This window comes from Crinia signifera, chromosome 1 (assembly GCF_055691185.1).
Source record: "Crinia signifera chromosome 1, ASM5569118v1, whole genome shotgun sequence".
Classification (NCBI taxonomy): domain Eukaryota; kingdom Metazoa; phylum Chordata; class Amphibia; order Anura; family Myobatrachidae; genus Crinia; species Crinia signifera.
Window position 1 is genome coordinate 389,797,662 of NC_139217.1, and position 144,179 is coordinate 389,941,840.

General features: G+C 40.4%; 1 protein-coding gene and 1 non-coding gene across 4 annotated transcripts; both read left to right on the forward strand.

Annotated features, from left to right (window-relative positions):
- Positions 1-18,691: 18,691 nt before the first annotated feature.
- ZNF608 (zinc finger protein 608) lies at positions 18,692-103,452 on the forward strand. Of its 3 annotated transcripts, XM_083151573.1 has the most exons (10): positions 18,694-19,339; positions 20,049-21,161; positions 45,783-46,038; positions 87,667-87,754; positions 87,885-90,321; positions 93,688-94,096; positions 96,015-96,190; positions 97,897-98,050; positions 101,392-101,473; positions 103,217-103,452. In XM_083151573.1, the coding sequence occupies exons 2-10, from the start codon at positions 20,286-20,288 to the stop codon at positions 103,221-103,223; spliced, it is 4,485 nt and encodes a 1,494-aa protein (XP_083007699.1). In that variant the 5' UTR covers positions 18,694-19,339; positions 20,049-20,285; the 3' UTR covers positions 103,224-103,452. The 3 variants fall into 3 exon arrangements, with proteins under 3 accessions (XP_083007701.1, XP_083007700.1, XP_083007699.1); XM_083151575.1 differs by lacking the exon at positions 101,392-101,473 and having other exon boundaries at positions 18,692-19,339; XM_083151574.1 differs by lacking the exon at positions 103,217-103,452 and having other exon boundaries at positions 18,693-19,339; positions 101,392-101,477.
- Positions 103,453-132,687: 29,235 nt separating this feature from the next.
- On the forward strand, positions 132,688-132,790 carry LOC146045510 (U6 spliceosomal RNA). Its single transcript, XR_014465454.1, has one exon. It is a non-coding gene; the product is annotated as a U6 spliceosomal RNA (small nuclear RNA).
- The last annotated feature ends 11,389 nt before the right edge of the window (positions 132,791-144,179 follow it).

Below are 144,179 nucleotides of genomic sequence, written 5' to 3' on the forward strand. Positions count from 1 at the left end.
AAGTTCTACCCGGTAATTTGCCTTTTAACACGGGTTTTTATGCAGTGAGAACAGGTCAACCTGTGTCTGCATACACGGATCTCAAACACGGGTAAAAAGAAGGGTTTTACCTGGGTTTACGGTCGAATTATCAACCACACTTAGGTCGACAGTCATTAGGTCGACACCGTTGGGTCAACATGTGGGAAGGTCGACAGGTGTCTGGGTCGACATAGCGTTAGGTCGACATGGGTTGTGTCGACGGGTCGGAAGGTCAACATGTTTTTTTTTACTGTTTTTTGAGCGGACATGTGCCGACAGGCAGTATTTCATGCCCTACCATCCACTAGAGTGGGAGAATAAAATAGTGTGCCCGAAGCATCGCGAGGCACTGTGCCCAAAGCATTGCGAGCGAAGAGAGCGATGCGAGGGGCTGCGGTTGCCTTCCAAATGTGTCCATGTTGACTGTATCGACATTCGGGTAAGAAAACAGTAAAAAAAACATGTCCCGACACAACACATGTCGACCTAACGCTATGTCGACCTAAACCCATGTCGACCTTGTCCTATTTCGACACCTGACGACCTTGACCTATGACCGGTGTCGACCTAATGACTGTCGACCTAACTATGGTCGATAAAACGATCCATACCCTTTCCCTGTGTATGAGATCCGGGTATGCGACCCGTTCACACTGCAAAAAAAAACCATGTTAAAAAGGAAAATTTCGGGGTCGACATGCTGGACCCGGGAATTTGCCTGCAGTGAGAACAGAGTATAACCTGTACATCCTGCGGAAACTGATTACACATGTTTCCATTGTTTTATAACATTGCAATTCCGTTCAGTAAAAACGACCCTTTACCTGTCCATTGCCCTCTGCTTTGACCTTGAGTCTGTTATTCATAGCTGCATTTAGCTCTAGTCTTCTGTTTGGTGTGACCTGTCCTGTCTGACTCTGTTATGTTCCTTTTTAACAAGTTACTTTGCGCTCATGGATTAGGGTCACTGCGGCACTATAGTGTGCACATTGGGCAAAAATTCCTGGCAACTCCTGCTGTGTTTAAAATGTTTAAGAATTCATCAGAGGTCATATTACGAAATTGATGTATTTTTATCAATTAAAATACATAAATTTGAATTCTATTTAACTGTGCAGTAAAAAAAAAAAATACTAACATTTTGTCTTCACATTACAAACCCTTAAATGATAACATGTCATCTATTAAAAAATTAGAATAGCTTATCTAATTAGTATTCTGTTTTAGTCAAACAGTTTGGTTGCCAATGGAAACTGGTCTTTGTAATATGGTGCATTTCAATGTGCTTTTGATCTGGGCAAATAAGAAAATATGTCATGCATTCATGTTTCATTGATGCATTTATTTAAGTAACCTTTTTAGATTTAGTCTCCTGGAACTAAAACATCCTTTACAATTGCATGTGATAACAAAACATATATATTATGTTCAATATATGGAATTTACATAACAATGGTGAGAACAACAATGATCATGTTTTACACTAAACAAAGGAAAAATATTCAAAGATTTATTTCCAGATGAAGATCTGATATTTATTGCAGAGAACTGTGAAGAGATCTCTCAATATTTCAAATATACAACAATGTTAGAGGAAACATTGATACATTTATTATTATTATTATTATAATTTTATTTATAAGTTTTATTTATAAGGCGCCACAAGTGTTTCGCAGCGCCGTACAAAGGAACAATACAGGGAGACAAAACTTGGCATTCCACAAATATATCTAGAATGGATTGCAAAACAAGTAATTTGCCTGTCAGCAATCCTCCCGCCATGCCTGAGCAGCAGTATAGATATTCAGAGGCAGATGTATAGTTACACATAAGTAGAGTTTGTGTACAGATCTTGAATTTGTTGGCACTATGCATCTTGAGGTCTACTTAAGGCCCCCATACACTAATCTGATTGAGACTGTTTTCTTCAGGTTTTGGGCCAGATGTACTAAGCTTCAAAAGTGGTAAAATAGAGAGTGATAAACACCCAGCCAATCAGCTCCGGTCTGACATTTTTCAAACACAGCCTGTGACATGGCAGGTAGGAGCTGATTGGCTGGCTGTTGATCACTCTCCATTTTATCACTTTTGAAGCTTAGTACATCTGGCCCTCAGATTGACCCATACCTCCCAACATGACCCATTCCAGGAGGGACAAAATGCTCTGCTCATGGACTTCCTTGCCAGTGGCAATTGCAGAGGTGAGACTGCACCACTGTCCACAATTCAAATAGGGGAGCCACACCTGCCAGTGATACCCTAACTGTAGAGTTCGGGGTTGCAGTTGGTGAAACTCCCCTATCTGAATTTTGGACTGTGCTACAGCCCTGCAACTCTGAAACTGCCACTGGCATGCACGTCCAGGAACAGAGCATCTTGTCCCCCCTGGAATGGGTCATGTTGGGAGGTATGTAGATCTGTAAGAGCAAACTGTAGAAAAAAGGCAAAATCTGACCTCCATCTGATTCGATGCGTGTCCCCACTTCAGATGGGTCTGACAGATAGATCCTTGGTGCTGCACCAAGGATCTATCTGACCTGCAGTCATCAGGGGTGCATCGGGTGTGTCCTGTGTTTTCAGATGCATCACATCTGAAGTACACAAAGCCTGAAAACTCCCACCCGCCCCTTGTCTGGATGTAAACAGTAACCGTACTCCTCCTCCTGAAGTCACCGCAGCACATTAAAGCTGTGCCTGCCAGGAGCTGCCCGTTGCACTGTGCCCACCCGCAGCCACACCTTGCCTGCCAGAAGCCGCCTGTCTAGCGCACTGTGCCCACCCACACTTTGGAAATCTGAAGAGATTTGTAGCTTCTGATATGTCTGCGTACTGGATGGTAGTTGCATCAGTTTCGGCATGGCCAAATAGCAAAATGAAGGCAAGGCATGCAAGGAAGAATTTGATTGGTTGCTATGGGAAACATCTTAACTTCTAAAATCATAATTTTAGGAAATATACCTAATTCAGCAGCTCATTTGTATCTCCACTTGCAGTTGATTTCAAGGTTTTCTTAAAGGTGTGTAGAAGAAATTGCAGACTAGGCAGTGTTGTGGTTATGAAGCCAAACATACTCACAATGTGTAAATACTGCCAACTGAGCTGTAACTCTGAATGGGCCCCAGAGTGTGGTCATTGTAAAACGTAGTCTCTGTTGCTTAATGCCAGTCACACATATAGTACTGTGCCAGTATCACCATAACTGGAAAATGATCACCAATCAGGTAAGAGACCACAATGACATGTGATGGAGCACTGGTAATGTTTGTCCAAGGTTTCTGGCCTATGTATTTTAACCCCCCCAGGAAATGTCTGTTTTGCTAAACCGACTTAGGGCCAGATGCACCAAGCTTCAAAAGTGATATAAGAGAGTGATGAAAAAAACAACCAATCAGCTCCTGCCTGACATTTTGTAAACACAGTCTGTGACATGGCAGGTAGGAGCTGATTGGCCCTTGAATAGATTAGGGGCTTTCAGAAAAAAAAGGTTCCTGGAGGTGTGAAAGAGAAGGGAGGATATCCATTCACAAGGAACATTTCGGGTCTTTAGGCAATCATTATGAGAGCAGGATAATTGCTGTCTGCATAGGAAAAAGGGCTCAAAACTGCACACCCTAGCTGCTGGTAATGAAAGGTGCTAACTTGCTGTGTTTTATAGTTATATAGTATGCAAGATAGGGGGGATGCAGGTGCACTATGCAAGCATTACTCTTCACTATTTAACTACTTTTTATATTTAAATGATAATAGAAGAGGTTAGTACAGTAACATGTATTTGTATTTAAAGCAAGACTGGGAGAATCTATGAAAATACTGTGGCAGAGTGGATTATATCACAGAGATTGAGTGTGATCTCTTTTTTAGACCTGATACATGTATATATGTTTGGGTTTTACTTTAACACCTGCAAAATATCAGGTATCTTCAAAAGGACCTCAATGGCTAGTGATAAAAGCACCGGTAAAGTGATAAATGGGTGATAGCCTTTTTGGCTACAAAGTTACATCGAGTTCAACCTTGGTTAGCGTGTATGATCTATTTGTTACATCCGTTATTATACGTTGTGTATTCTAATTTATTTAAAGACAGAGTATGATTGTTGTTCTACCCATGGGTGGTTTTACCCAATAGATGTTTGTCCAACCTTATTATAAACGTATTTATTGTGTCTGCCGACACCACCTCTCCAGGAAGAGAGTTCCACAATTTGACTGCCCTGACTGTAAAAAATGTTTTATTTCTAAGGGAACAAAATCTTCTTTCATCTAGTCTACACTCATGCCCACGTGTCCTAGAATCCTTCCTCAAAGTAAAAAGGTTGTCTGAGAGTTCCTTATATTGGCCCCTGATATATTTGTACATGTTTAGCATGTCTCCCCTTTAACATGTCTTTTCCCAAATAATCCCAATTTGTTATCTTAAATTCTTCAACCACTTTACCAGCTTTGTTGCTCTTCTTTGGACTTTTTCCAGTTCTATGATGTCCTTTTTATAGTGCGGGGGCCCAGAATTGTACTGTGTATTCTAGATTCAGTCTAACCAATGCTTTGTACAGTGGCATAATTAGATTTGAGTCCCTAATCTCCATACCCCTTCTTACAGTATATATGCTAGTTGTATCCAGTTGGCTTTATTTGTTGCTACATGACACTGAGCACTACACCCCAGTTTGTTATCAATTTAGACTCCTAGATCCTTTTCCAGTTCTGATTTATTTATGGGTTTCCAAGGGAGGAAGAGAGAGAGAGAAACTCTGGGTGGGGGCACCTTAATTCATAGATCAATATATACGAGGTTCAGTATTTAAAATGTATTATCTTGATTGGTATGCATACCAATCAAGATAATACATTTTAAATACTGAACCTTGTATATATTGATCTATGATTTAAGGGTGCCCCCACCCAGAGTTTCTCTCTCTCTCTCTTCCTCCATTGGAAACCCATAAATACTATATTTATACTCTGGGGTGCACCACTGACAGTCCATCAAATCGGCACTCAGAGGTCAATTTCCTCGATAGTGCACAGGACCTACACACCTTAAACTAAGGCTATTGTCAGTTATCATAGATCTACCTACCAATCTCAAATCCAACACTCTTTGCCCCTTCACTTAGTACTGGCTATATGTAGTTGATTAGATTTGGGGCTTTTATTTAAAAATAAAACAGAGCGATGGGTCCTGGAGGTGTGGTAGACAGAAGGTAGGAATTCATCCGGAAGACCCATTTCAGGTTTTAGGCATTCGCCCTGAGAGCAGGATAATTAATCACAGAGTTTGAGTATGATCTCTTTATTGAAGCTTAAATACATAACATAATCCACGGTTTCGGGTTTGGGTTAACTTTACAGTGGAGAATGTGAAAGAATACCTCTTATTACTACCCACCCCTATACCTTTCATAGATGAGCTTCAAGGAATATAGGAAAAATGTCCAGATGTTCCAAAGGCCAAACAAGAAAGAAACCTTGATGTGAATAATAAAGCATCTGGAGCTGTAAGTTGAGTATGCCCATTTCATAATACAAGCACGAATGGGTGGCCCATCTGCTCATGCTAAAGATCTAATACACTTGAGTGAATGGTCTGTAGAGAAACCTTTATGGGTCCACACCTGTGTGAAATGGTATGCCGAACTGATTATACATATATACGATCGGTGAATGGAAAATGGAAGTCCTCCAACTCAATCTTTTTGAAGATACATACATATTTTAAACCTACTACACCAGTGATGGCTCACCTTGACACTCCAGCTGTTGTTGAACTACACATCCCAGCATGCCCTGCATCAGTTTTAGCATGTCCAAATAGTAAAACTGTAGTAGGGCATGCTGAGATGTGTAGTTCAACAACAGCTGGAGTGTCAAGGTTAGCCATCATTGTACTACACTATGTTATTATTTTTTCTTTTTGTTTTATGTACTTCATGGACAATCATCTGAGAGGATGTCCTTGTTAAAACTATGGGCCCAATTCAGATCTGATGGCAAAGCCATACTTGCCTACCTGACCCTCTCCATGAGGGAGAAAATGCTAGTTTCCTGGACTTCCCTGGTAATGTAGGATTGCCAGCACCTGTGGAGAGCTAGTTAATTGATAAGAAAGGTGTTTCACCAGAGGTGATGGCAATCATACATTACCAGGGAAGTCCAGGAACAGAGCATTTTCTCCCTCATGGAGAGGGTAAGGTAGGCAAGTATGGGCAAAGCACCTTTTTTCTCAAATGGACAAAACCATGCTGCACTGCAGGTGGAGCAAATGTAACATCTGCAGAGAGAGATTTAGATTTGGTTGAGTTAATTTGGTTCTGTGTGGGGTAAATGTCACACCTGAGGGTTGAGGCTGACCTAGGGAAGCTTCAGGCTTAGGGGCAGACGTGTAGATGAACCTACGAGCCTTGATAATGCTATTCTGTTTTAACCTGGATATATTGACCGATACTGCTGGAAGAAAACCGATGGTAAGGGATGGCAATGGCAGGGCACAGATGATGCTGGGATGATGATGGCAAAGAACTGATGATGCAGAGGTCAATGGCGGAGCACCAATGATGCAGAGGTCGATGGTGGAGCACCAATGATCAGAAATAAAGCTGGAATATCAAGAGGAGTCAGGCAGCACCACAGGATAAGAACAGGTGCAGGTATATTTAAGTGGAGCGCAGTCTCAGGAGCTGGAACCTGGAACAGAGCAGAATAACCACAGAACACAGAGAAATCCAACACTGGGTTAGACAACTGAAGCACTGATGGTTCAGGAAGTGCACAGACAGGAACTTATACCTGCTGGGAAGCAGGGATTGGCTAGAAAATAGTAAAGGATATGGTGTGCAGCAGATTGGTTGATGAAAACCATGTGAACAACCCAAACATGGCCTCACCCATGTTTGGATCTGGAGGGAAATGCTGTTTGGAAACAGCATACTGCGGCCTACAGTAATGGCGGCAACTCCGGAGGCCACAGAGGCAGGACACCCCATCCAATGGAAAAGAGGGGAAATCCTGAGTAACTGCTGGGCTAGTAGTACTGGGACAACTGGAGAGAAGGAATGTAGGTGCTATACGGCGGACAGCACACAAACAGCGCGGATGATGGTCAGGCTTGGAGCGCAGGTAAAGTCTGAGCAGGCACTTGGATGGTAAATAAGTGTTCTTAATTACTGGCTGCTTTATTTTTATACTGCAATTTAGATTTCAGTTTAAAACACACCCCACCCAAATCTAACTCTCTCTGTACATTACATCTACCCCACCTGCAGTGCAGCATGGTTTTGTCCATATGAGAAAAAAGGTGCTTTGTGATCAGATCTGAATTGACTATATCTCTGACTTTGGACCCCCACTGTATACATATCCATGGTATGTGGCGACTGAGGAACTATTAAATGTACCCCATTAGGCTTTTGTCCAGGGATCTCCAATGACCACTGGTAAGACTGTTCCAGAGAAGAAGGGTGCTGCACAGTGGAAAGACTGTGGGTTTGGAATCTGAAACTAGGCCAGTAGTGCCAGGAAGGTACAATAACTTGATTAAAATACTGTATCATATGTATTTGATGTGGTGGTTTGAGCCATACTGTGGCTAAGTGTTTGCTTACTTTTGAACATATGCAATATGATACTGCTTATGTAAGTCACAGAGTTTCTTTCTTAGTTAGCCTGCACAGCAGACCAACAGGCTAAAAAAAATAAGCAAATGTGTATAGTAACTAGGGAAGACAACCAGATAGAGACTGTGAGATTCTGGTAGCTGGGATTCTCTTATAAAAGCCAAACTGGTGAACTTAAGCCATAAGGGGAAAACTGTTGGTGTGACTTGCATACATAGGGATACCCAGTATTATTTTAATGCGGAGGTGAACAAACAAAATGCAGCATAGTCCCGCTGTAGTCTCTGTGGGCGAATGACAAATTCGCCAGGGCACTACTGTGTAATTCATAATTTTGTGTGTCGGCAGAACCAAAGCTGTCGTGCACTACTGTAGGTCCAAAAGGTACTTTGGTTTGTGGCAAACGGAAAATCATGGTGAAATAACCACACGCTTGGGGTACTCAGTAACTGGGTCACGGGCAGGGATTCGCAGATTGGCGTATCTGGGGAATAGCTGAGCTAGGATCCTGACAAACTGGTTCCTGGCTTGAAGTATAATGCGATATTAGGGAGGGAATCAGGGGTAGATTTATTACCCGTCGATCAGGGGAATATGCGCTATCCCGTGCATTACGCTTCCCCTGATCTATGCACCCACTGTGTGGGTGTCTAACGTGCGGCGGTGCGGGGCAGGAGGCATAGCGCAGGAACGTGCCTGCCTCCTACCCAATGTATGAACGGTCAGCATCGCTGACCATTCGGCCCCCTGCAGCTATCGACTTCGACAGCTGCAGGTGGCGATGCCCTATCCCCACAGCAGGGACAGTGCTGTCCCTGCTGCTGGCTCTGAGCTGTGCTGGGGATCTCACGTGAGTAGCGAGATACCACGCCTGCCCAGTCCAGCCAGCAGGGGAAGCAGACAGCGCGTCAGTGTTAAATGAAGCACTATCAGCAGGAGGAGGCAATCCCACGCTTTGGCAGGCAAGATGTTAATACATCTTGTCGGTCTCCCCTCCTGCTTCGTCTCGCTAATGAGGCAAAGCATAAAGTGTTAAGCCTTCAGGTGACCTTATGGCAGGAAGTAAGCAACGGCCAAGTAATGAGTTAGGGGGTAGGGAAAACATCCTCAAAACTAGGTACTGCGGATGGGTACGCTTTGATAAACATTTGGGTTTTCAGTAGCTGTTTGAAGCTTTGCTAGGTTGGGAAGAGTCCAATAGAGAGAAGGGGGGCAGTACGGACAAAATCTTGGATTCAGGCATGGGATGCAGGGACCACAATAGAGAAGATGTCATTGGCCGACCTGAGAGTGCCAGAGAGAATATGTACGTAGGTGAGGTTGGAATTTTAGGGAACAGTGAAGTCAGAGAGAGCATTTTATGTGAGCAGGAGGAGTTTAAAGAAGTTTCTGTAAGAGAATGAAGCCAGTGCAGACTTTGTGGAAGGGGAGTCGTAGAAGTGGAGTGGTGGGAGAGGAAGATAAGTCTAGCCACAGAGTTGAGAACAGATTGAAAGGGAGCATGGCAGACCAGTGAGGAAAATGTTGCAATAGTTGAGCTATGAGATGACCATTTAGTCATGCTCTTGGAAAGGAATAGCCTCATATGAGCAATGTGACATAGCTGGAACCAACAGGATTGAGCCAAATATTGGACATGGGAGGCGAGGGATAAGGAGTCAAGGGTGATGTCCAAGCAGTAGACCATATTGCCAGTGATATATGCTGAAATTGCCTCCGTGTGTACACAGCTTTAAACATGCAGGAGGAGATGGTGATATTTTTGCTAAAAATCCACCTACAGTATACCTCATACCACTGGATGCATATAATTGCACTTACACAAACACAGGCGAAAATTTCACCCATCTATTAAATGGAACCCACAAGCAGATCCAGCATTGTCTCAAATTTTCGGAGTAATTTGTTATTTATCTGATATATCCTATGTCTGTGCAAGAAACTATAAATAGGCAAGACCCTTAGGATGATAAAGGAGAGAACTGCAGTTCATAGGTCATCCATCAGCAACACACCACCAGTGGCAAGACTTTTTTTTACTTAACATCATTCCATGCAAGATTTTTAATTTATGCCAGTAGACTATATACCACAGAGGCGTGGTAATAGACACAAGCCATGCCAATGGATATATAAATTGAATACTCCTACCCTATACGGACTAAATGAAGATTTTTTTCTATCAACCTTTATTTATTCTGCCTTCTGATATCAATACTTGGTCATACTATTATCTGGCTGTACATAAAAATCTTTAATTGCAAATAATGTACTTAGAGATTATTTTTTCTTTCTGATGTATTATTTTTGTGGTCATTCAGAGATTGAAATGAATCTAGTACAGTACAGTATATGTCATGATGTGTAGTAGTAGTAGTACGTTTATTTATAAGGCACCACAAAGTGTCCGCAGTGCCGTACATAGCAAACAAAAAACAAATTACAAGGTAACGTACAGGGTGTGTTGATAAAATACAGCATAGATAGGGGTATAGCTGGTAGAACTAAAATCAGCATCAGTTCAGAAGTAGGTGTCGAAATTGTCGAGGAGACTGAAGATGAAGTAGAGGAAGGGAAGAACAGGACAGGAGCACAGGTGAGGTAAAGTTGTAGGGTGAGTATGTGAGGAAGGAGGGCCCTACTCATAAGAGTTAACATACTAAAAGGAGGTGGGTGGACGAACGAAAAACAATAGGATAAGGAGGAACGGATGGGAACGGAGGCAGGATAGGAGGATCAAAAGAGGTTAGGAGGAGGGATAAGTTACTCGAAAAAAGTGGGTTTTGACAGAGCGCTTGAAGGAGGTAAGGGAATCAGAAAGCCTGATGGGTGGCGGGAGGTTGTTCCAGTGCAGGGGGGCAGCACGAGAGAAGTCTTGGACACGGGAGTGGGAGGAGGTGATTAGGTGAGAGGTCAGTCGACGGTCAGCGATGGAGCAAAGAGGACGGGAGGGAGTGTGTATAGAGATCAGTGAAGAGAGGTAAGGAGCAGTGGAGGAGGAGAGAGCCTTGTAGGTGGTGGTGAGGAGTTTAAAGAGAACTCGGAAAGGAATGGGGAGCCAGTGAAGAGATAGACAGAGGGGGAAGGCAGAAGTAGAGCGGTGGGAGAGGAAGATGAGCCTAGCAGCTGCGTTAAGAATGGATTGGAGAGGTGCGAGGCGGGTGAGAGGTAGCCCAGAGAGAAGGATGTTGCAGTAGTCAAGGAGGGAGATGACAAGAGAGTGAATGAGAATTTCCTCAGTGGAGAGGAATGGTCTGATGCGTGAGATGTTGCGTAGGTGAAAGCGGCAAGACTGTGAGAGAGCACGAATGTGGGGGGTGAAAGAGAGGGAGGAGTCAATGATGACACCGAGGCAGCGCGTTTGGTCGGTGGAGGTGATCTCGGTTTCACCAATGCTGATGGAGATAGTGGGAGAAGAGGGGATGTTCGGGGTCTGCTGAATGAATAGCTATATGTGTTAGAATTGGATAGCTTTATATGTATATGGAACTCCGGACGATCTACCTGTAATAATGTGTATGTTTTGGATATGTGCTTGTATCTTATTCAGTGTTTTTTTATGTTTTCCTTTACTGGATACGTTTGTCATTGCCTGCAGTTGTGAGCCATCCCCCTTAGAATATATACAGTATGGGCTATTTCACACCATCCAGTTTTGCCCCTGCGGCAAAAAACTGTCCTGGGGATGTTACCTGGCTACCAGGTAGCAGCTGGATGTATCCACTGAAAAGGCCGGCTGCCGGGCAATCATTACACGTCATTGTTTACACAGTGAGATGGAGCCTTACTTACACACGCACACACACACACACACACATACATTTAACAAGCATGGCAGAAATAAATGTAGATGTTTTGTATATTTATTTTAAGCACACTTTTAAATCCAACTAAAAATGTTGCATGTGAAAGGCTTTTTCACGAGTGAGAAACGCTGTTGGCCGCTATGGACGTACTGAAAAAAGCTGATTTCTCAGCGAAATGCGTCGGTGGGCCACTGCACCCCCCTCTGGCATTCATCTAAGGAAAACAGGACTCTGCAACTAATCTTTGCGATTCTCAAAGAAAATCTTTCTGGCAATTAACAAATTCAAGTTCCATCTGAGAGAGAAAAACAACTAAGGACACCACCAGGGAAGCTCCACAAGGCCCTTGACATTCCTCCAGTGGTTGTACCAATTGGAAATAAGACCATCACCGCAGAAATAGTGAGGACCATGGACCCAAGCCCGGATAAACTCCCTAACATCAAGTGGTGAGACCCATTGCTCTCAAATTGACCATACATCCCATTGCCCATTTTTTGCCCAATCTGCCAAATTGTTGCCAGAACTGTCCTATCCCATAAGAGGACTGATCACAGTAGTGGCCAGAGAAGGGTACCAGTGTATTTTATAAAATGTTTTACTGTTTTATTTAATGTGTTTAATTTTGTACTAATAAATATTTAGCCTACAGGCAATCCCATATGTATTAATATTTCCATAGCGCTGCCATCTCTTTGTTTTTTGTTCGATATACCTAGTGGTTTACTATAAACCACCCCCTGGCAGCTGCTTTATCCATTTTATTTCTCAAAAAAGCACCTCACAGCAGTGCCCGGTTCATTTACCTTGGTAAATACATCTCTTGCAGCCTGCTGGAGCATGATGTGAACCACAAAGTTCCCTAACATGATGCAGATTGACTGAGCTACTGAGCTTTGTGGTTCACAACACGCTCCAGCATGTTTTGATAGTGGTGGCCATTTGGGCGTTTATGCCGGGCTCTGCTGAATGGATAGCTATAGGTGTTAGAATTGGATAGCTTTATATGTATATGGAACTCCGGACGATCTACAGGTAATAATTCATGGGTACTTGTTTCCTAGCACGGCGCCAATCTCGTTGATTGTATGCCTTAAGTTTAAGGCACTTAAGGCATACAATCAACGCGATGGACCCGATTTTCTGTCAATCACCAGCTAATTTGCCGGTGAAAGACGAAATCGCGTTGATCGCGTCCATGCGACCAACACGATTTTCCCATAGGGAACAATGTTAAATTATTTTTAAAGTGAAAATCGGGTTGATCGCGGGCCATTATATTATAATGGCCCATGATGCGATCAACCCGATTTTACATATGTGACAATGTGAAATGGGCCAATATGGCCCATTTCACATTAAATATGGTTAAAAAGTATGTTTAATGCCCCCCCCCCCCCCATTGTTAACGCCACCCCACTATTGACGCCAACCCGAATCGTGGCGAGTGCAACGAGCCCGCGAGGGGTGGCGGTACGCGTCCTCCAACCTTTTCATACCCCTACTATCCACGTCGGAGTGGAGTTGATTTTATAAAGTGCGGCGAGCCCGAAGCGTGGCGAGCCCCACGAGGGGACGCGGATACCTGTGAAGCCAGCGAGGGGACGCGGATACCTGTGAAGGTATCCGCATCCCCTCTCCACGCTTCGGGCTCGGTGACTCGCTGCGCTCGCCACACTTTATAAAATCAACTCCATGCCAACGTGGATAGTAGGGGTATGAAAAGGTCGGAGGACGCGTACTGCCGCCCCTCGCGGCGGTCTCAGGGACCATTTTACATTGATTCCAATGTAAAAATCGGGTCGATCGCATCGCATGCGATTTGGTTGGCATGCGATGCGATCGACGTGATTTTTCCGACCCGATGGATACAATCAAAATTGGTGGCGCCGTGCTAGGAAACAAGTACCAATTCATGTATGCAATATGACTTCATTGTGGGAGATACACTTCCATGATCTAGTGCTTTACATAACTTGTCAGTGGCATTTAAGTTTAGCAGTCCAGAATGAAGGTGTACAACACACCAAAATGGTATCATGGACTGTCTAATGGATGATAAAAGGACGCCTTGCTTATGCATGGATGGGTTAATACGTCTATGCCCGATTGTATCCTTGTTTCGTTGACTGAGCTATTTTTAATAACTTAAAGCCGTGTATACACTGAGATTTTTGCTAGTGGACAATTTTTACTGTTATATTCACAATATGGCTGCCGATTTTGTCTATGTTCCTGGCTTTTGTCTACAGACGGAGCACAATGTGGGAAGATAGTCTGCAATCTAGTCAAAATTGCTGCATGTTTAACACTGCGATTTTGGCTTACCTTCTAGGCGATTTTGACTAGTCAAAATTGCACCATGTGTACACCCCTTCAATAGTGTTTTGATGCCAGTATTTGATACTAGGTAGTGAAGACTTCATGGTGTGGGTAGATGGTGTTTGCACAGCGCTCGGAAATGGGGCTGAACCCTTAGCAGCTCGCACTTGTAGGGGGGGGTCCTGTTCCCCCCTTGGTTAGATCAGGTACAAGTTTTTGGGTGGTGCTAGCGCTCTGCGGTTGCCATGAAGGATAGGTGGTGTTGGTAGTCAATGATGGTGTGATCTTTGGCAGTGGGCAATAACTGTAGGCTGGGTGTTGTGAAAAGCGATAGGGAGACCTGTATAAACTGTTGACCTTTAGTAACCTGTCCCACGAAGATAGATGTTTAAATCAGGGAGACTTGTGGCTGGGAGTTCTGAAAATGTGGATCACTTGCTTCTGGGCTGTGGTGTTGATACCTCAGATGCAAGGGAATGTGTCAGAATAAATCAATTTGCAATGCTGGTGCTGCTGTAGTAACTTACCCTTAAGTTCTGTTGAATCAGCATGCATGCATGCAGTGTAGACTTCATGTTGCACCTTATTATTAAATAGCAGCATTTGAGGGGATGGTGCTCACCAAGAGGTATAGGAAGGTGATCACTGGCAAGGGATACTGAACAAGGTGCAGCTGTGGGTGATGATCTCTCTTCCCACTCACCGCTGCTGCTGATAGGGAAGAAGGAGTACGCGGACATTGCCCCCTACACTAGAATGATTAGTTTTTATTTTCCCAACTAGTTGACCAGACCGTGTTTGCCCATTTTCCCGCTGTGTGGGAGCAAACATCTGATTATAATTTTTTCCCACATACTGACAGATTACCATTCCAACCAGTTGGCTGATGGGAACAATATCATTCTGGTGTATGGTTATCATTAGGTGTCACATGCTAAGGAACACTGCGGAAGCTGAACTTGGCGTTGATGCCGGAGGTACAGGTTTTGCTTTCGCTAGAACAGCTGCTTGTCATACCAGTTGTCTCAGCATAACCAATTTCATAAACTTAACTGAAAAATCGTGTACCCTTGATGGTGACTAATTATATTTTTTGGGGCCCGATTGCTGCCAATAATAAATATGACTCTAACTGGCCTATGTAGTAATAAGAGCTCATGCCATGATCATTTAATAGTCTGTCTCGCAACTGACTTTTTCACTTTGTCCCCCGCTATGTACGAACTATAACTTGCATGGACAGCAGTAGCAATAGTCGCTGGTCCTGCAAATTGGGGTATGAGTCAATGGGCTGACCACTGAAGGTTGACAGGGCTTGGGTCGACCTAAAATAGGTCGACATGACTTAGGTTGACAGGGTTGAAGGTCGACAGAAGCATTAAGTAGATCATTGTCATAGTTTGAAAGTCAAAAGGTCGAGATGAGTTTTCAAGGGGTTTTTTTGTCCCAAATCTTAACATAGTCGACATGGACACTGTCAAAGTGTACCCCATCCACTCACCATGCTTCGGGCAAGGTGCCTCGCTGCGCTTGGCACACTATTTTATTCTTCCACCACCCCGGATGGTAGGGCATGAAATACCACCTGTCGGCGAATGTTGGCTAAAAAATTTTTTTAACTCATGTTGACCTTGCCATGGTTGCTATAACGCTTGTGTCAACCTTCCAACCCTGTCAGCCTAAGCCATGTCAACCTATTTCAGGTGTCGACCTAAGCCCTGGTCGACCCAATGCATGTCGACCTAAAGTGGGTCAACCTAGTGACTGTATCCCGAGAATTGCACAGGGTTGCCTACTTTTAAAGTCACCACTCCAGGAGAAGTCCGGAGAGGAGACTGTCAGCAGCACTTCGGGGGGTGGGACCTGATGTAGATGTCATCAAGCCCCGCCTCCCAGTACTGTAAATCCCACACTTTTCGGGTCTTTCGAGGAGGGGGTGGGGCTAAATGACAATTTGCAGCTTGAGCCCCGTCCCTCCCCCAAAAAGCAACGAATTACAGGAAATTAATGCTTTGGCAGGGGAGATGCTCAGAGGGGGGCGCACCAGTATCCGGGAGGGTTGGCCACCTTTCCGGGGGGCCGGGAGGGGGACCCGATTTCCTGGGAGGGTTGGCAAGCCTGGAATTGCATCTCCTAAAAATCAGCAGAGTCTTTCACATTTGTGACAGCCTCCTCCTGGGAATTTGACAGTACACATGCTCCCAGTGTCATAATCAGGTAACCAATAGTAGTTGCGGGAGAGAGCCTCCGAGGAATATGCCTCCATAGGCATAAAACAATTTACAGCACCTGAGGACAATGTAAACCATTGGGCCCAGACTCCGAAAGGAACATAGAAGTAAGCCCATAGTCTCTGTTGAATAAATGAGGGTATGGGTAAAAATCAGACCGGACAGGTCCGGTCGGATGGTTTGCCAGGCGTGTCCAGTCCAGTGAGGCTGCTCTGACACCTGTCACCAGGGAGAGGAACAGGGGGAAAATACAGCCTCCCTGCATGGTCCGGGTGTGTAATAAAAATTGGAACGGTCCGGAGCACACAGGGAGGCTGTAATCTCCCCTTTACCATGTCATGTGAAAGCTCTCACAGGGACCCCCCCTGACAAGACACCCCCCAAAATGCTGGTCCGGACATCAAACTCTGCATTCCGGAGCTTGTAGTGTCCGGTCCAGCGTTCTGGGGTCTTTTCCGGTTTTTACTTAGTCCCAATAATTGAGACCTATCTAATAAGCCTTCTGCAACAGATTTCTCTAAAATACATTATTAAGCTGTTAACACATAGTGGGAATAAATAACATTAAGCAGCAACTGCTTTTTCTGCATTATTTTATTAAAAATTAGCTTGATAAGGAGACCCCATGATCATAAAATCTAGAATACGGAGCATCTTCCTTTTAGTAATATTTGTTATATGCATACATACATTCTGTATTTAATGTATTACAAGATCCTATGCAGATCATTTATAAATGTTTATACTTATTTACTGTACTTTTGCAATTCCAACTCAGCTATCATACTTGTTTTATTTGGATACCAAATATATACAGTAAATGGATGTTGATTTCTTGTTTGCTGGGCATATTTCTATTGCACAGTGAGAGTTGTGCTCAAAGCTGTATTCTGACAGACCATCCCTTTGTGCTGAGCTGGTTTGTCTTTTACACTGCTCATAATTCAGTTAGGAACATGTGTTTATTGCCAGGGTAATAGAAGTGCTTGCTGGCTTCTCCTCTCACATGAGTGTTTGCTATGTGTGTACACAGAACACTCTCTTCAGCCTCCCCCACTCTAGCTGAAGAAACATGCAGCCAATCAGGAAGCCGAGTTCCACAATCTCTCGCCTCTGATTGGCCAGGTGAGAAAGGGCATTAAGAACAAAGAGAAGTCCTATCAGGTAGAGACGCTGCTCAGTTCTCTTCTGTCTTTTCCCAGTTCTGATTTCTGCTGCTCGCCTAGTGAGCTGTGTTATTAATCATTAGGTAGGAGCTATTGTAGAACTCTATGTACATAGACTGTACAAACAGGAGGACACATGACAGTAATATGTGTATAAAAACCTACCGGGCAGCAGCATAAAACACTGATGCAATTAGAAGCAAAGGTCATCTCGATCCTATTCAGATCGTAAGTACAGATGTGTGCAACGTCGTGTCAAGTGGTTTATTCTGCACTGTTAACCTGTCCAGTAAAAGAACTGAGGAGCTGTTTGTCATAGACCATACTGTGAGCTCTGGGGAATGACAGCAGGGTGAGTGTGCAGCTCCTCACACACGTCACACTCAGGGCATTTAACACGGACAACCCTGGGATTGTACCAAATAAACTCCACACCACTAATAATAAAAGCACTGTACATACAGTATTTAGACAGAACGTTCTGGGTGTCTCCTACTAGCAGGATCGAGGCATATATATATTAACATTGATTCAATTCCATATAACTGGGTTATATTAATACAATCCAATATATATATATATATATATATATATATATATATATATATATAACATTTTAAAGGCTGTTTTTTTATGTGCTGTGTTTTTTATTACAAGGCTTATCTGCTAATCATCTGTCTTCTTTATATCCTGTAGAGTGTGATACTAACACATACTAGAAGTACTGAACGTGTGGCTTTATAATGTATATAACCCAATCCATGCTCAGCCCATATATCCTATGCATGCATAGCACGTTGCCTGATCACTTATTCCCTGACACAGATGTACAGCTGCAGAGAGAACTGTTTCACAGTCACCAGTTTAGAGTTATTAGAGGAGGAAGGGAGAGCAGCAGAACCTAAAGAGAGGGTTTGCTTGTGTTATTGCCTGTCACCCGTCCTGTGTTCTCACGTCGCGACAAGCAGTTGAGCTCTTGATCTTCACGTGATGTAAAAGCCTGAGCTGCAACAAAATAGCTGCTTTCAGATGACTGCCCTTCCCCCATCCCCCCCTCCTCTCTTCCATTTCTAACAAACCACTCTAAACTTCCAATCCATCAACAATTCATTACAGCTTTTTAACTGGGAATGTCAAGCTAATTAAAAATACTAAGCAGGCACTGAGATCATCTGCCTGGCACAGGAAAAAAATTATATACTGTATATAGACAGAAAGATTAAAATGTAGCATTGACTTGACATCGACATATAAATCCACAGTTTCTCTGCTGCAAGAAGTCATGTAATCTGTTTGTCAGTGTGGACATTGTATTTTACATAGCCATGAATCGTTAAAGCCCACAACGCTTTGCTGAGGCAGCACAAACAAATGACAGTGTGCATGCAGAGAATAAGGGGGAACATCACTCTGAAGATTGAGCATCACACTTAAAAATATTTTGATAATAGGTTTATCAGATCACAGATCCGTCACTGGCCCCCTCCCTTTTTCTTCATGTGTTTTTAAAGAAAGCAGATTTGTCAGGAAAACCGGTTGGGGGGAGGGTGTGGGAAATGCCTCTTCCTGAGAAAGCAGAGTAGCTGGATCCAGACCACAGTTTCAGTCCTTCTTTTTTTTCTCTCCTCTCTCTCTCTCTCTCTCTTTCTTCACCCCCCTCTCTCTCTCCCTTTCACTAATTTATCTCGATGTTAGCACATTCTGTCTTGTTACAACCGGACGCCTGTAGGTTTTGTGCATAGGGATCATTACTTAACTGATCAGGATGGCTGTGAAATCTATGTTTAAAGGAAAGACGTGATTGAAGTAGTGGCAATGAAATAAAACCTACAATTTCCCAACCCCCCCTCATTCATTTTTGGCATTTTTTTGCTTCCCATGGATGAAATTGTGAAACAATTCCTCCTTGTGGTTTTTTTGTCTTCAGTGTGAATCCCAGATGTAAAACTGAGAGGAGGGAAGAAGAAAAGAAAAAAAAAAGTGTTTTTTTTTTTTCTGCTAACGAGGAATATTGTAAATTACATGATTACCTTCTGGTCCGGATACATGACTTGCTTTCTCCTTCATCATTCCTGGCATTTAAGTAAAATGAGGAATCGAGCTGGTACAGATGGTGTGGTTTGTCGGATTCTATCTTGGTGGCCTTATTAGCTGAAAAATGACAAAAAGGGAGTAAAAAAGGTAAGTCATTTGTCTGTATTTGTTGCAATCACTCTCATGTTGGCATAACGTTTGTCCCTGTAAAAATCCCTTTAACTCATCTTTGTCAAACACTGCCTCATTTGCGGTCACCGAGGCCACCTTGGTGCAGATCACTTAGAGAGTGTATGTCTTAATCAGTTTCCTGTGCAGTCAGTAATACTATATTTAACACACTTAGCAATTCTCTGCTGCCTGATCACACTGCAATTTGCTTATATTCTCCCCTTTCCTCTCATACCAGTTGTTCTGTATTAAAGACCACATAGCAATTAAGTTGCAACATTATCTAAAAAAAAACTCATGTTCTGTTTGTGTCAATGTGTTTTAATGTGGTGTTGTTTATTTACATTACATTGTTGTTTTTTTACATTATAGCAAGTAAAAAATATTGTACTCAGTAAAATTAGGGGGCTATAAGCTTGGGAGAGAGACAATGAGTGAGAAATAAAGTACCAATCAACTGGCTCCCAAATATCATTTTTCCAACAGTCAGCAAAATAGAAGGTAAAAGTTAATTGGCTGGTATTTTATGTCTCACAATTTTATCTCTCCCCTAGCTTTAGTAAATACCCGCTAAATGTATTTAATGTACCATGTTGCAAAATATATCAAATGCCTTCAGCTTAAACCATATCTCAACCTCACTTAATTTTTTGTATAATCCTGATCATCTTCCCCTCCCCCACAGGAGGTGAAATTCAACTAAAGTCACATTTGGACAGTTACTGGAATACCTAGGACAAAAGACTTAACTTTTCCTGGTGAATCAGTTGGATTTGCTTTAGATATTTTATTTTGGGTCTTTTTTTTTTTTTTTTTTTCAATTTAAAAAAATTGGGACACCAACCCACAAAAATAAACGAATGTCCGCTCTTCTCCAAAAACAAGTTCATGGGAATGTAATACCACTTGTTTTATCTTCAGGATGTCAGTGAGCACTTCAACTATAGGGAAAGGTGTGGATCCAAGTGCGGTTGATGTCTATGACAGTGGTGATGACTGGGAAATTGGTGTGGGAAATTTGATTATTGATTTGGATGCTGATTTGGAAAAGGAAAGACAGAAATTTGAGATGAGCAACCCGACAAACAGCAACTGTGCTTCCAAGGACAGTGGACATTGCTTGGCATCCAGTGGACCAGTTAACTCTACCTCCTCTAGATTAGCTGACAGCCTCAAATTTGCTTCTGTGCAGCAGCAGCAGACATCTGGCCCCCAAGGGAACAGCCACAAAGAGACTAGCAAATCAAAAGTGAAAAGGAGTAAAACTTCTAAGGATGTTAATAAGTCATTGCCTTCTGCATCTTTGTATGGGATTCCTGAGATAAGCAGTGGCACTAGCAAAAGACAGCAGGAGACAGGACGCCTTGGGGAGGTCACAGCTTCAGTTGGCATGAGTGCAGCACTGGGCCACACGAACACTAATGGAGTTGGCCTTACTGCATCTCCTACTTGTGGAAAAAATGTAAAAGAGGAAAGGACTGGAAGCAAAAGCCAAAGCACCAGGGGCTCCAAGAGGGATAAGGATTCTGGAAAGTCTAGAAAGGACAACAGTAATAAATTGTATGACCTTGGGCATTCCAACACTGGGGTGAATAACCAAGCAGTGGTGCATTTGTATGGATTTGGTGCTACAAAGCCCCCTGGGAATGCCAGCCCTTTTCACTGTGGCAATAGCCTTGTAGGGGAATTGGCTAAGAGTACAGTTGATTCAGGGATTATGGGAAACTCTGTATTGGCTCGAAAAGAAGATGAAGAAGAGGAAATCCACAGGCGGAGCAAGAAGTTGAAAACAGAAAAGGTAAAAATAAAAGTTGCGTAAATGTTTTATTGATAATCCTTGTTTCATGACACTTTGTGTTTCTGCTATGGAGTGATTACTGTTTATTGCCCTTCTATTTAATGGAGCGGAGGTGTGCACAATTTAACCTGTTTAGCTTCTCATATTTCCTGTAAGATATAAAAAAAATACATGTGCTGTGGTTGGAAAAATATTGGCCTTTTATGTCATGTCTGTCTTTGCTATTATACTGTATTTTATATTGAGTGGTTACTATTGTATGTTTTTCCAACCACTGACCACACCTCACTGTTAAGCAAGCAGGTTCTCACCTTTTCACTTGTGTCTACAAATTATCTCTTACTTATTTACATTCATTGGTTTGTATTTAACAAGGCAGTCTCTCTCTTTTTTTTCTTTTGTATTGTTTCCTGTGTTTATCTGGTGTTAATGTAACTACTATTCTCCCCCTCCCCCATAATCCTTATTGCCTGTAGCAGTCAGTTCTATTTGCACAACAGGCTAGAGTATAAACATCCAGTGAGAGATGACATGGTTACAATAATCTGCTGTGTTAGCCCATGGGGTGGGGGAAGTGTGTAGTGTATCTTCTTGCACTGGCAGAGCTTAGTAGATAATATTGCACTGGCAAAAATCTCCTTTATTTTATCTTTTTTTTTCCAAGGGTGTAACAAGAGCTATTTCAAGTAATGCAAGACTGTAGTGTTTCAGGCACTCCTTTGATTTCAACCAGTCTGTCTTGAACTGTGAATGCTAAGTAGCTTGAAAGCACATGAGCAAATCAAATGTTAGGACTGGTTATAGAGCATGGCTATTCTTGCTGCTCATTGAGGCAGGTTATTTACTAGCAGTTATCCAGAGGGCGTAAGGTTTCTCTGGGGAACTAGTGCTTTTGTTGATTGATAATTAAGGGTCAAATGCATTCTACAGGCTGAACCCTTGTGTATGTGTATGTGTGTGTGATGTTTTTTTTTTTTTTTCCCTTCCTTATTCTCTCCTTCATGAATTAAGTACTGTGGCAATTATGCATTCTGTATAGTCCAATTGTTTTAACCTTTTTGCACACAACAAAGTCAACTATGCTTTAATGAGAATCATTTCTTTATATGACGACGTGTAAAAATATTGGAATCGCAGTTTAATGTTCTAAGTAAGAAAAAAACAAGGATGTGATTTAAAATAACTACTTCTTTTTTTTCTTTTTTTCATTCTATGAGTAATGGATTTCTTTTCACTTCTCTTAATAGCTTAGCACTGCTTTCAGCACTTGAAATCTGACTCAGAAGGGATATGTCATGTCCCCTTCTTGATGTATTAACAAATAGCACATTAAGTGTGTCACAATCGGTGCTTCTGGGGAGATTCAGAAAGATAATTACATTTTACAGCAGCAATCTATGTGCTGAATACATGTGTAGCCTTTTGTTTATACTTTAGCTCCTTTTCCGGAGGTATTTTGTCTGTCAATAATCTTTAATGTGCAGTTTCTTAATCAGCCTTAACAGTCCAGATAAATTGCCCTAATCCAGTGATTATAATAGCACTGGTTAAGGAGTCAGGTCTTTTCGATTGGATTTAGTGGCTTCCCGGAATGTGGGAGGTACTGCCCTTTTATATCCCCTTTAGCCTTTTAATCTTTCAGCCAAATGTTCACAATCAACAATTTTGTTTAGCTGGCAATCTGTACATTTCAGTTTCTCAAAAGCTGCTGTCATGGCAACAAAGATTAGCATGCTGTGGTTTCTCTGCTTCTCTTAATAATTCCTTTCACAGCGCTCCTTCAGAGATAAAATGTGTGTGAGAATCATATTTTTATCCATTGTTGTGTTTTTATAGCTGCAGCTATTAACTCCACAGTAAATTCAATTACCAGCCACTCTCTGAAATGTTATTTGGCATTGAAAGGGTAAAGCCATGTTTTACATCCAAATGCCTCCCCCCACCCCCCCCCCCCCCACCCCCTCCTCCTCCTCCTTCTCTCCTCTCCCCCTTGCCTCCCCCCTCCTCCTCTCCTGCCTTAAGCAAATATTTCCTTTTAAACTTGTCTGATTTGTGTGATCTCTTATCTTGTCCATCTGACTCTTCAAAATAATTAGGAACTGACCAACCAATTACAATAGAATGACCTATGGGGATGAGCAGGGGACATCCATTTTTTATTTATTTCCAGAATCAATATTTGCATACAGTGGGGAGGGGGACAGACAATATTTTTATTAAATCTATTTAATTGTTTATTTTTTAAGGAAGCTCCGTTTCATGACAACAGTGTAGCAAATGGTGAACAGATGTCATTTAAACCTTTTTTTCATGATGAAACTGTACTGCTTGCAGTGCTTAAGAGAATATGTAAGCCAAAATACAATGTAACCATTTCAATATAGAGGGAAAAAAGAGCCATTCTAGACCTATTTTGTACATTACAAATTGGTATGTCATAAGTTAGAATATGGCTCTTTTTAAATTACGTTAGTAGCTACGTGAGCAGATACAATAGAAAAACGTCTATTGATTTTTATTTTTTTTCAAATGATTTTTATATTTAACCTGCAAACTATATACTGTCTTTGCTGTTCAGTTGGTTAATAGATTTTCACAAATCTGAGATATATAACAGTGGTGAAATATAGAACAGTGGATACTAAATCATTGCTAGTGATTCAATAGAAAAGAAAGTATTTAGGAAGCGTAGACTTCTTTCTGGCTAGAATTTAACACAATAGGTCCAAGTGTCTGCTTGTTGTTTGAAGTGGAATTGGAAAACTAAGTGGGCCATGGATTTAGAATTGGATATGTCTTTCAAAAGTAGGTCATTTCATTTTTAAAAACAAATGGCAGGTTTAATTTCATTTTATTCCAAACAGAAAATACCCTCTGCTTCAACAGCAAATGATACACTAAAGCTTACAAATATTGTTATAAGCACATACAGTTTTCAGCGATGTTACATTGACGCTTACATTTGCCATTATGGTTCTGTGTATCTTAATGACAAGCAGTGTTCGTCACGAGTGGTTACAAAGTTCAGTGTGTAACATTATATCCTTAGCTGTCATACAGAATTTACTTTTCTTCAAGCTTTTCATTACTCAGTATAAATAATCAAGCTACACAAATATGTTATGCAGTGTTCTACTACAGTTATTGCTGTGAATAAAAATGGACTCTCATTGTCCCTCTAAATGGTCAGATTTGAGTTGTATAAGACTTTTGGATTTTTTTGTCAGGCCTATTATAATATTGCATTAGCCCACAAATAATCTTACGGTTCTAGAGTGTCCAACTCCAGAGTAATTAATGAGTTGATGGTCCTTATTGTAGCCTGTCTTTTAAATTCCTTGCACATAAGGTGTAGTTTATTCAGACTAAAGCAATGGGTCAAAAAGGTCAGTCACTATAATTGAAATACAAAGTCTATTGAGGCTTCACAGCTGCTAGTTCTTAAATCTACATAAGGGATTTGGCAGTTAAATGCACTGCTAAATATGGGTGTCTAACAATAAGCTCAGCTCAAGATCTTAGTTGTTTCATTCTGATAGTGTTTAATAATTTGGTGGCTGTGTGTTGGTAGATGATCAAAGCTATTGTCATTAAAATCATTTCTTGTTCCACTTCTACAATCGACTAATTAGACATTTTAAATACATAGCAATCCAGTGACCTTGAGTTTATCTTCGCTTTTAGCTGTCCGGCACTGATTTTTAAGAAAACCAATATGGACTTTCTAGACTAATATTACTCAATTGCGGGAGATGGTAAATAGATAATGTCTTGTTAATCAATGTGGGAATTGTTCATTAGTTAAAACTAAACCTGTGTAGGATAAGCCTTGCAAGGCGTGCGAGTTCCAGTTTTAATGACTTGGAGCTGCCATCAACGGCCCCGCAACTTTCCCCCTTTGAAGAGAAATCTTGCCCTGGACTTGTGTACTGTAGCCCTATGGGTTTGTGAAGAACTGTACAGTACGTGATACATATGTGCACTTACTTGTGGATACTACAAAATAATTGTATTGACCAATTGGGGATTTAAACATGGCTCTAAAGAGTATATTTACTACAGTGCAAGTTTATAGAAGTGGAGATGTTTCTTATAGCAACCAGATTCTGGAGGAGGTGTACTAATCCTTAAAAAGTGATAAAGTGGAAAAAAAGAGAGAGCGAGTATGTCAGCCCCTAACTGTCATATTACAGGCTGTGTTTGAAAAGTGACAGTTGCTAGACAATTGGTCAGTAGCTTATCTTTCTCTAATTAGTACATTTTGCTTCTATTATCTTCTAGAAGGTGCTAGATAAGTAACACCAAAACCTGTCATTTTTAATGGCAGAAAAGAACCATTTGGCCCAACTAGTCTGCTCATGTGCATGTACATACATATAATTATTGTCAGGAGCCAGTAAAACTACCAGTACATTTTTCTGGATTGTAAAACTAAACTGGAACTCCTGGAGGAAACCCAAACAAGCATGGGGAGAATATACAAACTCCACACAGACTCAATGGAAAGTCCACATTTGAGATAGTTACAAACATTTGTATGTATAAAGGCTACATTATCCATTGCTTCTACTCCCTACATTTGGATGTATTCTGATCTATAAAATGGGTTCACTGAATAATGTGGTTCTATTTGTACATAAAAGCCTTGAATCAAAGCACAGCGAATCTACATTCAATGATGGTTAATGTTATTCTTATATGTAAGATCCATCTGCTCCTAATTTATTTTAGAACGTGTGACATAATAAAAGCCCTGTGTGGTTTCCATATTGTTGTTTTTTAACATCTACAAAAAAGTGTGTGTGTGGGGGGGGGGGGGGGGGGGGTGTCGCCACATCACACATCAATGAGCAAGATCATAGAATTGGACAACTTCCCATTTCATACACTGTCTGATTCCCCCCCTTTCTTTCCAGCAATGAATATGTGGTAAATGTACTGTCAATTTTTCAATGGGAAAATTAATGTTTTTGATTAGTGGTCTAGTAAGTGGCAAATCACCTAATAAAAATGTTAAGCCTCTCCACACTCCCCCCACCCCACTGCTGAAGTTGAGTTTTTGGGTGGACTTAAATTTTAGTCATTCATCCATTACAACTGTGACCTGCCAGCATACAAGCACTGAAAAGGAAAACATCATCTGGCCTTTGTTTGAGGTCTTTTATTGAGGCTAATGACTGGTCTTGTGCCACCCTGAGATAAATGACATTATCTTTGAGTGGTCTGACAGACAACAGACATGTTAATGGTGAAGCTGCAGGGAGGGTTTGTCATAGCTAGAACAAAAGGAAAACACAGATCGTTTGACAAAGCTGTAATTGGAATTTTTTTTCCTGTTTTTTTTTTTTTTTTTTGTGTGTTCAAATGTAAAATAGTTGTAGATGTTTTAAATACGCAAACTGAATGTATACTTCAAAACGGGCAACAATCCATGTAATTTAATATGGCACGTTTTAGTTGTTTGTACCTTTTTTATTTTTCCCTATCATTTTATTATATTACTGTTTACAGTCTCTTCTAATAATTATTGGAGATTAGGGTACTTGTGAGTTATCCGGGCGTCCGATTTTTAAATCGGGTCGGATCGGGACATCGCATCGCATCGCATGCGACCATCGGATGCGATGCGATGCGATGCGATGACCCGATTTTTCCATAGGAATCAATGTTAAAATGGACTGAGTCCATTTTAACATGGAATTCAATGGGAAAAAGGGTCCTTTTCATACCCCTACTATCCAAGTGGGCATGGAGTTGGATATAAACCTGTGGCGAGCGTAGCGAGCCACCGAGCCCGAAGCGTGGCGAGCGTAGCGAGCCCCGCGAGGGGACACGGAATACCGTCCCCTCGCGGGGCTCGCTTCGCTCGCCACGCTTCGGGCTCGGTGGCTCGCTACGCTCGCCACAGGTTTATATCCAACTCCATGCCCACTTGGATAGTAGGGGTATGAAAAGGACCCCTTTTTCCATAGGAATCATTTTAACATTGATTCCTATGGAAAAATCGGGTCATCGCATCCGATGGTCGCATGCGATGCGATGCGATATCGCATCGCATCTGATTGTATGCCTTAACTTAAGGCATACAATCAAAAAATCGGACGCCCGGATAACTCACAAGTACCGAGATTAGTATGGTGACGGCATTATTTATTTGAAAGCCTTATTATATAACCCATCATTTACAGAAAAACTTCTTTGTGACTTATCACATTTATTGATTGGTAGCCACTATGTGGTTAAACATTCTGAATTTGATTACAATTATGCCTAGCAGTTTGTTACGCTGTCCACATGGTCACAGAGGTTAAAAAAAGTGTTTCCTTTTCATTGAAGCCATTCTTTAGGTTCTATCTAGTCTAGTGTGTGTGTGTGTTTGTGTGTTAATGGCTTGCTATTGCCAGAATGTTTGTGACAACTTTGACTGGCACCAGATTCAGCTATTCGGTGTGATAAAGTGGCTACAATGTGCTGTCAGATTATGTAGTAAGCGACATAGGCCAATATTACTCCTTAAGGAATTTATTAACTGGATTGAATGATTACCACTTAGTATGGATGCAATCTCTAATTTGTGTTTTTATGTTCAGTGAAGTGTGCGACTTTGTCATTCTGGGAACGCAGAACACATTCCACTGTTGGTAAGCTCAGCTGATCTATCTTGCTTTTCGGAAACTTTTACCCCCAGCAGTGTTGTGTACATTCCTCTATTGTGAATGACTTAGAAGATAGTCTGGTTGCACCCTAGTCCTCACTAAGGATGTACTAAGCTTGAAACGTGATAAACAGCCAATCAGCTCCTACCTGCCATGTCACAGGCTGGGTTTGAAAAATGTAGTCAATATAATTGGAATGGTTGTTTTCACCTTTGGAAACCGGAGCACAAATCTGATCTGCGAGGATAAACCATCTTGTTACACTGTGAAGCCAACAGTACAGGGGTAATATGGAATCCGAACAAGTTTATATATGTGTCTGGTATTTTGGCATATTTTATTATACACACATTCTTATGGCATAAAAGTTGAATATGTTGCTTGCTGCACAGCACTGGGGTTCTGAGTTCAATTCCAGATCTAAGCATGTTCTATTTGGAGTTTGGTTTGCTGTTAAAAAAACATACTAGCAGGTTAATAGGCATTTCACAAAATACTAACACTTGAGTGTCTGTGCATCTGGATTATATTGAATAAAAACTGGGGCAGGGACTGACTATTGCATATGCTGAGTAATATTTGTGCACTATATACTGTAAATAACTGTTAAATGTGTAAGTCAGCACTTAAGGTGCTCATGCACTGGCAATTCCATCTGCTTGTCTAACCTATTGAATCAGTTGCCTGTGTCACAATGCATGTGATCCTGTGGGGACTAATTAGTGCTTACTGAAGGCATACACCAGAATCACAGTCATTGTCTGGCTTTGTGGAACATTTGTACTGATTGACATCTGCAATTTCTATTGATGAGGGAAGATGTTCTGGATTGGTAAATGTCTGATCGCATATAAGAACAACTTAAGGCAGATGTTACATGACTTCTAGCACCACCAATGAATGATTCTAGCCTTTAAAGGCTTGGTAATTAGGCCAGTCAAGAATCTCTTTATATTAACAAATATATGTATATATGTTTCTCCAATATTTAATTAGGAATCTAAATGTGTAAAAGATCTATATCATTTTTCTAGAACCGTAAATGAACAATAACTATGGCTAAATAGGACTGAAGCTGAACTTTGTATTGAACGCATTGAAAGAGTGTTTTACTGAATATCATACAGTGTATGATTTCAGAACACTTTAACCTTTCATAATGATCTCCAGGTCTCTTTTCTGAAAAATGTCCTTTCAACCATCAAATAGCTTCCCATCAAAGAAAATCGTTTCAAAAACCTTTTGAAACCACTTTCTCTTCAAGCCTAAACTTAGAATACAGATGTAATATTTATACGCGCAAAAAGGGATAGGCACACATTAAAATATTAGATTTGGTCTTTGAAAGCAGAGATTCTTTAAACATTATGACATTTTCCAGTTTTATACTGTAGCTCGAAGTGATTTATGAAACAAAGGTATTAGCATTGACTAGGTCTCATGAACTTTTGCACCCTGTGAGGACATTTATAGGGCATATTGTAAACTGTAAATGGGTTAACTAAGTGTTCTTTTTAGCAACCTGTAGTTTCATTTTTCAAAATATACAGACAGACCAAATTAATTATTTTTGGATTTCCTTTTACCTCTTTGGCTGGGTAATTTTGGATGGCTCATGTTAAAAAGCAATAATGATGTTTGAATTGGAAGGGTTTGGTCTTTCAGTTCTCATTCTTCATACAGAACTGTTTGTGTGTGGTTCACCGCACTACATGGATAATGCTATCAAATCTGGTCTTTATTATAGGCTTATAACTGCAGTGTAGAAGCACTTTTCTTGTTGTGTGTTCTGCCTGGGATTAATTTACGTGCCAGCTCTATTGTAAATAAAATGAGCACTTAAAACTGTTCTTGTTCTTTAAAGGATTACAAGTGGAACCCATGAAGGACATTTAAATTGTTATTTAACACTATACTGAAAAGTTGTGTTTTGCGGGACTCTGTTCATCACAATGCTAAAAAAATCTAACATTAAAAGTGAATCTTGGTGGCAATGTGCTCACCATTGTAGATGAAATCAGCTGAAAAGTGTTACCTTATTTTCATTTCTTTGGCTGGGTGCACACTATGCGACATGTCATTCGTACAGACAGCCAAGCCTTAAGCAAATGTAACCATTTTTATTGGCGTGGGCTTTGAAACTTGTATTGACTTAGTTGCAGTGATCTAGACAGACTGTTGAAATGTCCTTTGGTTTGACAATAAACCCCCCCCCCCCTCCAAAAAAAACCCTGAAAATATGCAAGCCAGTATGTTATAAGCCTACATACTTGTTCTATCCCTACATACTGTTTTGCAAATGACCAGTACAGACAGTGTAATGGTTAGCAACAGACAAAGCACTGAGGTCATGAGTTCAGTTCTGACCATGGCCTTAACTGTGGTGCATTTTGTATAGTCTCCCCGTACTTGTGTGGCTTTCCCCTTGGGTAATCTTCAAAAATATACTGGAAGGTTAATAGGCTCCCAACAAAATTAAACCCTGGTATGTAAGTGTGTACATGCACATGGACATACCAGATGGGTGAAGTATTTCTTATCTGCTTTACAATATGTATATGTTGAAAATGGTTAACTTGGACTCTATTCTCTCCTGGTTTCCTGGTTTACCTTTTACTTGTCCAACTGTCCATTCTCCTTTTCCACCCCAACCTTGTAACTCCCCTTCAATAACTGTTATGGTCAGAAGCTCCAAAGTGTCTTCTTAGCTCTCTAAAAGCTTGTTTGTTCCTTTGGCCTCCCCATGAAGACAATCTAAAAGTGTGCTTTTCCATCCCCTAATATCTCTCTCTCTCTCTCTCTCTCTCTCTCTCTCTCTCTCTCTTTCTCTTTCTCTTTCTCTCTCTCTCTCTCTCTCTCTCTCTCTCTCTCTCTCTCTCTCTCTGTCTCTCTCGTCTCTCTCGTCTCTCTCGTCTCTCTCTCTCTCTCTCTCTCTCTCTCTCTCTCTCTCTCTCTCTCTCTCTCTCTCGTCTTACAACATTTTAATATCTCTAAAACATCATTTATAATTTTTCCCACAACCAAGGTGCCTTGGTCTACCTCTCCTATATTCCCCAAGTCCGATATCTGGGTTCACCTTTGTCACTTACTCCTGCTGTCCAGCTCTGCCATTGACTCCACTGGCTTCAAATTCCCCTCAGAATCGAATTTAAGCTCTTCTACCTCATTACAAAAAAAAAAAACTCTCAATAACCTCTATCCGTCTTAAATCTCCACCTCCTGCTGATGATTGGAATGCCCTTGCACTTTCAACCAGCTCTCTCTTCCTGCAGAGATACCCTTAAATAATTTTTTCCCTTCCTTTTTTTTTTTTTGTAGCCTAACACCTATCTTTAGGCATTTCTATAAAGGATTCAATGTTTGAGGCGCACACGGTCCTCTGAAGCCAGTGGGACTCCCACTGCACCCATGTTTTTTAACTAACTTATCTTTCCAGAGTCCCACGTCTGGTGCTGCAGCTGTGGCAAAAACCACAGCCAAAATTGCAGCCACTCATTCTTTGTAGTAAAGATTTGTACCTGGAACATAAGGCACACCATGTTACCAGAGGCACGTGCAGTAAACTGGCAACATGCCAGAGCCTACTAACGTGTAGAGGAGGAGGCCAACTTTGAGTTTGCACACAAACACCCCATCTCTGTTAAAACGCCCCTGCACATGTTCTCCTAGCTCTGCAGTCTCTTTTTGCACTGCACATTTCTTCCTATAGCCATCAAAAATACCCTTTATATTGTTAGGTTGTGTGTTAACAGGACCTTCATACCTACATTATTAACTGCATACATTTATATAAATAACAATAATAGAGAACTTCCATGACTATAACAAAGTTCCAAACTATTATTGTGCAGGATATTTACTTATTACCACCTCTTTTATATAGCACACAATTCATACTGATTGACAGAGAATATTGGGCCATTGACATCAGCCCCTTTCCTAATGGAGCGTACGGTCTATATTCCCTACCACATGTACATGCACACATATTTGCATTGGATAAATTATTTTGGGAGCCAATTCACCTACCAGTATCTTTTGGAATGTGGGAGAACCGGAGCACCCAGCAATTCTCAGACTCCACAAGGTTCGAGCCATGGTAATTTTTGTTTCTTTACAGTCCAGTAACAAATCCCATATTTACACTTCGTTTATGTATTAATTTGGTAAATGCTCCACTTAACTTCCATCATGGATAAATGTTCCACTAAACATTTTACGCACATTTCATTTTCGATAGCATCTAATTGGTACACAATATTTTCTGTTGGTTTGTTATTTTCCCTGTAGCCCTCACCTTGTAGATGTTTCCTTGGCTTGACTCACAGTATTGTATTACAATTTATTTTGTTTAACATGCAGGTCAGGGTCTTCTCTTGTGCCTTTTCCCCTCCTATTTTTATAAGCTAAAAGTCATTGCTTCCCAGTTGAATGCTGTTATTGCTTAGATGTGACTGACAGAACTGCATGCATTACAGTAAAGCATATTCATTTTCATCTAGTACCCGTTTATTGCCTTGAGCACTGTAAATCTGTCAGCTCTTCACAATACTTTCACCTCTTTCTTCATTTGCTCCAGTTCCTAGTTTGACAACATTCCCCCGAGGCAGAATCCTAATCTGCTTCCAATTAGTTGCAAAAAGTGACTTCAATTTCCAAATTCTTATTGCTTTTTTTTTCTTTTAGACACTCCACCAAAATAAAAAAAAAAATAAAAAAGATTTTTAATTTTTTTTTTGTTTATTATTTATTTGGGATGATTTATTTTCCATGTAATTCACCAGCTGCTTTTAAATTACTAACAAACTTTCCGTCCCTAATGTTTCATCAGCTCTCAGGTGTGTATTAAAAGGCTTTGTTCTGGAAAAGCTCTTTCCATCACTAAGATTATTAAATTGCATAATCAATTTAGAATAATCGTTGTGCAGCTTTTTCAAATATGAAGTATTTTTATCTGAAATATACTAGTCTATTTCATTTATTGCCCTGATATTTTGTCAAATTGTATGGGTAGATATGATATAAGAATGGAGAGTTATTTTGCTATTCGTGGCTGGGAAGTACTGTTACAATGAGCCTTATGGAGATGGGGGGGGGGGGAGGAGGGCATCTCTATAAGGCTCATTGTTGGGAGAAACCATAGGTCTTTCATTGTTCAATACCATGTAGATAATATAAAAAAAAAAAAAATATATATATATATATATATATATATATATATCTATCTATATCTATCCTAGTCAGGATAAATATCAATGGTGGGGTGCTCCACTTAAAGTACCACATGTGTACCTAACATAGTTCCAGGGGCTGATACAAAGACATCAGCCGAGAGGGCACACTCCAATAGTCAACCATACAATTTTATTGATACATCACCAATCAGGTGCACGCTTAGTCGACGTTTCGGACTCCAAACAGTCCTTTGTCAAGACAGCATCCAAATAGTCTTGAAATATAATACAAGTAACCATATACTTATAATACAAGTAACCATATACTTTTCTTTTTCATCCCATCTAGCAGCTATTTATGCTGATTGTGAAAATGAATATAGTACTCTTGTGTAAATGACTCTACAGCATGTTTACTCTAGTTAGCTCCATGTAACCCTGGCACAGAAGGGTTCATGGCCTGCTAAGTAAATAAAAAAGAGATAACAAAGGTTATCTGTCTTGAGTGTGCTTCTTTTAAGATGCACTTGCCTAAGGATGTACAGTAAAATCAAGTTACAAATAATGCTTTTACAGGCACCTGGGGAGAAAGGAAAGAAAAGTGGAAAATTTGGATTAAGGCATACTACTCAACCGTACCATTTTTTTTATCAACCAACCATCCCGGGACCGGCAGTGTCCCGCGGTTGGCAGTTGGGAGTCCCCCCTGCCTGCTACCCAGCAAAGAAGTGGCAAATAGACACTATGCAGATGCGTACATCATCTATTCCTGCAGACAAAGGGGCTTGGGACTTGGCAGTACTGGCCATGCCCCCAGAGCGCGGGCATGTTCATGAAATTGAGAGTTATGGATTAATGCTACATCTCCACAACCATTACTGTTTGAGAACTAACTACTTTGGCGCAAAAATACAGCATATACATAATTTCCCAAGCTTTTAACAACTTTTCATGCTCATTCGCATGGCCAAAACAACTGAAAGATGTCTGCGCCGATCTAGCCCAACTTCTCAATTTCCGCCTTCAAGTTTTGTTAACAGATCATGGTGGTAGTATTTTGTGTGTTTTTTTTTAATCACTGGTATAGATTAATTCACCTGTGAATGATTAATGAAATCCCAAAAACATGACCTGCCGATTACACGTGATGACTTGCGGCATGTATCCTTGGTGTAACTATGATATGGTCCTAGTAAACGAATACATTTTTCTCTTTTTCTACATGTTTACAAATAAAACTAGTCCACTTTTCAACCACGTAGTTTGCCTTCCTTCACAGATGGACAGAATACCTTAAAGAAAGCAAAATAAAATATAAAATCTACCTTTCAATTTTTGGCAAACAGGTTTAGTCAATAATATATTGCACTAATAAAGCTTTTTTTTCTTTCTTTGTGTGTGTGTGTTTTTTTTCTGCATATTAAAATTTGCCATTCAAAATACTTCTGCTTTCTGAATGAAGTCCCTCCTCCCCTCCCCCTACACTTCTAACTTATCTCTTTTTGATTTTGAATAATAACCGAAATACGTTTCACGGGTTAAGACATTTGTTGGTTTTTCTATTTGCAATAATTGACAGTGACGCCAAGCACTTTGACAGTACAAGTAGGACGTTTTTTTTTTTATGTTATTAATTCTGCAGGCAAAAGCCACTGTGCTTCTGAGAAGCATTACATGTCTTTGTTGACGGCTTACAGTTTTATAAACTCTAAATGAGCTTATTGCCTTTTAACCATCATGAGTATGAGCGTTCAGATTGGCGCGCTGCCAACCACCTACAATAGGAGGGGGAAAAAAAAGAAATGAATAGTTTAATTGTAGAGCAAATCATTTGTTTACAGATTAAAAACCTAGTTGGTAGCCAACTGCTACGGACAAAAGTGTTCAGAATAAGGTGCTGAGGTACAGGAAATGAATGTCTGACTATAGATTGTGTCACTGTTGTGGTATTGCTCCCTGGATTTTCACAAGGGAGGTAGGATAATGAATTGTGAGGACACTACTTCTAAGCCTTCTGTGTCTCTTAAAATAACAAAGAGTTTGGGGGGGCAGGGTAATGTGTTGGTTTGTTTATGCTGTCTGACTGGAACCAGATAAGCCGGACTACTCCCAGCAATTGCACTCCAGTTATTGGCAGGGTGGCTGGTTTCTTTTGTTTAACTGTCTGAATTAAAACAAAAAGAGTGAGAAAGGGGGAATGCTTGTGAATTTGAAAAAAAAAACCACAATAGTCTCGCTAAAGTATTGCAGTCTTGTCTGGCCAGGAGAGCTCTGCAAATGGCACATCTTAAGGGATTTTCATTTCCCTATAAAATCTTTGTGACTACTAACTAAAAATAAAACATGATATATAACCTATTCAATAGGGTATGGGTAAAAACCGGACCGGACAGGATTCCGGAACGCCGGACCGGACGGGTCCATTCATCAATATGTCATTCTGGAGCTTGTAGTGTCCGGTTCAGGGGGGTGCATTGCCAGGGGTGTCCGGTGGGGCTACTCTGACACCTGTCACCGAGGAGAAGAGAAGGGGGAGAATACAGCCTCCCTGCATGGTCCAGGGGTGTAATAAAAACCGAAACAGTCCGGACCACCCGGGGAGGCTGTAATCTCCACTTCCCCGTGTCCCTGGTGAAAGCTATCACAGGGGGGACAACACCCCCCCCCCGACAAGACACCCCCCCGGAGAGGCAACCCCCCCGGACCGGACACTACAAGCTCCGGAATACAGTTTGATATCTGGTCCTGCGTTCCGGGATTTTGTCCGGGTCCGGGTTTTTACTTAGTCCCTATTCAATATTGTTTTTCACTTACTTGCTATTCATAAGAATATTCTAAGCAGTGTATTAGATTTGGAGGGCCCTCTAATGAGTTTCTGGGGTCCAGTACAGTAACTGCACAAACTACCCTATATTATCATATCCTATCCCAGAGAATTTCTAATGAGTGTCTTCAGCTTTCCCACAAAGAACTTACAGTACAGAATACACAGGACTCTCAAAATGTTATCTCTCCTCAACCTTTATAAATACTCCTCTATCTGTGGAAGATATTGTTAGCTGTCTGTGGTGGTAGTGTGCGAGACATTACGTTGTTCAGTCATCTTGTCAAGGACTGTTGAAGTTAGTATATATAGATTTATTGGTAGAAGCAATTGGACATTCAGACAGCACTGCGTAATGTGTGGCTAATGTCTGAAGGTGCATACACGCTTACCTTTTTGCAGCACCTGGTGGTATCATTACCTATATTGTCTGTGTTCCCAGAAGAATGATATAGGGCATCCACCCTGAACAATATTGTTAACTATAATTTAGTGATGTAATTGGGCCGTCAATCAGTACATGCGGTTGTTGACAATTTGTCAAACTGAGCTGCATGAACACGTAAGGGTTTTTTTAAACGACCTGCATGGGCGATATTTTAAACGTCCCAGGCTGTTTTTGGTCCTTTAATCAGCCGGAATTCAATGTTCCGGCTGTCGAGTGTCGGAAAGTCCGTGGATTTTTTTTGGTTGAAAAACTGCACAGATTTGACAATACAGACTCGCCTCCACAGGGAGGTGGGTCCGTAGCAGGTGAGTCCGGGACGGGAGTGAATACCTTAATTGACAATATATCCACTGTCTCTATCAGTTCCTGAATGCAGCAGATGAAATCTGCGTGAGAAACTAAACAACTATACAACTTTCATGTCTCATAGCAGACAGTGCAGTTTCTACTGAGCTAGTCATGCATTTCTAGGGCCTAGATTGTAAACTCAGAACACATCGCCTTTCTTTTGTGACTTTTTCAATAATGTAGTTGTAATTGTTATTGCGTATAAAGAAAGAGTTTATTGTAACTAAAGTAAAATCTCGTGGTAGGTTGTTAGAGGAGAACACACCGATACATTCCCTGGTATCACAGTGATTAATGAATATGTCACAGGAATGCTTTGACAGAAATTTTGATTGCAAGCTCCAGAGCACAATAATTCCAGTATGCGCTTTTCTGTCTTTGCCCAGAAAATAGTGCAGCTCATTTTCTCATAGATGTATGGAATTTGCCATTGTAGTAAGAAGTTATTTTACGTTCTACTTCAAAAGCTGTGATGGGCAAGTAGAGTGGAGTTGAGAGTTAACTTTGGTGACTTGATTTTTTTGGGCTAAAATTATTTCTGCTAAACGAATGTTATGAATGCAGACCATAAAAAAATAATTTACTAAAAATGTAAAGCATTTGCGTAAGGGTTAATTGTCTTTCATGTCTTCCCCATTAATTTCTGGATGTAATGGCTCTAAAGGGATTGTGTGGTCTATGAAGTGGCAGCTGTTCCATTCTAGAGGATCGCTGCATATACCGTCTCCTTCAATTTGCCTGTCATATCTATCTATCTATCTCTATCTATCCTTGTCTCTGGTTTACCACACTCTGAACAGAGACTATTTAGTAAAAAACACAAAAACATATGTACAGTGGATGTTAATATAGGATAGAGAATAAAAATAACAACAATATACCAGTTTATAACTTCTACAGTTACAAGAACGTAGATTACATCAATCAAACTGAATGACAATTTCTATCTTTAAGAAATAAAAAGAATAAAGCCTAATCCAAAAGCGTTCAGGCTATATGTTATTTGAAATATGCAACTGCAATCTCTGCTAAATCAGTCCAGTTCTAATTAATCAATATTTTATTTATTTTTTAAAGTAATTTCTAACGTTTATATGAATATGAAGGATAGCTACTCTAGATTTTTTTCAGCTGTGATTTGACTGGTTGCTGTTGATAGATCTACCGTGTCTAGTGCAGGAATTACCGACCTCTGTCCTCAAGGCACACTATCAGTGCAGATTTTAGTGATATCCAGCCTTCAGATCAGTTGGTTAAATCAAAATAATGGAGGTACTAATAAAATCACCTGTGCTTAAGCCTGGATATCGCAAAAACCTGGACTGTTATGTGGGGTACACACCAGGACGACCCGCGCACGATGTGAGCGGGTCGTCAGTGTTTCTTCCGACCCGCTCAAGATGACGCGGGGGGCGCGAACCGCTCACGATGTGCACCGTGAGCGGCTCTGATCCGATATTGACCCACACCCGGGAGTATGGTCATTTCCAGATCCTACCTGCTGCAGGTAGACTCTGAATAACGACCGACCCGCAGGACTGCGCATCGGATCAGTATCGGTCCACACAGGACAGAAAAGGGCCCAATCACCACACAATCTACATCCAATCGGTCGGAATGGGATCGGACCCTTGTCGTTCTGGTGTATACCCAGCATTAGTGTACCTAAAGGACTGAGGTTGGGAATTCCTTGTCTAGATAGACGGTCAATAGGTCTTCACCCAAAAGGTCAATATGCAACTGTACAAGGGAAACAACAGAAAGTCTTTTTTTGCGGTGCACCAGGAGAAGAGAAAAAAAGATGGTTAATACACTATCTTTAAATTCCAGTGCGACCAATCACCCTCCCTCCCCATTGCATTCAACATGCAACTGGTCGACAAGGTCAAAATGGCAACAGGGTCAATATTAGCATGAAAAAGTTAGGCTCATGAGAAGTTCAACATGATCTTTTCATTTTTTTCTTTTACTTAACCATTCATGTTGGCATAAAGGGAGAATATAATAGTGTGCCGAGCATAGCTGGGGACCTAGCCCACGAGGACATGCGCCACATTAATTGGGGGTCCATGATGAAAGTTATCAATGTTAACACAAAAAATGTTAAAAAATGTGTCTGCCTTTTTATGGGTCTACCTTTTATGATGTAGAAATTTTGTCCCTGTCGATCCTTTTTGACCCTGTCAATCTTTTGACAATGTTGACCTTTTGGGGTTAGATCAAATGATTGTCTATCTAATTATCCGTACCCAATTTGACTACTAAAGTTATTTTCTAAATACAGTAGAAGTGTTTTTAAATGGCAATAAAAACCTACCATGGCAGCATGGACAGTGTAATGGTTATCATTACTGCCTCACAGCACCGAGATCATGGGTTTAATTCTCACTATGGCCCTAACTGTGTAGAGTTGTATATTCTACCTGTGCTTGCATGGATTTCTTCTGGGTACTCCAGTTTCCTCCCACAACTCAAAAATATACTGGTAGGTTAAATAGCGCCCAATTAAAATGAACTCTAGAATATGTGTGCATGTACATGTGGTAGGGAATATTGGGGCAGATGTTTTAAGCCTGGGGAAGAGATAAATAGAAGGTTATAACGTACCAGCCAGTCAGCTATGTTTGAAAAATGATAGGAGTTGATTGGCTGGAGCATTATCACCTTCAGGGACTGATGTGAATGGCTAAATTATTCTCTGTAAAGCGCTGCGGAATATGTGTTAACTATATAAATAACTAGTAGTAGTAGTAATAATAAAAAAAATGATACCTTGGGTCAGTAATTAAGGAGGAATTTAGTTACCCATGGCAACATCTTAGTTTGCATGCCGCAATTTTGTTTTGCTTGTGCCCCTGTATAATGCATCATTCAAAAGCTTAAACTGGTTGTTGCTTGGTAATTCTTGATAGTATTATCCATGTTTTTTAGGGAAAAAATGTGGAAATTTGGAATTTACAGGACTCATATTGGGCTTTATCCCACAGCCCCTGGATTTTGCCATTCAAATAGTAATGGAAAATAGAACGCATCTTATTTCTTGCAATTCTAGATAATTAAAATCATCCGGACTTGGGTGTGCGCCACCCTCAGCACTAATTAGGCAATTGGAAGTTTTCAATTAGTTTAGTCATAATTCACCTTCAAAAAATTTTAAACCATTTTTTTTCCATTGGACAGGGTGGGTATCAGACAAGTGCATACTTGCAGTAATCCAAAGGTTTGTGTTTTTGCCTTGTTAAAACTGGCTCACAATTGAAATCCCCCTAAAAATCTGCTTTGTGCCAGAAACCTCCCTTCCCCTCAACCATAGTAAGGCGGCTCCACCACCACACCACCCTGACTGACACTCCAAGGTCTTGCAGGTGGACCAGGGGGAGGTAGAAGCTTTGTTCAAAAGGGTCAGACTTAGGAAGGCTGCAGGTCTTGATGGAGTGTCGCCATCTACCCTTAAGACCTGTGCAACGCATCTTGCACCCAACTTCACTGTGATCTTTAACACCTCACTGGAAACCAGTAAGGTCCCTGCCTGCTTCAAATGCTCAGTTATTATTCCCAAGAAGTTGGCTGTGAAGGATCTAAATGACTACAGGCCAGTCGCACTAACATCAGTGGTCATGAAGGCATTTGAAAGGCTGGTACTGAACCATCTGATGGAAGTGACCAACACCCATCTCGACCCCCTGCAGTTCACCTACGGAGAAAACAGAAGAATCGAGGATGCAGTTAACCTAGGGCTGCATTATATCCTGGAACACCTGGATCATCCAGGCACCTACGTGAGGGTCCTATTCATTGACTTCAGCTCGGTATTTAACACAATTGCCCTCACTATCCTACAGCCCAAACTTCTCTCCCTAGGAGTTCCAGAATCTACCTGCTCCTGGATTGTGGACTTCCTGATGGCATGGAAACAGGTGGTGAAAGCCGGAGCCTTCACATCTGCCATACGTACGATCAGCACTGGTGCTCCCCAGGGATGTGTCCTTTCCCCCCTGTTCTTCTACCACTACACTAACGACTTAATCTCGTGTGACCAGTCAGTAAAAATCATAAAATTTGCTGATGACACCACCATCATTGGCCTAATCAAGGAGGCAGATGAGTCTGCATACAGATGGGAAGTGGACAGGCTTTCACAGTGGTGCGGCAGAAACAACCTGGCCCTAAACCCAATCAAAACAGTTGAGAAAACCAAATGTCAAGGTCCCACTAGTAATTTCCAACAGAGTGGTGTCATGGGTGGAGACCTTCAAATTCCTTGGGACAAAAATCCCTTGCAACCTCAGATGGGAGCCCAACATAACTTCCATTGTAAAAAAGGCCTAACAGCGGCTATACGAGAGTATACATGGCCAATAAAGTGATTCTGATACCACAGACGAACTTCTTCAGAGGTCCAGTGAAGTTCTGAAATAAAGTACTGTAGTTGTTAACCAGTCCCTATTGTGTGTTTTGTTGATATTATGAAGTTTACAGAACCTTTAGTTTTGTTTTCCATATAATTTCTCAGTTCATAAATCATGTACGTGTTTACGTTTTTTTGTTTATTTTCCTTAGAATAGTAGTACGATGTGCGTTTCAGTTCAGCCCTCCCCTTATTAATATTCTTTATGATGCAAGCCTTAAAGCTAAGGATTGGGCACTAATCTAACAGATCTCAAGGGGTTTTGGCTGTGGCCCATAATTGATGTGTTCACATAGCTGTTGTCTGATATAATCATAATTAGACAGCAGTGTTATCCTGCAGCAGTTTTGCTTGGTTAACTATTGTATCATGCTTTCTGTATAGTTTTATTGCTTTTTAAGGGAGAAAGCCCATGTGCAGCCTCCTCAATAGGGGCCCCTTCCTCTTTTGCCAGCTGCTGTGCAGCGCAGTAGAGTATGAGAATATGAGGTACTGTGGCTATTTTGCTGTGATTTCTATGATAAATGGTACTGTGGCCATTTTGCTGTGATTTCTGCAGCCCTGGCATCAGGCTCCAGGGGGGAGTATTAAAAAGAAAGGTGCAGCGGGGGTGGTGTGGTCCCTCCAAATATGTTTTGTGTGTGTATATATATATTATGGGTGGATTGACCACACCTCTCACGGGAATAGGGAAGGAGAGAAAGAGAGCGTGCGTGTGTTCAGAGGACTCCCGGTGGGCTGACCTTTCTGAGGCTTTGCTGACATGTGGCCATACGTGTTTTTGCGTGTGTCTGTATATTTATTATAACAGATCAAAATTCAATTCAAATGTCTGCTTATCTTAAAATTCAAGATGACCTGATACTTACGGGTGTCTTGTGATAATCATAAGTCTGTTTATCAATTCCAGGTGTATACTCAACTTTGTGGATACTGCGATGTATTAACACCAAGTTGTTGTTTACTTTTTACTATAGCCTTTCAGTGACTTCACTAAACCTCTGTAGGTTTAAAGGCTTTTTTTTAATATGTTTTAGTGTTAAGTTTGTAGAATGTATCATGTAAAATTTTGTATGTTACTTGTAGCTTATTTGTGTTGAGCAGCTTTCATGTACTGTCTTGTAATTGTGGCTCCTCTGTAACATGAATGCCACAATAGCAAGCCTTTTCTTTATTCAGTGTATTTTAGAAAAAGTTTATGTAGGACAAGTCCTATGTGTTGTAAGAGACCTGTCGATTCATAAATATTCAGTGAACACCTATATGTGTGTGTACTCTGTATGTTGACAATCCTTTGACAAATCACTCGGCTACTTCTCCGCGTGCATCAACACCTGGCAGTCATCAAGTAAAAATAACAGTGTGAGACTATAAAAACTCTTTGCTTGGTTTGTCACCTTACCACTGGCAGCTGTTAGACTGTTGTGTATTTTTCCACTTTAATAGCTGCCTTTCTTTGCTCATCCTCTTTCCAGTTTCTATATGAATTGTGTAAAATAACAATACTAATGATTTCATCAGACTTGTGAAAGTGGTTTGCATGCATTTTTTTCTGCTTTCTTACATTCAAAATATGCTTGCCTTGCTGTTCATGTAGTATGCTATTTTTGGTTTGACATGACAATTGTAGGAAATTAAACTAATGATAAGACATTGAACATCTTATCTATAACTCCCGATGTGCCATTAGAGCTGTGGTCAAATAGCCACAAAATGATTACAATTGTACTCAAAGAACACATCAAATGCACATTGAACATTGTATTGTTGTGTCAGTCCATAACTACATATTAAACACTTTTTTATTATAAAGTGTAGGACTCTGATTATATTGCTAATACATTAATTCTACTGATTGTAGTGTTTAGACTCCATGCAGACCCAACTATTTGTTCAAAATCTGACCATCTTTTCTAAAAATAAACAAGTAGATTTAAAGTATTTACCAGTGCTGACAATACAGTAATGGGGCAGTTCGTATGGTGTAATGGTTAGCATTCCTGCCTCACAGCACTGAGGTTGTGAGATCGATTCCCACCATTGCTCTAACTGTGCGGAGTTTGTATATTCTCCCCGTACTTGCGTGGGTTTCCTTTTGGGTACTCCTGTTTCGTCCCACAATCCAAAAATATACTGGTAGGTTAATTGGCTCCTAACAAATTAACCCTAGAATGTCTGTGTGCCTGTATATGTGGTAGGGAAAATAGATTGTAAGGTCCACTGGGGCAGGGACTGATGTGAATGTTCAAATATTCTCTGTAAAGCGCTGCGGAAAATGTGTGCGCGATGTAAGAAACTGATAATAAATAATAATACACCATGGACACACTTGGGAGATAAAACTTGTATATAGGTGTCTGCAAAATGTTGGCACTTCTTGGCAAATTGAATGTTTGATGGAACCTCTAAGCGGGGTATTCAATGTCGGTTGTTCTCCCGCAGCCATCTCCCGATGGGGGAGATGGCTGCGGGGCCCTATTCAATGCTGTCTTCCCAGACAGCATTGAACAGGGGTTCTCGGCAGAACGAGCCCGACATCACAAACTATCGGGCTCGTTCTGCCGAGAAAAGCCGGAAATAGGCGAGCTCGCGGCCGGAGCTCGTCTTTTTCCACCCTCCACTCACGGCCATGCCCCTTTCTCGCCGCTCAGCGGCTGGGACATTGAATCCCGACCACCGAGCTCAAGTCGGGCAGTCCCCTTGGTGAGAAGATGAGCGCAAAACCTCTGCAAGGTTACGTAAACCTGAAAATTGTACACATTTATATAATTAATGTTTTATTGACTGTATTAAAAAAATATCCATGATTAGGGCTTTTGAAATTAAGAAACCCTATAAGTTAATATTTTCAAGGTATCTATTATTTGTTTATACTACTAACGATGGTCTCTGTTGTAGGAGGTTTAGAAAATAAAAATAATTATCTGTACAAAAGCATGGAAAGGCTATAAAAACAGGCTGAAATACTTCCAGCTCAGGAATTTCAGCTGTCAGCAAGTTCAGAAGTTAAGGGTCGCATCTGACAGAATAGCTCATAAAGTGATTGAAAAAGCAAATCAGAACCTTTCTGTAGAGGAACTCCAAAAGGTTTACCGGAGAGCAGAAGTTGTCTACATGTCACAGCATGGTGTAGCCCTATCCAAAATGACTTGTGTTGAGGAAGGAAGTTTTCCCACAACCAAGTACTGTTTGCTAATAAAACGAAATCACTTTTTAGATGCCACCACAAAAGATTAATGAAGAGAAAAACAAATAGTAGAATAAGACATCTTGCCAACACTAATTATTAGTATGTATAAGTCTATTATGCTTTAGAGTGATGTGGTTTCCAATGGTACAGGGAATATTATCCAGGTAAAAAAAATGGAATTTAATCAGTGTAAATAGTGATACATTCTAGACATTCTAAAACAAATGGAAGCTGGAGAGGATTTGGACATTTCAACAAGCTAATAATTTAATGAGCTATAATTAGGTACTTGCAGGAATAGAAGATTAAAGTCTGGGATGGGCTTCACTTTTACACACAGCCTTGAATATTATTGACAATATGTGGGTTGATGACAAGCATAGTGTATGTAAGATCCTAAGAGAATAGAAATTCTTGACTTGTTACAAGAAATGTTTTTGTAGTTTCTGACAAATAAAATGTTACTTAGTACTGAATGACAGGGTGGATAGAATGTTGCACATGTCACATTCACTTTTTTTTAAATCTGCTAAATTCAGCAAATAGCAATTGTACATTAAACTGTACGTAAGAAAAAAAAATTGCTTGCACCCTCTAGAGGTGTACGAACTGTTTTTTTTTTTTTTTGTGTGTTTTTAAAAAGTAAAGACTGTTCTATGCATAACTTCTTCCCACGCACCCCATGTTTAAGTCACATCCTGTCAGTATGGGCCTTCCAGCAATAGGGTATAGGTCTGTGTTCTGAATGAACAGTATCACAGGGCATCATGGATGGTGTAATGGTTAGCATTACTACCTCGCAGCACTGAGGCCATGGGTTCAATACCCAACATGGCACTAACTGTGCAGCGTTTGTATATTCTTCTCTTGTTTGTGTGGGTTTTCTCTGGGTACTCCGGGTTCCTCCCACAATCCAAAAATATACTGGTAGGTCAACTGGCTTCCAACTAAATTAACCCTAGAATTAATATGTGTGCGTGTACATGTGGTAGGGAATATCAATTGTAAGGTCCACTGGGGCAGGGACTGATGTCACTGTTCAACTATAACTCTGTAAAGCGCTGCGGAATATGTATGTGCTAGATAAGAAACTGTAAATAAATAATAATAAATAAACAGTAAGCAGTCCCTTTCCTCCTCCCTGCCTTATTAGGATCTGGGCTGCTTCTTAAAGACTTATTACAGAGGTGTACCCAGGAGCCAAGTCTCCTATATTACCTCTTAGTAATTGTCCATTAAATTTATACTTTGTACACAGAATGATGCATCTCTCAATTTTCTTTTCTTCAAACTGTAGTTGGGTGATGTTTTTCTATTTTAGTATAGTCCCCTTGGCTTCCAACCGAACTTCAAAAAGTAATAGAATGAATGCTGCTTTAATCAAAATGTATCTATTATGAAAAAGCAAACTCTGTACAGTAGTATTCATTGCCAACAGGGTACAAGTCATTTTGTAATATTACAGTGCATTGTGAATAATTAGGATGGTATATAATTTTTTTTAAACTTTTTAAGTATTGATTATGTATTTGTTATAGTAAATTTGCAAACAACGTGTGTTTTATTTCACCAGGTTGACCCCCTGTTTACAGTGCCTGCTCCTCCGCCACCACCAGTTTCTTGCAGCATGTCACCTCAAATTCTGCCATCCTACTTTTCACCATCTTCAACAATTGCTGCACCAGTAGAGCAGCTTTTAGTACGGACTCGATCAGTTGGTGTAAACACATGTGATGTTGGAATAGTAACAGAGCCTGAATGCCTTGGACCTTGTGAACCCGGCACCAGCGTCAACTTGGAAGGGATTGTTTGGCATGAAACTGAAGAAGGTATGCTTAAGCTCATGTGAAACGTTTCCAAAGTGTTATTGAATGTAGGTTTTGTTGTGTGAAGTTCTAAATCATTTTTATAAAAATCTTCAAGCTGCTTCGGGAATGTTGAGTACAGCCAATGATTTATTTTTTTTAGTTTCATTTTGAGTACCCTCTTTAATTTATGCAAAGGTAATTTGCTTATTGTAAATTTAGACATGATTTGAGTTTTTGTGAAATTACACAATCTTTAGAACAATCTTATGATTTGTTCTCGAGTTGCCTCACTGAGGCTTTGGTCAGCAGCATACTGGTCTGTAGGTTTAGTATTTTGTAACCATAAAAAAGGGCTTTTAAGTTGGCACAAGCCCCAAAATTAGGTAACAAAATTCTGCTTGTACAGCAGGTTCATTTGTGTCTTGAAATGTTTAAACTGCTATCTGTTCTTTTGCTGTTTTGCTATATTTTTCTAGGTATTATACAGACTGTGGGATTTGATATTAGTGTAAAATTAATATTTCAGAAGTTGATTTTATTTTTTTTGCCCATTTGACAGATGGGTGTAATTAAATAATCTGTTACCTAAAGACAGTGAAGCAGTACTTTCCTAGTCTAAAGCAATTTTTCTGAGAACAAAGCAGTTAACTGGAAACCATTGACTCACAAAGTTTGGTCATTTCTCATGAATATTGGTCATGAGTGCTTCTGTGATTTCTCTTTGAGGCAGTTGATTAAGCGTTAACGATGTGTTTTAAGCTGATATTGTAACCATGCCCCACACCTTGTTATGTTGGTGAAGCTAATAGTTCCTATTAAGTGATGATGTTACACTTCTGATTCAGATGCCACTCTAACTACCAGTACCAGTGAGTCAGTTTGGGATTGCAGTCGGTGGTAGTTGGTGTGGCTCCCCTATTTAAATTTTGAACTGTACTGCAACCCCCCCCCCCCCTCCGGATCCACCACTGGAAATGATGTATCGCTACAGTAACTGTTTGGTTTATTTTGTGATTTTGTCCATTTACCATAATCTGTAGACATTGACTGGAATAGATTTATTAACCATTGTAGCAGCAGGGTAAAATTATACTGTACTGAACTGCTAGGCAATATACCATATTTTCTTTATTCAACTTTTGCCACAAAATGTTGTACATATAATCTGTACAATTTGTGTTAATGCTTTCCTGGCCAAATGCCAATCCCACCAAGAAGAATCTGGATTTACCATCATTTTCCCAGCTTTCTTGATCAACCATAAATTCCATAATTTTCAAAATGGTAATAGGATGTGGAATCACAAATCAAAATTGAAATTCAGTCATTTATGGTGCCTGTTCTGTCTACAGTTGGTCAATATTTTGCTTCGGTTTAGCTAATGTCTACAGGGAAGTTTAATTAAGAATAAACAACACACTTTTTTTCCCATTCGTTATTCTTCATGTATTTATTTTAAAATGACAATTGCAAATGTTATGTTTAGAGCAAATATTATACAGTTTATACCCCAGTACTGGGAAACTGCTTTTAATTTGTGATTATAACATAAAAGCTAATAAAATAGGGGTTTGACCTTTCTGATTCTTCTGTTGTCTTATGCTAATCCGTGCTGTAATAAGCAGTTGTTTACTATTGTGAGGAAAGAGCAGATTAGCTATTGAAGGAGTCGTTCCAGTTGAATAAACTAAACTGTTTTGACCTTTTATTGAATTAAAAACTGCTTGTTTGCTGGACCATTTCTATTTACAGATGTGCCAGAAGCAAATACTCATTGTGCTTTGTGGTCTGCAATTTAACAATATTGAAACATCTGAGAGAGCAGAAGAATTTCCCATTTGCTGCCATTAGAGAGCTTCATTTAGCATGAGGCCACAATGCTTATTTGTGGTATCACAGGGTGTATAATCTATGGGAGAAACTGTAGTTGCTAAAACGTATATATTTAAAAATAAAGTTATTTATCTAGTGCCCTAGGCACATATCTTCTGCAGTGCTTTATGATGGTGATTCCCACCCTGGACATGACTGTATGGAGTTTTACATTCTCCCCGTGCTTGTGTGGGTTTCCTCTGGGTGCTCCAGTTTTCTACCACAATACAAAAATATACTGGTAGGTTAATTTTTTTAAACAAAAATTAACCCTAGAATGAATGTGTGTGTACATGTGGTAGAGAATATAGATTGTAAGCTCCACTGGGGCAGGGCATAACGTGCTAACCAATCCACTTCTAACTGCCATTTTACAGGAAGTGTGTGGTTGGTACTACGTCTTTCTCCAAGCTTTGATACTGTAAACCTCCCGGGATGTATCATTTCTTTATTTTGTCTACATACGCAGTTTGAATAGAACATATTAATCATGTGGCAGCAAGTGAATGGTACCTATAAGAAATCCTGTAGCCAGATAACCGTGCAGGTTGCATCAGTATTTCCTGTAATGCCTGGCTGTAGGACTATTCTATTTGGCACAGAGATCAATGATGCCAATTTTAAGCTCCATCTGTGATGTATTTGCCATACAGTGGAGAGCTTCAATTACTTTTTATCCCACCACAATCTATTTAAATGCTTTAAGCTTTCTACTGCAAAGAATGATTATAGGATCTAAGTAAAACTGTTTTTTAAATGACAAATAAATTGTTGCTGTGTCAAAATGTAACTCGTTGTTGCAGACATCTCTGTAATTCATGCTGCTCTTGAGAGAGAACAAAACTCGAACTTGGAAGAAATTTGAATTCTTCAGCCTGTATACAAAATCGTCTGAGGATGTTTTGAATTTTAATCGTTTTTGATCTATTCTGTATTAAACGCTCATTGCCGTGAGAAAATATTGTGTACAATTGCTCACAGATGCACAGAAGAATTTCCATAACATTTGCGCTGTTACATTTGGAGCACACATGGCTTTGTAGTAATATATGTGTAGTCCGTTTTGCTGGTACTGGCTGTTCATGCTATGAACATTTACTGTAATACATTCTCATCTTCCGTCTCATTGATAGTTTTTTAGCTCATTGGTTTGCTATTCAATCTAAAATGAAACGATACAATCCAGCCGTAGTTCTGTTATTAACAAACCCTTCTGTTTTTGTCTCTTCTTTTTGCAAGCCTTTGAGCACTGAATTGGTTATATGAGCTCTGATCACCATAGATGTTAACTGCTGTTGTGCCTATTCCTCTTCATCTGTGCAAAACCAATTGCACTGTTTGAAGTTATGTAAATGAGTTGTTTACTGCTAATTAAAATGCGTCTGTATGTGGGCCAAGGGGATCCTAAACCATACGATTGCTCAGAGCTCTGATTCAGTTGCCTGTTTACAGTTACTGGGAACATGAAGAACAACAGTGTTCTAAAATAAAAGACCGCGTTTCTAGGGTTCTCTGACCTGCACTAAATCCAGTCCCTGCTTTTGTCAGTGACCTGGACCTGGGAATTTAATACTCCGGAGGTTTTTTCTATTAAATGAGACCTGTTACTCAGCTTGTAACACACTGTTGTATTTCTCATTTTCCCTCAGGGAGATAAAGAAGCACAAGTTTAGAGTTACAGCTGCTTGTTTTTCAAAGAACAATGTCTACACAATAGCACAGCACATTGGTATAGGCGGGTGTGGGTTTTCTTAAAGGACTTGTAAAAAACAAAAAAAATGTTTGCACTGTCCTCCATCAACAAGCTTCCAAAGTACATTTCAAAACACAAAATTGCGGAAGTTAAACATAATTTATTTTGTGGTGGCATGGTAATCGTTATAGATACATCCAAAACACACACACACACTGCTAATTCATGAACAGTTTGCAGAAAGCAGTAGATTATCAGGGTTATGACTTTTGTGTTGTCTGATTTTTAAGGCCCCCATACACTAGGCTGACTTGTCCTAAGGACAAATCTGACCCTAGTTCTCTGAGCTCCCCCAGCAGCTCCCACTTACTAATTAGCACTCTGTGCCATTTTTTACTTGTGACAAATTACATGCGATTCATCGCATGTAACTACTCCCGGGGAGCTGCAGGTGGGGGGCAGAAGAATTTTAAAAATAACTTAGAAAAGAATGGGCAGCCATTGATTGGCTGAGCTTTCTCAATGGCCATCCATGTTTTTTATTTTTAAATCTATTTCTCACAGCCTGCAACCCACCAGGGATGCAGAGCGGGGATAGCACCTCTCCTGCCTGGTGCTTCCCTGCTTTTCAGATAGGTGCCAACCTATGAACCTATGGATTCGATTCATCATTGGTGCTAAAAAGCACCCACTATGTGGCGCTGACAGGTGCACATATGGCTAATCTTATGTGTAGCTCGTCCAACCTCCGATCCGATGAGCACAAGACCATCGGGCCGGATGTCATACACATGTGATTTGGGCTGATTTCACCCGATTTCTTGACCCACCGTAATTTGGTGACATTGGGCTCAAATCACATAGTGTATGGGGGCTTTTAGGCTGAATGTGAGATAAAGCAATGAGCATGTAAATGCCACATGATGTAAGTGTGATAAGGAGAGATTAATGTCCAGCCAATCACATCCTAACTGCCATGTTACAGGCTGTGTTTGAAAAAAGTCAGTAAGGAGCTGATTGGCTGGATGTTTATCTCTCTTTATCACCCTTGCATTTATCTCTTGTTAAGGCTTAATACATCTGCCCTGATGTGTTTTATATGGTGTACATACTAAGCAATGTGTAAACCTAGCTTCATCGTAGCAAACAGGACCCAACGGGGGCAGCCAGCATCGGCCAATGTATGAACATTTTCCAATGCCGGCAGCAGTGATAAAGCTGTGGCAGGGCCATGTCGGCATATGCAAAATTGTTCAAAGTATAGTCTAGTGTATTTTTCCATCGCTGCAATAATCCCTCACCCCCATGGCTATGATTTGGGGAGTTGCTTTTCTTTTGCGTGTCTGAACCTAGTCTAAACTAGTGGTTTTAGATGTGCTGCCTATAAAATTACATATGAAAAACATTTTCAGACTGTGCTGTGCAATTAGAATCCAAGTATATTATTTAGGAAAATATAGCATATTATAAAAACCAACATAAGTTAGCCACCCTAAAATGTCTTTCACCGCATATACTAGTTGCAGAAATTACTTTGAGATGTTAAGATGTTTTTCTGTCATTTGAGATCTTCATATCGCTGAATTGTAGTGGTGTTTTGTGGCAATATATAAAGCAATTATAACCACTTCTGTGAGTAAATGGCAAGTCTGTCCAACTGAATCATTTAATTATCAGCCTTGGTGCACGCTTGCTGTTTGTTAACACTAGTAGTTAAAAACTTATTTTTTTCCCCTCAGTGTATAAAAATCAGCAAGAATCTTTAATACCTTTTCACCCCAGCTAGCCGGCTATGTACGTAAAAAAAAAAAAAGTGCACACCATTTTTGAAATCCTAATCACTTTCTCAAAGACAGGAAGATTAAAATTCTAGCCCTTTGACACATCAGTAATTTTTATTGTTGAACACTGCTGGAGTTCGCTGTCCAATCAGAGTGATCGTCATAACAGTTGTGAGTTGTGACTGCTTGATTTTCAGACTTGACCTTTGAGCTGAGATTTAACAAGTGGTGTAGAGCGGGGTGAAATACTCTGCAAATTGCATGACTCCAGACCCCTGTATTATAGCTAGGTGAAGGTTACATTGCCAAGTTGTTTTTTGGGGGTTTGTTGGTGGTTTAGTACATTTATTATTTTTTTACGTTTGCAAATGTTTTGTATTTCGGTACAGGAGATATGTTTTACAGGTTCTGTGTAAAATGCTTTGAAAATTGAACAGGCTTCTGGTTATTTCCCATAGTAGAGTGTTTGGTGCAGTAAGTTTACAAATTCTAAAGGTAATGTTTTTTTAGGACTCGCATGAAAGAATAGTTGGTTTTTGTTTTCCTGTAAAATAATAGGAAATATTATGACTGCAAGCAGCCAACCAATGATTTGAGCTGTTCTCTGGCTCAGATTGAATTCTAGTATGTCTGGTAATTTGTGCGTTTGAAGACTGTTCAGCGGGCATCCATTTTTCACTTTGCAGCTTTTGTGTGCTGAACAAGCTGTCAGCATGCCACACACTTCTCAAATACAGGGACTGACAGTCTTCTTTTCTCAGCTCAACCTGTTTCTGTTATTGGAGTTAGAGCAAGGAGAGCAAAAAATAAGTGTCAAGTGTTTTTATGTCAATTTTCTCACAAGTTCAGACAATGTTATATTCTCTTAGGCCAAAAGGGCAAAATAGTTTAAGTTCCAAACTTATGTAAGCTGGTATAAAATGCTGTTATGTGGCTACAAACTTTAGGTCTGTACCTTTATGTTAATTATATATATATATATATATATGCAAAGGTTAGTCACATAGGTGGTTATGAAATGCTCCAAATTCTTAAGGAGATCATATGCTGGGAAAAAGATGGAATGGGAAGAGAGTTTTAAGGGTGCTGGATCCATATTTAAATGTAGACTGGGCAGGATTTTGGAAGGTACCACTGCACAGGGCACTGCATTTTATTGGTGCATTGTGTTGGAGCCACCTATAGCTTTATCTGCCCTATCATTCTGATGATTACTGGTGCAACTTTGACCCAGATCCCCAAAGGCAAGACCATTATTGTGTCCCCCGCCAAAGGAACAGATGTAATTTGCTTTGGCCCCTATGTGAGCCATGTCCCCCTTACATTAAAAATGTTGGATTCACAATAACAAAGGAAAAAAATATATATTTTTTTAATCCACATTATCCACCACCGCTGCCACCACCCACCTACCATGTAGAATTATATCTTCTCATGCCATAACCTTCCAGTTAACATACATTTTTAAGATACATTATTCTTCCATCTCAGTGGCAATGGTTTCCTCTATTTACCAACCTCTACTATATATGCATTTATGCAGAGTGATTTACAGCATGTCACATGCAGTACAGATGAGAACAATCCATCTGAACCGAGCAGGATGTTGCACTGGAAGAGGTGATGGTCACTCAGATTGGTGGGCAATATAGTGCTTAAAAAGCAACTTCAGTTCAAAGAAAAACAGTTTTGTACTTTTCAGTGGCACTTGCAGAATTTTCAAGGATGGATGTGGATTAAAAGATCAATAGCTTTCCGTAGACTGTCAAGAACTCAATTGGATATGTAGACTTGATTAAAAGGTCTACATGCAGATGATAAACACAAAAAAGCTCGCATAAGTGCCTACCATTACCCCCCCTCACCCCTGCCGCAGCCTAACACTTAACCAAGTGCCTAACCCTAATTTTAGAAATCATGAAAAGCCATGGGTTGACCATTTGCAAGTTGATGTTTTGTCCCTGTTGACCAATGTCCATGTCAACCAATTAATGGTTGACTTTATGACCTGTCAACCTATTGACTATTGACCATCTGGTGTTAACCTAATGACTATGTATTAACTGTCTATCTTTGTTCCGGATACTGAAAAGGACACATTATTTTGGCTTTCACAGCCTGGACCTTTCATGGGAGAGGAAACTATTGACCATTTCAAAGACAAACATGCAGGGATTTTGGGGTATCCAAAAGTCTCACGGAATGTGACCATGTTATGAAAAGCCAATCCCCCTGCACATTCATTAGGAATATCAGTATTTTGTCACTAAATTACGTTACTTGATTGCAGTTTGTGGAGCACGATTATGTAGGTGGAGAATTGTTGTGCAAATTCCATTATTATGTCCCACCTGACATAATTTCATGGAGTCTCTCCTTCTGTCCTAGAAGGGAGCGCATAAAAGTAGGCAAGTATGCAATATATCTATCCATCTGAAAACAAGACCATATACTGCTGTTTTTTTCCTGTATTGTCTGCGTTTTGGTACATTTATAACATAAACAACATTCTTCCAGTCAGCAAATTCACAAATGTGACATAACTAGACTGTTTTCTCTGTTCCCTAATGCAGAACCGCTAGAGCAGAACATCATTATTCTCTAAACCTACTATTCTGTGCTATAAATTTGTCATCTAGTTTCCCTTAGTGCCTGGGCCACTTTATTTAATTTATATCTATATCATAGACAGGAGAATTTTATGAACTTGTATACAGTACCAGTAGAACACTTTGTATCTATGGGAGTTCATTGTTTTAGCTGTGATTTTTCTTTTAAAAAGCAACAATGACCTATTAGTAGGAATTTGTCATAAAGGGGCTTTTTTATCTAGATTTTTATTTCTGTTAGCAGCTTTTTTTTTTCCTTTTATGTTTTTAATACAGGAAATATTGCCGATATCTCCAATATATCTCAGTTAATCAGAGCACACTGCCACCCCCATAAAATGTATGTTAATGTTGCAAGTCTATTTATCAAGCTCCCAAAACTAAAATTTACAAACATCCGATCCTTTTGCTACCTCTGGTAAGTGCCCATGTCCAAATTAGCACCAAGAATTGCCAATACAGAACAGTTTTATATAGGCTGCTTCCATTAGCAGGAAAAGTACAGCTGCTAATGCTCTCAAGGCTGCCGATTATTGGAAATTTCAGTAGAAAAGTGTGGTAAATTTCTATGAGATGGAATCACAATTACTTTTGGTGACCTGATGCCTAGAAAGTTCCATTCTCCTAACCTGCCCCCCCCCCCCCCCCCAAAACCAGCAAAATTGCGGCTTGAAGTCAAAAAAGGGGTATTTTCTTATTTATTTTTTTACCACATTTCTCAAAGGACCCTCATAGAATCATTGTTTTCTAGAGCATTTTAGGTAGATAGATTTTTAAATTAGGCTGAGAGCAATATTGTTGTTACTCATGGGAATGCAGGACATAATTGAATAGGTCCTAGCTGACCACTGAATCTGCCATTAAGTATAGGCAGTACGGACGGGGTAATGGTTAGCATTACTGCCTCACAGCACTGAGGTCATTGGTTCGATTCTTAATATGGCTCTAACTGTGCGGAGTTTGTATATTCTCCCCATACTTGCTTGGGTTTCCTCCGGGTACTCCAGTTTCCTCCCACAATCCAAAAATATACTGGTAGGTTAATTGGCTCACAACAAAATAAACTCTAGAATGTCTGAGTATGCATGTACATGTGGTAGGGAATATAGATTGTAAGCTCAACTGGGGCAGGGACTGATGTGAGTGTTCAAATATTCTCTGTAAAGTGCTGCAGAGTATGTGTGCGCTATATAAGGAACTGTTAATAAATAAATATGAAAGATTAGTTAACTCGCATCTAGCCAATAATGTACACACATTTTATACAACAAGGCAAAAATACGGACTTGCTGCTGATGGATCACTTTGTTATAAGTTTTATCATAACTGAATAACTCCCTTCATTTAGACAGGCAGGACAAAGCAAACTCTGATTCACCCACAATCCATGCATTTTTGCATAGAACTCCAATAGTTGAGTGAGATAGTCTTATGAATTGGGCCTGTACCAGTAACATCATGACCGTTAAAAGTCATGTTATTGGTCTTTGACTGTACAGGAATCAAGGGAGTAAATATATTCTTTGCAGCCTCTAGGCATGTTATGGGTGCCCAAACTTAAATTCTCCTTTTGTATAAGCGATTATTTTATTGATATTGCAATTAATTAAGGAGTCTTTATTATATGACACAAATGCAATGAATTGGCTGCAGTGTTTGGCAAGGTTTTGAAATTCAACTTATTTTCTGGTTGGTGTAACTTTTTAGAAAACCAATTATAGTTTCAAAAAAATAAATAGTTAAAAGAAATACAATATATTAAAGGCATTCAAATTGATTTTAAGCAGCTGTTGACATTGCATTGTAGCATGAAAAGGCTGCCAAAACTATGCCACATACATATATAAATGAACAGTCTGCACTCAATTACAATATACTAAGACCACAGGACTTGAGAGTGAGGTTTGGTTGGCTAACAGAATGTTGAAAATGTAATACTTGTTGCTTGATCCGTGAGAGTTTCTTGGCATTCAGCCATGGGAATAGTCAAGGCATCTTTTCTTGTTCTGTTGCTGAGGTACTTTGGCTAACTTTTAGGATCCCCACAAGTGCCGGAAGACTGTTCTCTATGGATCACAAGCTCTGCAGTCATAATAAACGCACACACCAAGACTTTTATGAGTCCCAGTGAGTATTTGTTTCTAAAGTAGACATTAGCATGTATATTCCAATGGCTTACAAGCCAACCAGATGGGATATGAAATCAGAAATGATTTTGCTGGCTGCCTGCCATCGTTTAGTGTGTTTTGATTTGTACGGATAAGTAACCATTCTCCTTTTCCCTGTTTCCAAGAGCTTTCCTGTAAGGTTTGCAGGAAAGCTAATCCTTGGTTTCCTGTAAAATGTGTGCCTGTTAATAGATGTTGCTTCAGTATGCTGTGTTGACTATGAAATGTTAAAGTGTATGACATCAGTGTGCTCAATGCTGCACAGATCTGAAGTGGACTTCATATAACTCTAGTAAATGGCAGAACTCAAATTAAAACATATTTCAGAAGTTATGCGGTTTCTACCTTACTATTTAATAAATAACACTTTCAAATCCTTCTCACAATGTGGTGGAGATTTGAGTTTAGTTTTAGATAAATGTTGGTTATGTCCTAGAGCAGGGGTTCCCAAAGTTTTTGAATCACGGCACCCTGAAGCATCAGAAATGTTTTCGTGGCACCCCTAGGCTAAGGCTGGTTTCACACACTCCGGTTTTGTCCGGAAGGCAAAAAGCCGGACACATTTTGTCCGGCTTTTTGCCTGACAGTTGTCTCTTTCACATGCACCTGCTCAGTGAGCCGGTGCTATGTAAATTTGAGGGTAAAAACTGAAGTGACGTCAGTTTGGGGGCGGTGGAGAGCTACAACCGGACACCAAATGACCGGTGTGTGTGAGAAAGGCCCCCATCGCCCTCAGCACACACTGACCTGTGAGAACGGGACGGCCACGGCACGGCAGCCGGACACTGCAGTGGAAAGATCCGGCTGCCACCCGGTAGCCGTGCCGTGGCCGTCCTGTGTGAATGGACACATAGCTGTCCATTACACACTGCAGGGACGGCACGGCTTTTAAGCCATGCGGGATTTCACCGTCCGGCAGGAGCCGGACAGTGTGAAACCAGCCTAAAGGTTTCTTATTGAGAAAGTCAGAAACAAATATTAAGTTAAATAAATTATGTTTATCTCATCCTTAGGATCAGTTATGTGGTAATGGACAGGATTCACTTCTGTTTGTCCACAATTTGACTATTACAATGGACATAAAAAACTTGAATTGGTCCTGAACAACCAACCCAGGGCACCCCTGCAAGTCCCCCAAGGCACACCAGGGTGCCACGGCACACAGTTTGGGAACCACTGTCCTAGAGCATAGGTCCTCAAACTGCGGCCCTCCAGATGTGGTGAAACTACAAAACCCAGCATGCCTTGCCACGGTTTTCCTATAAGGGAGTGTTAAAACTGTGGCAAGGCATGCTGGGAATTGTAGTTTCACCACATCTGGAGGGCCGCAGTTTGAGGACCCATGTCCTAGAGGGTGAGATTGGCTATTGTGGGGACATTTCAATATGTCCTACTGTAAATATCGTATATATTTCTAGGGGAAAATTGTATTTCTTTTTTTGGCACATCTAAGTAATGTGCTCTTGGCAGGTGATATTCAGATGCCATGGGTGCCCATTACTTATCATAATATTTTGGCACACAAAAAATTGGCTAAACCTGTGCAAATAATTGGGCATCCTGTGTGCCAAAAACGTACTCTTTGCAGGTTTTTTTTATCACTACTTCAGGTGGTGGCATGTAGAAATAATGGCAGCTTGCACCCAAAAGCAAAACAATTGAATATCTCCCATCAGGTGCCTGTTACTTACAGGTGCCAAAATAAATTTATATACCACAAAAGGTTGTGCTATATAAGGTCAACACTGGGAAAAGGTCAACAAAGCAAAAGGTTGACACATGAAAAGGTCAACCTAAGTTTTTTTTTTTTCCACTTTTTTTTCTGTCAATGTTGACGCCTGAGCATGTTTACCCCAATTAGTGTACCAGGTCCCTTTGCATGCCTCACTTCGCTCACCATTCTTTGGGCCATGTGCCTCACCTACTGCTGATCTTGGCACTTTAATGTTCCTAGTCGGAGTCCACGTAGAAGGTAAGAAAGTGTTGTTAAAAAAACAAACTCATGTCAACCTTTTCAAGCGTTGGCAATAGCCAGGGCAATATTTTGCTTGTGTTGACATTTTGCCAATGTCGACCATTTGGTGTCAACTTATTGACTAGACCCAGATATTGTCTGTCTGGAAACCAATATACCAAACATCTTATGGTTTTGACTTAAATATTAGAGAATGTATTTGTAGTATTAGGGGGGGGCTAGAAGAACATTCATTCTATCCTCCTTACACATCTCCACTGCAATATTATCTAAGTATCAAACAGTATGCTTGAAATCATATAATGACGTATGTTTATTTTTCAGAATATACTATATATTTTCAACAATTTCCATGTGCAATAATTATTTATGCAGAAATAATTAGAATATGAACAAAAAAAATCTGATTTAAATTAAATAAGTAAATAATATACTGTAAATATGTTCTAAGAAACCAATAGATATATTGGGTAACAATGAATACTTCTAAATCTATTCACCACCAGTTGTATAATCAACCACCCGGCAAATGTAGGCTGCTGCCTTTTCTAACCTACCGAACATGTGTATTCATGTTTTCCCTTTCCATTCATAGATCTCTCCAGCTGGGAAAATATAGTGTGTACAATTCTTTGTGCCTTCAACTGACATTTTTCATAAATTGCAAGAGAAACACTGTTATCAGCAGCTTAATAGCAGCTCTACAGATCAAGTCTCAGCATGACACAGAAACTATGGTAACCACATTTTCCAGGCAGATAAAGGAGGAGGAAGGTTTAAGTGGAAAAGTATCTAAAGCGAAATTGTAAATAGAGCCCAAATTACTTAAGAGTTGATAAGGGTTTGATAGATTAATAGTATTGTTCTGCAAAGCCTTTACTATGCATTGGAACTACAGTATAGCTTTAATGCATTCCGCAGTTTCATTTTTATTTTTCAATAAAGATGTGTTTCTCCATTTCTTATTTATTGTTCCTTACTGTAAAAATAATGTTGAAAATGTGAGACATCTGTTACCATAAAACAGAGCTATACCTACTGTGAATGATTGATTACATTTCTAAATGGAACACCTCGGCTGTCAGTTTTGGTGTAAATTCTCTCAACTTAGCACAATAGCCTACTTAATATGAAAGTGATACTATATTGTACAGTAAGACTGGCTCTCGTAATGTTTTGGACTCTACATGGGTTATGAGTCCTCTATCTATAATAAATACTGAAAGGAACTGTTGACCTTCCTGTTCTCTCAGCGGTATCAGAATGCTTCTGAAGTAGTCGCTCTCATTTTCATGCCATTTAAATTATAGAAGTAAAAATAATAATCAGGTATATATTAAAATGAAGGCATATACGACTCCGATAGTAAGTATTGCTTATAGCTAAAAAAAACTTGTAACGTCGTTGTAGCAAGGATATTTTAAAAGTAAGTGTAGATAATATATGTATGTATATCCTCCCAGAACCATGGCTATATCTTGGTTCTAAAGCACATTCATTCCTAGTCCAATATAAAAATATATTGGATATTTTAGCCACTGTGTACATGGATGTCGATTATGCGGCACATTCATTCCTAGTCCAATATAAAAATATATTGGATATTTTAGCCACTGTGTACATGGATGTCGATTATCAAGCATGTTTTGTAATGTATAGCTAAACCTAATGGAAATGTCAACATTTGACAATGTCCGAATGTAATGTAAATGTAATTTTTGCTCAAGATAAACCTTTCCAGGTTTCAGCATTTATGGCGATGACATTTTAAACATGTTGGCAAGTTCAAATTCATTACTGCTTCCCTTTGTACACGTCATTGCTTTCCATATGTAGTATGCCAATTTTGAGCTATACTATGCAGCTTGTTGTACACTTCTTATTGTATATAGAATTTGGTTGATAGCCTTTTTTTTTTTACACCAAAAAACCCAGGTTCAAACTAGGCCACTGAAAATGGTTTCAAGCTTCATCATTGCATCTTGAAAAACCATTCACATCGTAGGCTGGACATGAGTTATAGACTGGGCTTCCCTTTTGCCAATGCTTGGTGATGACATTCTCTCCAAGTGCTGATCCATCTTTCTTCCTGGGATTGTGCACAGGCCATTTGAAAAAGGTGTCATCCGCAAGGGGATCATTTATATTATGACTTGCGAGTAAACCTTCTGTTAAATTAATTGTTGAAGTAGTCAGAAAAAGCACCTTACCTTTAAAAGGGTGTCCTCAAAGTGTTAATTTCTTCAGCCCTCTGTGAAGTGGTGAATCATGATATATAAAGACTGAAGCATGAAAGTTGAAGGGTTGACAAAACGACAACCAAAAACATTTTATTTCTTAAGCTTACAATTAAGATCTATTGTCCTATATAGGCGTATCATTCCTACAAGGATCAGAACAATACAACATACACAATGTATAGTGTGTACCTCCTGTGGATGTACTGCATGCCCAATGGGATGATTCCACAGCTGACACGGTGTATTTATGTGCAGCGTGTAATAATATTTTTTTTTAATTAAGTTTTCTTTATTCCAATATTTCATATAAAATACATAATAATTACATATAAAGATAATTACATTTCTTTTTAATACACAAATAAATACATTACCCACCCCCCACCCCGCCTATCCCCCCTTCCACATACAAACAAACATACATTAGGCCTAAACCCCTTGCCCCTTCCTTAATTTCGGCAAATCTCTTCAAAACGACCTAGCTCCTTTGAACTACCTTGGTAGTCCCACTTCTACCCACTTCTGACCATTTAGCCAAATAATAGCTTATAACCCTGGACATCCTTTTATTTTAGCTTATACCAGTAGAACTAATGTAGACCTTATAAGTGCAGTAACCTACCTATTAAGGTGCGACAATTTATACAATTATTATTATTTTTAATATGTTATTTAAAGTTGGGACCCTTCCCATTACACCATTTGTGTCCTTCATCTACACACTTTCCTTCACGTTGTATAATCAATACTTAATTTATTCTTTTTCATTCTCTTCGTGTAACATCTAACTAACCACCTTTTGATTTCATTAATATTGTGGCACACCATACAGTGATGTAACTTGTGATTTCTTATCCCACTCCTCACATTTTATGCACAATTAATATACATTTTGAGAGGAAAAAAAAAAAAAAATATATATATACATTTACTAGCTCACTTATGTGTTTATGTGCATTAATTAACTATAACTTTTTATACTTCCTTACTCTATCTACATTGTAAGCTACTGTGTCCCCGATTTCTTATGCCGAGTTACAAACTATATCACACAGCTCTCCCTCATTAACCACCTTTCGGGACACCTATTTTGTAGAACCTTGATTGTTTCCATAGTCCCCACGTCTTCCAAAATTTGGAATCCGCTCCCTTTGTGGCATATACATACCGCTCATGTTCACAAGTGCTATTAACCAGGTTCAGCCACTCAATCGTTTTTGGGCCTGAGGATGCCATCCACTGCCTTGCAATTATTACTTTAGCAATAGCCGACAAGTTCATCACCAATTGCCTCCATTCACGTGCCGGGTTATACTCCTCCCATATCCCCATTACCAAATTTAACTCGTTTAGGGACCCCCGGGGAACTCCCAATATTTCCAATTTAACAATTATCTCGTCCCAAAATTTCTTAATTACGTCGCACTCCCACAGAAGATGCCAAAAGGTGCCCGACTCGGCCCTACATTTGGGACATCTATCAGACTGGACTCCAGCAATTTTTTTCAGTTTAACCGGGGTTATATAGCTCCTGTGCAAAATGTTAAATTGTACTTGCTGGATTCGGATTGATGATGTAGCCTTACCCGGAAGTGACAGTGCCTCCCCCCAATCATTCTCGTCTAGTCCCGGAATATCGGTCAACCATTTTTCTTTCAGGACCAGCAACTCTTCATTTTGAATATATGAGTTCAGATACCTATACACCTTAGACAATCTTTTCCCGCCGCTCAGTTGCCCGAGGAATTTTTTACATGGCGATTCAACTATATTATCCCTTATCCCACTGCCTTCCTGCATCAGAGCACTTCTGACTTGGAGGAATCTAAAAAACATGTGTCTGGGCAAATCATGCTCCATCTGAAGTTCACTAAACGATCTGATGTTTCCTTCATAATAAAATTGTCCAACCGTGAACACCCCATATTTCCCCCAAGCCGCCCCTCCCTGCTGCTCTTTTAATTCTCTCAGGGCCTCCATGGAAAATATTGATGTATCGGGGTCTATCCCGGTATAATTGAACACTTTACAAATCCAATTCCATATCTTCACTGCTTGTGTTATAATTGATGGCTGATTGCCCCGCAGATCCCTAGAGAGCAAACGCTGAAGTGGAGCAAGATCTGCCCCCCCACATTGCATTAATTTAACCAATTCCTCGGTGGCTTCCCCTTCCCGGACCCAGGCACATAAATGAACTAGTTGGGCAGCAATATAATAAATCTTAAAATTTGGAACTGCCAAGCCCCCCTTATCCCTATCTCTACACATCGTGTCCATCTTAATCCTTGAGCGCTTGTTCTGCCAGATAAATGAAAAGAGGATACTGTTGATTTTCTTAAAGTATTCATCCTTAATAAATACCGGAGAATGTTGGAATACATAGAGTAACCTGGGCAGTAATGACATTTTTATTAGATTAACCCTTCCGATTTGTGATAGAGGGAGTTTTATCCAACACCGGCACTTGACCTTAATGTCTTTGATCAGCGGGACAAGATTGTCACCGATGTAATCGGTTGCCCTTTTTGACACAAGTATCCCTAGGTATCTGAACTTTTCCACTGGCTGAAGAGATGGGCCCAATAAGTCTGTGAGGTTTTGGTTTGGGTTCCTAATATACATTAAATGCGATTTTTCCCAATTCATTTTAATCCCCGAGTAATCCCCAAATTCCTGGAGATATTCCATGATTCTGGGGATATCCCGCCCAGGGTCAGAGACACCTACTAGTAAATCATCTGCATATAATGACACCATATTTAATCCCAACCCCGTACCCTGCTCTCCTCTATCCAATAATTGTCGCAATGCGCAGGCCAAGGGCTCTATTGCCACCGCAAAGAGCAGGGGGGAGAGGGGACACCCCTGTCTGGTACCCCTAAACAAGGGGAACAGGGGGGACGTGAACCCATTTATCGTCATTCTTGCCCGAGGACTCTTATAAAGCAATGATATCCACTTTATGAACCTGTCTCCAAAACCAAAGGTCCTGAGGACTGTCCACAAATATTCCCACTCAATGGAGTCGAACGCTTTATTAGCGTCAAAAGATGCCACTGCGGCATTAATACTCCCACCTTCTGCCATTTGGATATATGAGAGGACCCTTCTCAGATTGATCATTGTCGACTTACCGGCCATAAAGCCGGTTTGGTCGGGATGGATAATGTTGTTAATGATTTTACCCAATCTATTCACTAATATTTTTGCAAATATTTTAGCATCCGACGCAATTAACGAAATCGGCCTGTATGAATCAATCCGAGAAGGGTCCTTGCCACTTTTGGGGATCATTATTATGGATGCCTCTGACATTGAGGGGGATATACTCTCCTCCTCCTCCATTGCTTGAAAGAGTCTTAGCAGCTGTGGTCCCAAAATCTTATCATACTGCTGATAAAGTTCCCCGGGGAGCCCATCTAACCCAGGAGCTTTATTGACCGGTAAAGATTTAATCGCTTCTACCACTTCCACTAGTTCTATGGGGGCGTCGAGAAGTTCTTTCATTTCTGGCGTGAGCCGTGGCATGGTTATTAAACCCAGATAATCCCTAATTTCTTCCTTCCTCTTACCTAATTGAGATTGATATGTTTTGCTGAAATAGGTCACAAAGGCTTGTGCAATCTTCGGGGTCTCCACCACCACCTCCCCCGTCTCTAGTATGATCTTTGGGATAAAATTCGAGGGCCGATCTTGTCTTGCCAAATGTGCAAGCCATTTCCCCGCCCTATCTGCACTCGCGTACCAACGGTGATCCCCAGATATTAACCTTCTGCATGTTATATCTTGTAGATATTCCAGCCATTCCTGTTGAGCCAGCTGCCAGGCGACCCTATCCACTTCAAGATTATTCTTTAGGAATTCCGACTCAAGATTACCCATCCTTGTTTCCAACTCAGTAGCCCTAGCCCGATGCGTTTTTTTTAAGGTTGCGATTTTTTTTATCAGGGCCCCTCTAATGAATGCCTTGAAGGCATCCCACATTATAGTCGTTTGGGTGGACCCATTGTTCAATTCAAAAAACTCTGCCATCATATTTTCATTTCCTTCCTGCTATCCCATTTGCGCCAACCAAAAGGGCTGAAGTTTCCAGTATTTAAAACCCACCTCGCCCTCTAAATCCAGCTGCATCACCACCGGCGAGTGGTCCGAAATACCACGGGCTTTATACTCTATCTGGGGGATTCTATCAAGGAGACCCTCTGTTACAAAAATCAAATCAATTCTGGAAAAGGCTACATAGGAGGAGGAGAAACACGAGAACTGTTGACGGTCAGGATACTTTGCCCTCCATGGGTCCCACCACCCTATTTCTCTCATGAATTCCGCAAATCTTTTACCTTCCTTAGCCCCTGCATCCTTTGATCTCCTCCACCGATCCAACCCTGGGTCCAGAACCTTATTAAAGTCGCCCACACAGATGACCTGACAGTCTGAAAAAGTATCTGAGAATTCAACCGCCGCTTTGATAATATCATACGAGAAGGGGGGGGGTATATATACTGCAAGGATGCAGATTCTAATATGGTTAATGCTACACTCTACAAAAATAAATCTCCCCGCTGGGTCGATCTTAACCACCCCAGGCTTAAATGCCAAAGATTTTTTAATCAACATAGAAACCCCTCTTGACATAGAGGAGAAAGTGGAGTGATAAGCATATCCTATCCACGGGCGTCTTAGGGACATAAGCCTCTCACCTCTCAAATGGGTTTCCTGGAGGCAGATAATATCCGCCCCAAGATCTTTACATTGTTTTAAAACCAAGGATCTTTTAATTCTACAATTTATCCCTCTGACGTTCCATGATAATACCTTAACCATAGTCAGTAGCTGTGATCTCTTTGCCCCCCACCATGGGGGAATACCTCATGTCGCCAAATGTGATCTTTTCCATGGAGCAATAATTAAGGCCAATGTGGGACACACAGACTAACAAACAATTACACACAACACACCCCTCCCCCCTCCCCCACCCTGTATGACCTAACCCCATAGGCATACCTATCTCCCCCCCCCCCCCCACAAAAAAAAAAAAAAAAAAAAAAAAAAAAAAGCAAAGAAATTTAACCCACTGTTAACTCACCACTAAATGCACCAACCCTGGGGCAATTAACTAATGGCCTCGAAAAAAAAGAGCCCCTCCCCCCTCCCCGTGCCCGTACTGTCTTTTATTCACTCTTTATCACATTATTCAAATTTAGTATACCCCCCCCCCCCCCCGAGCAACCTGTATCTAACAATTTTTCGCTTACCTAGCCGAGCCAGGATTAAGTATACATACTATATCAATACCAATTTAACCCAGGCATCTATACAAGCTCATATATACATTTCCTTGTTCTTATTCACTGCATGAACCTGCCAATATGAATGTGTCAATAGCCGCCAACCTTAGCATACCTGCAAGCGTATCCGCATACTTTCTTGACTTCTGCAGAAACTTGCAGACATAAATGCTTCAGTGGCAGACCGCAACAACATACATACACGCACCTCCACAAACTTTCCTATCTGCTGCAAAGTCATGCAGATATATAAATATATCCCTAGCAACCTTCTATAGCTCTCGCAGATCTTCTCCTCCCCGCCACCTACTCATGCGTTAATAAATATGTCTAAAGCGGACTGCTATAGTACACCTACCTAGCATATACAAATACTTTCTTATCCACTGCAGAGTCATGGTGACAATAATGTATATATCAATCACAGAATACTCTAGCATATAAGCAACACCCCACATGCTACAGCACCAAGCCTGGATCCCAAAGATATAAATATATCAAGAACAGAATAATAAAAGCATGTATACGAATTCATTTCAATTCCATTCAATTCGCCAGCACTTGTTTTCTCCCGGGATACGACGCATCAAGCCAACTGGCTGCATCGCTTGGAGAAAAGAAGAATTTGGTGCTTCCATCCGCCACAATTCTCAATTTGGATGGATATAGCATAGAATAATTCAGGCCCAAGTCTCTCAGTCTCACTTTGATATCCCTGTACTTTGCGCGCTCTTTCTGGACTTCTATGGGGAAGTCTGGGAAAGTAGCAATGTGCTTTCCATTATGCATAAAGTCAGATTTGTCCCTAGCCAGCCGTAGAATAGAATCCCGGTCCTTATAATGAAGGATTTTGGCTATTAGGGTGCGAGGGGGACCCCCAGGCACCGGGGGGCGACCCGGAATCCGATGGGCTCGTTCTATCGCGAACTGGGCCGAAAAGGCCTCTCTACCAAACATTTGGATTAGCCAGGCCTCTAAGAATTTCTCGGGTTCTTTACCCTCCACCCGCTCCTCAAAGCCAATAAACCGCACGTTATTACGTCTGAGTCTCCCCTCAATGTCAGACACTTTCTGGCGCATATCAGTGAGTTGACCCGACATCGACTTAACCTGGGCTTGTAGGGGAGTAAAAGTGTCCTCCAGCATCGAAACACGGCTCTCCACCTCGGTCACCCTATCACGTGTTTTTTGGGCATCTTCCCTGAGTAACATTATGTCTGATTGGACTTTATTGAGCTGTTCCGCAAGTCGGGACTCGCAGTTGTTCACCGCTTCTAACACCTGCTGCAGTGTGACCTCTGGAGCTTGCTGAACACTGCCACTTTTAACTGGAGTAGTCATGGGGGTGTTAGATTGCGAGCTATTCCCTGTCTGGGTCTGGGTCCTAGCAAACTTCTCCAGTCTTGCCGCAGCAGTATTTTGCCCAGTTTTGCCCATGATGCTCTTTGCCCAAAAGGCTACAAAACCCTCAGTCCTGTATTACAGTGTGACCCCCTTCTCCAAATAGCAGCACCAAGGTACAACAAGAAGGATTACTCACTGCTGGCTGGGTCCTTTCTTACTTAGCTGCACTTTGACGCTGTCTGTGTCGCCTTTAGAGTGCGTCGACTTGATCTCCAAAGTGTCCTTCCTCCAATCTTCCTTCCGGGATCTCAGGTTCTTGCGGAGTCTGTTGCCCAGACCTGTCACTGGCTCTCACCCAGGGGCCCAGGTACCTTCTGCTGGCACCTTCACCCGGCTATACACCAAACACGGATTCACAAAGTCAGCTGGGGAGCCTGCTGCCGACCTTTTATATTCCCCCAGCGTCTGCCTCTCACACAGCAACTGGGGGTGCCTTATCCCGCAGCGTCTTCTCCCCTGCCTGCTATTCCCTCAGGAACAGGGGTCTCCTTGCCAGCCCTTCTGCCGTCACTCCCCCGCCGGCAAAACGTCAGCGGCACTTTCTCCGGCTTACTTCAGCCTTCTGTCCCCTCGGCAGCGCGTGCAGGAATTGCACTACTGGGATTTCCGCCGCTCTGCCCAGCGGTCTCTCCAGGCCACCGTATGCCTGGCAGCGTCCCCGGCCTGTGACGTCGGGGGCTCCGGATTGGACGCCCGGAGCTCACTGATCCGACACGTCACACCCAGCCACTCGCTGCTCACACCAGCAGAGGGGGGGAAGACGGGGGATCCACTGCCCTGCTGAACACCGCTGCCCCGCTGAATTCCGCTGCCGGGAAGGTATGCAGTCCTTGTGCCTGGGTCACTCAGTGTTACTCGGCATACAATGTTAGGTTGCCCATGGGGGGGGGAACGAACTTTTCATACAGCCGGCACGAGGAGGCTAGAGCGCGCTCACCTACTCTCCTCCCTCCGTGGCCACGCCCCCTCCCAGCGTGTAATAATATAGTACATCACCGCAGATTGTATAGTGTGTATGATGGTGCGATGTACAGAATCATTCCATTGCAGCACTGTGTCTCACTGTCAGAACGTGTGTAACCTTTTAACCAAAAGGTTTGTGTTCTATATAATATTTGCATGTAAGGAAATGGCGTTGATCTTTTTATGTTAAAGCTTTGTGGTTTTAATCTGTGACTGTCATTCATCCCTGGAGAAGTGAACTGCACACTGCCTTGGTAAACTGCCACTTCCTCATGTGAAGTATGAAGATTATATCTACAAACTGACAAAATTATAGCTTGAATTGATCCACATTTCAAATATGAGTATGTGTTATGCTGGGTTTATAGTACACATTCAAAGTGTGCATGCTCATGACAGTGGGAATAAAATGTAATCTATTAAATATGTTTTTATATAGATTTTGCAGTACAAAGTAGAACAAAAGCATACATCCCATTATTTGGCATTGTTTGCAATTATTAATTCGCATCCTGGTATAATATGTAAATGTATTGATTTATGTTCGATAATTACGTTATTCCTCCTAAATCTTAAACTTAGAATAATGTAGCCAGCAAGAAGATGAATTGTTTGGCGTTAGTTATTAAATGTCTGTTGGTTTAGTAACATTTAAAGTGGCCTGACAAATACAGATTCCTAATTGTATTAGTTTTTCAACTATTGACATTTGTACGTTGACAAGGTTGTGATTATGTGTTAATGTGATTATTTACAGAGTTGCTAAAACTATAGCTATTTATATGGTTGCCAACAACTGAATATAATATCTAGAGGCACTTTACTGCTGAACAGATGCATTTACTCAAATTACCAATGGTGCATTCTTGTGAGACATAACCTGCTAAGCCTTCCCAATGTAGTATAAACACTTAATATGACTAGAACATATTTCCACTCTTTCTTTCAATACTCACATTACATTAAACAGATACTGAGAATTACGTAAAGCATATTTACTATATACCATAAGTTGCAATGTGCATTCGGTCACTATTTAAAACTGACACATTTTGTGGGGGAGGGGGTGAGCACAGTTAAAAAAAAAAAATCTGAGACCGTCTTCAAGGCATGGTAACCTATGCACACGTAGTGCAAATACAATATACATATTGCAGAAGATATGCTAGAGTTCACTGATTGTATTGAAAACTATCTTTTAAAAACATTGTTTTGTGTGCCGTTTCTTGTTGAATAGAACAATTGTACAGCCAAGTTCATGATATGCTTGATTAGTTGCTGCTTTGTGAAACCTATTGTCCTGCTGGATTCCTCTAACAAGCTAAATATCATTACTCGTCCCCTCCTCCCTCTCGGTGCCCCTGTTATCTAGTTGCTAGGGATCAGTCTGGAAATCCGATTGTCAACTGATTTTAAAGTTGCACTGATGAAGATTATTTACAAATTTAGAGCCGTGTTTGCAAATATCAAACATGCTACATTCAGCAATATGCAGGACTCGATTAAAAGTTCATGGGTATGGCTTCAACCTAGCTTAGACCCAGAACACCGGGCACAAGTTTAAGCCCGTGCTACGCCCCTTCAAACATGGGTGACTACACAGGTTATTTCTGGTTCATCACCCTTCCCACTGACCCAGGGTTTTCCAGTGACTTGGTTTTCCCACTTAGAAATGATGTAATTTCGAAAAGCTACTTTCCTGAGCCATTCAAATCAATTAACCTGGATCACCTCTTTCAGACCTTAGCTGTGTTGTCTACCGTGGTTGCAAATCCTGGTAACATCACTAATAGCAAACTGAGTCATGGACCCGGGACCGTCAACCCAGGTAGACCCTTTCAGACATGAGCTGGACCCGGGTTGATGTGCTTTCATGAAAATCCTGTTTTAGGCTTCTATCTGAAAGGATTTAGAAGTATGAAATTAGATCTCAGATTATTAATGTTGACCTTATCTGTCAAGAAAACATTGTTTTAAGTAGATTTATTTATTCTTCGGTCATACTGTATTGTAAAAAAATTACCCAGCGTATTCCCATAAAAACACATATTAACTGACAATCACAGTGGTGTAATTGTGATGTTTTGGGGAATATTTTTGCATCAGAGTGTTCTAGAGGAAAGTATGTGGCCAATTTTCTAACTAAATCTTGGCTAAAATTTGGTTCATGCAACTGGACAATGAAACCAGCAAGCCTAAAACAGTGTGGTTGAAAAAGCAAATAACCAAGGGTTTAACTTGGTCAACCTCACTGTCCACATCACATATGCAATGTATTAAGATGCTGAAGTGAGAAGCTATTAAGAAATGAAAGTCCTTAAATGTTATGTAAATGAAGTAGATTTAAAAGTATAAGAGGACCCCAATTCAAGTTATTGCTGCAAAAGGCGGTTAAAGCCTCTAAATCTGTGAGTGTACTTTTTCCCACAGGGCTTTTTCATGCTGGCTTATTTTTATTTTTATGTGTAAATTAACAAAGTAATATCTGTTATGTATTCATTCGTTTCTATACAACTACTGTAGTTGAATGATTGAATGATTAATCGGTCTTGATATGGGAAAACATGGTTGAAAGATTAAATACAGTGCATTTTAAGTTTTTCTTGGTACTTATGTAATATCTGGGCTCCCGTTTTTCTTATGAGACCTCGTCCCCTCGCGGGGCTCGCTGCGCTCGCCACGCTTCGGGCACGGTGGCTCGCTGCGCTCGCCACACTATATAAAATCAACTCCATGTGTAGTTGGATAGTAGGGGTATGAAAAAATGGGGTGCATTTAAAATGGGAGCCCAGATAATACATAAGTACCTTTTTCTTTTATTCATTACCCCTCCTTTTGTAGCCGCATGACACACTGCACAAGGTATTTTGTTTATTTTAAATGCTTAGCATTGTAAAGACAGGCTCCAGTAACAGATACTCTCACACTGACTACACCTAACCAATCAAGACATCTTTTTGCAAGTGAGCTTTCTAATAAGTGTTCTTATAGCCGATGCTGTGCTATACATGCAGTTTTAATACACTACTGTACAAATGGGGGCTTCACATTAATGTGTGTGTATGCAGGAATAAAATGGATGACTGGCATGTTCTCCTGTAGCAAATATAAGTTAGGGGGGGGGGGGTGATAGGCATATATGAATTATAAGGATCATTTTGAGGGGTATAATGGCCCATAAGGTGAATGTTGGTGTAATGGCATTTTGGCATAGAGGGATTATAGAGTATTAGCATATTAGGGGCCAGTGGAGGGTTCTGTTGGCATAAATGGGACATCTGGTTGAGTCTGATGGAATAAGATGTGCATGTGGATGAGCATGATTGATTGTCTGATTTATAGAATGGAATGGTTATGTGGAGAATATTGATGGCTAGACAGCATTTGTTGGGACTGAAGTCTTGGGCTAATGGGCTTGTGGAGTGAATTGATCACATATACGGGCATTTAGAGGCAGCATATCTTTAAGGTTCTTGTGTGTGTAGGTCTGGCACACTTACCTTGACTAGATTTTATCTAGCATACATGTCAAAAGGGTACCTACCCCTGGGTAAGTACATTAACCAGCTCTGTATTAATCTTCTGAGAAATACAATATTTTGTGCATCCAGTTAATGTGTTTGATTTAGAAAATAAAAGATTTCTTATGACAAGCTTCTTTGACGATTTTGTTTTACAAAAACTTGTTTAGATGAGAAAATTGTTGGCATGCTCGCTGCTGCACTAATCCTCAGTTGATTGAATAAGGAAGGATATTTTTTTTAAATCATGTCTTATTCATTTTAAAATGAAAACAGAGCAATGAAACAAGACTTACCGTGGGAAAAATGTTCAGAAGCACTTATCATGTAGGATAACATTAAATCTTATAGGCACTGCTAGTGAGTTTATCATTTTGATCTTATACTGTTGTCATGGTATTAAATATTTGAAGGACATACTCCTTGTAAGGTTTTAGTTGATCCTCTCTTAACTGGAATCACGTGATGAATGATGGCTGAAAGGAATAGTTTTTGTTTCCGGAAACATTAAAGGAGACTTTATCTCTCTTGGCACTTTCCAATTTCAAAACCCTTTGAAAGACTGCCAATTCTTATACTAGAAAGGAAAATGCTCAGTTGAAGTATCTGTAGGGGAAAGCAGAGGAAATTTAATGGCTGCAAGCCTATAATTTCATGGTATATTTAAACAATGTTTAATAATAGTCTTTATTTATAAAGCATTAGCATATTCCCATACCTTTTAACAGTTCTCTGTTTTAAAGGGATATTGACAACACCCTCCTGCCCCCAGTCTCTCTCTCACACTTTTCTATTAATAAATCACTGCAAATACTGTACACATTCATTTTTTTGTTCTTGTTAATTTAACCTGTCTAATGTAATTTTACGGTCCGCAGTACAGTTTAGTTACAAAAATGAATGCACATTGTATGTGTATTTAAATTTTTAACAATTTTTAAGTATTTTTTCCTGACACAGTTTGTTGTGCTGTATATGTCAGGTGACATTGCAGAATTAGATGTTATTGTTATTGTTTTATGTTTAGAGCTCTGTGCTAGAATGACCAGAATTATTCTTTGTTTCATCTGCAAACAGTGGATATGGGATTCTGTGCAAGCATTTGCCTGTTTATACCATACCTCCAACTTTTGAACATCGGCAGGAGGGACATATGCGCGCTCCCTAAATTAGGGTACTTGACCTATAATTTGTGTCATCTCGTGAGGCCATGCCCCATTTTGAAGCTGTGGGGGCATGGCTCAGAGGCTCTGTGAGCTTCTAGCCATGCCCCCAACCCCTCTGGTTGCGGGAATAGATGCTGTGCATTTGCGCACATCATCTATTTAGTGCTGCTCAGTCAGTGACAGGGGGGACACCCAACTGCCCGCCCCCCTCACTGCGGGACACTGCCGGGCCCAGGAGGGACAAGGGAACAACATCCTTGAAAACCGGGACGTTCCCGCGGTAAACGGGACAGTTGGGAGGTATGTTATACTAATATTGCAGGAACTTTTGATGGATGTTTTTATGTAGTAATTATTGCTCCTATAGGAACATTATATTATTTAAAAAAAATTATTCCCTCTGAGTTTATATATACACAGTTCTACATTAAATATAGGTGTAAACTTCTTATTTGAACCATTTCTAGCCTATATTACTGCTATATACAAATGTTCCTCAATGTCATCTGTTTTCTGTTATCATGATTACAATGTTTTTGAAATATATAAAAGCCACTTAAACTGTAGCAATAACCTAAATATTCATAAAACATGTTCAGATGCCTGTACAATGCTTTCAGAAATGTAATTTATGACTTACTACAATTTCCCCTAATTGAACTACATTAAATAATTCCATGAGCATCAATACAAGAGAACCTTTGTCCAGTATGATTTTCACAGCAAATGAAAGCTGTGAAGAACATGTTTTAATTGTCCATGTAACCGTTACATGTTATCATGGGATGACTCAATACAAGTCCTATTGCTTTGGGGCTAAATCAGTGCAGAGTAAGAGGATTACAATGGCAGTTTTATTTTCCTTTTTGAAGATTTGGACTTGCCTTAACTTTATCCAAGAAGCTGGGAAATAATCTTTGCAGGAACCCTGCAGTTTAAGTTAGGCCTAATAGGACAAGGCTTTAAAAACTGTCAAAGGGTTTGATTGATTGGCGTCTACTCTGCAGTCCCCAGAGTAAAGCAATAATGCCCTTGTTTTCTTTCTGAGAGGATTTCATGTGCCACTCAGTGTTACAGATTATCTGCTGGAAAAGCCGATATTTCAGTCTAAATTACTACCCATAATGCACTGTTATCTACAGTAAGTGCTTGGAGTGCATCTGTCAGAAGACTTAACATTACTTGTATACAGTCTAACAAAACCACAAGATGATTTTTTGTAATGCTTTTGGTGCCAGCATCTCTACTTTACTGATGTTGCCATGACCTAATATATCTATCCAACAAGCTCATTTTCCAGCCACCCTATCCTTAGTCAGTTTTTTGTAATACCAATGTAAAGAACTCTAAATCTACTAGTTATTGACATCCCATATTTCCAGTAAATCAGTATATGAAGATTCCACATTAAGGTATACAGTTTATAATACATAGGCCTGCTGTTGTGGTATGGCGCCTAAACTTTCAGATAATGTCCATGAAATATGGTAATCACACTGTACACTGCGGTCCCACTGTACATGTTTACCTATGACAACAAGATCAACTGAATAAAACAAGTTACTGGAAGAACCTTTTCCATTTGCTTCACTCTGCAATAGATTACCATATTTCATGGACATTATCTGAAAGTTTAGGCACCATACCACAACTGTGTTTTGTGTTGTCTATTTGGTCACTAACCCTCGGGGGAAACTATGGTGAGGCTGCCAATCTTGTAAATTGTATTTGACCATATAATTTGATTAGGCGCATTGTCGATTTATTGTATATCATATATCTTTTTTATTTTATTTCGTGTTTAACTAGGTACTTCTAGTGTACACTACATGAACAGAATGTCATTTTTGCCAGGGAGGTTCAAGGTGGGGGGGCGCCAGTATCCCTGACATAAACTTAACCAATGTGTCTTCACAAAAGAGGAGAATGGTGTTTGGTATTGGAAACCTCACATATTATACCTTAGAACTTTGCTTCAAATGAGCAATATATTGAAATATAATTAATTACAAAAAGCTTTCTTATCAAAGCCAATTCAGACACGCTAAATGGGGGGTTGCAGCCCAAATTCCATCCCCCGGCCAATGGTGGTCATGCACGAATATACGCAGCCTAGCGAACAGGTCAGAATCGAGCCCAAGGATCAGGGTTATGTTAGAGTTTGTGGATTCCGTTAAGTTGGGAGAGACAACTGCAACATGGCACTCTAGAACAGTACATTGTGTCTCCATTTGCCGTATTTGTTTCACACTAAATAAAGGTGCACATGAAAATTGGTCATGTAGTAGGTGGGTACCTCAATGGTGAGGTAGATGTACAGTGACACATTGACCTTTTTTGGTTTATATGTAACTTTCATTTATTGCGGTTCCTCCTCATTAAGTAAATACAATGCTTTGGGCAAAATTACTTTATGTCCAAGTTGCTGCTGATGTTTGTTGCTGATGTTTGTTTTGCGTGTTTGTTTGTCCTTCAAGTGACCCCAATTCAGTAGTATTTGAAGTGGACAAAAAACGGCGAGTATATTATGAAGATCAAGTCCATTTATGATAAACTTTGATACAGGGAAACATGTCATGGGGAGATGTACTAAGCCGTGGTGAGAGAAAACATGCCAGCCATCTGCTCCTATCTGCCATTGATGGCTATGCAGTTGCTAGTTCTCGGTGATATGTTGCGTTAAATATGAAATTGAAATACCATTAGATACTGTGTTGATAAGTAGTTGAAATGCAAAGAGTAAGTGGTTTGTTTAAGGGCCTATGAATTACAACAAATCAAAATATAAAAGAGATGGATAATGTGAATTCTGTGGTGCGGCCTTTGGGGACTGGGTGAGTCAGTAATGTCCAAGTCATAAATCATAGAGCCTGTTAGACAGGAACATTAAATTCATTGCAACAAAGGAATCAATTGGCTCATCAAGCTTGTCTGTTTTCATGTGTATTTAAACAGTACAGATTTGTCTAATCCCCCCTCCCCCACACAGAAGCCCTGATTACAGTGTTGATCAGATTACACAGAACACCATGTATTTTCAATCACAAATACTCGTTCTATAGATAAGGAAGACCTTGTATACTATAATACACATAAACATTCCTTCTCTGTAAGAACACTTCACATTTCCATCTTTCTAAAACCAAAAGGAACACTCTTGTAATAATTGAAATACATTAAATCTACTGCTGTATTACATAGAATATATCCTGGTAATGATGACCTCTTCTGTTTACATACAAAGTGTTTAACATCCAGGTGGATTATGCTACTAACTCCATCAAGTCCTTTTTACAGAGACTTATGGGGCCCCTCCACACGGTTAAATTGCTGAGTGATCTGGGCAATGCAGATCGCTCTGCACACAGGGCTGCACAGCCATGTGTCAGCACTGTGTGCTGAGCGATCTGTACACGGGGAAGGGGATTGTCACAGGAAAAAGATTGAGGTTGTTTGTATTAAAGAGATTTAATATAGACATACAGACCAACATGAAACCTAATATATGTGAAAAATCTATAAAGGTTCTAGATTGGCGGTGCTCCCAAAATAGTTCAGCAATTAAGCTGAGAAAAAGGGGGGTTTTGTCCAAAGAAGAACAAAGTCAGAACACTGTGGGTTTGGGGCACACTTTTTTGTAATTGGTGAAATGGATGAAAGATGTGTGCGTTAAAATTTAACTTTTATTACACAAGATTAAAAAAGGGGGGAGGGGGGAAACAAAACAAACATCACTTACTTAATTAAAGATATACAATTATTCCATAAATTGGTTAAGACTATCACTAATTCAGAGACGAAAATTATTGAGCGATCTGCCAGGGCCAGTGTTCTCTGGTGATCTTACTAGATTTATCCTGCATACAGGATATTAATCGCCGGGCTATAGTGACCCTTGTGGCCACGCATTGCTATCACTATTGAATCTACATATGAAGTGATGTAGGGTCATTTTCTAAGCAATCTTAGAAAAGTCTGAAATCGCCCCATGTGTAGGCCCCATAAGGGGTTAAAGCGCTATCAAACAATCTGATAGCTTAATCACCAACAATGTTCCCCATGACACAATGGTGGTTTAGTTTTTCTTTTTTTTTCTCCTGAACCTTTTATTCCTATTTCACAAAGCCGTTTTCTCTTTGTGAGGCACAAGTAAAGCTTCTTTTCTTGCCAGCACAATGTTTCCAATGCTCTGAATTCCTCCTAAAGACCTAATGGAGAATGATCATTTTTAGTAAATGCAATTGCAGCTCTTTAAAGAGTTGCTTATTAGGAGCCTTCCTGATTTAGTGAGGTCTCAGCTGGCTGCCAGCAGAGGTTTAGGAATGTGTTCTCTAGGGCCTGGTAGAAAAAGATGAAAAGGACCCAGAGCTGGCAAAAAAGCAAATAAATGCTTTGACTTTAACTAAAACATCATAATTTATGAGACTGCTTTCACACTCTCCAGCACAGCGTGAATAGATAACAGCTTTAGTACAGAATATTTGCAGCTTTTCAATATGACCTTTTTATACTGAGCTCCAAATGTCTTTCTTTTCCAAAGTGAACATTGAATGTTTGATATCTAGAATTTTAGGTGTGTGTGTGGTTTTATTTTTTGTTCAGTAGGGTAGATAATTTAGCAGGAGGTCTCTAAATGTAGAGTTTTATAAACTCAGTATGCGGAGTCCAACACAAGCATAGATTGGAGTATACAACAATAATAAACTTGTAAATAAAATTAGCTTTTTTTGATTGGGTATACAGTATATGAATTAGAATATTATCAAAACAGTATAGCCTTAATTTGCATAATCCACCTTGCCTCTTGGTGGATCTTTTTCCGTGTCATCGGGGACCAGTTACGGTGGTTGGAAGATAAACATACTCCTAGGCCAATACCTTTTTAAAGCGGCAATCATTTACACGGCAAAACCAGAATGATTTTGCAATGTAAATGTTTGCCGCTTTAAAAAAAACCTGGAGATTTCTTACTAAATCTCTCACTTTCTGAAACTTTCATATTATTAAATATTACCCTATGTGTTTTTAAGGAATGTCAGTGTAATTTGATGATTTAGACTTAAGATGAATAGAAATATGACATTTAATAGCTAAATATTTTAGGAGTAAATAGAAATGTGACATATAATAGCTAAATATCTTTTGGTGTGTGAATAGAAAAATATACTCTGATATGGCAATTAACCATTAAAATACAGATCCACAAACTATTGAGAATACAAAGAAACATGATTGTGGAAAGCAATAGGAAAAAGCCGGGTCTCCATTGTTCAATAAATAATACAATTGCAGGTGCTTTAAGTATTTGAAATGTATTGAAGATTTAGACTTGACTTAATCAGCCACATCCATATGCTTTAGACAGCAGTCCTCCTCAGCACACATGTGCACTAGCCCTGACCTGTTTGTATAATATGAAGTTGCATACGCTCACTCCTGATTGGTCGTAACTCCTTCAGCACCCAATGCAATTCTTATACCGTATGCAGACTCCTGGGTTCCACTCAATTACACCCACTCAGCTGCACGTAGAGGCACATTTGACTCTGAATTGTATGTAATTGCTCTAGTTTGAGCATGCTGGCATTGACGCATGTGCAGTCTGGAATTGTTTTGTTTGCCATCATGATTGACAAAACATTTCTTTTGTTATGTCTACAATTGAAAGGCTGAAAAGGAAGAGGAGCTGAGCAAACAGTAGAAATAATAGTGCCACTGCAGAGACATTCACCCTTTTAACATTCATTCAGTCCATCATAATACGTTTCCTCTCTCACTAAATATACCAGTAAATTGTGTTGTGACCAATTATCCAGTACTTGGTTGGGTAGCTTTATATGGCACAGCACAACCTTTCTTGTATCTAGTACATGTCTCTCCCCTTATAATTTTTCATCTCCCCTATGTAAGTAACTATGGGGAAGAGCGAGGGTATCACTATCTGTGCAAAAGTGAGTGAAGGTTCCTGTGACACCAAAAAGTGAGACAGAAAACCAGTCTGTCTACCCTCTTCAATCCACATAATTGTGGTCTAGCGTCCAGGGAAATCATTTACCCATTTCCATCTCCCCTATGTCTCTGTCACCCAGAGGTTTATTTACTTTCACCTACACATAAAGTGATACCTTAATATCATTATTAGATGGTTTTTATTTCTTCAATCAAGTCCATTTTTCCATTACAGAATAAAGTTCTAAACCAACCAAATTGTTTCAGCGCAACAGTTTAATTGTGGAGCTCTGCTTTATATTTCAGTAAGATAACACTTGCCATTTAATGATCAATAAGTGTGTTATTAGGTCTGCAGTCTGTGACGACAAATCACACCTGGAACAATGTAAAGATGCAGTAGTTCCAGTCACTAGATTTGGTGTTTCCAAGTGCAATAATGGACCTCCATGTATGCCAAGAGGGCATGGCTTCAGGGCACTCAGCTGTTGTCAGCACTCCCAGTACGTGCTTAGCTCTCCAGAGACTCTCCCTGCTCCTCAGTGCACAGAAGATGTACATTGCACTGTGAGGTTATCATGCACCACTAACTCCTGGTATCAGTAATTTGAGGTCACCCCATTGGTGGGTGTCCACACGGTTTGGTCTGCACCCCTTGCACCACCCTAGTGATGCTACTGGTTTCAATTTATTTTGCTTCCCTCGGATAATCTCTCTATTTTCAGGGTTTGGTATATCTTTGTCTCCAACAGCTTCTCTATTTAATTTCAAACCCCAATATAGAGGTATATAGTGTTCATTGTAGCATGGTGCTCCTTTGAAAACCCATGCAGTTCCTCTTTACTGCCTGGGGCTTCGCTCTCTGCTTCTAGCACAGTCTGGTCCGTTTCTTAGCACTGATATACAGACAACACTATGCAATAAGCACTGCAGCAGAGAGAGACACCTCAGGCAGGAAAGAGGAGTTGCACAGGTTTTGAACGGTGCAGAGTGCTAGAATGAACACTACTGTAGGTTGTATATCTAGAATGCCATGGTAGTAGTGTTTTTTGAATTACAGAATGCAATTATGATCTTCATGTAAGCTGTACTTAATACTTAAAGGATTCCCAATAATGCTTCACAAGCATATCAAAAAGTCAATTTGTCCTAATATATGGTATACTTGATTGGTAAGCTAGTAAACTAATTGAAGCATAGCAGTAATACTAAGTTGCATTAGTGGTTAGTATTGCTGCCTCACATTGCGGGGGTGATGGGATTCAATTTCAACCAGGGCATTAATATAATGCAGATTGTATAGTATGGTATCCCATTTGTGAGGGTATCATTTTATTGCCCAGTGTGTACATGGCTTTAGTGCAGGGGTGGGGAACCTTCTGAGGTCCGAGGGCCATTTTCAATGAGGCATAATGCCTCGGGGGCCATTTATAAAAAAACAACAACTTCCAAATCATCCTGTGGCAGCCGTCCTACGCTCCAGCGGCTGCCGCAGGTTACAAGTCACCGGTCTGTGTGGTCCAGCGGCTGTGCAGGGAGTCTCATACAGGTGAAATCTCGCGAGAGGTCAGTAGCTCTCGCGAGATTTCACCTGTATGAGACTCGCTGTACAGCCGTCGGGAGGGTGGGCGGGCCACACAGACCGGATCCGGGGGCCGTATACGGCCCGCGGGCCGGAGGTTCCCCACCACTGCTTTAGTGCATCTCCCCAAAATGTTTATTTTCTGTTAATATATTTCTAGATTGAGGATATTTTAGTGTTGATTAAAATGCAAGTTACCTTTCAGTCATTTGGTAAAGTAAAACCAATACAGTATACATTTATGCGTTGAAAAGCACAATACACACAAGGTAAGGTACTGTTCTGTAATCCCTATAATTGTGGCCTTTTGAGTTTATCCAGTGACTAGTGCTAGTTGCTTTAGTAAAGTGATATTTCAGCTTATGGGAGGTTTTCCATACATGAAGTGGAAAATCAATTTCCCTTTTTACTTTTTATTTTCTTCCATGTTCCTCTTACAAGAAGGATGTTGTCTGATAGAGAAATAGCTGGCCATAAAGATCCTGTAATTAATGCAGAGTACAGGAAGCCAGTCTGACAGATAAGCTGATGGGTCTGCATTATATTGCTTGTCTTAACAGACTTGAGGGACCGGGACTCTGGAGGAAACATTGTGTGCTGTGTGTGTGAGTTTTTTCTTCCCTGCAGCAAAAAGCTTCAAACCACGTATTTCCCAGCACTGCAGCAGGGAAACCAGCTCCTAAAACGGATATTGCTTTGTTCTGTCTGGAATCTTCATTACGTCATAGTTTTACGAATCTGCTGAACTGTATGTGCTATAGATGTGCGTTGTGTTTTCTAATGCATCTCACTTGAACATTGATGCATCACCATTAATTTCACTGATTACTGGACACAATATAGTCATGTATATACAGATTACAGTCGAGCAGTACTGCTGGCTAATGACAATAGAAAAGCTCTTGAAAGCATTTTTTGAAAAATTCATTTTATCCAAGTAAGAAGAAATTGTCAAATAATAAAAAAAAACATTGTTACAAAGATAATTAGACCAAACATTTAAATCCTTTCAGCAATGAAGAATCCGTGCGCAAAGGTTTTCCTATTTTTTTTAAATTACAAATACACAATGTTGCTTTTTAAGTGTACTGGATTTTACCTGATATTAGTGCCTTTTGCATTATATATTTTTTATCAGAATCACTGGTGACCATATAAAATCCAGCATATTATATACAATCTACTTGATTTCAATAAAAATTATACCATCTATACAGACTGCAGACTTCGCTTCAATTCCTGTAATATTGAGCCCTATGTATAAATGCACTGTTCTTTAGCCACCAGGCCACATTCCCTATTGACACAATGTAATTCATTACATGCGTGGAAGGGATACTGTTACTATGGAAGCAGGGAAAAAGGAAAGCAGCAAGAGATGCTTTTAGCTGACCAGTCAACTGGATATTGACCAACTGTCTTTTCATGAGGAAGAAATAGATGGTAGTGAATAAGCTGGAGTCTAGTTTTCCAAGAAGCTGAACGATTTTCCCAAATCAATACAGCTCATCAGGCTTCAGAACAAAGGCTGCGGGGGATGCGACAGTGATTGAGGTGGTGATAGGTTCTTTTGTGTTTAAAAGCAGGCAGACCCAGGGGAAAGCTAAGTCTGTGTTATGCTTTTCATTGCCTTCTCTGTGTGTTGCTTTCAGAGGAGGTCCTCAATTTTTTGTGTGTGTGTAAAGGTTGCATAAATACTATGAAGGTTTTCTCTTTAGTACCATGTTTTCATTCTATAAAGCCAATACAGTTTTAGCTTGCTCACTTGCTACACCTGAGCTTAGCTATCTTATTTTACAGTAAGGTGAAATAACAATCCGCAATCATCTAGAGCAGTCATTTCCAAACTGTGGCCCTCCAGCTGCTGTGAAACTACATATCCCAGCATGCCTTGCTATAATTTTAGCATTCCCTAATAGCAAAACTGTGGCAAGGCATGATGGGACTTGTAGTTTCACAACAGCTGGAGGGGCCATAGTTTGGACATGTCTGATCTAGAGACTATATAGCTACTCCTAAATGCCTCATTGCCTGCCTTTTTAGGTTATAAATAGCTATTTACAATATTATGGAGAATGATATGGTTTAGCCTATTCATTGCTTAAGGAGATGTAATTAATAAATGTTGAATAAAGTCTATCCTTCCTAGCCACCTACAGTGCAAATCTATCTAAACCAGCAATTTCTAGCCCTAAGCCCTCTATGCTTAGTACATTAACACCAGAGCAATGTGTCTCAAAGGTTTATGACTGTAGTAGCAGCAGCTCACTAGGGCATAAAGTGTGTCATTATACTTCTCTTTGTCAGCTCTGCCCTATCTCCTGAGCTCCATTGCAGTACATTATTTGTTCAGATAAAGCTCTATGTTCAGGGTGACTAATCACAGCACTGTGTTCCAGATGGTTTGATTACAGGATGTGGTTAAAATGACTCTTCAAACATTTGGCTCAGCAGTAGGGCTCTTTAAAAAAAGGAAAAAAAAATGACACTTCCAGGTCACCTGGCATCTTTAGCGCGTTACATGGGTTTCCAGTCACCTCTTAAAATATATATATTTTTATTATTTGTTATAATTTAATTATAGGTGGTATTTTAGTTGCTATTGTAGAAAATGCTTTTCTTAAAAAGAAAGTAAAAGTAATACGTACAGTACAAGTTCCTTTTTAAATAAAATATCTGTTATCACCACCGTTTGCATTATAAGGATTTATCCCTCCTAAAAATCATAATGGAAGCCCCCTTTTATTTCTGCACCATATAAACGTACCCCTTATTCGTTTATATGCTATCAGAAAACGTGGCAATTTCTAACATTTCATTTTGTATAAAAGCGAATATACTGCTTAACATTTAGTGGGTCACACTGAACAGAGGGATGTTGTGCAATATTGTAATTTCAGATACTGTAAAAAGTGTATAATATAATTTTATTCATTAGCATTGAAAATGGTTGTTTGTGCAGAATTCGCTATTGCTATGTGTTCTGATCTCTGTGTAATCATAAATCATATTGGCAAAGTGCCTTAGAAGGAAGAAAAGGTTAATTTGATGTATTTGCCAGCAAGGTTTGCTATTGATCAATCATTGGCCCTCCTCCACTTGTGCTTAGTTATTTATTAGTTATTGTGGAAATTGAGATTCTGAACATTGTTTGTGTGATAGAGAAAGAAATGGCATAACGTGCAGCTACAGAAAAGGAAGGATATCTGGCTTAATTTGTATGTGATTTACATCCATTACCTAAGGAGATTATCAGACTGTGATACTCTTAATAATATCTATGATAAAATACTCTGAATTTACAAATGAGCGTTTCAGAATGTAAATGTAAAACATTCTTGTAAATGGTTGCCAGCATTTTTATGCACATAGTAAATGTCTTTTTTTCTTCTTCTATCTATAATTTAGCATATGACTGCATTCTGTAGTGTGCATGGTTTCCTATTATTGAAAGAAAGCAGGATTAATGTTAAATTCTAGATGTAGTATTTTGCAAAGTATATAACCAGAAAACTCAGTCTGGGGAATAGAAGTAATTTGTACAAACAAATATGTTTAGATTTTTCTAAAGGGTATCTAAATTGTGAATGTATTCAGATTGGTATTTGAACAGCACTGTAGGGAATCATTTAAATTGCTGGCGTTTCACCTCTGCAGAGCTTTGTTAATGCAAGCAGCACAGTGTTTGATTTACAAAGTAGAGAAGCATTAGTCAAGCAATCATCATTGTTTGGGCTGCTCCTGTGTGACATAGATATGCATTTATAGTTTTTCACACCCAAGTTCCCCTTTTTGTCCTTCGCCAAGGACTTTCAGTCCTCTAAGCTTAAAACACAAGTTTATCCAATAGGAAAATAAATCTGTTTTATTTATGGGTAACATTTCTTACCCCTTTAAAAAATTCTTAGCAATCTAACTGTTTCAATGATAAAGAAACAAAGCGATCAAAAGAGTTATAGAGTAGAAGGGAGAAAAGAGGAAAAAGAAAGTATGTAATACCAAAAATAAAAAATAATAAAATTACTGTAGCCATTGTTTACGCTCTTTTGTGTAAGTGCAAATGTCCTTTCAATAGCCTTGAGCCCAGGAAAACAACTTATGACGCTAATATCTAACTGACCCTTACTGTGTTAAGCAGGGATCTTGTATCAGCGTCTTCTCCCTTTGCTGTTCGGGTCCCATGCAGCGACTTCCGGTAGCGGGGATTGGCGTCTTAGCGACTTGGATGATAAGACCTTGTTTGCATTCTCCACCAACGCATTTGTGCCTAGGCACTTAGTCATGGATCCACGAAACGCGTTGAAGGAGACTGCAAACAAGGTCTTATCATTCAAGCTGCCAAGACGCCACAACCGGAAACACGATCCCTGTTACCGGAAGTCACCGCATGGGACCCAAACAGCAAAGAGAGAAGACGCTGATACAAGATCCCCGCTTAACACAGTAAGGGTCAGTTCGATATTAGCGTCATAAGTTGTTTTCCTGGGCTCAAGGCTATTGAAAGGACATTTGCACTTACACAAAAGAGCGTAAACAATGGCTACAGTAATTTTATTATTTTTTTATTTTTGGTATTGCATACTTTCTTTTTCCTCTTTTCTCCCTTCTACTCTATAACTCTTTTGAGCGCTTTGTTTCTTTATCATTGAAATAGATTCCACCACCCCTAACAGAGCTGCCTATGCTAAAATAATTATTCCAAGGCGCTGCAAACAAGCAATTTTTATTTTATTTTAGTAATCTAACTGTAGTCTTTGGTAATCTCAGTGCAAGCTATTGTTTATTTAATCAACGATTAATAAATCTGCTTTTATTATATATCTTTATACATATACCTACTCAGAGGCTGACATATAAAAGATTTAATAAATACTAAAAGCATATTAGACTTGAATGCAAAAAGAATTTTCAATCATGATCACCATTCACTTCAACTAAGTATTTTCCATCTGTATTTGCGAACGTCACTCTTCCCAACAAATGAAGACACCATTATTTTTTTAGGTTTATTGACCATTTAGCAGTATAGCATTCCTATAGCTCTTTTCCTTATGTTTAGCCATTCATTGAGACATTATGGTATATTGGTTTGTAAATGTGTCTTGTAAAGATGCAAAAATTTCTAAATAAGTCTATTTTGCATAATATACTCAGTTTTTTTAAACAAAAAGTATAAGCCATTTTGACCAAATCTTAATTTTTCTTTATTTGTTCATTGTATTTTAGCATACACATCATGATCTATATATTTAAAACATAATATATAAAATGAAAAAAAAAAAAAAAAATATATATATATATATATATATATATATATATATATATATTTGTGTTGTTCACAATGAATTGTTTGCAGCAATCATTGACCAATCTCTCATTGGCTTATGTTGAGAATGTTGAGCCCTCAGGGAAAAGGAAATAATAAAAGCCTTTTACTGAGGATTCAGTTTAAGTATTTCTGCAAGCTTTCTGGTTTTTATTAGTCTTTGAATGGTGTGCTTGTGTCTTTTATGTTTTCTTTCAAGAGGTTTTCATTATACATATGTGCTAGATCAGAGGCTTTGTAACACAGAAATCGAGTTTACTGTATCTATAGTTAAAATGAATAAAATGTATTCTATGCTATAAATATGAAGGGGTAGTAGGAAGGAGAAGCCAAAAAAGGGGTACTGCCTTCATGCATATTTGCATGGGAAGCACATTTTGCAGATGTTTTATTACCACATTTTCAGCTAATAGATGTATGCTAATGGATACATGTGTTTTTGGATGAAATCATTTGGTCCTAACCCATGCTATAACTTATACCCCTTTTACACCGCATCAAAACCCCGGGTCTTCGGCGGGTCAGACCCGGCTCAGAGGAGGTGTAAATGTGTCATGCCGTGTTCCTTTAAACAGGATTCTACCCAGGTCCTGACCTGGGTAGAACAAGGCTAGGACCTGGGTAGAGGGTGGTGTAAATGGGTACGCTGGGCTGGATGACGCGGCTCCCATTTACATCAATGGGTTACATACAACCTGTGGACGGCAGCGTCCGCAGGTTGGACGGGGGGGGGCGCTGCTGTCTGCTATACTCTGCAGACAGCAGCGGCGGCAGCGGAGGAGGTGAATGGATGCCTGTGTGCAGCATCCATTCACCTCCCGGACGATGGCTGATGTGTGCATGGGGGCTGGGGGTAGCCAAGCAGCTTACCTTGGTGCTGGGCTGCCCCCAGCACGGCGATCGGTGTATCCGGTGCTTCTTGGAGATGATGTCATCTCCATGCGCCGCCTCCGTCTACACTGCGGGTGGACACCGCAGTGTAAATGGAGTAAATCCCAGATCTGACCAGCTTTGATCCTTCCAAATGCTGGGTCGGATCCGGGATTGTTGGTGTAAAAGGGGTATAAAGGATTATTTCCTTGGAGTCCAACACCCCTTGCACTGTCAATGCCCCCAGAGAATTTGGGCCCCCTGTAAAGGAGTCCTGATTGGAGGAAGGCTGCAAACAGTCAATATATACCCACTTTCCCAGAGACTCATGATTTTATTTATGTAGTCACCCCTCCGTTCCCAGAAGAGTGGATACACCTCCCGTGTTCCACATGCTTTCTAGTAAAGCAGGCGGGATAGGCATATAATGCTGGGAATCGCTGGTCAAAATGGAGGGCAGGGCTAAAATTATGTGGTGAGACCTAATGATGTGGGTGCCCCCACAAATTATTGGTTGGGATCCAATGCACTGTTAAAAAAAAAAAAAAGGTACCTTCTGATTTCAACAGCTTCCAAATATTACAAAAAGCTTTTTGCAACAAAACAAACATTTTAAAAGTGGCAAATGAAGGACTGCATGAAAAGATGATAATTACTGAACAAGAACAAAAGTCCTGAAAGGAGAAAAGATGGATTTGTGTCCACAAGAGAAACCTTTTTAAAAGTGCGAGGGAAAATAATCTCCTTATAACGTGCATTAAGAGCATAACACTTCTTTTTTTTTTTTACAACTTTAGAAAGAAATGCAAGTGTTTATATCCTTGTTGCACAATGATGTAATTTAATCACACACCCACTATAATGTATCCTGAGAGCAGTGTGATTTGTGTGTGGGCTAAACTACCTATATAAAAAAAAATTCCTTTCCCCTGCTGTGCGAAGAGCAAAAGATCAAAAAAGATTTTGCTTTTGGCTGTAAAGTGAGAGCAATTATGAATAATATTAGTAACGTTAAAAGGTAGTATACAACAGTAGGATATGGCAAACACAATTTCCTGCTGTCAATTCTATCTTAATTGTGCATACATATACACAATTTCCTGTGGGAGTCCAGTAAAACCAAAAATAAAGAAAGCAAGCCAACCACAGCTATTAATAATATATTCAACTGAATCTCTGTATGTGCTCATAAACTGCCAAAAACACAAAAATTGAATATCATTTTCTTTCCGCTTGCAGGTGTCTTGGTTGTGAATGTCACATGGAGGAATAAAACATACGTTGGTACTTTATTGGATTGCACAAAACATGATTGGGCTCCCCCAAGGTAAGTGACTTCAGAAAATGCCTAGTAGTGCACAAACTACTAATCTATATCTGAGCATGCTTAAATATCTTATTATAAACAGAATAAAGTTATTGTATAATCTAAAAAATATATATATATTTTTCTACAGGTTTTGTGATTCACCTACAAGTGACCTTGAAATGCGTGGTGGTCGTGGCAGAGGAAAGAGGGCAAGGTCCACAGCAACAGCAACAGTGGTTGCTCCAGGCAGTGATACAAATTTTACAGAATCAAGAGGACTTCAAAACAAAAACAGAGGTGGTGCAAACGGGAAAGGGAGACGTGGAAGTTTTAATACAAGTGGGCGCCGGACACCCCCAAACTGTGCTATTGAGGATGTTAAAGCAAGTCCTTCACCTGTTGGTAAAAGAAAAAATAGGCCTCAAATGGAGCTAGATCTGAATTCCAGCTCAGAGGACAATAAATCAGGGAAAAGGATTCGTACTAACTCTCGAAGCATGCCAACAACTCCACAGGGAAAAAATGATACTACTTTTTTGGACCAAGGCTGCTCTTCACCAGTCTTAATAGACTGTCCACATCCAAACTGCAACAAAAAGTACAAGCACATCAATGGACTACGGTATCACCAGGCACATGCACATTTGGATTCAGAAAACAAACTGGATTTTGAGCAAGACAGCGAGGACAAAGTTTCGGACTGTGAAGAAGCACTAAGCAATGTAGCACTTGAATGCAATGAATCAAGCACAAGTTTGGATCAAATGAAAGCGCCCATGTCTCCTGGTTCACAGAGTGCCCCTGGGACCCCAAAGGGGAAAAGAGAATTGGCAAACAATTGTCCAAATCAAATTAGTAATACAAAAAATGGCAAAAATTCTGGAAAAAAGAAAGGTTTAAACGTGGAACTTAATAGCCTTCCTGTGATTTCTAATATGTCAGTTACACTGGACAATTGTGCAGTATTAGATGGCAGTGTAACAGTAGAAATGCCAAAGCTGGAAGCAGAAGGAATAATTGATAAAAAAAATGAAAAGGGTAAAAAAACCAACAACTGTAAGGTTGACAAAAATATTTCTAAACTGAAATCCGCTCGGCCAATTGCTCCAGCTCCAACTCCCGCTCCCGCTCCCACTCCCCCTCAGTTAATAGCTATACCTAATGCAGCTTTTACAAACACTACAACAGGCACAATATCAGGATTACCTTCTTTAACAACTACTATTGGTCAGTCCACACCAAAGAGCCCCCCTTTAAAACCTATTCAACCAAAGCCTACAATTATGGGAGAGCCAAGCACTGTAAATCCTTCGCTCACTTCACTCAAGGACAAAAAGAAAAAGGAAAAAAAAAAGCTAAAGGAGAAAGAAAGTAGAGATGATTTAAGCCCTAAAGCAGACAAAGGGTGTAAAGTAGAGGATTTAAAAGGATCTGGGAAGGATTTAGCTGGGCATTTTTTAAAAGAACATCTTAAGTGTGAATCTTTAACTAACGGACTGACAGAAACTTCAGAAAGCAGAATGGCTAGTATCAAAGCTGAGGCAGACAAGGTCTATACGTTTACAGACAATGCACCAAGCCCATCTATAGGAAGTGCCTCTAGGGTCGAATGCACCACTGTGATAAATGGACAATCTTCTATTTCACCATTGCATGTTTTGACACAAAATGGTGGAGACAGTTCTGCTACTAAAACAAACAGTCCTGCATACTCTGATATTTCAGATGCTGCTGATGATGGTGGCTCTGATAGCAGATCAGAGGGTATGAGGTCAAAGGCTAGCTCTCCATCAGATATTATATGTAATAAAGACAATATTGTTAAGGGCCACTCTACACCCATTTCACAATCATCTCAAGTAAAAGAATCTCATTCTCCATATTACCATGGTTATGACCCTTATTATTCACCAACCTATGTAAACCCTGGACAGATTAGCACTCCTGTAACTAGTAATAGTAGCACCTCTCAGGGTGGGAAAAGCAAACAAGAAGCAGAGGAAGACTTAGAAAAGAAAGATAAAACTGAAATCTTGGATTGTAAAAAGACTGAAGTAAACTCCAATAGTTTTCCACCTCAACATCAATCTGTTATCACTCAGCGACATCCTGCACTAGCCCAGTCACTTTACTATGGACAGTATACATATGGACTTTATATGGATCAAAAGTCTTTAATTGCCTCAAACCCTGCCTACAGACAACAGTATGAGAAGTATTATGAAGATCAGAAAATAGCTGAGCAAAAAATGGCACAAACTGGAAGAGAATGTGAAAGGAAAATGGACAATCCAATAAAGGAACTTGGGAAAGAGGATAGCAAGCTTAAAAATATACCATCCGCTACCATTTCAAAAGCACCATCCACTCCAGAGCCTGGTAAGATGAATCTGAAAATTGGTGTTGTCAATAAAACAGAAGAGACTGTGAAAACCCAGATGTTGACGAATCAACAAGTACAGTGTGATAGCTTCAAGGCAAAACAAATGGAGAACCATCAGCTAATAAAAGAGGCTGTGGAAATGAAATCTGTAATGGACTCTATGAAACAGACTGGAGTGGATCCCACTGCAAGATTTAAACAGGTAAGCGTTATTTAGCAATTTGTGTTTAAACTATTACTTAACATTAATACTCTTGTACTGTTGCTGCCTTTTATGATGGACTGACCATATTGAGGTTACCTAAGGCCTGACCCAAATGTGAATCTTGTTCTGTATTTGTAACTCTAAAAATGTATTTTATGAATCTTGAGATGTAATTTAATCTCTGCTACTAGTCATCGTCATCCGTTTTGGGCAATATTATTATTGGCAACTTTAAATTTTAAGTACAATGTCAACCTGCACAATATCTTTAGACATTTTTCAACTTTGTGGATATCCTATTAAATTATTCAGATGATACAGTTATGCCCTCCAATTTTTTTTCTACTAGAATGTAGTAATGCCAAAAGATTAACTAAAAAAAGTTTTAAAGGAAACCTTAAATCTATATAGTTGCCTACTCTTTGGCAACAATGACCACCTCTAAATAGCAGTAAGATTATTGCATCTGTTTTCTGGTAGTTTCTACTGTACTTCCTCTGCAATGTTTTGAAGCTCTTGAATGATTGCATGATTCTGTTTCCCAATAGCAGATTTTATTCCTCTCCAAAGATATTCAGTCTATTTTTTCTTTTTAGCCATTATTTTGAGATTTTGGTTGACTGTTTTAGTCTTACATATTGGGTGACCCATGATCTTGAACAAACCTAGTATTCTTACACTTTGTAACAAATTTTGCCCCACAATTCTTTCGTAATTCTCTGATTTCATGATTCCTTCAATAAATATGTGAAGATCTCCAGTACCAGAAGTAGCATAGCATCCCCTTAGAATATCGATTATTCACCATGTTTAACCATAGGTAAAACTATTTTTTTAAAGAAACATTCCATTTTTTTTTTAATGTGTTGTGAGTACACGCACAACACCATGACATCTTAAAAGAAGGAATCCCTGGTTTTATTCCACATTCTTGTTGCTTGTGGTCTTTATCTAAGTAACCTGAACCAATGCAGTAAATCACACACAACAGGAGATATAAGGAGGTGATTCAGAGGCGTTAAGTCTGCCTAGCATCAAGCTTCTCCATGAACATTCATTAATCTTAATTTATTTCCCATTATTGAACAACTTCTGACTGTTAAATCATTTTCAGCTAATGTAGAAATACACTTTTCTTCTGTTTGTTTAGTTTATTCGCAGCTTCGAAACAGACAGGGATATGAAAAGACATCTAGACTATTGTTTTTATTCAAAAATGTCCCCATAATGTTAGAAAGCTTTAAAACATGGTTGATCAAGCTTCTAATACATAGCAATGTTTCACAATATTATTATAACATATGGTATCGTTTTTTTTTCTTTCATTAATACGTTAATGCAAACAAAGTTGGTTTAAATCAAAATAAGTGGGTTTTTTCTTACACTGTTTTTTTTCCATCCCTGCTTAAAAGCTTCCTTTTGTCACCTTGAAACAAATCATTGGTATACATTGACTTCTGTTTTGGATTTGTCTGGCGACAGAACATTTGCCCAGAAGGATTGTGATTTGTCAGTAGTACTGATGTAGCATTGTGGCATGAATAGCTTGACTAGTGTGCCTCCGAATGAGATGCATCTGTGATCATTATCACTAGTTGTAGCCTGGCAAATACTGCAGCATGCTACAAAATGTATACCCATGTGTACGCATCACAGTTAAGATGGATGTGGCTATATCTGTATGTTTTGGCAAAGATCAGTTTTTCCCTTTTGATTTATTTTTCTCCAGAAGTGGGGTATTCCTTGGCCTGCATCCATAAATACTTTGTTGGCTTTGTGTAGAGTGTACAATTTGTAATCCTCACTACAGATTATTCCAGGTCAGCCTTCAGCTGTTTGGAGATTTTATGGGTTTTTTTCTACAATTATTGACCTTTGAAAACTTTTATTTATTAACCATTTCTTCTATAGCACTAGATAGTTAAAGACAGTCAAAAAGGTAGGATGGCTCTTCTCCCAAGTTTACAATTCTCATCTGTTTTCCATCATGTCCATGCTCAAAGTCTTTGAAGATGGACATTCAAAGGTCTTGTATTTATTTATTAACAGTTTCTTATATAGCGCAGCATATTCCGTTGCACTTTACAAAGGAGACAGTGATACAACAAACAGGGTATTTACAGATAGTCAAAATTTGGTGGTGATGGCTCTTCTGTTGCTCATAGACAGCTCTCATGTCTTCACCATTGTTATTAACGAATTAAAAGGGACCATCATGACCAGAACCCAAAGTACTTGAAGCAGCTTCTGATTCCCTACTGCCCATCTATATTACTGAGATCTGCAGATGATGGACTACTAATTATACCTAGAATCTTCCTGATCTCATCTAGGGGTCGAGCTTTCAACTTTGTGGCACTGACTCTAGAATTATCTTCCCTGCACATTGCAAGTTGCACCCACTCTGGATTCCTTCAAAAATAGACTCAAGACTTTCCTGTTCTCTCAAGCGTTCAACTAATATCCACTCTATAGCTTGCTTTGTTTTTTTGTGCTGTAAAGGAAAATGTAAAGCACTTTGAGCCCTGATGGGAGAAAAGTGTTATATAAATAACATTATTATTATTATTTTTTAAAATTAAAACTATCATGCATAGATCAGCTCATGTGAACAACGATTTCTAATCTAGCTTTTTTCTTCAAATTGATTGCAATTGCTCAAAAGGGAACCAATATTTGCCATTATTTACATTAATTTATATAGCACATACATACATACATACATACATACATACATACATACATACATACATACTCCTCAGCCCTTTTTACAGAGAATATTTTGTCATTCACATCAATTCTTGCCCCATTGGAGCTTACCACATGTATACACACACAATCATGCTAGGGGTCCTTTTTGTAAGGAGCCAATTAACCTGGCAGTATATTTTTTGTTTGTGGGAGGAAAAGGGAGAACCCAGAGGAAACCCACGCAAGCACGGGGAGAATACACAAACTCCGCACAGTTAGGGCCATGGTGGGAATTGAATCCATGAGCTCATTGCTGTGAGGAGGTAATGCTAACCATTTCACCTTGCAAGCTAGATTGCTATGACAATCTTTACATTTTTATATTTATTCCTCTGATCGCTCCTTCCAATTGTTAATGTTTTATCCTTAACTGTCTGATGCCAAACATAAGTGTATATATAGACTAAATCTGTTTCACTACATTGCTTTTGTTCAGGAAATATTGAATAGGATGTATGTAAAGTTCATGGGTGCCAGGAATGCTGGGCAGAACAGTGTATAGTTTGAAGTTTCACAAATATTACACTCAAAGATGTCTGTCATATATTCCATGCTGCATTCTAATCTACAGTGGAAATCCAGTCTAATTTAAACACATCTTCTTTTCTAAAGGACTCTGATTCACGATCATGGCATCATTATCTTTACCAATCCAAGTATCTTGAGCAGCAAAAATCTGAAGAAATAGAGCGAGAGAAGAAAGTAAAAGAGGAAAGCTCAAGAAAAACACCCAATAAAGAGACTGTATTACCAGTTCCATTATCTGTCACCAAAGAGGAGACCAAAGAGGTCAAGCGTACAGAATCTCAGTCAGTAGAAGAAAACAAAAATAAAAATGATGACCGGAAAACTCCTGTAAATTGGAAGGATTCAAGAAATGCAAGAGTTGCAGTTTCCTCACCTATGAGTCAGCATCAATCATATATTCAATATTTGCATGCCTACCCATATACACAGATGTATGACCCAAATCATCCAGCATATCGGGCAGTATCTCCAGTATTAATGCATAGTTATCCAGGTAAGTCTTTTAATTGTGTGAAAAGAACTGAATCCCATTGTGATGATAGCAATAGTCAAAATGGGTAGCTTTAAAAAACTTAAGTATTCCCAAACCGGTCTAGGCGTAAAGTTTTTTTTTTTTTTTTTGTGTGTTTGTTTGCTTAGAATGTTTGCTATTGATTTTATATTTATTTATTTATTATACATAAAACCTATATAGCAAAAAAAATTCTAAGAACACTTATTAATCTAGAGTAAAATAATAATTATTTGTTCATGTATACAGATAGTTTTGCATTATTTGAATTACATTCTAATGAACAGAATGCCAACTGAGTCTTCTATTTTACAACAGCCAGAGCTATTTATATGTTTAACAAGCTAGAAGTGCCAAATGAAATTAAACTTTCGAGATTGAAATCGAGATTGAAATCTGTAGACCAAGATTGAAAGCATTGCAACAATTCTTGACTAATATGTTTCTTATTGCAACAAGGGAAAAATAATATAAATAGTAAAAAAAAAATGTCACGTTAATCAAAATTCCCATGAAAAAAAAAAAACATTTCCCGCTACTTACTAAGATTTTTCCTTTTTTTTTTGTCTTGCGGCTACTATTATTTATTAATAATTATTTAGATTTTGCAGGGGTTCTTAAACTAATTTGCCCTTGGACCCCATCAGACAATAAAAATGATTACAGGATCCCAGCAAGTTAATGCAGAATATTATTATTATTATTATAATTTTATTTATAAGGCGCCACAAGTGTTTCGCAGCGCCGTACAAAGGAACAATACAGGGAGACAAAACTTGGCATAACATTGAATAAATAACAAAAATACAGTACAAATAAAGAGCACCACAGTTCAATACACATTACAGCTTAAATGTAAGTAGTGAGGACCCAATCAACATACAACTAGAGGCTTGAGGCCAATGATGGAGATGAGTATGAAGATGGTCACTGAGTGTTGGAGTAAAGGAGAGCTGTGAGTGAAATGTGAAGAGAAGTGGGCTTTGACAACAGGAGGGAAGAGGGCCCTACTCGGAGGAGCTTACAATCTAGTAGGAAGGGGAGACAGACAGATTACAAGAGGTGCAAGCGAGGGGGTGGTGGTTAGATAGCAGGATGTAAACAGGCAAGGGGTCGGAGAACCAGCTGGTTTATGCAGTGGAAGGGTACGCTTTGATGAATAGGTGAGTTTTCAGTGCCCGTTTGAAGCTTTGCAAGGTCGGGGAGAGTCTAATGGAGCGAGGGAGTGCGTTCCACTGAAGGGGTGCAGCACGGGCAAAGTCCTGTACTCTAGCATGGGAAGCAGTGATCAGGGTGGAGGAGAGACGACAGTCGTCAGCTGACCGTAGAGGGCGGGAGGGTGTATGAATGGAGAGGAGGTTAGTCGCCACACATGTTTGATCAGCAGACAGCACATGTTTGGCAGCATTGTGAAGGCACAAAATTATGCGAGGAGTCTGAAGTAACAGAAAATTATAATTCTAAGATTCTCCCGTAAGGGAGGCAGCTGATTGCCTGAGAGTGCTCTCTCTCTCAGCCAATCAGAGAACGGCCAGTCATTTCGCAGGTTTTTTTTAAATTCTAATACCCCCCGCTGCCCGTCCTGGCGTCCCGCTGATATGATCACCACCCGCTAGTGCAGCACTCAGCACCCGCCGCCCGCCCCACTGCTCCTCACCTCCAGCTAGCGCAGTGCTCAGCACCCGCCCCACTGCTCCTGAGTGCCCATTCTCAGAATATTTTAATGGGTATAATAGAAATAACTTCCACACCTTTATTCTTCAGGACAATTTTCACAAAGAAAACCATCATTGTGCATTGTTTGAGTATCTGAACTAAAAATCTGATTATTCTAATTGCATTGTAAAAATATTGTACAAAATAATTTGTATTTATTTTTTTCTTACTTTTTTGGGAATAGGAGCTTACCTGTCTCCAGGCTTTCCACATTATTCTGTTTATGGAAAAGTGTCAGGAAGAGATGAATCTGAGAAAGCCAGCACGAGCCCCAGCATTAATTCAAAATCATCTTCTGAATCTAAAGCACTAGATTTACTGCAGCAGCATGCCAATCAGTACCGCACCAAGTCCCCTGCTGTGAGTTTCTTTCTATTTTGTTACTCTGTGATGTTGATAAAGTTTGTGTTGTCCCCCTTACACTGATATATTTTTGTAATTTATATTATAATACTAGTTTTCAATGGAATTTTCCTCAATTGCATTCTTTGAATGCAGTGACTTTTTTTAGCTTTACAAATCAATAGATATCCATGAATGTTTACTTTGGAAAGCATATTCAACACAAATGTCTATTTTACTATGTTTAGGTTATATTTGCTTTGTCATATAAAATTTGAAAAATGTCAGCATATATTTCATGGGAAAATCGATTCGCCAGTCTCTGAAATTTGTCCAAACTTCAAAAGTTTGCCTTCACCAAACATATCTTCAAATCCTTAATAATTCTACAATACTTTTTTTTTATTTTTACATTGTACTTTATAAAAGCACCAAGGGACTTTTATTGCTGTTTTCTAAATTTGTTTTTTTTTTTTTTTATTAATTTTTAGTAATATGGATTTAATTCTGTAGAGAATATATGAAATTTGGCAAAATAGTACGTTTTGATCCATCCCCTAACAGAGAATTGTTAATTGTTATATATTTTGATTAGGGAATTGTCCAAATGTTTCATTTTAATTTTTCATTGTTTTTTTTATCATCATGAACTGTGTATCTTATTTTTTTTATTGTTGCTGGTACGCCACCAAATAGGTCCTATAATTTTGCTTTACACATAACTGTCCATTCTGATGTTATTTAGACAGTTAAGAGGTTTTTTTTCCTAACATTTTTTTAAAAATCAAGTACATTTTTGCTGCAATTCACAACTCAAAATCAAAAAGTTTCCCAGAATAAATTTGAGTAATATTTTACTATAGTAAGCATTTACGGTTATCATTATTACTACCATATAATACCTAATATTTAAAAAGTAGGAATATACTTTGTTGTTTTTAGAACTATTTTAAATATATCTTTGTTTAAAAATATATATATTATGTTCTTTAAATAGATTAAATCTTGAAAACTAATTACCACTACTCAATGAACTGTCAATGATTTACCAGAAAAGATCTAGTCCTGTACATTAACAAATTATTATTGAACTATTGTATAGTAGTATATTTTTGAAATGCCAAAATTCTGTATTTGTAAAAGTATTGTATTGATCTCAAGGTCATTCTACGAGTATCTGAAATAGCCAGGATCTCCAACAGTGGGGGTATTCAACCTTGGCCGATATTTCCAACAGGCAGAAATATTGGCCATCAGTATTTTCTCCTGGCCGTTTGCGGCCAAGACTCACCTGTGCAGATTTGACTTTGTTTAAATTCAAATCTGCATTGTTGAAAATGGCCACTGGATTGTAAAATCCGTGGGTGTTTTTGGTTATCGGTAGATGTTTTTCCCTATCCACAGACTTTCCAATTGTTGGAATTTATTCCAACAATCTGAAAAATGTATCCAACATTGTTTAAATGTCTATTCGACCTATTATTGTTGGAAATGGACAATATTTCCATCCGTTGGAAGTTTCAGTCAGGATTGAATACCTCCATAGAGGTAACTTAAAATTTGGGTGTCTGAAACAAAATTGTGTGTATTTTGCACTTGCTTAAGATAACTCTTTATTAGCATGAATGTTAAAAATCTAGACTTTATGTAAGGTGGTGCATTTAAAGGTTTTTCTGTCAAAACACTCATGTTTATGTTAAATACTTATTGTGTTGGTTTTATAGCTGGCAGAAAAAGCTACAACTGAACGTGAGCGAGAAACTGAAAGAGAGCGAGATCGTCACTCCCCTTTTAGTCAGCGGCATCTGCATACGCATCACCATACGCATGTTGGGATGGGATATCCTCTGATTCCTGGACAGTATGACCCATTTCAAGGTTAGTATCCTTTATCTACTAAATATGTGTTTATTCACATTTCATTGCTTTTAGTTACTGGTTGGTTAACTCTGTAATGTGTCTCTTGGCAGTTATTTCTGCTTAGTGTTTTTATTTGACCAGAATCTAATACTGAGTGGTTTCTGTTGTCCTTTTTAAATGCAATGAGCTGATATTTGCTCCATTCTAAAAGGTTATTGCTTTCTTATTGTTTATTCACAAAACAAAGCAAGATCATACAAAGTCTAATCATTTGTATGCAAGTCAGCAATTGCGCACAAAACAGAGTAAATTGCCAGTTTAATGACTTGGGGACATCCAGCAGCATCTGTATCACATTATCTTGGCTGTGTGATATTTATTTGTTTTAAGACATAATTTAGCAAAGCCTTTCTCTGTTCACAAAGATACCTACAAATACTGTGTGCCAAATATTAACTACTAAAGTAAATTCAAATTTGCATCAATAACACCTTTGCGATACAATATTCTTTTGAAGAGTGCATATTACACTTTCCACATAAGAATGAATCATTTGCCATTAGTCCACTGGCGTTTATAGTCTAAATTCCCTGACACATACATATTTTTGCCAGAAGCCAAATAACCTCTCTGTATATATTTTGGTTTGTTGGAGGAAACTGAAGTTCTCATAGGAAATGCTGACATCAAACGTGGAGAATATTTAAATACCCACAAAAATGGTACCGCAGTCAAACTAATTTCACCAAGTGTGAGAGGCAGCAATACTGACCACCTAGCCACATTTCATGCGTCATTGAATATAGTTTATATAGACATATAGATCTATCTCAGAAATATGTGGCATTCAAAGTGACAGGGACTGGTTTCCAATAATGCTAAAGTGCCAAGCAATAGTTAGGCAATGAGGCAGCACTCTGCAGACTTACAAAGAATAGCATTTAATGTCCAACAGTTTCGGGGTTACCCCCATCATCAGGGGCAGTAGCACCCTCTCCCTGTTGGACAAGAAATTATTTTCTTTGCAAGTCTACAGAGTGCTGCCTCATTGCCTACACATACACACACACACACACACACACAGAACCAGTCAGGTCCATAAATATTGGGACATCGACACAATTCTCATATTTTGGGCTCTGTACACCACCACAATGGATTCGAAATGAAACAAACAAGATGTGCTTTAACTGCAGACTTTCAGCTTTAATTGGAGGGTATTTACATCCAAATGAGGTGATCAGTGTAGGAACAGTTTCTTTATGTGCCTCACACTTTTTAAGGGACCAAAAGTAATTGGACAATCGAATCAAAAACTATTTTATGGACAGGTGTGGGCCATTCCCTCGTTATTTCACCATCAATTAAGCAGAAAAAAGTTGATTCCAGGTGTGACATCTGTATCAGAGAGCATAAACATTAGATGTAGCAAAATCAACTGTTTGGAACATTCTTAGAAAAGAAAAAATGCATCGGAGAGCTCAGCAATTCCAAAAGACCCAGAAGACCACGGAAAACAACTATGGTTGATGACAAAATAATTACTTCCTTGGTGAAGAAAAACCCCTTCACAACAGTTGGCCAGATCAAGAACACTCTCCAGGAGGTAGTTGTATATGTATCAGTCAACAATCAAGAGAAGACTTCACAAGAGTGAATATAGAGGGTTTACCACAAGATGTAAACCATTGGTTAGCTTCAAAAATAGGAAGACCAGATTACAGTTTTCCAAACAACATAAAAAAAGCCTTTACAGTTCTGGAACAGCATCCTATGGACAGATGAGACAAAGTGATGGGAAGAGAAGAGTATGGAGAAGGAAAGGAACTGTTCATGGTCCAAAACATACCACCTCATCAGTGAAGCATGGTGGTGGTAGTGTCATGACATGGGCATGTATGGCTGCCAATGGAACTGGATCCCAAAAGCAGCATGATGGATTCTGAAGTGTGTCGTGCAATATTATCTATTATCTGCTTTTATTCAGTCATAGGCTTCGGAACTCATTGATTGGCACTTCACAGTGCAGATGGACAGTGACCTGAAGAATATTGCAAAAGCAACCAATAAGTGGAATGTTATGCAATGGCCAACTGAATCACCTGACCTGAATACGATTGAGAATGCATTTTATTTGATGAAGACAAAACTGAAGGGTTAATGCCCCCCAAAAAAGCAGGAACTGAAGACATTTGCAGTAGAGACCTAGCAGAGCATCCCCAGAGATGAAACCCAACGTCTGGTGATGTCTATGCATTCCAGACTTCAGGCTGTAATTGACTGCAAAGGATTTGCAACAAAGTATTAAAAAGTGAAAGTTTGATTTATGATTGCTTATTTTGTCCCTTTACTTTTGGTCCCTTAAAAAGCGGGAAGCACATATAGAAACCATTGTAATTCTTCACCGTTCATCTGACTTGGATGTAAATACCTTAAAATTAAAGCTGAAAGTCTGCAATTAAAGCACATCTTGTTTGGTTCATTTCAAATCCATTGTGGTGGTGGTGGTGTATAGAGCCGAGAATATAAGAATTGTGTCAATGTCCCAATATTTATGGAACTAACTGTACTTATTCACATTCAACTACATGCATTACACTTGATTAGTGTAGCTTCATTAATATTCATTAATATTAAAACTATCCATTTCTGCTTCTGAGGAATACAGAGTGCAAGTATAAAGGAGCAACAGAATTTGCTGCACTATGCAAAGGTGTGTACAGACGGTGCAATATGATCGCTGAGCAATTTTGACTTAATATCTCTCAGCAATATATTGCTCAGCGTACTGTTTTCATCAGCGACCAGCGATTTTGGCTGAAAATCGCAAGCTATTCTGTCTTTACCTCATTTTGACTAGAAATCGCTGGTCGCTGGTGCACAGTGCATTGAGCACCAGCGACCAGCAATTTATAGCCACAATCGCAGGATCATGCTCCAGCGACCATTCAAGGCTTTGTGGGAGATTTATCACCCACAACACAAAAAGATATGGAGATATGGTCGTTCAGCGACCATGTAGCCAGCGATAATAGCTTAAATTGCGCCGTTTGTACAGGGCTCTAGAACTGTTATAAAAGAGAACATACTAATTGTATATTATTTATGGCATTTATCCTAAATATTACAGGATTATAAAGAGACATATGTAAAAAGTCTACAATTTAACTACATTATAAAGAACACAAACCCACACTAACTTAAATTAAATGTCACCTATGTATTGCCTCACCTGCCCCATAAAAGTCATTTTTTTTGTTGTTGTGTGACTAGTATTTGTAACAAGTAAAGGGAACAAAGTTTATGATGCATGTGCACTGCATTCAATTGAATGTACTCACACGGGGCTTTTCCTCTAGGGTTGACCTCTGCTACCCTTGTTGCCACTCAGCAGGTGGCTGCTCAGGCATCTGCATCCGGTATGTTTCCTACACAAAGAAGGTAAATAGAGTGTATATTAGTAAACAGCATTGTATTACGCTCTCTCTTTCTGTTTGTCTCTTTTTCTTTCCTCTATCTACACATAGATTTATGATGAAATGGTTGAACGTTTCCGTATTGGTTATTTGTCAAAACAAATATTCAGTGAAGCTACTCGCCCTTTTATATTTTTCTGTAGACATCTAGACAGAGAAGAAATGCATTTTTTTCTCCTATGATCTCCCTATAATCTCCTTATTTCCTTTATTGGAATACCAATGTAAATTTATATTCAGTGGCAATGATGTTTTGTCAAGTAAAACATAACCAGTGATCCCTGTCAAGGACATCTTTATATGCTGCTCTGCAGCTACTAAAGAAGATTGTTCTAAACCTTTATATTTATATATTTTGAGACAAAAGTATTTTATGCTATAGTAATTTTAGACTCTGTTAAGAAATGCTTATCCTATTTAAGATGGCCATACACTACTGTGCAGCAGTGTATGGCTATTATATCCCCCTTGAGCCGCCCGGGAATCTTCCCGGGCAGCAGGATCGCATGTGATACATCATATGTGGTTCTTTCACATGTGATGTATTGCTTGCTACCCTGTTCCCCACCACTAGAAGGGGGGTCCGACCTCCAGATCCCAACTGATGCGCATGGGACCGCGCATCAGATCGGATGTCAAACACACATGCGATTTGGTGATGATTTCCCCCGATTTATCATCCCGATTTGTTGGAATCTGGTGAAATTGGCCCAAATCACAGTAGTTTATAGGGCCCTTTAACTGTTGTTTCTTAACGTTTGTTAGAACTCAAATATATGTTATGGTTTGCTCTCTGCAATGTAAGTTGGATTAAACATAACTGAAGTGGTGTAAGCATTGCCAAAATAGATAAAAAAAAAAATTGGGGGGGGTTCATTTTTTCACAGTTCATTTTGTTTGAACTGCTCTTTTATACTTTTGTGGACCTTTTAGCATCACCCCCTTCTAAGGACATCAGAATTAAATGATCGAACCATTAAAGTGCTTAACTTTACCTACTAGAGCCCTGTTATTGGAAGGTGTCCACCTTCAGACATCTGGGACATTTTGCCTGGGATTTGCTTTCAAACTGTAAAACACATGTCCTAAAGTGAGCTCTGGGAGGACAGAAACCTCCTGTGGAGTAAATCAGTCCTTCTCCTTGGTCCTGTAGGAAACAAAACAGTATCTGTAATATTATATGTGGATACATATAGATTAAAACAGTGGCATATGCCAAATAAGTTCACACTTTTACAGTTTGTTCAAGTACTATAGTAACTTTGGGGAAAAAAAGAAAGTCCCTTGATGACTTAAAACCATGACTAACTTTGTCTACTGAAATGACAGATGAAACATTTCAAACTACCCTGAACTGTTTGATCCTGTATGGTCTTAGAACTCTCTCACTTGGATTTACAAGAAATGACAGGTTACATTGCACACATTGTATAAAGGGTGGGAACAGATCCAACCATGGAACTCTATCTGCCTGCAGCTATGACTAGGCAAAGAGCACTCATGAGACTGCAGGGAATGTATTTTTCAACTTTCAAGTACTTTCTGTGTAATTCAACACAAGTTATATGCTGTTGATAAAGACTTTGTGATGTGACTATAAAAATATCCAGATTCGGTTGTACATTTTACATACTGTATGGCACAAATGTGTCTTGAATCTAAGATTTTAATGTAACTAACGTTTTTTTTTTCTCTCTTTTTGTTTCAGGGAATGAATACATTGAAAATGTACATTAGATCATGTGACTGGATCACATGGGAGATTGATTTATTACAGACATCAGTTCCATGGTGTTTATATAAGAATGCCTAAGTGGCAGGCAAACAGTCATTTCATTCGTTTTTTCACTTTGTAAATTCCAGATTTTTTTTAAACAGAGTAACCTGTACTTGTAATTAGATGTATGTGTGCAGCGCCTGTGTATATGTATGTGTGTGTATATCTATCTATATCTATATATATATATATATATATATATATATATATATATATATATATATATATATATAGATCTATATATATATATAGATCTATATATCTATATATAGATCTATATATATATATATATAGATCTATATATATAGATATATATATAGATATATATCTATATATATACACATACTGTACACATCTTTATGTTTGTATATTAACATGCACACAAATATATCTATATATATTTAAATATATATATATTCTTTACTTTTTTTGTATTGGTAACCAGGCTCGCACACTTGTAGGGTCTGCTGCTAAACTGCACCCCGCCCATTTAAAATGTATTTGTCATGTTGAATAGTGTTTACTACAAATGGCTGTTGATTTTTTTCCCCTAAAAATGTAAATAATGTTATGTATCCATGTGCCTGAAATTTGCAGAAACTAATCATATTTGCCATAGGCTATAAGAGGCAGGCTGTAATGACGATACTTTGGTACAACGTAGATGTCTATTTGGTGGCTCCCCATTAAGATGCATCAGTGTAAAATGTTACTGTAATAATTGTTTTATTGTAATTGTGTATTGTGACAATATACATATGGAAGGCATAGGGTTGCCGGTACCACGTAAAAAAGTAAATAAATAAAATGAAACTGTTGTACATAGTGTATAAATTAAAAAATAAGTAAATAATGAACATCTGTGAATAATATAATGTGTCTTTTAATCTTGAATGACAAATAACCTGAAAACCTGCATACCACAAGACATCTGTGATTGTTCTATTACTTGAATAGTCCTGCAGTCTTTTTTAATGTTTACAATTATCCAGTTTTAGAAAAGAGAATATAATGCCATTGCCTGGTTACTTGTTTTATGCTGTAATCTAGTTTATTTTATGTAAAATGTATATTGAATGCTTTCTTTTTATACCTGCCTTAAATAATTTGGCAATCAGAATAAAAGAAGTTGTTTTTGTATGTTCTTGTCCATTGTGATTTTGTTACTATTATTGTTTATGATGTATTTTGTTTTGCACTATTACATATTTATAATGCATGATGAAGGCTTTACACATCACCATATTCTCCAAATTCAAAAGGTCCTACATTTGTCCCTTGATCTCCTACACTTAGCAGACATAATTAATTACATCTATTTGCAAATATTTTGGATGCCAGAATGCTGGCTGTACTCTTCCCTCTGTCTAAATCAGGGCTGGGCAATAAGCGCCCCTCAGCTGTTGATGAACTACACATCGCAACATGCTTTGACTTAATTTTGCTATTTGGCCATGCTTAAACTGATGAAAGGCATGCTGGGATGTGTATTTCATCAACAGCTGGAGGGCCGTTTATTGGCTAGCCCTGGTCTAAATACATATGACGGATGCAATCCATCAGTGTTACAAATGCAACCAAACCTCAGAAAATGCAATTTACCCTACAGAATCCTATGGACTTCTGTCGCATTGTCCCCTGAGAGGGATCTAATTAGCTCCCTCCCAGCACCCCCTTGATGTGTATGGGTTCTAACCCTGGATGTCTGCACATGGTGAAAGACAATTTTTAATAGGAGACCTGTCCTTTCACTGAATATGTATACATAATGCATTGGTAAACGCAGATATGCATGTGATGAGTGTCGTGGTGTATCGCATGCACAATTCATTATGTTATGCATATTAACCTTATTGCTACCTACCTCCTCTGTGACTCATCTGGAAATGGATTACATTGATCTCCACACAGGCATAAAAAAGGCTAGAGGTAAATTTACTAAGATGGGAATTCTCTGGAAAATGGCATTTTCTCCTTCATCCTCTGGGGACACTGAAGTACTACGCTGGGGATAGTGTGGTGTTATGGAGGAGTTGGCACTTTAAGAACTTGAAGTGTGGTGTGGCTCCTCCCCCTCTATCCCCCCCTCAGACTCCAGTCTTAGTTTAGTGCCCGGAGGAGTAGGATCCCTGGGCAAGAGGCTCCCGCAGGGGTCTCTGGTTGTCCGTTTTTTGTTTTATATAGAAGTGTGCAGGCAGCCTGAGTGTTAGACTGGCTGCCTGCAGTGTGTATAAAGCTCTCTGGGAGGTCAGAGCGGCACTGCGTGCGGTGCACGCTGCTGACCTCAGCCGCCTGCACTCTAGGTGTGGGGAAGCAGCCACAGCCGCTCGCGGCTTGTGTTACTGCTCCGTTGGCTAGTCACCCGCCGGAGAGATCAGGACTGGGGCGCTGGGCGCCGGGTGACTGCTGGATCAGAGTCACGCGCTGGTCCAGCTGAGGGGCAGACTGTGTCTCAGCGCCGCTGTCCTCAGCGCGCGCTGGGACGGAGGAAGGAGGAGGCGTGTCATGGGCGTCTCCTCCAGGTTAAAAATCCTCAGTGCGGCAAACGCTGCCTTCCTAAAGCCCACGCTGCCTTCCTCTGTTTGTTGTGCCTCTTCAGAGCCCTTCTGCTTCAGGACAGCAAAGCGTTTTTCATCCCAGACTGGACAGACTGTGTCACTGCGCTGGGTGAGTGAAGGGGTTCTCCTTTTTAGGAGTCCCCGCTTGGAGTATTCAGGTGGGCTAATTCGGGGAAGGTGAGCTCCTCTCCCCCTATTGTATTTCCTTCTTTTACACTGCTGGGTTTACACTGCTATCTGTGTGGCTGTGTTAGAGTGTGCTGAGTGAAGGAAGTGTTTGTATTGGATTGCATTATGGCTACAAAAGCTTCTGGCTCTAAGGCTTCTCAGAAGCTGTTCACCTGCACTCAGTGTAATCAGCAATTTACACAACATGTGAAAGGTGTGTCACTGTGTAAGGATTGCTATAAAGGAGGGGCTGTTCAACAGCAAGCTGCTCTCCTTAATGCTGAAGGGGTTACAAGTGTGTTAGCTACCTTAGCTTCTGAGCTGGCAGCGTCTCGTAGGGACAGGGAGATTTTACATTCTCATCTGTCTACTATGTCTTCTGCTGAGCCTTCATGGGCCAGAGAGTTGATTAGGTCAGTGGATTCGCTGGTACAATCCACCGTTATGCCTACACAGTCCAGCGCCCCCCCTCCACCTAAAAAAAGGGGTGCTCCTTTGGTTTTGAGGATTGATACCTCTGATGAGGAGGAAGTTAACCCTCTAGAGGAGGGGGAGTGTCAGGTGTTGGATGATACCTTTGCACCTGTGGATGAAGAGCAGGGTGTTCAGGATGAGGCTCAAGGTTTAGAGGCCTTGATTCAGGCTATTAAGGTGACTCTTAATGTTGCTGAGCAAGAACCTCCAGCTCCGGTTTCTATTTTTGGCCGTCCTGTTAAAGCTGCGGTAACTTTTCCTGAGTCCATAGAGTTGGAGAAGCCTCTGTTGGACATTTGGAAAGTGCCTGAGAAAAAATTTCAGTTATCCAGGCGCTTTAAGGCGTCTTACCCTTTTGCCCCGGAAGCCAGGGCGAAATGGGAGAACCCGCCGTTAGCGGACGCTTCCGTCTCTAAGCTTTCAAAGAAGGCAGCGCTTCCCATTCCGGGAGCGGTGGCCCTGAAGGAGGCGCCAGATAGGCGTTTGGAGGCGGGGCTTAAGCACATCTTTTCTACGGCTGGGGTCTCTTTGCGTCCTATTTTTGTTATCTCCTGGGTCAGCAGGGCCATGGAGAAATGGGCAGAGGATTTGTCCAGGGGCTTGGAGGAGCAGAGGCCTCCTGAGGAGTTAGCTCAGTTGGCTGATCAAATGCGGGAATCTGCGGCATATATTGGAGAGGCGGCCAGGGATTCGGCTTCACTGGTGGCAAGGATCTCGGCTCTGTCTATTACAGCCAGACGGTCTTTGTGGCTTAAGTCTTGGCAGGCGGAGGCGGATATAAAAAAAGCAGTGGAAGCTCTTCCCTTTACGGGGGATGTTCTTTTTGGCCCAGAGCTGGATAGATTAATTGCTCAGGCGACCTTCCTCCCTTCCTCAGCGCCTCCTCCGAAAAAACCTTACCAGGGTCCGGCTTTTCGCTCCTTTCGAGGGGCTCCGAAATTTAGAGGTAAGTCCAGAGGTTCCTTTACCTCGGGCCGTGGTAGAGGTAGAGGCTTTGGCGCCGCCACCTCCGCCGCTAACCCTGGCTCCCGGCGTGCAGACGCCAAGCAGCCAGAAAAGCCCGCGGCATGACGCCCTTCCCTCCTACCTGGGGGATCCCAGAGTAGGAGCGCGGCTTCTGGATTTCCGGCAGGCCTGGGAAGAATCCTGCAAGGACAAGTGGGTTCTCTCAGTCGTGTCTCGGGGATACAAACTAGAGTTTGCCGGTCCTCCTCCTCAACAGTTTTTTACGATGGGTCTTCCGCATGCGGAAAAAGACTCTCAGTTACTACTCCAAGCAGTTCAGCGGTTGTTATCAGCAGGCGTGGTAATGCATGTCCCAACCGATCAACGCAAAGAGGGGTTTTATTCTCCTCTTTTCCTGGTTCCAAAACCAGACGGGTCGGTAAGGCCGATCTTAAATTTAAAGAAGCTGAACGAGTACATTATGTACCACAGATTCAAAATGGAGTCGCTTCGCTCGGTGGTGGCAGGTCTGGAACCGGGGGAATATTTGGCATCCTTGGACGTCAAGGATGCCTATCTACATATTCCCATTTACGACTTACACCAAAGGTTCCTTCGGTTCGCAATCAAGGACCAACATTTTCAATTTCGGGCTCTGCCCTTTGGCCTGTCATCGGCGCCTCGCCTTTTCACCAAGGTAATGGCAGTCATGGTTGCCTTTCTCCACACACTAGGAGTCAAGATTGTTCCGTATCTGGACGATTTGTTGATAAAAGCCGGATCCAGGAGTCAGCTGGAACAGGCTCTTCACGTGACTTGTCAGACCTTGATTCGGCATGGCTGGATTCTAAACTATGGCAAATCCCAGATGGTACCTTCCCAAAGGATTTTGTTTCTTGGACTGATTCTGGACACAGAAGTACAGCGGGTCTTCCTTCCCTTGGAGAAAATTGCCTCGATTCAGGACTTGGTGAAGCAGGTGCTTCGTCCTCGGAGGGTGTCGGTGCACCTTTGCATTCGGTTGCTTGGCAAGATGGTCGCCTCCTTCGAGGCTCTGCCTTTCGGCCGTTTCCACTCCAGGACTTTTCAACTCGATCTGTTGAGACAGTGGTCGGGTTCGCATGTCCACATGCACAGGACGGTAATTCTTTCACCCTGCAGTCGGCTGTCCCTTCACTGGTGGCTTCACACGGCCAATCTGTTGGAGGGGCGTCGGTTCGGAGTCTGGGAGTGGACTATCATCACGACGGATGCCAGCCTGAGGGGCTGGGGGGCGGTTGTGATGGGACGTCACTTTCAGGGCCGTTGGTCTCCGCAGGAATCAAGGCTGCCGATAAATATTCTGGAGATTCGGGCTATCCGTCTGGCTCTTCTCAAGGCGGACCTGTTCATCAGAGGGAAGCCGATCCGAATTCACGGCTGTGGCATATATCAACAGACAGGGTGGAACGCGCAGTCGGGCAGCTATGCAGGAGGTACGCCCGATCCTTCAATGGGCGGAGAGGAATTCTCTGGCCTTCTCGGCGGTGTTCATTCCAGGGGTGGACAATTGGGAAGCGGACTACTTAAGTCGCCAGGATGTGCACCCAGGGGAGTGGGCACTGCATCCGGAGGTGTTTGGCCAGATTGTCAATCGTTGGGGGTTACCTCAGATAGACATGATGGCATCCAAACGGAATTGCAAGGTGGCTCAGTATTGTTCCAGGTCACGAGATCCGGAGGCAGTGGCGACGGATGCTCTGACCGCAGAGTGGAATTACCATCTAATCTATGTGTTCCCTCCGTTACCCTTGATTCAGTTAGTACTCAAACGGATCAAGCGCGAGAAGGCAACGGTGATTTTCATAGCTCCAAATTGGCCTCGTCGGCCTTGGTTTGCCGATCTTCAGGGGCTCCTGATAGATCAACCCTGGCTACTGCCTCAAAGAGAGGATCTATTGCAACAGGGTCCATTCGTCTACCAAGAATTAAGGCAGCTGCGTTTGACGGCGTGGCTGTTGAGGCCGAGCTGCTGAGTAGGCGTGGGGTACCTAAAGAGGTCATTCCCACAATGATGAGAGCCAGGAAGGAGGTTACTTCCCGGCATTATTACAGGATTTGGAAGGCTTATGTGTCGTGGTGTGAACGACACAAGTGCCCTACAGCTGTTTTTTCTTTGTCCCGATTGTTGAGGTTTCTGCAATCAGGGTTTGAGGCGGGCCTTCGTTTAGGGTCCCTTAAGGTCCAGGTGTCCGCCTTGTCGGTTTTCTTTCATAGGCGATTAGCCTTGATGTCGGAAATACAAACATTTTTGAATGGGGTTCTAAGGCTGCAGCCTCCGGTAAGACCTCCGGAAGAACCTTGGGATCTTCCTTTGGTGCTGGACTATCTCAAGTCGGAGGTGTTTGAGCCTTTAGAATCTATTGATTTACGTTTACTTACCTGGAAGACGGTGATCTTACTGGCTTTGGCATCGGCTAGACGAGTGTCTGACCTCAGTGCTCTCTCATGTCGTTCTCCGTATTTGGTGTTCCACTCAGATAGGGCGGAACTCCGGACTAGATTGGATTACTTGCCAAAGGTGGTGACGGCTTATCATCTTAATCAGCCAATCGTGGTTCCGGCCTTGACAGGAGAGTTCGCTTCACTGGATGTGGTCAGAACTTTGCAGGTTTATGTGGACAGAACCAAGGATCTCAGGAAGTCGGATTCTCTGTTTGTCCTATACTGTTCCGCAAAACGTGGTTGGCCGGCTACCAAGCAAACTTTGGCCAGGTGGATTTGTCTAACCATTAAACAAGCTTATGTTCAGGCCTCCCGGCCTCCGCCTACTAGAGTTTCGGCTCATTCCACCCGTTCGGTGGGACCTTCTTGGGCGGCGGCCAGGGGGGTGTCTCTTTCTCAGGTATGTAGGGCAGCCACTTGGTCTGGGCCCAATACCTTTATTAAGTTTTATAGGTTTGACACCTTCGCGGCATCCTCTACTAGGTTTGGCCGCGCGGTGCTTCAGGATGCCCAGCGCCTTCCCGCCCGTGGGGATGGCTTTGGGACGTCCCCAGCGTAGTACTTCAGTGTCCCCAGAGGATGAAGGAGAAAATAGGAATTTGGTACTCACCGATAATTCCCTTTCTCCGAATCCGAAGGGGACACTGAGCGCCCTCCCGGCACTGGTCTTCTGGTAAGGGAGGGGTTTTTACAGGTCGCATGTGGCCAGGTTGTGTTGCATGCGATGGTCTGTATGTAAGTACTTTTGACTTATTTTTGTTTCGGTGTCTTGTTTTCATTCTCTCTCTGTCAGAGGTTTCCTGGTCTCTTTTCTCCTCTCGGGCACAGTAACTAAGACTGGAGTCTGAGGGGGGGATAGAGGGGGAGGAGCCACACCACACTTCAAGTTCTTAAAGTGCCAACTCCTCCATAACACCACACTATCCCCAGCGTAGTACTTCAGTGTCCCCTTCGGATTCGGAGAAAGGGAATTATCGGTGAGTACCAAATTCCTATTTTTCCCATAGCAACCAATCAGATTATATATATTATCTTCTAGCAGGTGCTAAATAAAGAAGTAGAATCTGATTGGTTACTATGTGCAACATCCCATATTCAGTAGAACTCCCATCTTTGTAAATGTACCCCCTAGTTTGAAGGTGTGAATTGTGTAATTCATTGGTAATGTTTGATGCAGAATGGTGCCAACAAAAATGGGTACTTGTGTACTATCATGGCGCCCATCGCATCGCAGACCATATCGCATGCAAAGTGACGCTATATCGGCCGATGTTCCACAATGTCATACAATTTTAAAATTGTATGGCATTGTATATGGCATACAATGCGATGGGATGCGATTATAACTTGTATAAGCACCCATTAGGGTGCTTATACAATTTAATATCGTATATGGGTCAAAATCACATCGCATGCCATCGGGTGTATGGCATACGATGCGATAAAAAAATCGGGCGACTTATTATCGTGGGCGCCGTGCTAGTACACAAGTACCCAAAAATGTACTCCTCCCATTCATGACTCTACATACTGTTTCTAAAACAAAAAGACAAAAAAGGGGGGTGGGCAGCGCTGATTGGATTGCTGATGTGTGCAATACTTGGCAAAAAATGAAATGGGAGATTGGTTAGATCTATCACAAGTTTTAATACAATTTCTAAAAGCTACAAGCCAAAGAATACAGGCTAAAAACAAATGACAATAATATACTTCTATAATTAAAATCGTCATCTCACCGAACCAGACCACATGGGGGTTGGACCCAGGAGGTCCCAAACATCCAGAGGGATGGACACTGATAGCGTTCACTTGGTGGTGGGGGAAAGTCCAAAGTGTCCAATAATGGTGGTGGTATAGTCCCCAAACTTGCAATATGGAGGGAGGACACGAAGATGTTGATACCAGGAGTGGCCCAAGATGGCACGAATCACCAACTCCTATCGCCAGATGTTGTAGGCGGAATTGTGTCCTCAACCTCTACTATTGTTGCAGAGATATTTGTAATCCAATTGGAAAAAACGGTGGGGGGGAGGGGGGGGCAAATGATGGTGGTCCTTCCGGGTAATTGGCTGGATCTGTTTCCCCAGGGTGGTTCACCTGTAAATGTGGTGAGGTAAGGTGAGGCAGAAATCCTGACCGGTTTCGCTGCTCCAGGCAGCTTTATCAAAGGATAACTGACACATGGTGCATTCTGGCTAAAATACCCTATCACATGGGTCATGTGACCAAACCAATTAGATCAACCAATCTGTAAAAACGTAAAAAACACAACACTAGAGTAGGAGGCAAATGGTGCTGTAAACATCAATACTTATAGTTTTAAAATAGCTGTTTATTCAAAAATGTAGAAGTGAGAATTGAATGATTTAAGAAAAACGTACAGAAAGTGTGTTTGCATGACACTTCCTATGTATTATACAGTAGTCATGGAAACCGGGCCGGGGATGCTTCTCATTGGGCGAGACCCGGTCAGTTTCCGGGTTATTCCATCAACAGTAAAGGGCTAACTGTGGGCAGGTGGCTTCATGTGTCACCGCAAGTATAGTACTTCCGGGTCGCGAATGTTCCATGCTGAAGCCTGGGAAGTTATTAGAGGTGGAACCCGGCTGTCTTCCGGGTTCGTGGGATGCCTGTAGAATGCAGGCAATGGGCGGGTGACGCTGTGTGTAACCGCGTCATCCGCACTTCCGGGTCTTAATACGGTCGCTAGGCAACCAGCACGTAATGCTAAACCTCAAACCATTCATACCAGTAGTATGAATTCCAATATGCACCTGTAAAGAATATGTATAAATCTCCATGAATAGATAAAGGAACCAGCCGTTTTAACACAGATCAGATAGAGCTTTTTGGGTTAACCTTGGTTATATAATTTGTGCACAGGATCCAAAAGCGTCTCCATGGCAACCATTAGGGCGGACTAAATGGGAGTACAGCACACACCTCGGAAAACACGCCCAGTATGGTAATATCCGGCCCAGATGCGGGCTCCATACGTAACCCGGAAGTGCGGATGACGCGGTTACACACAGCGTCACCCGCCCATTGCCCGCATTCTACAGGCATCCCACGAACCCGGAAGACAGCCAGGTTCCACCTCTAATAACTTCCCAGGCTTCAGCATGGAACATTCGCGACCCGGAAGTACTATACTTGCGGTGACACATGAAGCCACCTGCCCACAGTTAGCCCTTTACTGTTGATGGAATAACCCGGAAACTGACCGGGTCTCGCCCAATGAGAAGCATCCCCGGCCCGGTTACCATGACTACTGTATAATACATAGGAAGTGTCATGCAAACACACTTTCTGTACGTTTTTCTTAAATCATTCAATTCTCACTTCTACATTTTTTAATAAACAGCTATTTTAAAACTATAAGTATTGATGTTTACAGCACCATTTGCCTCCTACTCTAGTGTTGTGTTTTTTACGTTTTTACAGATTGGTTGATCTAATTGGTTTGGTCACATGACCCATGTGATCGGGTATTTATGCCAGAATGCACCATGTGTCAGTTATCCTTTGATAAAGCTACCTGGAGCAGCGAAACCGGTCAGGATTTCTGCCTCACCTTACCTCACCACATTTACAGGTGAACCACCCTGGGGAAACAGATCCAGCCAATTACCCGGAAGGACCACCATCATTTGCCCTACCTCCCCCCCCCCCTTTCACCCCACCATTTTTCCAATTGGATTACAAATATCTCTGCAACAATAGTAGAGGTTGACGACACAATTCCGCCTACAACATCTGGCGATAGGAGTTGGTGATTCGTGCCATCTTGGGCCACTCCTGGTATCAACATCTTTGTGTCCTCCCTCCATATTGCAAGTTTGGGGACTATACCACCACCATTATTGGACACTTTGGACTTTCCCCACCACCAAGTGGACGCTATTAGTGTCCATCCCTCTGGATGTTTGGGACTTCCTGGGTCCAACCCCCATGTGGTCTGGTTCGGTGAGATGACGATTTTAATTATATAAGTATATCATTGTCATTTGTTTTTAGCCTGTATTCTTTGGCTTGTAGCTTTTAGAAATTGTATTAAAACATGTGATAGATCTAACCAATCTCCCATTTCATTTTTTGCCAAGTATTGCACACATCAGCAATCCAATCAGCGCTGCCCACCCCCCTTTTTTGTCTTTTTGTTTTATTCATTCTGCACAGGACTAACTACCCTGTCCCAGGGCAGCAGCTCAGGAATTCAACTCGGGTCAGGCGCACCTGACCCCGAATCACCTAGTGTGATCCGGGTTCACTCTTTTTTTACATACTGTTTCTAATTTATTATTTTTCTAACTTATTGGTTGTTTTTTTTATCATTTTACATTGTATATTACAAGATTCTCATCAGATTCCTAACCAGGGGCCTGATTCAGCATAATCTGGCAGAGAGATTTAGATTTGGCTGAGTTATTTTGTTTTTTTGCAGGGTAAATACTGGCTGCAATTTAGATTTCAATTTGCACATCTAACCCAAATCTATCTCACTCTGCACATGTTAAATTTACCCCACCTGCAGTTTCTCACGGTTTTGCCTATTCTAGAAAGATTTTGCTTTGGCGATCCACGCTGAACAGGCACCAGTAGTTTGAACTACTCCTATTATGCTAATGAACTACTTTTAATATAAAAGCCAGTAAACATCAAATAAACCCCAAATATTCTATTTGTATCAGAATATTCCATTTTCATTTTTGCATGAGTGTTAATATCTTTTCTTTGTTAAAAGTACATACCTTGATAATAAGGTCCTCTGTTTTCATTATTTTTAACAATTTGAAATATTCATGGTCTAAACCAAGGGCGTTAGTTTCCAGGATCTGAGAATTTCAGAATGGCTTTGAAGGTTAAACTGTGCAAAGATAAAATTAGTAATGGATAAAGGACGTTGCCAAACTTACACTAGATGTCTGCTGATATAAAGGTTTATAGCCTTTTAACACCTAGCTTTTTCTGATTTGGAACACACATGTCAATGAATCAATCATTTATGATTTGTTTTACAGGTTTTGCTTGCTATTGCTGAGCATGGCTGTATAAATCAAAAAGTCTTTCTTAAAAAAAAAAAAAATTAATCATGTCCTGTCATTTTAAAGTACATGTTATATATTGCTTTAATAAACCAAGCTTTGAAAACCTTTTCATCATGTGACTGGTAAAATTACCTATATTGTAAAGTTTTACTGCATTCTAAAATGTTTAAACCATTAATAATATGTTGTGTTTACATTCTAGTTATTGTGTAAATGCCAATAAATTTAGTTGAATGTAGCATTAAAATTATTGTATAATTTGAAATTTAGTTTAATACCCTGAAAATCCTTGCATTTATATGTCTTGATGAATGGTCATATTACATTTATTTTTGGAATGAATTAATGAAAGTGACTACAAATCGAGGTGGATATTCAATCACCGGCAAGCATCTCCCGTCGGGGGAGATGACCGCCGGGCCCTATTCAATGCTGTCTTATTCAACAGCATTGCGCAGGGAATCTCGCAGAATGAGCACAATTTCACAAGCAGTCGGGCTCGTTCTTCTGAGAACGGCCGGGAATTGCCAAGCTCACGGCCGCAGCTCGACTATTCCCGCCCACTTCTCGTGGCCACGCCCCTTTCTCGCCCCACGTCAGGCGGGGCATTGAATCCCGCCTGCTTGTTCTCGGTCGAACTGACCGAGAACGGGACTGGGTCATGGCTGTCGAGGCAGCTCAACAGTCATGACCCGCTGATTGAATATCCCCCTTTATGTTACAATGCGTTGGTGATGAAATGGGTAAGGAAAATAAAACTATTAGAAAATTCAGATCTTCATCTAAAGCTGGGTACACATATAGCTATATACTCTGGCAACTATATCATTAACAATTACCCCTGAACTCCCCAGAGCTCCAGAACAAACAAAATTGTGCAAACACATTAAACAATTTCACAATCTATATCAGTCAGTGCCACATCCAGGAGTATAGTTGTCACTGACAATATAGTCTGTATTTTACTGCCTGTACGGACGACAGAGAGAATCCTTAACAAACAGCGGAAGTGCGCATCTTTAACCATATAGTGCGTACACACTAAATGATATGCACAAAAATATATATTTTTTGTCTCTTTTTGTATATTGGTTTCTCTTTATCTCTTTTTTTTTTTTGATTTGGATGAAAATTTTAATACATTTTAAGGTCCTACTTTTGCAGAAATACAGGACATTATAGAGGATTCACAAACTTTGTAGCACCACTCTACAAATTTTTCACAGCATGAAGTAGTGCATAATATCCATACAAAGAACTCGTAAAAAAAAGGGGGAGGTTGAGTTGTTAAAAGTTAATGCCACCCACAATGAATCTATTTTTGAAAAGCATGTCTAATAGGTTGCAGAAGCTGTACTCTGCAAAAGCCACAATAAGTATAATAGAAGCAGCACTAAACCACTCATGGCAGGCTCACATATTGACTGTTTTAAACACTTCCTTCATTAGCTTTCTATTCTAAAGAAACTAACAGGGTTCATCATTACTAAAAAGTTCTATATTGTGTGTGTGTGTGTGTGTATATATATTTATATATATATATATATATATATATATTATTATTATTATTAACTGTTTCTTATATAGCGCATACATATTACGCAGCGCTTTACATAGATGAACATTCACATCAGTCCCTGCCCCAGTGGAGCTTACAATATATATTCCCTACCACATGTACACGCATACACAGACATTCTAGGGTTAATTTTTTTTTGTTGGAAGCCAATTGACCTACCAGTATAATTTTTAGATTGTGGGGGGAAAGCGGAGTACCCGGAGTAAACCCACGCAAACACGGGGAGAATATACAAACTCTGCAGAGTTAGGGCCATGGTGGGTTTTAAACCCATGACCTCAGTGATATATATATATATATATATATATATATATATATATATAGTCTGGTGTTTCGTATCACTACACCTTGACAAAGGGGCGCTTAATCCCCGAAACGTTGGCTTATGCTGTGATTGATTTGAAATACACTTGAAAATTCCCGATTGAGTGCCGCTGCCTGTTATTTCTAATACTTCTATATATATGATATTTTTTTTTGTGTGGTCAGGGGGTGAGCAGAGGCTGAAGGTATTTTTGGAGCACCTTAATAGCATTGCAAGCACCATCAGGTTCACTAGTGTCAGTAGCCCCAAAATGGTTAATTTTTTGGATGTTTGTGTTACAATCGCAGATGGGTGCTTCAAGACATCCCTCTATAAAAAACCAACCGACCAGAACTCCGTCCTATTAGTGGACAGTTTCCATCCTCGACCACTTAAACATGGTCTGCCATTTTCTCAGATGGTAAGAGTGATTAGAATTACTTCCGATAAACAGGCGGTCCTACCTGCATTAAACAAAATGGGCATAACAAAAAGGAAATAGAAGAAGCCATCGAAAGATGCATGACCCTTGATAGGACTCAACTTTTGAGTAACCTGGGCAGGACTGAGAAACAGGAACGGTTAATCTTTCCCACGACTTACTTACTTACTTATGATCTCATCATCAAAACTGCGAGAAGTTATCAATAAAAACTGGCATATATTGGAAACTGATCCAATAATTGGAAAATTCTGCCAAGAGAGACCCATGTTTGCATATAAGAGGAGTAATAACCTAAAGGACTGTGTAACTTCATCAGATATTAGTCCTAGAGGCAAGAGCACCAACTGGTTGGGAACCAGAAACGGAGTATTCAAATGCGGGAGGTGTGTGAATTGTGTACACATTACAACAGGAGATGGGTTCGTACATCCGATAACAGGTACCAAATATCCGATAAGGCATAGGTTGACGTGTGAGAGCAGATATGTCGTGTATGCAATTATGTGCCCGTGTCCGAAACTGTATATCGGAAAGACGATCAGGATGGTCAAGGAACGTGTTGCGATGCACCGTTCATCAATCAAACGAGCCTCCACCATCAGGGATGCCAGCACACCACCTGTTGCTAAACATTTTTTTGAATCAGGCCACAGTGTACGGGACCTTAAATTCATGCCGCTGGACTGTGTGAAACCTCCTAAAAGAGGTGGTGATCGACATCTAATGCTGCTTAGGAAAGAGAGCGAATACATTTATAAGTTTAATGCAATGCAACCCACAGGATTGAATGAGGAACTGAATCTAAATGTTTTTCTTTAATAATAGTGGGACATTAACTGTTTTGCTAATATGGAGGAGTCTGTATGAGATCAAGTTTGCGGAGATCTGTGAACATGACTCTGGTTGTTATGTTGCTCTCCCAGAGACCTCCCTGGACAGATGCGGTTTCAAGAAGTTTTGTTTTTTTGTTTTTTCTTTTTGTTCCTTTTCTCTTTTTTATTCTGTTTAATTCCTTTTGGCGTGAGATTTAGGTGTGTCGACTCTTTTGTGTCGACATACATATCTCTCTCGCGGTGTTATTCTCATTATTTCATTGATATGTCCTTAAAATATGTTGGAGTATGATTTCATGATGGATTGGAATTATCATGAAACCTGTGAGCTTTTTAGTTCTTATAAAGTTTAGATGAATTAGTATGGAGTAGGGGCTGCTGACACTTAAATGATGTAGACTGTTATGTATGTTGTTTTATGGGCTCATGCATTGTATATTAATATTCCATTGAGAGATCTGGGTGGAATTGAACTGAGCAGATAGGTTGTTTTAATCCAATTTCTGCATTTGACCTGTGTATACATGGAGAGGGGAATGTGGGTGCCTGTCAGGCGGCACACTGCACCGATAGAACCACTGCACGATCTAAAGCATGATTAAATAATCCACTTATATTGATAATATAAAGGACATCCCTATCAGACAACCCAGATGTGCAATTGTGATTAAGGAAAAATGTGAGCTGGCAGATCGGGGGGACAGGAGTAAGCTGCTGCCGGCGGTTGGGGGTGTGACTCGCCCAGCAGCTGACTGAGTGACAGCTGAAAATGTAACCAGGTGACGTCGGGCGGGCGGGGATTCCGTCCGACCCGACGGCTGCCATGGTGACCCGGGACGCTGCGTACAGAGAGGTCGTAGAGGGGAAGTGACGTGAGCGGTGCACAGCCGCACATTCGGTGCGGGTCACCGCGGCGCTTCCGGACTCTGAGCATTGAATGGGGATGATCTGAAGATGGGAGTCCTATTCAGTAGGAGGAGTGCAGGTGAGTCACAGGTGCGGGGTGATTTTGGCGGGCATCCCATTCCCTATTTAACCATCACTGTTGTTTAGTATACCTTATGCCCTTGATAAAGGAGGAGGACCTCCGAAACGGCTGTCGGGCACTAAGGGCCATGGGGATAAGTTGCTGATTCACATACAACTCCCTGGAATGATAAGTACCTGTTTGCTCAGTATGGAATATTGCTGTGTGATGGCTCATGAAAATTGACAAACTAAAATCAATTTTGCCTTCAAATGGTGGTGTGCTGGCTCTTATGTTCTAAGCCTTCAGTGGATTGGATCGTTGGATATAATATTGTATATGTGCCAGCACCTGCGGATTTTAATTCTAGGAGTGTCCGGTTTCTCCAAATTCTATTGCATATATATATATATATATATATATATATATAAATAATATATATCTCCAGGGCTAATGATCACGCTCTCCTCCAATAGGTGGCAACTGCCGGGGTGTCAGCTCAGGAGTTCCAGACAGGTACAGTTCACCAATATAGCCACAAAGATGAGGACACTCACCGGTCTTTCTTCAATAAAGGAATTTTAATCCATCTCACCACATCCAATAAAGTGCATGACAGTGGGCCTAGGGCCAACGTTTCGGTCTGCCAACAGAACTTTTTCAAGGCCCCCACTATCTCCTCCTAAAGTGCATAACCCACAGGACATTATGTGTGCCTTATATCAGCCCCACAAGTAGCTGTACACTCCCCTTTGGTACAATCAAAAATCTGGACATATCCTGAGCCACAATCGTAACACACACTTGTTACCTTACCCCAATTCCATGGTTTGTAGGTATCTGGCGCCAGCATACTCGCCTGCCACACTAGTGTCAGAAAGTGCCACACACCTGGCCTGGCTTTCTCCTCCACCACACAGTCCCAACGTGTAGCGCCGAAAACGGAAGTGCATCACCGCCGCGTCACTTCCTGTAAGTTGAACGCACAGCCAGGAAGCATGCGTTCCACCTGCGGCTTTTGTAGAGGATCAGCCTGATCCTCCTTCCAGATACCAGCGCCGCATCACTTCCTAGCACAGCGCCCATCGTGGGTCATCGCATACATTAAGTTAAGGTATGCGATGGACGACACGACCGACGCGATTTTTGGGCTATTTTTAGCCTTTTCCCCGACAATTAAAAAATTGCGTCTATCGCATGCCTTAACTTAAGGTATGTGATGCGACTGATGCGAATTAACATTGAATGCATTGTATTCAATGTTAAATTCCTATGTAAAATCGGGTCCATTGTATGCCATTATAATGGCATACAATGCGACCGATGCGATGGACCCGATTTTACATAGGGAACAATATTAAATGGCCCAATGGACCCGATTTTTGATTGAATACCCACCCTGATGGGTAATTTGTATGTAAAATGCCCCCCATCATTAACGCCACCCCACGATGAACGCTAACCCGAAGCGTGGCGAGCGCAGCAAGCCCGAGAGGGGCGGCGGTACGCGTCCTCTGACCTTTTCATACCCCCACTATCCATGTCAGTGTGGAGTTGATTTTATATAGTGTGGCAAGCGCAGCGAGGGGATGCGTAATACCTGTGAAGTAATGCGTGTCCCCTCGCGGGGCTCGCCACACTGTATAAAATCAACTCCACGCTGACATGGATAGTGGTGGTATGAAATGGTTGGAGGACACATACCGCCGCCCATCGCGGGCTCGCTGTGCTCACCACGCTACGGGTTGGCATTAATCGTGGGGTGGCATTAACAATGGGGGGGCATTTGACCCATCAGGGTGGGGATACAATGAAAATTGGGGTCTGGGGGGCATTTAACATTGGGGCCAATGTAAAATTGGGTCTCAGGGACCATTTTACATTGGTTCCAATGTAAAAATCGCGTCAATCGCATCGCATCACATGCGATTTGGTTGCATGCGATGGACGCGATTTTTTAGGACCCGATGGATACAATTTTTATCGCTGGCGCCGTGCTAGGAAACAAGTACCATATATTTTTATAACAAGTGCACAAGCTGAATATATTTTCTGTAGCGCAATTACCCCTGTATATTGGTCAGCACTACTGCCTCACAACACTGAGGTCATGGGTTCAATTCCCTCCTACATAACTGTGTGAAGTTTGTATATTCTCCTTGTTCTGTTGTGCGTTTTCTCTGGGTACTCTCGTTTCCTCACACAATCCAAAAATATACTGGTAGGCTCCCAACATAACATTAACCCTAAAATGAACCCTAAAATGTCTTTGTCTGTGTGTTCTTATGGTAGTGAATATAGATTGTAAGCTCCACTGGGGTAGGTACTGATGTGAAGGTTTAAATATTCTCTCTATAAAGCGCTGCAGAATATGTAAATGCTATATACATAACTGGTAATAAATAAATTATGAAAATGTAGGTCTTTTGTTGCCAGTGTGTTTACGATATTCCTTTGTTCATCTTTGTTTATGCACTTAATATATCATAATAAATTTATAAATACAGATAGCTCTAATATATGAATAAATTAACTGACCCTTAAGTCTGTAGTATACTAAATATGGGCATATGCATAAAAATACAGGTTACAGAAATATTGAGGATATTGATTTTATTGTACTGGTATTTTATGTACGTTACAATTTTGTCTGCAGAGAGAGTTTCTCCTTCTGCTGATGATAATAAACTTAAAGCTTAATAAATGGGCAAATATATGATCTTTCCTTAACAAAAATGTCCGCCGGACCTCTATATATCCATGGCGCAATACTGAACTGACAACATGTTGCCTAACCATTGGAAGGAGGAAGCGTGGCTGGGCGCACATACAGGAAACGGAAATCACATAGATGTAATGCATCACAGAAACACTGTGACACGCAAACCAGAAGCAGAAGCACATCAGTGGCAAACGCCGCATACACAATTTTCAAACAGGTTATCACATATACTGGATGAACAGCAGCTTGCTCTTCTTGCTTTATTTTCTCTCTGACAAAGCCGTTGAAAGTGCAAAACAGGTGGGGAAACGCGTAAGGGTAATGCACAAGAAATAATATACTAATAGCTGCAGCAGACACGTTCACCACTCTCAATGTCCACTCCGGATAAAGTTGCTCCACAGATTAATCGGCACCAGCAACTGGGATGCTTAAGACCCTGAAAATCGTAAAAAATTGTAAGGTACCATTGTATAACTGTCTGGCCAGACCCAAATAACTGGACATCTACTAACAGTACAACTATGCATTAATATATCACTGAAAGCATCCAGGCATAGTCTGCGTCATCTAACATTATTAACAACTAACAGTGATTTATTTATGACATGGGACTGTTTACTAACAATCATTAATGGACTCAACAGGAATCATTTTGATTGCCCATATGCCTATTGACTAAAAACCTTGTGTGCACATTATAATCTAATATGATTTTATAGTCAGTTTATACTGATACAACCGGTTGTACTTTTTTCATTTTTTTTTTATTTTATTGTATATTTGGGATATCTTGTCATTTATTGTTGATAATGAATTAATAAATGTCAAATTATTAACTAATCAACTCTAGTCAATGCACAGTTCTATCTCCTGTTTTTACTTAATATAGTCCCCTTCTCTCTTGTTGGGTTATTATAACACTGTAGGCATGAATAGAATGTTTCTATGTGAGTCATTTACATATGATTGATGTAATCTCATTAGCAATATTTAGCTCTTTTGGTTCCAATGTGTCCATGTTTACAATATTCCTTTGTTTTTCTGTTTTTATTGGCTTAAAATAGTCACCCTTTTCTCCAACTGAGTTTTACATCTCAAAATCAAATACATTTAAGTAGGGAAGGATAACTATGGTGAAATTGTTTGAAATACAAGGACAATGGATGTTCCGTTAGTCCCTATTTGATGCTTCCTATGTGCTCTGCCACCATTACATTTAGTTGTCTAAGCAAGCGCTGCGGAATATGTATGCGCTATATAAGAAACTGTTAATAAATAAATAAATAAATAATGATGCTTCCTATATAATGTTTGTGACATGGACATTCAAGAACATAGATGATGCCTTTACTACGGTAGTTCAATCTGTTTATGTTGACATTCTTATTGAAAGTAGATGTCCTGTTGGAGACAGTGCACTATATAAATACAACGTACCTACTTACTTAATTGTTGTTTTGGTTTCATGTTTATTTTTGTGGTGGTTAAATAAAAAGTTGTGCTGGATGTTTATTTATCTGATAACAGGTGGGATGCACTATCCTCCTCCAACAGTTACCACGCCCCTGCGCCGGCTACAGATATGATACTAATCACATATGCTCTAACATAATGAAATTCGTATAGCAATCAGCAACTCTTGTGATAAGAGCTGCCCTTTGTGAAGCAGCAAGCAGGGGGTGAGTGGGTCCCCAGAAGCTCTGCCCCCTCCTACCTGGCTGCTGTTGTGGGGGGGGGCTCCACCTCCTCCCTGCACCCGGAAGGGGATTTAGGGGCTAGGGATGAGGAGGTCACTGGTCCGTGCAGTACAGCACTGCGCTGCCCAGACACAGGTGAGCGGGGTCAGCAGGGCTCCAAACGGGGCTGGCAAAAACGCGGCGTGCAGGTTTTACTGCACCCCAAAATGCAGTAAAAACCCGGTAACAAGGTTTTTACCGCATGGTCAGGGTCAATTAAAAGGTTCCTCTCGTCAGTGGTTGGCAGTAATTTACGGAATAGTGTGCTGATGTAGTTCTCCAATTTGGAATTAGATACGGAGCCGGGATCCATCTAACTTTAATATTGTTCATGGATCTATCCTCCAGATTTACCAACTTGTTTATAACTGCCTCAGTTTAATTTTTTTGTTGGTCATATGAAGATATAAGGTCATTATGAGAGGCAACTAGTTCTTCCAATTTCTTTTCAAGGTGGTCCATGCGATCTCCAATAGCTACTAATTCTGTCTTAACTTCCCGAATCGCAGAGGTTAAGTCTTTGGTCAGTTCAGATTTGAAGGTTATTTGATACCGGACTCGGACTGTGAGTGGTGCATCAGGGTCACAGTCGACACCCATCATGGAGAGATATAGGTTATGGGTACGTAGTGATGCAACCACCGCAGGTGCAGATGTAGATGCAGTGGGAGAGGGCATGTGGGCCTGCAAAGATTTCCGAGCAGGGAAGAAGACATGGGGGGATGGACCTTTTTATATTTCTTGGAAGGCATGGCAGAACAATAGGTTAAGTCGGCAGATCATGGAGATGGAATTGGGCAGATCTCCTCACACTGGTATTTTCAAATGATAAGCTTTACTTTCATGGGATGAGCATGGAACTGCGACGGGTAACATGGGTGGTGGCCCTAAATTGAGGGGTCAGCAACACTGACTGGTGGTCTCCAGCAGCAGTACAGCAGTTGTTGTGTAGGAAAAACTGCCAGGAAATACAGGAGTTGACAATTGAAAACAGTGAAGGGAGTTAGCAAGATGGTCACTGCTAATATGAATAGGAGGAAAACTCATTATTTAAGTGCAGTGCTTGTATTTATATTTCAGTGGCTCCTGTGAGGAGATCTGTGTGGACCAGGCAGCGGGGTAGTCGCTTGCCTCCATTTAAGGAGGCAGCTTCTGTGTGACTTGTGGTTGCTGGGCTCCACCATCGTTCATCTTTTTGAAAAAGCTCCTATGAGCAAAATGCGTTAGGGGATCCACGGATACCAAGCAGCAACCTGTTGTCTTTTATTTTTCCTTGTGCATTATCCAGCCGACGCTGCTACATATCACAAGCTCAGTGACATATGGATTACTACCACTAAACATCTATTAATTTTGCCTGCTGGAGGAAAAGTCCTATAAATCACAGGAAATGACAGAGCCAACAACGCACTACAGATGTCAGCAACCTGCCTACATCACCGCTCATACCTGTCCGTAATCACTAGATCCAGTATCCAGCTCCTGGCCAGGGAGACATGATGGGTGAGAGATGCAATGGACAGACAAATTGCTAAACTAACCCACACATCATCCACTGCGGCCGCCAGTCACCGTTCATCTCGGGAGACATCAGGTGAGAGACGCCGTACTCCCAAACGTGGACCACCTAAGTAACTGAATGTGCGGCCAGCACTCAGGTCACTTCTACCAGCTGGCATAGCCGGTGAACTCATTCCCACCTCTAGTACATTTGGACCCCTGCTGTGGGTGTCGAGTCCTGGCACCACAACAGTGACCAGTGGCATCATTATTAAGTATCCAGTAATTGGCAAGTAACCATTTATACTAGACTTTGAGAGAACTATTTATTTGCACAAGGAAATCCAATATAAAAATAATATCACAACATTAATAGAATATTAACTGCCCAGAGTATCAGGTTTTTTAGATTTTTTTATTTTTAATGTACTGTGTATATTTTTTAATATAACAAGTGAAATTATTATATTAATCTGTACAATATTTTTATTAATTAACTGGTGGCCACCCAGTTTGTTTTTGCATTTACCATAATAAATAAAAAATGATATATTACTATAATAAAATATTTTTACATTTATTGACGCATGTGTACTCTATACATGGTGCAATTCTATTTATAATTAGGACTGTGCTTCCACTCCTTGTGTCTTCCAGAGCCTGGCAGTCGGGCAGTAGTCACTGAAAATGAGGCCCCAGCCTCATGTAGGAGGTAGGCTGCAGCTCACGGGGAAAATTTCCCATATGCCCCGGCCACCACAGTGGGTTCAGAATGGGGGCAAAGTGCCCGTGGAAGGTGGGAGGCTGACCACAGGCATACCCGGAGGGCACTTACTGCCGGGAGCAGCTCCACTCTAATGGTGTGGGTCCAGAGCAGTATACGCAGCCTAGGGGAGTTCTGTAGGCCACATCCCACAGGAAGGCACCATGACCTTACATGGCTCTGCAACCAATGCAGCTAACTCCTGATGTCCTCTGACAAATGTGGGACCATTGAAGGGGGATCCGGCTGGATGCAGAGAGAGTAGGAAGCCCATGGTAGACAGGAGCTATTTCTGCCTATATCCCCTCAATTTCTGAATACTTATAGTCGGTGTTCAAGACTTGGTTACTATTAGACAGAAACTCCCTTGTCAACATATTGCATGTTCTGAAATATGGTAATTGGTATGGTCCATGCTCAGGGGAGGTAAAGGAAAACATGAGACCAGACAGGAAGTGGAGGGGGGGGGGTGGAGTGGGTGAAAGATGGGTGAAATTTTTTAGGAAGAAAAGGGAAACAAATGGAAAGTTTGTAACAGGAATTGGCACAAGAGTACAATCAATTTTGAAACTGAAATGGGCAATAGGCAGGGAGAGCCGTAGCTTTAGTGTGGGAAGAAGAAGGAAACAGATAAGTAAACAAGAGTGACAAGATATATCAGTGTTCTCCCCTGAATGAGGGCCGGAGGGCCCTAACTACTGTGTGGTGCCTTCACCCAGGACACTCTCCCCTAAGGTGTAGCACCATTGCTTCTCCACAACTCCTGCATTGGTCTAGCAGGATGCCAGCAGACTGGACAGCAGCCTGGTGCATCAGGAGGATGCTTCTAACTGTGGCAAACTTCCTGTTACACAACAAGTCCACTGTGCAATGCTGACGTTTTACAACACTGTTCTATATCCAACATTCACTTATACTGGTTTCACATTGCAAACCTGCTTTCAACCCATTTTTGTAAACGTGTCTTAATATGGGTCAAAAGCCAGTTAAACCCCTTTCATATTGCATGTTGTAAACGGTATATTGCAGTTTCAATACCATTTTTGTACCTTTCAGATTCAACCCGTTTCACCCATAGAGAGCTATACAATGTCATTTTAAATGTTTATTTCCAGCTTGTGGTCGGGGATCATGCAGGGAGATAACCTATCACCCTTGTGTGGTTATCATTTGTAGAAAATACCGTTTCTGAGCTGTTCAGACTGCAGGGGAAACAGCTCAGAAACGTGTAGGATCCTGCTTTTAACACGTTTCAAAATACCGGTATTCTGTAACCAGTAAACTTACAATGGAGCTTTCACACTGCAGCTGTTCCCGTTTTAAAACGGTAAAAAAATGGCAATATACCGTGTTAAAGCTGCAATGTGAAAGGAATATCAGTGATGCAGCTACTGTTCTGAAGATGGCATTAACAACCTGGCCAAAGCCTAAGAATGCTTTGTATTCCAGATCTTTGTTAATCGCACAATATAGCAACCTCTGTAGACACCTATGGGGGTTACTACTGTGATGGGAAATCAGGGAAATTATATGGTACATACATCTAACACTTCATGATGTTATATTTAGACCTGTAAATTAATTCAGAGATACAATTTATATTGACAGAAAGTAGAAAGGTATAAAAGGACAAACATGTTATTGTATATTATATGTTTCGACATATGATTAAGATTGAGTTAATTTAATATGAGGCCTAGGAAACAAAGTTCACACATAATGAAAACACTTTATAATTTCTGCTTATAAAAATACAGTTATAGGTATAAATGAAACTTTATGTAATTGAGCTTTGGGGAGTATCTTATTAGCAGTGGTAATTTACTACCAGGGGCTTTCCAATGGTGCACTCCTCCCCCAGCATTTATCTGGGATTATGTTGATGGTGCCTCAGATTCCACTGGCCCTTATTTTGATTCGTGCGGTACGGCCCGCGTGCGGCCGTACCGCCGATGTTTTTCTTCTGCACATGCGCAGAGGTCAATCTGCGCATGTGCAGCCCCCTTCGCCGCAGACGGATTTCGTCCGCCGCAAAGGGGGCGTATAGGGGCGTGAGGGGCTTCATCCCCTCATTTCCCTATGTGTACGCCCCGCGTTTCATGGGCGTTCCCATGCAAACGCGGGGCGTACGCATGGTAATGAGGGCATGACGCCACTCATGGGGGCGGAAAGCTGACGTCGGCGGATGTCAGCTTTCAGCCCCCATACAAGCTACCACACGGACGATTGTCCGTGTGGTCTCAGCTTGCGGGAGCTGCCGCGGCGTGCGGCCCTGCCTTCGATGGTCGTCGACCATCGAATGCAGGGGGCAGCTCCCACCATGGTGGAGGCGTACGCCTCCACCATTTTCGTGCGGATCGCCAGCCGTCCGTGTACGGACGGCCGTGGCGATCCGTAGTGTGGGCGGGGATACGTCTGGTGCGGTCGGAGCCGCATATGCGGCTCGACCGCACCAACCAGAATAAGGGCCTCCACAAGCATGATGCATGAAAGCCAGCCCTTGGACCTACGATAAGACATTGGATCAGGAATGTATTCCCAGATCCCATGTGTGATCACAGGCCTATTTTTGGCCGATAAAAAATGGCTTCTAATTGAATACAATGTGGTATCAAGCCATTTTTTATTAGCATCTAACTGGATGGATTATAGGATTTCAATGAACAGAAAAATATACATTCCTTTGTCATTATAATATCAACATCCCATGAGTAGAAAACAAACGCCCAACAACTAGATATTCTTTTCAGATGCAAATAATGTATTTTATTTATAGTTTTATTAATAAACAATTAGCTACCACCTTTTTACCCCGATTTATATATTATGATCTTGATAGTGTTAATGCAATAAGGTTAAACATATTTTAAAAACAGGCACAGTCTCATCTGCTTAGATGGTAACAGTATCAGAGGGTCAATTAAAGATTCCAGGCTGTTGTAATTGGCACTAATACATAACTGTGGTAAATCTGCCATTAATAATATCAAAATTGATTTTCTTTATTAAATATCAAATCTGTCTCCACTGTGACTAATAATATGGCGTATTGATTTCTGTGTGCATTATTAATTTTTTTAACGTGCTCTATTTCATCTTGACCCAAATAAATGTACATAATTAGATGAAGATGAGTACATAAGTGAGCTCAGTTTCACCTCCTACCTCGTCAGCATGTCTGTATATTAACTAGGATTTTAACTGCATTAAAGCTATACTGTATATTCCTGGGTTTGTTTGTGATGGCTGTATTTGTAAATGTCTAAGATGCTTATTCTCATACACATTGCAAACAATAGAAAAAATATAACAAAAAATGTATTAATAATGCCGAAAGATTACTGTGTCATCTCTGTTTGTCTGCCCCTCTCCATTAGAATGTAAGCTCTGATGAGCAAGGCCCTCTGAGTGGCAGCCCTTACCTCATCAGAGGAGAGGGGCTGCCGAGATGCCGCACCCCCCACCGGTGCCACCACTGCTGGTCCATTCAGGTCTCCGCCACTGCTGCCTCCATCTTCTTGTCCTAATTACCATTGTGGGACCGGCGCATGAGCAGTAGCCTCTTCAGTACTGTGCATGTGCTGGCCCCAGCCTCTATGGGGCTGTTTTGGAAGCAGACCCATGTGTTGACTATCCAGGTCCGGTGCATGAGCAGTATCGTCTGCGGTACTGCGCATGTGAATATACCATTTCCCGTTTTTAGGGTCTGCCCCGCAGCTGCGCATGGAGAGGCATCCCAATGGGACTACATTGAATGACTGGCAGATTGGACTTATTTATTTATTTATTAACAGTTTCTTATATAGCGCAGCATATTCCGTTGCGCTTTACAATAGCAGACAGTGATACAACAAAACAGGGTATTTATAGACAGTCAAAATGTAGGAGGGCCCTGCTCGCAAGCTTACAATCCAGACTTTCAATAGGAAGTCACTGCCAGTCACAGTGAAGCCAGTGCAGTCTCACAGACTGCATCTAGCTTCACATAGTGGCAGATTTTACCTGGGGGGGCTGCATCCCATAGGTAAAAACTGTCACTGGGCCCTCTATTCCCTCATGTGTGTTTTTCCTTCCCTTAATAATATTATCATCCGCTCCATGCTCCATACAACGGCACCCAACCTTTGGCTTCTGCCACCCTGTGCTCCTTTGAGTGGTATAATTGTTGATAAAGCAGCATTAATACAACGTGATACTGATACTTACCTATCTTGATCCCGTAGGCAGGTCCCTGGGTCCAGTGTCCATGGTCCTGGTCCGGGGGTCCAGGGGTCTGGTGTCCTGGTCCGGGGGTCCGGTGCCCGACGAAATCCATAGGGGTACCTGTGGATGGAAATTATACTTAGAAGTGTCCTCCAGTGAAGAGCACATCCTCTTCTTTCCAAGTAGGCTCCCCGGGGTCTTGGCAAAAAAAATCAGAGTACCCGAACCCAGACGGACTGAGCAGGAACCGCACAGTGTCTTTGTTTACATTGTGCGGCTCCGCCCCCCGAATAGCGCTATTGGCCGCCTTGCGGCCTAGCGCCTCCTAGTCGGCTGCTAGACCCCATGACGTTTTTTAAAATTATTTATTTATTTTTCAAATATTTTTACACACTGCAGCCTGCACGGATCTGACTGATCCATGCAGAATGGCTATACAAATTCGTATTAACAGCCGTATATACTGCTAATACGAATCAATATGACATCAGGGATTACAAAGCAGTGATATTTGACTGCTTTGTAAATTCCCCTCTGGAACATGAATTTGCATACAGCTGTTTCAGCCATATGCATTCATATTCATTTGTATTAAGAATACGAATATGAAATATCGTATTTGTATTCTTAGTAAATCCCCCCCCCCTGTACGCAGTAAACTTGATTTTCTTGTAAGTCATACTGCTTTCACAGCGCAAAATGCCGGTTCACACCGGGACCTTGAAATGGGTCAGTCCTGATGCGAACCTGCATTTTGGAATGTTCACATCCCCACAAGGAACTGCCATTTTAGCATTTTCACTGACATCATCCGGGGACGTGGCGGGGAGTTGGTGTGTCATTGGGGGCAGGGGAGGAGGCAGCGCTGCCTCATCAATAGTGTGAATGGGAAACGAGTCGCTCGAAACGTTTAATCCATTCACACACCAAGCAGCACGGCAACGAACTAGTAAGGACTCTACTTTTTTACCGGTTCGTTTTCCCGTGTTGCTACCCATTTTCGGGACATGGTAACCCCTTTCACATTGCACTAATTACTGAGTCAAACCGGCTTGTAAACGTTAATTAGTTGCAATGTGAAAGGGGTATCAGTAGGCTAGTCTGCTACATGTACAAGGCTCTCCTACATTACAGAGTGCTCAAGTCAACTGGACATTATCAAGCACAGAAGTTCTAAAATCAGAACTCCTCAGCAGGGGCTCATGCCTTAGTGTGTTCTTGTCATTAAGGGATGTTCACATCCCCACAAGGAACTGGCATTATAGCCGGTTCAATATATTATATTATTAAGCATCAACCTTTATTTGTGTTTTAGGCAAGGCAAACTGTTCATTTGTGCGTCCACTAGTATACAAATACTAGTATCAGTTTATCTGTCTCAACTCTACAATTCCTGTGTGTGCTCATCACATGTACCTGCCATCTCTCCAGCTACCATATTACATTCAAGTTTCAGTACTTTGCATCCAGGACGATCCATTGTGATTCAGAATACATATTCCAGTCCGTTCCCACTCTGGTTAAGTCTGTTACCAGCTTGTTAGTGGTCCCAGTCCGGGGTTTCTGAACCCACAACTAATCCAAATTGGGTAACAACAGACAGACAGACAGTGTTGCTCTGCACATAGCTGTTTTACAGATTGTCATATGAGAATACATTTATGGAAATCTGAGGCGAGGCAAGTAAACCCACTGGCATCAATATTGATGCTATCACAAACATTTTTTTTTTACTAGTAATATAATGTAAATGATTATGTGCGAACCAGAGACCACTGACCTCTTTTTGATATGGAGCTGTGAAAGCAGTTATATTTTTATATACTGTCTGTGCTACATTTACAAATGTTAACTGCAAGGAAATACATTGAGGTCAATAGTGTCCTCCATTGATCAATACCCTTAGGCTGCAAGTAGCGGTTACCACTGCATGTCATGCTTCTATCACGTTTAACATGTGGTGTCACTAGCATTTTCCTAAATGTTGGTATCGTGGTGTTCAGCTTCTGGGTATGTCAGTGTTCTACTCTGTTTTCATAAACATCATGAATAAATGGATTACATCGGATACATTTGTTTTTTTTTTTCTGGGGGGATTTCCAGGCACTTAGGGGGAGATTCTCTAAAACAGAAATGCAGTAAAAACTCCGTTATCGTTTTGATATGCAGCAAAACCCGCATGGCGGGTATCGCCAGCAAAAACTGGCAATACCCCATAGAAGCCTATGGGCTTCTTAACGCGACCCACACTGCCCTGCTCCAACCAACGCCGACCCTCCCTCCCCCAGGCAGCACAGCGCTGTACTGCCCGGACCTGTGACCTCCTCCTCCCTGCACTGAAAATCATCTTCTGGGTGCAGGGAGGAGGAGAGCTTGGGTTCCCAGCAATGTGTCCTTTCTTCTGTGCGGAGAGGCTTCTGGTGATGGACCCTCAGTGGACACATGTTCACTAGAAGCAAAACCCAGAGATCGCGGAGGGCTCAAATACCGCAAAGACTATGCGGAAGACAAAATAATAGAGAATATGGAGAAATAGAAAACATTAATGGCGCGCAAATGTGCAGAAAAACAGGAGAAAAAATATAAACTCGGCACGAATGTTAAAGAATATCCCACTTAGTATGTTGCATGAGAATATAAAGAATGTGCTGTAATAAAATAATAATGTCAGTTCAGCTGCAATAGCACATATCTTGAGGTTAAAGATACAGCGAAGATCAGTATGCTCCTGTGCAAGGTTGACAGGAACATTTGTTAAGCAATCCATATTTTTTAAAAAGACCTATGATCGTTATGACAAAAATGATAATTTCCACCAGATTTAAGCTTAATGGCTGTATGCTCCTTAATGCCCCTATCATCTCCTGTTGTGGGTTTAAATGTGCATCCTCGTTTTTCTATGTCAGTTTGCCCTTAGGAGGTGATTCTGGTTGGATTGGATGGGGCCCAGTTTGGTTCCGTTCCGATGGTGGGGGGTCTGTGCATGCACTTATTTGCTCACGTGAAGACCCTCTCTGCGAGCGCCTTAATCAAGTATCACACTCGCTGCAGCGTTTGCATGGGTTGGGGAGGGAAGAGGGCAGGCAGGTGGTTGCTGGAGTGGAACACCCAGTGTTTTATAGTTGTCCCCATGAAAACGCTGGATGTTCCCCTGGAAAGGCAGACATGGCGTTCTCTACTCAGGGTGGGCGGCTGACATCAGATTACACTGACTTTTATTTCTGAAGAGGAGAGAAATCATTCGATGGTCGGCGATCATCAGGGTCAGTAAAAAAAACATTCCTACTCACCCCTTTTTTTTTCTTTTTGTACATAGACAACCAATAATCTCCCACTCGCTATCTTCATTATTATTATCCTTTATTTATATGGCGCCACAAGGCATCCACAGCGCCCAATTACAGAGTACATAAACAAATAAGCAAAACAGTGACTTAGAGGACAAGTACAGGATACATAAACATATCTGCATCAGCAAAGGACACTGGACTAAGTATCAGTGTGACAGAATGGTGCCATTAAAGATGGTTAAAGTAAGTGAAGTAAAAGCACATAAGGGAAGAGGGCCCTGCTCGTGAGCACTTATATTCTATCCCCTTTAAAATTTGTATTCCATTTTATATTGCTTTTTCTGGTACGGGATGCAGTTATTTTATTTTTTCATGATTATTTTTATTGTATCTTATTTTAATTCTGCAATAGAAACTTGCTTTTTGAAATAAATGAAATACAATATAAATTAAATAAATGTTTAGGTACTTATGTATTATCTGGGCTCCCATGTTAAATGCACCCCATTTTTTCATACCCCTACTATCCAACTACGCATGAAGTTGATTTTATATAGTGTGGCGAGCGCAGCGAGCCACCGTGCCCGAAGCGTGGCGAGCGCAGCGAGCCCCGCGAGGGGACGCGGTCTCATAAGAAAAACGGGAGCCCAGATATTACATAAGTACCAATGTTTATTATAAAACTTTAAATCAATTTGTAAAAGCAGTGTAATTAAACTATGACATTAATATTGAATATGAAAGTGATATGCTGCAAAAAAATAGTGCACATTGAGAAATGTAATAAAATATGTATAGTCATGTGTTGGAAATACTAAAAGAGCTCCCATCAATGTATTATATGGGGACTGGAACCAAAAAAACTGATGAGGTTTTTGTCCATTATTGCATAATTCCTTTCAACTCTGTCTTAAATTTATTTAATACTGTAGATATATATTTGTGAATGCACCAAGCCTTTTGGTATTGGATGCATTTCAAAGTAACATTTCTGGATACACAAGGAAGTAATTACATAAAATATATCCTACATAATGACACCAGGCAGTAAAATGAAACCATGTTTTAGTGTCTACAAATAGAAAAAATAAATCAATAGAAACTACATTTATACCAGCATTTAAAAATGCATGATATATTTGTTAATTAAAAATATGCATGTCTTAATTAAAGAACACTATATTATTTTGTTTAGGCCATAATCAACTAATGTGAATAATTTTTAAATAATGTTTTATTTAAAAAACGGAAACAAAACAAAAACAAAGATGAAAAAAATAAACAACTGTGCGCATATTTGATATCTGACATAAACAATTCTCACCAATTACAAAGTCTATTTTGTATGCAACAAATATGTGGCTCTCAATTAATCTAGTGTACTGTACCTCCAGGCAAGGTCTGAATCAGCTGGCTACTGCTAAAGCAATTTGCACACAGCAAAAAACAAATTGCAAAATAAGTGTTGTACAATGAGGCTGCCGATCTCTTCAAGCCAAATACGCAATCAGTATTCTGGCAGTAGCCTTCTGTCATGTTATTGCAACTATCAATTTTAATTATAACAATTATCGATTTGTTGGGAATGTAAATAATCTCATGTTCACACAAGAATTCAAGGCTGTTATATGTGTATATGTGTTTCCCTGTTCAAGAGAAACACATTTCCCACTCCCCACCCCTCTGCAAGGTGGAACTGAAATCTAAACTAAATAATGTAATAATTGGCATATAACTTCAAAGTGGCCAGTAATCACAATGCATGGTCTCCTTTCTCTTTTTTATTGTTTGGTTTTCTCTTTTCTTAAGTATTGTTTAATTTTTTTATGCATTTGCTTTTTATTGGATTTATTTTATTCACATGTTGTTATTAATACATTTTTGTGTGTACTAACACTCGTGCGCCAGAGTTTCTATCTATTCCACCCATTCTACTTAAACCCACGGGTGTTTTCGGGAACACCCAGAGAGATCTTGGCTGCCCAGGGGGTGCGCAGGAGGACATAAGTTCAAACTCTACCACTACAGTGCAATTGTTTTGCTGACACATTCTGCAATTCCATATATTTCTAACTTTGAATAAGGACCATCTACACCAGGCATTCCCAACCACAGTCCTCAAGGTGCACCAACAGTGCTGGTTTTAGTGATATCTAGGTTTCAGCACAGATGGTTTAATCAGAATCACTCAAGTACTAATTAAGTCACCTGTGCTCAAGCCTGGACATGACTAAAACCTGTACTGTTAGTTTGCCTTGAGGACCGTGGTTTGGAATACCTGATCTAGCATAACAAATTGGTGTATTAAGGACATTGTCCATGGCTGTAATATACTAATCTGAATAGCTGCTGAATATACCAGATTGTATTCATTAAGACAATGTTTTACTTAAATTGCTAGTTAGTAGACAATTCTAAAAATGTGTAATATAGAAACTATACTAAGAGCATCAAAGACAAAAATGCTACTTGCATTCACAGTTAATGCTGTAACTGCTCGGTGCATCAATTGATTCTATATAAAGGGGACTTGTTTGAAGTTACTTCCTCTGATGTTAGATTCCACTAGTTCTAACACAACAAATCTCAGTTGGCTGGTTGAGTGTCCTGCTCTACTAAAATTCAAAGCAGTGGAATGAAGTTTTCTTTTAGAGTCACTTGAATTTGTAATATGCAGTCTTGTCTTTTGTAGCCTTAAAGTTTGTGTGCATTTTACATTTATTTTTTTTCCAGTAACATTGCAACATAAAATCATATAACTGATGTATTGCTTTATGTTAATCTTTTTGCCAGATGAGTAGAAATGTGTTTAAACATTGTTAGTAATGCAAACTTTTGGTGTGTAGCTAGAATGCTCTGTCAGTGAAACTAGCATTCATTGTGGGAACTGTGGAACAGATGTGTTTCATGGGATTGTCATTGGAATGTCCTAGGCCTGCTTGTTTTAGCATGTGGATGGATTTTTTTTTTGTACCCAGTATGAGGTGAGTGCAAATGCTAAAGATAATGGCTATGGATAGAATAACAGTGGGCAGAGGAATACATATGCATTAAAATGTCCACAATCTCCCATAGCAGGAATATAGTCAAATTAGCATACGGTAGTAAATCTGCCTGCCACTTTGCAGCCAACTCACAATCAGGCTCTTTGTGTATCGTGATTACTAACTTTCTCATTGACCAAAAGCTGCTGTTTTACTTGGGCTGTTTGGAAAGTTGTTATGAGATTTTGTATTGCACAATGTAAATATTTAAATTAAGGATAAGCGGTTCTGATTCCAGAGAATCCAAACCACTACAAACATTGGGGATCCGAGTCTTCCCTAGCAGTTGCTCGGCTTTTCCCACCAGACTTGTTCCCTGAATAAAACTGAACTTTCATCCCAGCGTAGAAAAAATAAAAAAAATATTATTTGTACTGTTGGTGTATGGTGTCCTGCTGTATGGTGCACTTTTTTCACAAGCATCTTTTTTCACAAGCATCTGTAAGCCTGTGATATGCGCAAATAAATAATAATCGTACTGCCAGTGATACACGCAAATAAATATTAATATTTGCACTGTCTGTGATACACAAAATATATTTAATCTTTGTGTTTGGTGTTCTTTTTTTACAAGCATCTTTGTTCAAAAGTATCTTTTATTGTTATATGCAGCTGTAAGTCTTGCGATATGAGTAAATATATACATATATGCTAATTTTCTAAGGACAAGAGATTATTCACCATCTTTTGAGGTATGTGGAGGTCTATTTTTAACTAAAGAGGATATAAATTGAAATTAATTACAACAGAAATAAATTATGTATGGAACAATATTGGTCAAGCAATGAACCCTTTATTCAATTAAAAGGGGTATGTACATATTTTACGGATTTATGTACTTAAAAAATCTTTCCTATTATATATAGCCGATATATGGATTTATTCTTACTAGGCATTAACCCTTTACCAATATAAGAAAAGGATAATTAAGAAGATCCACCATTATTGAGGTTCTTAAGGTCCTGTATACAGGTAAAATATAATATATACATATATATATATAAATATATATATAAGAAACAAAAACTCCTATGTCACGCTAATTACAACAGTTCAAACAATGGTCGCCAGTAGCACTAGGCCCCCTACTAGTGGGGCTCCCCAATCCAGATATACCCACAATAGTGTTACTTGGGGCCCTTACTAAAATGGTGATTCCTGTCTCTCTTTTACTTTATAATATATACACAAGTGACAGTTTATTACATTTATTAAAAAGCTTTTAAAGCACTTTTTCGAGTGAAGTTCTTTTCACAGAGGTATTTTTCAAAAGATTGTGGATGAAACGTAAACCCAACGCGTTTCATCCCGTTTAGTGAGACTTCATCAGGGGTATTAGTGTTTAAATAAATCTTTTATATATTCTGTGAAGGTTCTTCTAATAAGACAAATTTTCGGCTGACTATCTGGTAAAGTGAATGAACCCTTCTGTACTGGGTCGATTTCCTGTGATATATTTAAGATCACGATAATGTTTGCCTTGGTAGGACCTTTTTAGCAATGGATGTGGAGAACCCTTTTAAATGGGGGTTGAGATGTTCCCCTGTTTGACTGGGTTATTCCCCCGTACAAGGTTCAAAGGGAAGTCCAAATTCTGGTTGAATCAGGTAATGGCCTCTGTATATCCTCTAACTTGTAGTCTCCTAACAGGTATTTTTTCAGATATTTTTTTCAGAATAAATGTTTTAAAAGACTCCTGTGGTATAGGTGAATGTGTTCTCATCAGAGTGTAGGACCGGATGCGTTTTGTCTCCTTCAAGATACTTCATCAGGGGTGTGCCAAATATTTTGATCTGGAAGAATCTTTATAGTGATATAAACTGGATATGTCTTCTCAGTTTATTTGTAAACTATCTGGTGACTTTTTAGTATTTATTTTATTGGAAGCTCCTTAACGCCTTCCTAATATCTAGTAGCTTGGATGTGAATCCTTATATGTAAATTTTGTTTCCGAACCGTTTACAAACGGGTTATATTGACAGGATTTTGCGGTTATTCATTCATGCTCACAAAAATGATTCCATAAGCATCTATATCACCCAGTTTGGAGTAAAAATCCCTTTTAAATCCTCTAATAGTGGATATGTATTCCTACCTTTTTAGAGTTCAAATCGATAGACAATCAGAAGGAGACCACTCCTTCTAGTGCTAGGTGCATGTGTACTCCTCAAGGTCCATTGCCATCTGGGTGATATAGATGCTTATGGAATCATTTTTGTGAGCATGAATGAATAACCGCAAAATCCTGTCAATATAACCCATTTGTAAACAGTTCGGAAACAAAATTTACATATAAGGATTCAAATCCAAGCTACTAGATATTAGGAAGGCGTTAAGGAGCTTCCAATAAAAGAAATACTAAAAAGACACCAGAGAGTTTACAAATAAACTGAGAAGACGTATCCAGTTTATATCACTATAAAGATTCTTCCAGATTATTTCAAAATATTTGGCACAACCCTGATGAAGTCTCTTGAAGGAGACGAAACGCGTCGGGTTTTTTGATATCATCCTTAATCAAAGGATAATACCAAAGACAAGAATTAACTGCAAAAAAGTTTGGTTTCAATGTTTTTATGTATGTGTCAATAAATGTATTTTACATGAAAGAAAAATCTTAGTGTGTACAAATTGGACAAATAAGGATGGGGAAAAAGAGAAATTAGTTCAACTCTAAATTTATGTAAGGGTGCCATATAACATTATTGTAGGGTGATATATATATATATATATATATATATATATATATATATATATATATATATAATTATTTATTATTATTATTATTTACAGTTTCTTATATAGCGCAGCAGATTCCGTTGCGCTTTACAATAGTAGACAGTGATAAAACAAACTGGGTAACAACAGACAGACTTGGAGGTAGGAGAGCCCTGCTGCAAGATTACAATCTATAGGGATATAAGGGGGAAACACAAGGACAGGCACCAGTAATAGCATAGCAGTCCCACCAAGTTACAAGTCCAGAAGGGAAGCTATATAATACATAAGTGCCTCAGAGGGTTATGCATGTAGAACTTAAATATGATAGGCTTGCCTGAAGAGGTGCATTTTCAGGGAACGCTTGAAAGTTTGGAGGCTAGTGGAGAGTCTTATTGTGCATGGAAGGGCATTCCATAGGATGGGAGCAGCCCGATGAAAGTCCTGTAATAGTGAATGGGAGCTAGTGATCCGTACAGAAGAGAGACGCAAATCTTGTGCAGAGCGGAGTGGTCGAGATGGGAGATATGTTGTGATAAGTAGAGAGATATATGCTGGTGCAGTATGGTTAATAGCTTTATATGTGAGTAGAAATGTTTTATATTGAATACGGTAAGATACAGGCAACCAATGGAGGGACTGGCAGAGCGGATCAGCAGACGATGAGCGTCTTGCAAGGAAGATCAGCCTACCAGCAGGATTTAAAATGGATTGTAGTGGTGAGAGTCTGTTCTTGGGAAGACCAGTTAGGAGACTATTGCAATAATCAATGCGGGATATAATGAGTGCATGGATAAGAGATTTAGTAGTGTCTTGTGTGAGATACGGTCGTATTCTGGATATGTTTTTTTAGATGCATGTAACATGATTTGGAGACAGATTGAATATGGGGAAGAAATGACAAGTCAGTACAATATCACTAGAATTGCGCTTTACAAATATAGGTCGCTGATAACACTAGATCCATTACTAGAGAGATCTACACCAAAATATAAAACCAATAGTGTTAAACAGCGCCGTCTATAATAAATCTCTGTCTTTCCTGCTACTTTTGCAATTATAGTCAACCAAGATTCCTTCTTAAAAATAAAAAAAACATCTATTGTAAAATACATTAAAACAAATATTCTTGGACTGTAAGTATTTTCTTGGAATAAAGGATCATACAAAGTACCCCAGGATAATGCAGCGCAATTTCCAAGGTACTTCAGAAATTTGGGCTAAAAAGGTAGCAGCCAGTCCACTGTTACCAGTGGCAGATTAACAATGGGCCTGATGGAGCTACAGCTCCAGGCCCATTCTCCAAATAGGCCCATTTGTAGCTGAGGGCCAGGGCTTTCCAACGAGCCCAGCCCCGCGTTGGTGGCCCCCCGGGAACCGGAGATACCGCCAGGAAAACCTGGAACATTTTCCCCATGGGATAACATGGGACCCGCTAATTCTGACCTCCACCCGGTTCCAACGGCTTCCTGTTCCCCCTCCGGCATCACAGAAGCTTGAGGTTGATCTCAGTCGAACCCAAATCGCTGGGCCTTCAATCTGATACCTGGTCCATATGGGTTCATTGGTTCTAGAGATATTGCGGGTAAACAATTTTTTTTTTTCATTTCTGAAATGTAATTTCATGGCTGTTTGACAGATTTCTCTGGAACCAAACGGCCCAGTTTCACGGGACCAAAATCATTCGAAGCCTACATGTAAATGGGTCAGTTGGTTCTAAAGGTATAGCTGGTTGTTTAAAGGGGGGCGGGGGTGGTTTTCTCTCCCCCTCACACCAGAAAATGCAGGGACTAGGCTGGTGTAAAATGGGCCAGTCCGGGTATGTAAACAAAAAACAACACAAAAAGCAGCGCTGACAATGAAGGATGAGTGAATCAGATTTCAAAAAATTATTAAACAATTTATTAAAATACAACAATGATTAAAATTTCATGTATAGCAGCATTAACATTATGCAAATTAATCTTGCGTTTGTGCAAAGGTATGAATGCACATGAAATTTACATATAAAATCAATATAAGGTGACCAGATCTCACGTGTATTTGAATAACCCCATCCGGGGTGGAGGATAAAGGACCCGCACTGTCCACTCTATGAAGTAGTCCCAGATATTATGTTGGAGTCCAAAACTAATCGGTTTAGAACAAGTAAAGAAAACAAAAAGAGGAGGAAACAGATACAAGGTTTTGTGTAACCAGATAATCTATTGGATGTTTAAATTTGGTTCCCTTTTCCCGGATGGCCTGAATGAGGCCCTAGAGCTGAATGTGGTCCTGTAGATGTAGAGGTAGACCCTACAGGAGAGAATTAGCAATAAAAATCAAATAAGAAATGTCATAATGAGTCCCCATGGCAACCACATCAACAAAATCATAAAAGATATGCCACTTCTGAAGGGATATGGGAAGTGAAAGTCAGCCCATTTCTTGAATCTCTCCCCCCCCCCCCCTTTCCTGGTTAAATACGATCCATTAGGAGAAATTTATTCTAAATAAATATGTAATAGTTATTATTCTGGGAAAATGCATTCACATGTATAATTGAACTATTATGCATAGGGATTGATTGAGATAATGCATTCGTGGTATGATATACTATATACTACCTGCGCCAGAGAGCATTGTGGGACGTGTAGTCCCGGAGTCTAGCAGTATATAAAATCACAAATGACATGTCATTTCCGGATTGAAGGGTCATGGGAAATGGAGTCCCCCTTCCGTGTGTCTCTCTATGAAAAACGATCTATCATTAGAAACCCACACTGAACAAAATAAATAAAAGGTGTAATAATTATTATTCCGATAAGAGACGTGTTCATATATATAATTGAATTCACAAGAATGGGTAGGGAGAACTTATCTGTGATGTAATATATACCGTCTGTATCAGAGAGCATCATGGGACATGTAGTCCCGGAGCTTAGTAGTTCATGAATAAAGTATACTAATACAATGATTGGCGGAAAATGTATAATAAGCATGAGATGTGAATGACGCTAAGACGTTCCTGTAAAGATATCAGAATATAGAATATAAGTGTTTATCAAGATATGTATGTGAAAATAGCGTAACGTCACTTCCGGCTGCATGAGTGCATTATGGGCGCTGTAGTTCACTAAGATCTAGATGTATTATATGTGTACAATCACCTTGCTGACAGTGACGTCCAGTAGGAACATCAGGACGGGGCGGAACATCACTTCCAGCAAGGTGAATTATGGGAAATGGAGTCACACGAATCTTGGACAGAACGTGTGAGAGTTATAACAGAAACCCATAAGATACGCGAGATAGAAATGACAATGAAATAAAATAAAATAAAGAATTCTGAACATGCATATACGTAGAGCTGCATGCATATAAGGTTAAGTAATGCCTTTTGTAACGGAACGTCACTTCCGGCAGAGCTTGATAACACTGATAAGATCACTTCCGGTCTAAACCCCAAAGATAAGGGGAATCTCGTATGGATATGAAATGTTCTATGTATAATGAGATTAGAAATATGAATAACCACCTATAAGCTCTAAATGTTAATAATAAACTGATATTAAGCAGCTCCCCACAGATGATGCGATGTGAGGTGAGGTTAAGATTAGCATAAAATGAGGTCATCAAGATGACCCGGAAGTTAATCTAAGAGGTCACATCCAGTTATATTGTTTATTCTGTGTAAAATAATGTGTTTTTCAAACGATGAAGCTATAGAATATTTTTATGGTCTGTCTCCAATAGGTATAAAATGAATTATGTTGATTATTGTATTAGAATGATGAGCGGATCAGAAAATTATGCAAATGTATCCCATCATGCACTGGGTATAAATACAGGCCCAGTCAATGCAGCATTATGCCTTGACAAAGCTGACGTTTGGACAGCGAAACGCGTTGGCATTGTTACCAGATCCTGGACAAACATCTTGGAGGTTCACCTGCTCAATCATCTGACCACCATCTTTTTTCCAACAATTTTGGAAGTCCACGGCTCAATTCAACCATCTACCTGGACACTTGGCCACGAGGTCGAAGGTAGGCTTATACAACATCAGCCACTCCCTCGGTGAGCCCACAGGAATACAAATCGCCGTTTAATTTTGGACTCCAACATAATATCTGGGACTACTTCATAGAGTGGACAGTGCGGGTCCTTTATCCTCCACCCCGGATGGGGTTATTCAAATACACGTGAGATCTGGTCACCTTATATTGATTTTATATGTAAATTTCATGTGCATTCATACCTTTGCACAAACGCAAGATTAATTTGCATAATGTTAATGCTGCTATACATGAGATTTTAATCATTGTTGTATTTTAATAAATTGTTTAATAATTTTTTGAAATCTGATTCACTCATCCTTCATTGTCAGCGCTGCTTTTTGTGTTTCCTATTGCATGGGGACTGACCCTCCCCATTCAAGCAGCTGCTCCCAAATTGAGGCAACAACTTCACTCAAGCGCTCCCACGAGTACACACAGTAGTGTCTACTCAATTCGGTACTCTTTACTTAGTTGGGCGCCAGCGATTGAAATCGCGGGCGTCGGGGGTAAAAATCGCGGTCATCGCGGGTAAATCGGGATGGCCGCGATGCCCGCGATGACCGCGATGACCGCGATTTTCCCATAGGGAACAATGTTAAAACGTCTGATTGACCGCGATTTTACTGTTAAATGCCTCAATGGACCCGATTTGGGGCCAAATAGGCCAAATTAACCCTTAAATGTCCCCCCAAATTTTTAACGCCACCCCACGATCCACGCCAACCCGAAGCGTGGCGAGCGCAGCGAGCCCGCGAGGGGCGGCGGTACGCGTCCTCCGACCTTTTCATGCCCTACTATCCACTAGGGCGTGGTGTGAGAATATAATAGTGTGGCGAGCGCAGCGAGCCACCGAGCCCGAAGCGTGGCAAGCCCCGCAAGGGGACGCGGATACCTTCACAGGTAGACGCGTCCCCTCGCGGGCTTCACAGGTGTCCGCCTCGCCACGGACACCTGTGAAGCCCGCGAGGGGACACGCATAACTGTGAAGGTATCCGCGTCCCCTCGCGGGGCTCGCTGCGCTCGCCACGCTTCGGGCTCGGTGGCTCGCTGCGCTCGCCACACTATTATAT

Coding starts and splice junctions, on each gene's coding strand:
- ZNF608 (XM_083151573.1), top strand. CDS start 20,286: ATGTCAGTGAGCACTTCAACTATAGGGAAAGGTGTGGATCCAAGTGCG. Junction 90,322..93,687: donor CCACTGCAAGATTTAAACAG/GTAAGCGTTATT, acceptor TCTTTTCTAAAG/GACTCTGATTCACGATCATG. Junction 96,191..97,896: donor ACCGCACCAAGTCCCCTGCT/GTGAGTTTCTTT, acceptor TTGGTTTTATAG/CTGGCAGAAAAAGCTACAAC.